At 35.7% G+C, this 144,179-nt stretch overlaps 1 protein-coding gene across 1 annotated transcript; it reads right to left on the bottom strand.

The window, feature by feature from the left end:
* Positions 1-42,189: 42,189 nt before the first annotated feature.
* On the bottom strand, positions 42,190-87,196 carry LOC309808935 (DNA-directed RNA polymerases I, II, and III subunit RPABC4-like; the record flags this gene model as incomplete). Its single annotated transcript, XM_082629500.1, has 2 exons — positions 42,190-42,461; positions 87,109-87,196. The coding sequence occupies 2 exons, from the start codon at positions 87,194-87,196 to the stop codon at positions 42,277-42,279; spliced, it is 273 nt and encodes a 90-aa protein (XP_082485626.1). The 3' UTR covers positions 42,190-42,276.
* Between the last annotated feature and the right edge of the window lie 56,983 nt (positions 87,197-144,179).

Below are 144,179 nucleotides of genomic sequence, written 5' to 3'. Positions count from 1 at the left end.
GGTGGCACAGTGGTTGAGAGTCCACCTGCCGATGCAGGAGACATGGGTTTGTGCCCCGGTCCGGGAGGATCCCACATGCCATGGAGTGGCTGGGCCCATGAGCATGGACCCTGGGCTTGCACGTCTGGAGCCTGTACTCTGCAATGGGAGAGGCCACAACAGTAAGAGGCCCGTGTACTGCAAAAAAAAAAAAAAAAAAAAATGGAGGAAGAGAAACCAGTAAAAGGAACAACAAAAAAAGGGTAAATGACAGAAAAGGACAGCCAGAAGAAAATCACTCTTTAATTAACTAGCAATCCACTGACTTTTACTCCTCTACATGCCTATGGTCAAACTTATACCTTCTTCCACACCTCTTGAAGTATACTTCTGCAACATCAAACTTCTCACATTTCCATGTTCATGAGTCTGTACCTTTATTATTTCTATAACTACTCATTGGATTTTCCTTCCAGTTGGAGATTTTTATTACTGGGCAATTCCTGCTATTCTTTCAACACATAGCCTAAATGTTCCTCCTTGACAAGGCTTTTCTTAAATTATCCAGGAAGAATTTATTATTTTATTTCTAGATTTCTATAGCAACTTATTTAAACCACTGAAATTGGGTGTCACTTCTATTTTTCACATGTGTCTTCCCCAATCTTACTCATCTTCATCTTCTTATTTCTATGTGTTGTTCAAAGTCAATGTTCAATAAGTGCTTGTTGTTTTATAATAAATTTAATATAACTATCCCTCTTCTACTTTTTATTGATTAGGTGTGTTCTGTTGTTTTGTCTATAAAATTAGATATGGAGTGATTAATTCCATTAACAAATTTTCCTTTATCTTGGGGCATGTTGGGAAAGCCCCAGCCTCTGTCCACTCCAGCTCCAGTCATTCCACCAAGGTGGCCTGGTTAGAACCAGTGCACCCCAAGAAAGCCCTGGATTATACCCGCTCCAGACCCAGATGGCCTGCAAAAGCCAACCAGCACACATAATCAACCTAGGAGACTCTCCTATGTAAAGCCAAGTCTTCAAGTCAAGGAGAATCAACTGTTTCACTTAATTCATAGAAACAAACAAAGGAATTCAAACAAAATGAAAAGACAGAGGAATCTATTCCAAATGAAAGAACAAGATGATTCAGCAGGAAAAAACAAAAACAAAACAAAACAAAACAAAAACCTAATGATATAGAGAAAGGTAATTTTCCACATGAAGAATTTAAAGTGACAAGCGTAAATAGGCTAATGGAACTCAAGAGAAGAATGGAGAGACACAATGAGAATTTCAACAAAGAGATAGAAAATTTTAAAAAAAGAATCATGAAGAGCTGAAGAATGTAATAACTAAGATGAAAAATACACTAGAGAGAATCAACAGCAGATGAGATAATCCAGAAGAATGCATAAGCAACCAGCAAGTCAAAGTAGTGGAAATCACACAATCAGAACCACAAAAATAAAAAAGAATTTTTAAAAAATGAGAACACTTTAAGGGACTTCTGGGAGAACATCAGGTGTAATAGCATTCCCATTATTAAGGGTCCCAAAAGGACAAAAGAGAGAAAGGAGCAGACAAATTATTTAAAGAAATAATGGCTGAAAACTTTCCTAACATGGGGCAGGAAAGAGATATCCAGCTCCAGGAGGCACAAAAATTTCCCCAAAAAAATAAACCCAAAGAGATTCACACACAGAAATATCATATCATAATTAAAATGGCACAAGTTAAAGAGAATTTTAAAGGCATCAAGAGAAAAACAATATGTCACATACAAAGGAATGCCCATAAGGCTATTAACTTGATTTTTCAGCAGAAACTTTACAGGTCATAAGGGAATGGCATGATATATTTAAAGTGCTAAAAGGAAAACCCTTAAAATCAAGAATCCTCTACCTGGCAATGTTATCATTCAGAATTGAAGGAGAGATAAACAGTTTTGCAGATAAGCAAAAACTAAAAGAGTTTATTATCACTAAACCAGACTTAACAGAAATCTTTAAGCATAAAAGAAAAGTTCATAACTAGAAATAAGAAAATGCATGGCAGAAAAAATGTCACTTGTAAAGGCAAATACATTGTAAAGGATCAATCACTTAAAAAGGAATTATGAAGGTTAAAAGACAAAAATCTTAAATCCAACGATCACTATAGTAAGCATTTAAGAGAAACACAAAGTGAAAAGATGCAAACTATGACATAGAAACATAAAATGTGGGAGGAGGTATAAAAATGTAGTGCTTTTAGAATGCATTTGAACTTAAGTGACTATTAGCCTAACACAAACAGCTATATATATTGGTCAGTATAAATAAACTGCATGGTAACCACAAATCAAAAACCTACAATATATACACAGAAATTAAAGAGAAAGATAAACATAACACTAAAGAAAATCAAACCATAATGAAAAAGTTTAAAAGAAGAAGAAAGGAACAGGGAAGAACTACAAAAATGATCAGAAAATAATTTTTAAAATAGCAATAAGTACATATCTATCAGTAATTGCTTTAAATGTAAATGGATTGAGTGTTCCAATCAAAAGACACAGGGTGGCTGAATGGATTAAAAAACTCACCATCCATCAATATGCTCCCTCACTTTGGATCCAAAGACACACACAGATTGAAAGTGAAAAGATGGAAAAATATATTGTGTAAATATGAAAATGAAAAGAAAGCTAAGGTAGTAATATTCAGATTAGAAAAAAATATACTTTAAAACAAAGACTGTAATGACAGACAAAGAGAATCACATAATGAAGAAGGGGTCAATTCGAGAAGAAGATAAAACATTTGTAATATTTATGTACCCAACATAGGAGCACCTATATATTTAAAGCAAATATTAACAGATATGAAAGGAGATATAGACAATATAATAATAGGAGGGACTTCAATACCCCACTTTCAAAAATGGATAGATCATCCAGACAGAAAATCATTAAGGAAATATTGGACTTAAATTACAGATTAGACCAGATGGCTTTACCCAATGTATAGAGAACATTTCATCTGACAGCAGCAAAATACACATTCTTCTCAAGCACATAGGGAACATTCTTCAGGGTAGATCATATGTTAGGCCACTTGTTAGTCTTAATAAATTTAAGATGAATGAAGTTATATCAAGCATACTTTCTAACCACAATGCTATGAAACTAGAAATCAATTACAAGAAGAAAACTGGAAAATTCACAATATGTGAATAATAGACATGTTTCTGAGCAATGAATGAACCAAAGAAGAAATCAAAAGATAAACTAAAACAAATCTTGGGGCAAATGAAAATAAAAATACAAGATACCAAAACTAATGGTACACAGAAAAATCAATTCTAAGAGAAAAGTGCATAGCATAAACACCTGCATTAAGAAATTGGAAAAATCCAAATAAAAAACGTGTTTACATCTCAAAGAACTAGAAAACAAGGGACAAACTAAGCCTAGATTTAGTAGTAGAAAGTAAATAATAAAGGTCAGAGCATATTAAATGAAATAGAGACTAAAAAAATAGAAAAGATCAATGAAACTAGAACCTTTAAAAAATAAACAAAATAAAGAAAACTTCAGGAAAATTTACCAAGAAAGAAAAAAGAGAAGACTCAAATAAAATTAGGAATTAAACAGAAGACATAACCCACAATACAAAGGATTACAAAAGAATACCAAGAACAATTTTAGGTCAATAGATTGGACAGCCTAGAAAAAACACAAATTCCTAGAAACATGAAACCTAACAAGACTAAATAAGAAGGGGATAAGAAATCTGAACAAATCAATAACTAATAAGGATATTAATCAGTAATTTAAAAACTCCCAAGAAACAAAAGTTCAGTACCATAAGGCTTCACTGGTTAATTTTACCAAACACTTAAAGAAGAAGTACTGCCAATTCTTCTCAAACTGTTCCAAAAATCAGACAAGGAGGAAACACTTTCAAACTCATTTTATGATGATAGCATTATTTTGATACCAATGCCAGAAAAAGATACTAAAAGCAAAGAAAATTACAGACCAGTATCCCAGATGAACATAGATGCAAAAATCCTCCACAATATATTAACAAAACAAATTCAATAATACATTAAAATAATCATACAACATGATCAAATGGGATTAACTCCAGGTACAAGGATGGTTCAACATCTGCAAATCAAGAAATGTGTTACACCACATTAACAAAACAGAAGATAAAAGTCACAGGATCATCTCAATAGATGCAGAAGAAACACTTGACAAAGTTTAGCAACAATTTATGATAAAAATCTCAACAAAGTGTAATTTAAAGGGAACATCTGTCAGTATAATAAATGTCATATATAACAAAGCCACAGGAAACATCATACTCAATGGTAAAAAGCTAAAATCTTTTCCTCTACCATCAGCAGCAAGATAAAGATGTTCACTCTCACCACTTTTATTCCGTATAATATTGGAAGTCTTAGCAACAACAATTTGGCACGAAAAAAAAGGCATACAAATCAAAAAGGAAGACGTAAAACTATCACTGTTTGCAAATAACAAAATACTATATTTAGAAGAACTTAAAAACTCCACCAAAAAACAGTTAGAACTAATTAAAAAATTCAGGGCTTCCCTGGTGGCACAGTGGTTGCGAGTCCGCCTGCCGATGCAGGGGATGCAAGTTCGTGCCCCGCTCTGGGAGGATACCACATGCCGCGGAGCAGCTGGGCCCGTGAGCCATGGCCGCTGAGCCTTCGTGTCTGGAGCCTGTGCTCCACAACGGGAGGGGCCACAGCAGTGAGAGGCCTGCGTACCGCAGGGGAAAAAAAAATTCAGTAAAGTTGCAGGATATAAAATCAATATACAAAAATCAGTTGTGGAGAATACCTACTGAACGCTGGCAGAAGACCCCAGACCTCCCAAAAGGCAAGAAACTCCCCACGTACCTGGGTAGGGCAAAGCGGAGAGATTCCCGCACAGAGGATCGGTGCTGACTGGCACTCACCAGCCCGAGAGGCTTGTCTGCTCGCATGCCAGGGCAGGTGGGGCTGGGAGCTGAGGCTCCGGCTTCGGTCAGAGCTCAAGGAGAGGACTGGGGCTGGCGGCGAGAACTCAGCCTGAACGGGGCTAATGCGCCACAGCTAGCTGGGAGGGAGTCCGGGAAAACTCTGGAGCTGCCAAAGAGGCAAGAGACTTTTTCTTCCCTCTTTGTTTCCTGGTGCGCAAGGAGAGGGGATTAAGAGCGCTGCTTAAAGGAGCGCCACAGACGGGCGCGAGCCGCGGCTAAAAGCGCGGAGCCCAGAGACGGGCATGGGACACTGGGGCTGCTGCTGCCACCGTCAAGAAGACTGTGTGCGAGTGCAGGTCACTGTCCACACATCCCTTCCAGGGAGCGTGTGCAGCCCGTCACTGCCGGGATCCCAGGATCCAGGGATGTCTTCCCTGGGAGAATGCATGGCTTGCCTCAGGCTGGTGCAATGTCACACCGGCCTCTGCCGCTGCAGGCTCGCCCCACACTCCGTGCCCCTCTCTCCTCCCCACCCCCCAGCCTGAGTGAGCCAGAGTCCCCGAAGCGGCTGCTCCTGTAACCCTGTCCTGTTTGAGTGAAGAACAGATGCCCTCCAGTGACCTATACGAAGAGGCGGGGCCAAATCCAAAGATGAGATCCAGGAGCTGTGATAACAAAGAAGAGAAAGGGAAATCTATCCCAGCAGCCTCAGAAACAGTGGATTAAAGCTCCACAATCAACTTGATTTACCCTGAATCTGTGGAATACATGAATAGACAACAATCATCCTAAATTGAGGAGCCAGGAGTCAGTGATGTGCCTCTGAGGTGGGAGAGCCAACTTCAGGACACTGGTCCACAAGAGACCTCCCAGCTCCACATAATATCAAATGGCAAAAATTTCCAGAGATCTCCATCTCAACACCAGCACTCAGATTCACTCAACGACCAGCAAGCTACAGTGCTGGACACCCTATACCAAACAACTAGTAAGACAGGAACACAACACCACTCATTAACAGAGAGGCTGCCTAAAATCATAAAAAGTCCACAGACACCACAAAACACACCACAAGACGTGGAACTGCCCACCAGAAAGACAATATCCAGCCTCATCCACCAGAACACAGGCAGTAGTCCCCCGCACCGAGAAGCCTACACACCCACTAAACCAATCTTAGCCACTGGGGACAGACACCAAAAACAACGGGAACTACGAACCTGCAGCCTGCAAAAAGGAGACCCCAAACACAGTAACATAAGCAAAATGAGAAGACAGAAAAACACACAGCAGGAGAAGGAGCAAGATAAAAACCCACCAGACCTAACAAATGAGGAGGAAATAGGCAGTCTACCTGAAAAAGAATTCAGAATAATGATAGTAAAGATGATCCAAAAACTTGGAAATAGAATAGACAAAATGCAAGAAACAGTTAACAAGGACCTAGAAGAAATAAAGACGAATCAAGCAATGATTAAAAACACAATAAGTGAAATGAAAAAATACTCTAGATGTGATCAATAGAAGAATAACTGAGGAAGAAGAACGGATAAGTGATGTGGACGATAAAATAGTGGGAATAACTACTGCAGAGCAGAAGAAAGAAAAAAGAATGAAAAGAACAGAGGTCAGTCTCAGAGACCTCTGGGACAATATTAAATGCACCAACATTCGAATTATATGGGTTCCAGAAGAAGAAGAGAAAAAGAAAGGGACTGAGAAATTATTTGAAGAGATTATAGTTGAAAACTTCTCTAATATGGGAAAGGAAAGAGTTCATCAAGTCCAGGAGGCACAGAGAGTCCCATACAGAATAAATCCAAGGAGAAATACGCCAAGAAACATATTAATCAAACTGTCAAAAATTAAACACAAAGAAATCATATTAAAAGCAGCAAGGCAAAAACAACAAATAGCACACAAGGGAATCCCCATAAGGTTAACAGCTGAACTTTCAGCAGAAATTCTGCAAGCCAGAACGGACTGGAAGGACATAATTAAAGTGATGAAGGAGAGAAACCTTCAACCAAGATTACTCTACCCAGCAAGGATCTCATTCAGATTTGATGGAGAAATTAAAACCTTTACAGACAAGCAAAAGCTGAGAGAGTTCAGCACCACCAAACCAGCTTTACAACAAATACTAAAGGAACTTCTCTAGGCAAGAAACACAACAGAAGGAAAAGACCTACAATAATGAACCAAAAACAATTAAGAAAATGGAAATAGGAACATACATATCGATAATTACCTTAAATGTAAATGGACTAAATGCTCCCACCAAAAGACACAGATTGGCTGAATGGATACAAAAACAAGACCCATATATATGCTGTCTACAAGAGACCCACTTCAGACCTAGAGACACATACAGACTGAAAGTAAGGGGATGGAAACAGATATTCCATGCAAATGGAAACCAAAAGAAAGCTGGAGTAGCAATTCTCATATCAGACAAAATAGACTTTAAAATAAGGACTATTAGAAGAGACAAAGAAGGACACTACATAATGATCAAAGGATCCATCCAAGAAGAAAATATAACAATTGTAAATATTTATGCACCCAACATAGGAGCACCTCAATAAAAAGGCAAATGCTAACAGCCATAAAAGGGGAAATCAACAGTAACACATTAATAGTGGAGGAATTTAACACCCCACTTTCACCAATGGACAGATCATCCAAAATGAAAATAAATAAGGAAACACAAGCTTTAAATGATACATTAAACAAGATGGACTTAATTGATATTTATAGGACATTCCATCCAAAAACAACAGAATACACATTTTTCTCAAGTGCTCATGGAACATTCTCCAGGATAGATCATATCTTGGGTCACAAATCAAGCCTTGGTAAATTTAAGAAAATTGAAATTGTATCAAGTATCTTTTCCGACCACAATGCTATGAGACTAGATATCAATTACAGGAAAAGATCTGTAAAAAATACAAACACATGGAGGCTAAACAATACACTACTTAATAACGGAGTAATCACTGAATAAATCAAAAAGGAAATTTAAAAATACCTAGAAACAAATGACAATGGAGACACGATGACCCAAAACCTATGGGATGCAGCAAAAGCAGTTCTAAGAGGGAAGTTTATAGCAATATAATCCCACCTTAAGAAACAGGAAACATCTCGAATAAACAATGTAACCTTGCACCTAAAGCAATAGAGAAAGAAGAACAAAAACATCCCAAAGTTATAGGAAGGAAAGAAATCATAAAAATCAGATCAGAGATAAATGAAAAAGAAATGAAGGAAACAATAGCAAAGATCAATAAAACTAAAAGCTGGTTCTTTGAGAAGATAAACAAAATTGATAAACCATTAGCCAGACACATCAAGAAAAAAAGGGAGAAGACTCAAATCAATAGAATTAGAAATGAAAAAGGAGAAGCAACAACTGACACTGCAGAAATACAAAAGATCATGAGAGATTACTACAAGCAACTTTATGCCAAGAAAATGGACAACCTGGAAGAAATGGACAAATTCTTAGAAATGCACAACCTGCCAAGATTGAATCAGGAAGAAATAGAAAATATAAACAGACCAATCATAGCACTGAAATTGAAACTGTGATAAAAAATCTTCCAACAAACAAAAGCCCAGGACCAGATGGCTTCACAGGCGAATTCTGTCAAACATTTAGAGAAGAGCTAACACCTATCCTTCTCAAACTCTTCCAAAATACAGCAGAGGGAGGAACACTCCCAAACTCATTCTATGAGGCCACCATCACCTTGATACCAAAACCAGACAAGGATGTCACAAAGAAAGAAAACTACAGGCCAATATCACTGATGAACCATAGATGCAAAATTCCTCAACAAAATACTAGCAACGAAAATCGAACAGCACATTAAAAGGATCATACACCATGATCAAGTGGGGTTTATTCCAGGAATGCAAGGATTCTTCAATATATGCAAATCAATCAGCGTGATAAACCATATTAACAAATTGAAGGAGAAAATGTATATGATAATCTCAATAGATGCAGAGAAAGCTTTCGACAAAATTCAACACCCATTTATGATAAAAACCCTGCAGAAGGTAGGCATAGAGGGAACTTTCCTCAACATAATAAAGGCCATATATGACAAACCCACAGCCAGCATCGTCCTCAATGGTGAAAAACTTAAACCATTCCCAGTAAGGTCAGGAACACGACAAGGTTGCCCGCTCTCACCACTCTTATTCAACATAGTTTTGGAAATTTAGCCACAGCAATCAGAGAAGAAAAGGAAATAAAAGGAATCCAAATTGGAAAAGAAGAAGTAAAGCTGTCACTGTTTGCAGATGACATGATAATATACATAGAGAATCCTAAAGATGCTACCAGAAAACTACTAGAGCTAATCAATGAATTTGGTAAAATAGCAGGATACAAAATTAATACACAGAAATCTCTGGCATTCCTATATGCTAATGATGAAAAATCTGAAAGTGAAATCAAGGAAACACTCCCATTTATCATTGCAATAAATAGGATAAAATATCTAGGAATAAACCTACCTATGGAGACAAAAGACCTGTATGCAGAAAATTATAAGACACTGATGAAAGAAATTAAAGATGATACAAATAGATGGAGAGATGTACCATGTTCTTGGATTGGAAGAATCAACGTTGTGAAAATGCCTCTACTACCCAAAGCAATCTACAGATTCAATGCAATCCCTATCAAACTACCACTGGCATTTTTCACAGAACTAGAACAAAAAATTTCACAATTTGTATGGAAACACAAAAGACCCCGAATAGCCAAAGCAATCTTGAGAACGAAAAATGGAGCTGGAGGAATCAGGCTCCCTGACTTCAGACTATACTACAAAGCTACAGTAATCAAGACGGTATGGTACTGGCACAAAACCAGAAAGGTAGATCAATGGAAGAGGATAGAAATCCCAGAGATAATCCCATGCACATATGGTCAACTTATTTTTGATAAAGGAGGCAGGAATGTACAGTGGAGAAAGGACAGTCTCTTCAATAAGTGGTGGTGGGAAAGCAGGACTTGGACATGTAAACATATGAGATTAGATCACTCCCTAACACCATACAGAAAAATAAGCTCAAAATGGATTAAAGACCTAAATGTAAGGCCAGACACTATCAAACACTTAGAGGAAAATATAGGCAGAACACTCTATGACATAAATCACAGCAAGATCCTTTTGGACCCACCTCCTACAGAAATGGAAATAAAGACAAAACTAACCACATGGGACCTAATGAAATTTAAAAGCTTTTGCACAGCAAAGGAAACCATAAATAAGACCAAAAGACAACCCTCAGAATGGGAGAAAATATTTGCAAATGAAGCAACTGACAAAGGATTAATCTCCAAAATTTATAAGCAGCTCATGCAGCTCAATAACAAAAAAAAACAAACAACCCAATCCAAAAATGGGCAGAAGACCTAAATAGACATTTCTCCACAGAAGATATACAGACTGTCAACAAACACATGAAAGGATGCTCAACATCTTTACTCATTAGAGAAATGCAAATCAAAACTACAATGAGATATCATCTCACACCAGTCAGAATGGCCATCATCAAAATATCTAGAAACAATAAATGCTGGAGAGGGTGTGGACAAAAGGGAACACTCTTGCACTGCTGGTGGGAATGTGAATTGGTACAGCCACTATGGAGAACAGTATGGAGGTTCCTTAAGAATCTACAAATAGAACTACCATATGACCCAGCAACCCCACTACTGGGCATATACCCTGAGAAAACCATAATTCAAAAAGAGTCATGAACCAAAATGTTCATAGCAGCCCTATTTACAATAGCCCAGAGATGGAAACAACCTAAGTGTCCATCATCAGATGAATGGGTAAAGAAGATGTGGCACATATATACAATGGAATATTACTCAGCCATAAAAAGAAACGAAATTGAGCTATTTGTAATGAGGTGGATGGACCTAGAGTCTGTCATACAGAGTGAAGTAAGTCAGAAAGAGAAAGATAAATACTGTATGCTAACACATATATATGGAATTTAAGAAAAAAAAATGTCATGAAGAACATAGGGGTAAGACAGGAATAAAGACACAAACCTACTTGAAAATGGACTTGAGGATATGGGGAGGGGGTAGGGTAAGCTGTGACAAAGCGAAAGAGAGGCATGGACATATATACACTACCAAACGTAAGGTAGATAGCTAGTGGGAAGCAGCTGCATAGCACAGGGAGATCAGCTGGGTGCTTTGTGACTGCCTGGAGGGGTGGGATAGGGAGGGTGGGATGGAGACGCAAAAGGGAGGGGATATGGGAACATATGTATATTTATAACTGATTAAATTTGTTATAAAGCAGAAGCTAACACACCATTGTTAAGAAATTATACTCCAATAAAGATGTAAAAAACAGGACTGTTCTACATTAAATGGGGCTGAAGAGACATCGCAACTCAGGGCAATGTGTGATGAGTGATTGGATCCTGGACTTTAAAAACGTTAAAAGGGACATGATTGGACAATTGTGAAAATCTGAATATGGATGTTTTATTACATAATCATATCTGCGCTACGTTTTCTGAGTGGGAGGATTATTGTGGTTATGGAGGAGAATGTCCTTCCTCTTGGGTTATGCATGTTGATGTGTTTTGGGGACAAATAGCATTATGTTTGTAACTGTTCTTCAGTTGGTTCAGCAAAAGGTATATGTATATGTGTAGAGTGAGGCAAAGCTGAACAGTTGATAAATCTAGTTGAATTCTTCTTGCAACTTCTCTGTAAGTTTGAAATTTTTCGAAATCAAAAGTTGGGGAAAGTAAAACATAATATTTATTATGGTAATTAGCAGAAAAACTAAAAATAAAAATTGTTCAGAGTGGTTGTCATGGGGAGTAACACTGGAGTGGGTGGAAAGGGAGACTTCTAGCTTTCATTTTATATTTTGTGGACTTTTTTTTTTTTGTTTTGCTGTTTCTATATTGCTTCTATGATCAAAGAAAACTAGGCTAATCAATAAAATATGTACAACAGAAAAAAAATCAGTTGTGCTTATATACACTGACAATGAACTATCATAAAGAGAAATTAAGAAAATTATCTCATTCACAATGCATCAAGAAGAATAAAAAACCTAGGAAAAAAATTAACCAAGGAAAGACATGTACACTGAAAATTATGACATTGATGAAAGAAATTGAAGAAGACATACATAAATTCAAAAAGTTTATGTGCTCAACGATTGGAAGAATTAATATTGTTAAAATATCCATACAACCTAAAGCAACCTACACATTCAATACAACCTGTATCTAAATTCTAATGGCATTTTTCACAGAGGTGGAACAAACAATTCTAAAATTTGTATGGAACCACAAAAGATCCAGAATAGCTGAAGAAATTTTGAGAAAGAACAAGTGCTTCCTGATTTTACACTGTACTACAAAGCTATGGTAATCAGAACAGTACATACAATGGGAAAAGGACAGTCTCTTCAATTAGCAGTGCTAAAAAAACTGGACAGTCTCATGCAAAGAAAAGACCTGGACCACTGTCTTATACCATATACAAAAATGAACTCAGAATGGATTAAAGACTTGAATGTAAGACTAGAAACCATAAAGCCCCTAGAAGAAAATATTGGTGATAAGTTCCTTGATGTGGGTCTTGGTGACACTTTTTTTTTTTTTTTTTTGGATTTACACCAAAAACAAAGGCAACAAAAGCAAAAGTCAACAACTAGGACTGCATCAAACTAAAAACTTCTTCACAGCAATAGAAACCATAAACAAAAGCAACCTACTGAATGGGGGAAAATATTTGCAAATCATATATCTGATAAGAAGTTAATATCCAAAATATATAAAGAACTCATATAACTCAATAGCAAAAAGAAAACAAACAATCCAATGAAGAAAAGGGCAGAATAACTGAATAGACATTTTTTCCAAAGAAGATATACAGATGGCCAACAGGTACATGAAAAAGTGCTCAACATCACTAAGTATTAGGGAAATGCAAATCAAAGCCATAATGAAATATCATCTTACACCTGTCAGAATGGCTATTATCAGAAAACCAGGAAATAACAAGTGTTGGCAAGGATGTGTGGAAAGGGGAACTCTTGTGCACTAATGGTGTGAATATAATAAACTAGTACAGCCATTATGGAAATCCATATGTAAGTTTCTGAAGAGATTAGAACTATCACATGATCCACCAATTCCACTTCTGAGAACATATCAAATGGTAATGAAACTATTATCTCAAAGAGATAACTGCATTCTCATATTCATCGCAGATAATTCACAATAGCTAAGTTATGGAAACAATCTAAGTGTCTGTCATCAGATGAATGGATCAACAATATATGGTATATATACATACAGTGAAATATTATTCATCCTTAAATACAAAGGTAATCCTGTATTTGCAACATCATGAATGAACCCTAAGACTAAATGAAATAAGCCAGCCAGAGAAAGACCACCACATGGTATCTCTTATGTGTGGCATCTATTTAAACAAAAACAAAAGTAAAACATAAACACAGAGAGTAGGAAAGTAGCTGCCAGGGGCTAGGGGTGGGTAATTACCATACTTATAGCTGATAACTCTATCTTGTATAATTGAAAGCTGCTAAGAGAGTAAAATTTAAATGTTCTCACCAAAACAAAGTAAATATGAAGTATGTGAGGTGATGGATTTGTTAATTAATTTGGTGGTGTAATCCTTTCACAGTGTATACATATATCAAATCATCATGTTGTATACTTCAAATATTTTATAATTTTATTTGTCAATTATACCACAACAAGTCTGAAAAAATTTAAATTACCTATACCTCATTAGTGTACAGACAAATATATAAAAAATTCTAAGCTTGACACAATATGGTAAGACTGAAATAAATCTATTTTAATCTTATGAGACAAACTACAATATTATTTTACATACTTTATATATGTCATCAACTTATTAAAAGGTAAAAGATATATTTGTTTTATAATAAATTTATTTTTCTTACAAATAACAAGTATGTCTTTTTTTATAAAACAAAGTTTTGACTTTGTTTTTCCATTTGATTGCAAGGATTTTATTTTGTTTAAATACTAAATCATTTAATAATATTTATTAGACATTTACTATATGTCAGGCTATGTGGTAGCACAAATTAGATAATTAAGGTATACTTCAGCATCTGATATTTAGGACTGGACACTCTGAGAGTTAAGAATTATAATAACTGGCTTAAAAATTAAATTTTAACTTGAATCTAAAAGTAATCAAACTTTCAGATTCAATTAAAGGAAAGGCTCATTCTGGTTAATGTGATTTTTATTAATTAAGAAATCATTAAGGAATAAGGAAGTGAAATCCTACACCATAACTTTCCAAATTAATTTAAATCTCTAATCATATTGTGTTCCTACCACTTGGGGCAAATACCAGGTTCTGATTTGCATCTGCCTGTATTTTGACATTTCACATCCCATTATTCATTCTGCTACTTTCTTTCCAAATATTATTATGTCTGATCTAAAACATATCAAAATTTTATTTGTATGTTTGAGTGTGTGTGTCTGTGCGTACAATTCAAAGTTATGTGAAGCTAATGTTTATGCTAGACTCATTCTAATCTGTAAAGAAAAAAAAATCATCCGTTTGCTTTAATCAATAGTGTTCTTTATCTGCAAGGTTAAAGTTAAAGGACTCGGGCTTCCCTAGTGGTGCAGTGGCTTAAGAATCTGCCTGCCAATGCAAGGGACACAGGTTTGAGCCCTTGCCTGGGAGGATCCCACATGTCATGGAGCGGCTAGGCCCGTGTGCCACAACTGCTGAGCCTGAGCTCTGGAGCCTGCAAGCCACAACTACTGAGCCCACGTGCCACAACTACTGAAGCCTGCACGCCTAGAGCCTGTGCTCTGCAACAACAGAAGCCATGAGAATGAGAAGCCCGTGCACTGCAATGAAGAGTGGTCCCCACTCACAGCAGCTAGAGAAAGCCCGTGCATAGCAACAAAGACCCAACACAGCCTAAATAAATTTTAAAGAAATAAGTAAATAAAATAAAGGACTCAATAATCTAGAATGGGCTATTATTGAATTATTATGGGAACTTCATTATATACAACATAGGTCCAGGTAGGAACTTTTCTTGGAGGTAGTGGTTATTCCTACTATCCATATCATTGAGAAAGGGTTTAATCTGGTATAGAAAATAATGACTGGCTAGGTAGAAATTAAACTGGTTTAAGAATATTTTTTTTTCATCTTTCTCTGAGTCTTAGGTGATTTGATCTGCATTCCACTGCAAGTTATACCCAGAGCACTTCATTTGGTGGTTGTGGACTTGTGTGTGTATGTGTGTGTGTGTGTGTGTGTGTGTGTGTGAGATGGAGATAGGCTGAGAGGTAAACCTGTTCCATTCATAGAAAGGGGTTGAGAACTAAGCAAGTTTGTGTTTACAAGTGATCGTAACTGCAGATTTAGACCTAAGTGCTGTGAACAAAGCTGTATCTTATAGTATTGGTTGTAAAAGTGTTGCGTTGTTCATTTCACTCATTCAGAGCTTTAAGTGCATATTTACAATGTGGCAGTAGCTTCCATATTGGTCTCATTATGAACAGCAATCTGATTTCAATGGGTTTGTCCTAGTGAGCAGGACCAATCATTTCATATTTATTGTTTGCCTATCATTCTAGGAACTGGGGACACAATTGTGAACAAAATTGACACCATACTTCCTCTCAAGTAGCTTACAAGTGTGCAAAGTGCTGTAAAAAAATTCAGGAGCTGTGAAAGCATCTTTCAGAAGAACAAAACTCATCTGAGAAGTGAGGGAAAGTTTCTCTAATGCTACTGAAGTAGAGATGTGGAAGAGAATCAGGAGTTGACACGATGAAGAGAGAGTGCTCAATATTGGCTCCAAAATGGATTCACCTGGGAATAAATACTGATACATGTGCTTTACCCTCCAGATATTATTATCTAATTTGTCTTGAGGGCTGTTTGGCTGAGATTTTTAAAAGCTCCATCAGTGATTCCAATGTGCAACCAAGGTTAAGAACCATTTGCTGTTCCAGACAGTGGCAACAGTATGGGAAAGACCAAGGAGTGAAGGACGTTTAAACATCTAAAAATATTTCAGCTTGGGTCCAAAGAGATGGGAGGTGAAGGTGCAGAAGATGGAGCAAGAGGGTCCTTGGCAGCAGGGGCAGCTATGGAGCTGGGTATTCTGAGGCCCAGAAAGAAGAGGCAGAGCCTTCAGTTGAGTGGGGAAGGGCATTTCTGCTGATGGGGTGAACATCTCATGATTACCAGGTGTCAGGTTGATGCTGAACCAATTCTAGCCAGTTAGTACTAACTTTCCATAGGTGATAATATATCATTACTCACAATAAATGATTTGCAAACCATTTAAAAGTTAAAGTATGGTTAATTGGAAATGGTGTCTAATAATGAAATGAGATTTATGAAATTTTCATCTAAATTTCTTGTCATTCCAGTATGGTAACAAAATACTCCTTGCAAAAATAAAATAATGTAGCTTTGGGTATGCAAAGACACATGTACTAATAACAGAAAATGCAGTAAAACATAAGTCTTAACTGGGGAATAATAAAAATTGGGGGGATAGAATTTTTAAGGGACAATTGCAATGTTGATTAGTTCTTCTATCTTCCTATTGATTTATGCTTTTCACAAGGTAAATGAATCTATAATAAATATGTATTTATAGTTTATCCTCCATGGTATTCACAGCTTAGATGAGGAGAGTGGGTATGGCTAGAAAGAAAAGACTGGGAAGTTATTCTTCAAATATTAGTACTGAGTTTTGGTCAAGATAAGGACCAATTGGCTAACTAATGGTATGTAATGAGCTATTTAAAATTAAAAACTACCCTGGCAACACCCAGGATAAGCTTATTTATTGATATCTCACATTTGGTATAAGTGACTGGTACAAACTAGATTATAAAATAAGAAAGGCAAATAAAAAAGAAATCATTGGTTAATAGGTACATAAAAATGTGTGGCAGCTATAGTTCTGGTTTTCTATAACTTGTACACCCATGATGCTATTTCATATATTTTTCCAATAATTATTCTGTGTTCTACCTGCCCACCTCAGCCTACCAGTACAGTAACACTCTTCTCTTATTGTTGGTTCAGTGTCCACTAGGATATGACTACGTGTTGGTATATTTTCATTAATTTGCCTTGAAAATAATGTGTAAACCAGCTTCCTTCAACACAAACTGCTTTTGTTTTGTTATATCTTTATTTACTGCTTCTGCCAACTTGTTAATTTATGTTATTCAAATACATCAATTATTGGTATGTGAGGCCATCATTCTCCTCTGTGGGGATATGTTCTTTCATTTTATCAATTTAATCGTTTTTCCTTTTACCATGCATTCCTTAGCATTATTTTCTAATAAATTAGCTATTATACTGCTTGTATTTTATGTATGCTCAAATCTTCTCTTTAGGTCAAGAGGCTTTGATTTTACTTATATTTTTCATTCAGTTCTTCTTCTTTTTTTTAAAAATAAATAAATTTATTTATTTATTTATTTATTTATTTATTTTTAAAAGGCTTGGGCTTCCCTGGTGGCGCAGTGGTTGAGCGTCCGCCTGCCGATGCAGGGGACGCAGGTTCGTGCCCCGCTCCGGGAGGATCCCACATGCCGCGGAGCAGCTGGGCCCGTGAGCCGTGGCCGCTGAGCCTGTGTGTCCGGAGCCTGTGCTCCGCAACGGGAGAGGCCACAACAGTGAGAGGCCCGCGTATCACAAAAAAAAAAAAAAAAAAAAAAAAAAAAGGCTGGGAAGAACATATGACTAGCTGGACAAAAGATTTATAGGTGATTACAATTTCAATAAACTAAAAAGGAAAGGTTAAATAAATAAAATATTCCACAGAAACAGCACAAGATATCTGGGAATAAAAGCATGAATACAGTGAAATAAATGGCCAAATCAGGTGAATTTTAATAAATGTTATTGTTTAAGTGGCAGTAAGTAGATAGTTAATCTTGGAAAGAAATGCTTATGAATAGTGAATATTTCTTGGTTTCTTACCCAGCATCTGTTTCCCAATGTCTGGCTCCCACTAAGTACTGAGAATTTTGTTCAATTAACTATCTTTTCCCCACATTTCCTGAGTGCTTCAGAGAAAACTGACATTACCCAAGTTCCAGAGGTGGGCGCTGCTTTACTGAAGGCCAATAAATGCAATGCTATCCACTTCTCCATGGAGTTTGGTTTAGAAAAAGAGGCTGGAGTCCATCAATATATGCCACTGGTTCTTGTCCTCAGAGATTTGTTCAGGGGCAGCCACATGATCTTCACCAAAGGAAATCGTGCTAAAGATTACAGGCCATGAAGTTCCATTAAAGTCTTTAAAAATAGCTACACCTGAGATGATCTTGCCCCTTGTGTGGATGTGGAGCTTAGAATTGCTGCAGCCATTTTGAAAACATGTGGAAACCTGTGTTAAGAGGAAGCTTGAAACCCAGTAGGACCCTGTGGGGCCCTCCTGGGAACAAACCTCTCCGAGACCCATGCTTCTTGTTTGACCTTCCCCATGTTTCATAGAATAGTCTCAAACAGTTAATGATTGGAGAATTGAGGAAAAGAAGAAACAAGGGAAAAGCAGTCAAATAAGAAGAGTAATAATAGCTTAAACAATAGTTGCACAATAAAACAGAATCACAGGACTCCCAGTTCCTCCACATGGGATATACATAATAATCAGACCTATATCTTTGAGTTGTTCTGCAGAAGCTAAGACTCCTACCCAATGGAGAACATTGACTACATGCTGACCACAAGCATATAGACCCCACACTGGCTGGAAATAGAAGGTTGATAATTAAGATTCCCGAAACATCACCCTGCTACGGTACCATCAACCAACCAGAAGAAAGTCCACAAGCTGCAACCCTCACCTCAAATGCTGCCTTTAAAAATCCTTCCCTGAAAGCCATCAGAGACTTTGGGTCTTTTGAGCATAAGCTGCCTGTTTTCCTTGCTGGTGTCCTGAAAATAAATGCTGTACTTTCCTTCATCACAATCCAATGTCAGTAGATTGTCTCTGTTGCACGTTGGGCAAGCAGACAGATGTTTGGTTGGGTAATAAGCTGACCTTATAAGAATGTAGAGCAGAGATCCCCTGATATCCTTGAGCTAAACTTTTAAACCACAGACCTTCCAGTTGTATGAGCTGATAAGCCTTCTTTATTGTCTAAGCCATTTTAAATTGGTTTGTCTGACACTTGAAGCAAAAAAGAGCCCCAAACGATACATAAACAACCTAAAGAAAAAAGTAGAGTTCACACTTATGACCCCCTGTCTTCCAAATTATCTGTCTACTATGTCTGCCTTAGAGATTCTTTTTATGAACAATCTTTCCATAACTCAATTTCTCACCAAACCATTTAATGTATTTTTCTCTTTTGCTAACACATTACTATAAAATTATTGGTTTAAGAATAACACCTATCATTTCCTCTCAGTTCTACTCCTAGTCCACAGTTATAGGTGTGTTCTGACCCAAGCTGGGTTATGCTACTTTTGGAGAGACTTTTATTTTTCAAAATTTGTTACTCTCCTTTGCATGGAGTTTACCCTGAAAATAATCCTCAGGTGCTCAACAATAAGAAATTTCTTATCTGCCAAATAATAAACATTTTGAGAGTTTCAATATTTTTATTCTTTTAACCAATACACTGACATTTTTATATTTTTTTACAAGCAAACATACAGTAAAGGGGAAGAGTAAATCAAGATTAGAATAAGGCTGAATTAGATTTCTTTGTTTAAGATATTAAAATAGTGCAATGGATACTTGTTGGACTCAGAGATCTATCATGGATAATGGGAATAAAGAAGTTTCTCATAATACTTTCAGTTTCTAGAACTTGGATACAGTTCTTCTCAACTTCATGAAACAATTTTATCATTGCTTAAATTTTTGCTGTAATATAAGCTCGCTTTTCTGTTGTCCTGAGCCCATTGATTGGCAGTGAAATTCACTGAGGTACATTCCCAGTTTGCAATCAAATAGCAATCAGATTTAGGAAAACATATTGGCAAATTCCAAGTGTTTGCAAAACTATTATTACGTTAAAGGGAGTACATTTGTATGCTTACAACTCGAACCAGTTGGCCCAAATTGTTTAAAAATGAAGGATGCTACCCAGGGATGCATTACTTACAGGAGTTGTGAAGGCATCAGAAAAACAGGTTTGAAGTGCTGCATTTGCATTAAAGCACAGCTTTACTGCCACACAAGCAGTGCTTCTCTTGAAATGGAAATTGTTAATAAATTTAGCACTTTATACCTTTGCCTTGTAAAAAGCATTTTGAGGGGAGGAGGGATCATTTTCCCTTGATGGAACAGCACTAGCATTGTCCATCTGTAGCAAATGGAAGAATGACTAGGGAATCAGCCATCTACCAGTAATGCTTCAGATTGATGGGTTTTATCACCCATGGAACTCAGATGAAACCCTTCTGGGCTTTTTAATACTCTTTCCTGGAGGCTGAACTTCAAATTTCCCCTTTTATGTGAAAAGAATTTAAAGAGACTTTAGAGTCGGAGTGCATCAGCCTTGGCAGTACGGTACTCAGCAGTCTTGACATCTGCATAGGCCTTCTGTGTCCCTGGTAGCTTCCCTGCCACTGTTGGAAACATGTCATTATCATCAGGTGATCTTCCACGTGGAAAAGCCCAGGGTAAAGCAGCTACTGACTTGTTAAGACAAGCGTTTCCAAATAATGTACAGTAAAACTTACAGTGGCTATGGAAAATTACAAAAATATTTGAAGTAAATTATAGGTCCTTCTGCCCAGTAAAATAGAAACATAATTTCTAGAAATATATAGTCTTAGTATAAAAAGAAAAATCGGGCTTCCCTGGTGGTTCAGTGGTTGAGAATCTTCCTGCTAATGCAGGGGACATGGGTTTGAGCCCTGGTCTGGGAGGATCCCACATGTTGCGGAGCAACCAGGCCTGTGAGCCACAACTACAGAGCCTGCGCGTCTGGAGCCTGTGCTCCACAACAAGAGAGGCCGTGATAGTGAGAGGCCTGTGCACCGCTATGAAGAGTGGCCCCCACTTGCCACAACTAGAGAAAGCCCTCACACAGAAACGAAGACACACCACAGCAAAAATATATAAATTAATTAATAAACTCCTACCTCCAATATCTTCTTAAAAAAAAAAAAAAGAAAAATCTTCTCAAATGAAACATATGGGAATTCAATAAGTACAAACTGTGAGCAGGTAATAATTCCGTTGAATAACTTGCTCACTTCCTATGGTATCACTGATCTTATATAAAATCACTCAGAAGCTAAAGCTGGCAAAAACCGACAACTTAACTTGAGATAAATGACAGTCTATGTCCGGATATTTTCTATGCAGCACATAGAAAAAGCAATTTCTAAAATATTTTGTATTCCTCTTTATTTTTTTCTGTTCAGCAATTACCACAGACATAACGTGACCAGACAGTCAGAAAAACAATAAAGCTTATTACCCATAGTTTCTTCAGGTCTTTTGGTTCCTATTGCTTTGAGGGCTTTAACTATTCATATACAAAAGAGATTAAGGATAAAAGTGATTACTTCATTTCCATAAAAATATTTTTTAATGAAATAAAACTTATTTACAGATACTAGTAAAATATGTTTTGCCTGGTTCCTCTTACTTGTATGAGAATGAACTGTGTATTACTGAATCCTGTTAGAAGATGAAGACCGCCTCCCCACCAAAAAAAAAAAAAAACAAAACATTAAAAACCAGTGAAGAAACCAGTATTATTTCTATATTGCCTGTCTCTGCTTGTCTCATGAACATGGTATGTTAATGAGTTAATGTTAAGTCAGTTGGCTATTCATAAAATCATACATGAGAGGGAATGTGGATATGGAAGAAAGAGCAAATCAATGATCTAAAAGCACATACAAATACTTGTTATCTTTTGCCACAAAATACCTGAAAAAAAAATAGAGACTATTATGGTTATATATCATCTATTAAATTGAGGCCTATCAAATTTAGCAGTGGTGATTTCTAATCTTTCTTCAATGACAAAAGTCTTTTTAATTACGTTTTCTTTCCCTCTGCATTCTCACTTCTCTGTGCCTTTCCATGAGCTCAAATTTAGCAAATTTCTGTCTAAGAGATTTCATTTTTAGGTAATAATTATTTTCTGTGGAAGCTAAAAGTCAGAGAGGCTGTTTACCATCCAATTTCTTCAGTGGCTGTGTCTGTGCTTCCTCTGGAGGCAAGACTGCTATGCCAGGTCCCACCACATGTTCTGGAAGGGAGCTATCACCTTTTCTGGTCATAGTTCACTAGGAGGATGCTTGAATCAAGCTTAGCCAATCACTGGACTCTCACAGTAGGGATCTACACATGGTTTCTCTGAGGCATTTGAAAATTCTGAAGACAGTTTTTAAACCCCTAATTCTAACTTCAAAAGCTTGGTGCTTCCCTTTTTTTTTTAATTAATTGATTAATCTATTTATTTTTATTTTATAAAGAGACTAAGATTCACAGTGATAGGCAGTAGGGACTCCTCCTCCAAGCCCACAGGGACATATCAGATGAGGGTTGTTTTGTCATCTTCAAGCTACAGGTGCCCCCACTACCCAGACAAAGAGTTTAGCCTCTTGCTCTATCTCTTCTCTTGAAAATAACTGCTATAATTAATCATTATTTCTAATATGTTGGACCTGAAGAAAAGGTTGAGAATCACTGCCCTAAAGCTAATGAAATGAGCTCTAAGAAAAACATTAAAGTCATAGGGTTCATAAATAATAGGACTCATAGGAGGTTTCTATTTGAGAAACTTGACTGTACTTTTATGCCTGTGAAAAAAGTGAACACCATATCATGTAAAAATTACACAGAAAAGCACACTTTAAAAATATCAAGGGCTTCCCTGGTGGCACAGTGGTTGAGAGTCCGCCTGCCGATGCAGGGGACACGGGCTCGTGCCCCGGTCCGGGAAGATCCCACATGCCGCGGAGCGGCTGGGCCCGTGAGCCATGGCCGCTGAGCCTGCGCGTCCGGAGCCTGTGTTCCGCAATGGGAGAGGCCACAACAGTGAGAGGCCCGCGTACCGCAAAAAAAAAAAAAAAAAAAAAAAAAAAAAAAAAAAAAAATCCAAAAATACTGTGAAAAAGGAGAAAGATAACTTCAGAATTAATCTTGAGAATTAAAAAATTCTTTGTCACTGTCCTACTTAAAATCTATGAAGGCCTATCCATTGCTCTTAGAATGGAGTCCATAGTCCTTAATATGGCATATAAGCTGTATAACGTGTTTTGATTTTTTTCATCTAAATAACCCCCACTGACTTTCATCAACTTTTATTATTCTTAGAATCTCAGGTTTAATTATATTTCCTATGTGAAAACTTTTAAAACAATCCTCCCCTCACCTGATGATCCTTATCCCAATGGTTCTATGGGATATTATCTATGATAATGTCAGATATTATCATAGCACTTGATATGCTGATTTGAATTTTTTTTTTTTTTTTTTTTGTGGTATGCGGGCCTGTCACTGCCGTGGCCTCCACCGTTGCGGAGCACAGGCTCCGGACGCGCAGGCTCAGCGGCCATGGCTCATGGGCCCAGCCCCTCCGTGGCATGTGGGATCCTCCCGGACTGGGGCACGAGCCTGTGTCCCCTGAATCGGCAGGCGGACTCTCAACCACTGCGCCACCGGGGAAGCCCTGCTGATTTGAAATTTTAAAAATATTCCTGAGTATATCACACTCCAAACAAATAGTTGTCAATATGGTCACCATATTGGTATCATCTGAAGAACTTTTAAAAGTATTCAGATGTCTGAGTCCCATGCATAATGATTTAATTTATTTGATCTGGGCTGGGTTTCAGGTTTTAGTATTTCTTAAACACTTCAGATGTTTCTAATATTTAACAAGGCTTGGAAACCACTGCACCAGTTAGGAAATTCAAAAGAATCAGGATCTTCTTTATTGTAAGCTCACTGTCTAAAAACATGTTTGGTACTCAGGAGGTACTCAACAATAGTATTTGAATGAATAAATTTGAAGAATGTTCTAATTTGAATAATAATAGATATAGTATGATGATCATTGATTATTTTTAAAGGGTTTTATAGGTTACAAAACACTTTCATTATCTCTACTTGCTCATTTCTTTGAGAACATTTTGAACTGATCAGACATTTGAATTAAATAAAGCTGTAGATATATAATAAGATATTGATGTTCTGCTGAGATGGTATGGTATTTTCTGAAAAAATGTAGAAGCAGTATTAGCTTCTTTGTAACAGACAAAGGTCAAATATTTTTTTTCAAATTATCATCTTGATCATAAGAACACTGACTTTTATATTTTTCAGAAGCAGTATCTGTCTATTATCTATCTATTTATCCACTCTATATGTATATCCTCCACACACATACACACACACATACACATGTATATTTACCCACACATATATTTTTCTATATTTCCATATGTTTTGGGGGTAAACTGATTTTCATTAGTTTATAAAAAATCTTTTAGAGTAGCTCATGCTCAGAGTTAGTAATATGGGAAATAGCTGGTAGTGTTTTATCTGGGTCAGATATAACTTTTGATCATTACTATCTCTTTTCATGTCATATAGATTATATTGGGCTTCCCTGGTGCTGCAGTGGTTGAGAGTCCACCTGCTGATGCAGGGGCCACGGGTTTGTGCCCCAGTCTGGGAAGATCCCACATGCTGCGGAGTGGCTGGGCCTGTGAGCCATGGCTGCTGAGCCTGAGCATCCGGAGCCTGTGTTCTGAAACACGAGAGGCCACAACAGTGAAAGGCCCGCGTACCGGAAAAAAAAAAAAATCTCCTTTCATGTCATATACATTATATTTTACTCAGTCTCAAGTGGCACTTAAACTAAAACACTAATTTGATTTGACATCTCAATTGAGAATGCTCTCGAACCAGTAATCACTCAGTGATAGTTACTTAAATATCTTCTTCTCCTCATTTCTATCACTACCTAACACCCACCATAGATTCTTTTTATTATTAAATTTTTAATTAGAGATAATATTAAACAAAAGAGAGTACTTGTGACATGATCTCAAATTCACTATAGTTATTCATATAATACATTAATTCATGTAATAAATATTTAAATATCTAATAGATGTGAGGCTTTGTTTTTGATACTGAGGACACAATTTTAAAAAAAAAGAGAACAAAAGAAGATTTCTTGTTCTTAATAAAGTAACTTCCTGGTCAGGGAAGATGGGCAGAGGCAAGTAATAAAGAATAAATTAATAAATTCTGTATCAGGGGGCCATAAGTACTAAGAAGAAATCTAAACAGACAATGGGAATAGAGGTGGCTCAGTGCTATTTTATATATTTATTTTATTGGATATCATGTGCAGAAGACTATATTTAAAAAAAAAAAACTCTTTGATTCATATTAAACTATTTTTAATGGTAGTGCCTTGCTCTTTTTTTTTTGTTGTTGTTGTTGTTGTATGCAGGCCTCTCACTGTTGTGGCCTCTTCCCTTGCGGAGCACAGGCTCCAGATGCACAGGCCCAGCGGCCATGGCTCATGGGCCAAGCCGCTCCACGGCATGTGGGATCTTCCCGGACCGGGGCACGAACCCGTGTCCCCTGCATCGGCAGGCAGACTCTCAACCACTGCGCCACCAGGGAAGCCCGCCTTGTTCTTATTTCATTAATTTGTTTATTCATTTTCATCATTTTCCTCATTGCCATATTGTTCTCTCATCTAAAAGAAACTATTCTAATGTACTCAGTGTGTATCATACTGTTTGCACATGTTCTTATAAACTAGGTTTGATAAGATTAACTAATCGTAGTGAAACTAGAGATCTCATTTTCTTTCTCACATTTTTTTCATCTAATCCTATGCTTTTCTACATGTACATCTAGTCAATTGTTTATAAGTTTGACATATTATACCAGATAATTCATTCACCATATTGTATTAATTCATTCTAAAGGTGCTGCTTAGTATAAGACAGTCAGCCAAGGGTCTTTGTATATGGTGGTAAACTATATAAAGTTTACACAAAATTATGTTTTTTTTTCTATTACTGTTCTATGAATCATAGATGCTCAAGATTGGAATTAAATTCTAATATCATCTAGTATAAGTCATTCTCCAATGGCTGCATTCCCTCTACAAGAGCCAAGCTGACACATGTGAATAGAATACTTGAACACATCCAATGATACTGACTGGGAGATAACCCAAAGCAGAGTTGGACAATTATGCTTATTAGAAAGTACTCTTTTATCATTAGAGGAATACATCTGGCAAAAAATAAAAATGGATAGGATAACTGGCAAAAGAGTGTTGAGTAAGAGATGATAACATGAAATAGCTTAGAAAGATAGAAATACGTTAACTGAAATGTTCAGCTGAAAATATTCCCAGTATGGGAATAGAAGCCTCTGAAGTCCATGATTCCAAGTATTGTAGGAGAAGCATTCCCACAAATTTTAAAGATAAAGTATGGAAGAAAACTATGTATCAATAATAGCCAAGGCCAAAGTAGAGTTAAAAGTAATTATAGTTCTTCTTAGATTTGTATCCAAACTATATTACATTATAATTAGACATATTCTAAAATTCTCTTTAAACTGTATGAGGAATTCACTGTCTTGCATTATAAACAATCTATGAAAGGAGCAGGGTTCCCTTCTCATATGTGTTTTCAAGAGAACAAATGGAAATGTGAGTTGTAGGAGGTAAAGCATTCAGGCTGTCTGCAAAAAAAGCAGATATTGTTCTATGAAGTAGTTTCCTTTAGCCAGCCAGAGAAAAGAAAAAGTGCAGAGTGTATTCTAAGACTCAGCAAGGAACTAATCTATACTTCTCTGTCCCCATATTGTTTTTCATAGGCACCAAAGACGGATAGCTCCAGGCACTTCCTAGAGAGAGGAAAATTTATAATACTCCAGTTGTTACTACTAAATATTCTCATATTTGTAAATGGAGGTTGTGAGAGTAGGAATGAGGTTATATTTCAGTGTCAGGGACTGGTTTATAAAAGTCTAAGTGATGAAGATTAATAAATCTATTTTAGAAAAATGAAGCCTTCTGATTTTTAGAATAAGTTGAGAATAAAGAAGGCAAATTGGGACTCACTAAGAATAAGGAAATATAAAACAATGCAGTTGGCCCTCCATAGTCACAGTTCTGAATCTGTGGATTCAACCAAAAAATATTCAGAAAAAAAAATTCCAGAAAGTTCCAAAAAGCAAAACTTGAATTTGCCGTGTGCTAGAAGTTATTCATGTAGCATTTCCAATGTATTCATAAATATTCACATAGCATTTGCATTGTATTAGGTATTCTAAGTCATGTAGAGAAAATTTAAATTATACAGGAGGATGTTCGTTGGTTATATTCAAATACTATGTCATTTTATATAAGGGACTTGAGCATCTGAGGATCTGATATCCATGGAGGGCCCTGGAACCAATCTTCCAGGGACACTGAGAGACGATCATAAAACAAAATTTTAAATCAAAAAGCAAAAACAAAAAAACTAAAGATTTGAGAAAGATTTTAAAAAATATAAATTGAATACAGCATGATTCTCTATTGACATAAAAAATTCTACATAATATTAACAGTAATAAGATGAGACATTCTGTGACATGGTGAGAATAAGCAAAAACAAGACCAACATATGGACATGTTGGAATATAAGACAAATATATTATACTACTATAAAAGAAAACAATCCCCACTCCCCAACAAATATGAGTGACAACTGCTTTTTAAAAAAAAAAAAAATGACAACCCTAGCCCTGCTTTGTTCTACACATCTCCTAGACAAAAAAGGGTTTAAGACACTTAATCATCAAATTACCCTACATCCTAACAGCGTAATCCAAAACAGATCCCCCACTTCCTTGAGCCCTTTGTAAATCATTCAGCAAAAGCCCATACCATATATCAAGCCCATCCAAACTCCTAAGAGACACACCCCATAGTTCACTGTTGTGTATAATCTCCCTTGCTGCAACAAGTCAGTAAACCTAACTTTGTTTAGTATCAGCTAAGTCATGCAGAATGAACTGTCTGTGTATCATGAGAATAGAAAGGATTTATTTATTTATTTATTTATTTTTGGCGGTACATGGACCTCTCACTGTTGTGGCCTCTCCCATTGCAGAGTACAGGCTTCACACGTGCAGGTTCAGTGGCCATGGCTCACGGGCCCAGCCGCTCCACAGCATGTGGGATCTTCCTGGACCGGGGCATGAACCCGTGTCCCCTGCATCGGCAGGCGGACTCTCAACCACTGCGCCACCAGGGAAGCCCTAGAAATGATTTTTAATTATTGTCATCCTCTAATATGATATGGAAATATAGGAATTAATTACTATATTTGGAGTGTTATTTTTGAAATCTTCATGAGACAAGAGGCATCATTATCAGCTCGGTACATTTCTTTCTCCTTTGGAGTCACATTAGGGGAGTTTGGGTAAATGACAGTGATTGGGGTAACTGAGAGAAACCAAAATTGCCAATACTTTCCAGTGGGATGGGAAATACTTCTTGCCATCCAGCATAGGTAAAGGATTCTGATCACAACATGGGCAGATAATCCCAGATAAAGCAGGTTAAAGCAGGTCAACTGTGCTTTGACTACAAAGCCATTGTTAGACATCTTAGATAGCATGCCTGAATAACAAAAATAAACTACATTTAAATTCGTTTTTTAAGCACTTTTACCTCCATCTACTAAGAGAATATCATGTGGCTGATAGGGAACATCCTTCAACCTGGTCCCAGAAAGAAAAGACATGTGAAACAGATCTACAGTCCACCCAAATTTTGAAGTAGAACCTCAGCTGAATTGTGGTCCTCAGATGACATAAACAAGAATTACTTACATAGTGTTTTAAGCTCCTGATATCTTGGGGCTGTTTATTATGACTGGTATCAGAAAATATCAGAATATAACTAATATATGGGATCTCTAGAACAAAAAGTTGCAAGTGGAATGTGGGTCAAAATTCTCCATATGCAACATCCAACTGATACAATAATACCTCTTCCTTTGTGACACCTCCCACCTCTCTGAACTTTTTTTCCCCTGAGTCATCTGCAAGTCTGATTTCTTCAATACATTCATGATATCTGCAGCAGATGGATCACTGTCATTCTTTCCAACTCAAATTCAGCTACAGTCCTTTGTACTTTTAAGATCCATGTAGATAATCCATTTGTGGTAGATTAAATACAGCTATATATATATATATATATATATATATATATATATATATATATATATATATATATATCTTCATTTATTGAGGTAGATTTTATTTTCACTCCTTGAATCTAGGCTGACCTTCTGACATGCAAAGACCAATAGAATATGGTGGAAGTTCTGCATGAATTCTGGTATGTAGACCTCAATAAGTCTTGCAGGTTCCAGCTTCACTAGTTTGGAACACTGCCCTAAGACCACAATATAAAGAAGACTGTTTAGCCTACTGAAGGGAGAAAACAAGTTTTCCCAGACCAAGCAACACCAACTGTTAGATATGTGAGAAATACTAACTTGTTATTGGTGTAAGATGCTACATTTTTGGATTGTTTGTTACAGAACAATAGTTAACAAAAATGTCATTCAATAACCTTGATTCACTGTTCTTTAATAATCTCATTTTCAACAACCTTCACTTCTCAATAAATTATCTTAGCTATATTCCCAAGCTTGTTATCAACTAGACTCTTCTCTCTCTGATAACTTCAGGTCAAATATTTCACTCCTCCTACTAAAATATACTATTTCTCCTTTTTCTCTCATTCTTCAATCACTTGGCTCTCCATTTTCTCCAGGTCTAGTTTCCTTTTGACCTCTCTTCTTTCCTGTGTAACCTAGAAACCAAAGATGAGAGTGTAAAGCACTCTCCTGCTACTATCCTGCATGTTCCACAGGCACTTTTCCACCCAAACTTTTAACAATCAATTGGCCTTCTTCATTCTTCCAGAGTTTTCTATTATAACTAAGAGAATCGTAGTGGCACTGCTATTCACCCAATCACTAAATATGGGGATCACAAATGATTTATCCCTTTCTCACATTATCTTTTTACCTCAGCAGTCAGACATGAAAATTTATGTTATTTTATCCTACTTTATATACTGGAAAACTGAAAACAAGCGAGATTAATTGACTTGTGCAGAACTTCATAGTCAATAAATGTTGGAACCAAGATTCAGACATATCTGATGTCAAAGGCTTTTTGCTTTTCACTTAGTGAAACTGATGGGTTGCTTGTTGCTGTTGTTGTTATTTTACATTTTAATATTATCTGGGAGAGAAAATAAATATGAAATTAGAAATAGATGTGTTGAAAATAACAGACCTTTTTCCAGCTATGAAATTAGACATTTGACTATTGGTCATTAGTCAAAGAGAATTAGAGCTTAGAGTGTGTTAAATTCTATTATATCATTTACCAGTTAGCGAATTGTAAATGACTTCTTTTGAATAACAGTGAAATGTTCTGATAACTTCCTTGATTATTACTTGCTTATGCTTTTGGGTTATATGAATGATATTTAAAATTGAATTTAAGAAGTAAAACACTTATCATGTGATTTGATATATGATATTTGTAATACTTTAGAGAAAGTATGTGGTAAACTTCCTGGGGCTTTAAAGGAAAAACTATATTTGTGAATTTTTAAGTAGTATAATGGTAATGAAAGTATAAATTGATATTTTTATTATATTAACAAAATATGGAAATATTAATGAAATGACAAAAGTTATTGTATATATGCTTGATTTTATTTTAATGCTATTTTTTGGAATTAAGAATAATGAAAAATATCAGTTAATTTTAATTAAATAAATATGGGAAAACATGAGAGTTGAGCACAGGATATGATGGACCCAGTCCCAAGACATCTCTTAAGGACTATCTCCTCTTATTCTCTAAGGGCCTTTCATTACTTTTTTCTTCTCTTTATTTTTCTGTTTTCAGTAGTCCATCCAGTTTTATACCCTAGTCATTAGGCTTTTCTGGATCTAAAACCTCTAATTAAAATCTTAACTTTCTGGTTTTTCCTCCTTGTTTTATTTGGCATTGTCTTACTTCACACTGCCAATTTTTTTTTTCTCAACTGTGTTATCTCTCAGACACTAAGAAACTTGACAGTGATAATCATCCTTTACCGATAAAGGAATCTGATATGTAGCTTACAGTGAAATAAATAAGAGCCAAGACCTCAATTTATCAAAGAAAACCACTCTGTGAATACTAGTGCCTACTATGAGAAGGAGCTTTTTAGAAAATTTCTATTTAAGTCTCTCACGTACATTTAACCCCTACTTGTCTGTGTACCAAATCTTCATCTGTATTCCTCTTCCATGGTGAGGTGGCAGAGGTCTACACACGGCCCTTCTCTGACCTTAGAAACCTGGGTCCAGGAAGAGAGCTCCTGTCTCCCACCAGCTACTCTTTCTATTCAAAAAATATTTTTTGATGCTCATAATATCAAGCACATAAGTGTTCCCTGGAATCATAGAGAATATGTACAAATCTTCTTCTGCTAATCAAGTCTTTAAATATTAAGATTTTATGTATAGATGCATCTTTTAAATTTTAAAATGAGGGTGAAAAATAACTCATGTTTCAGTTATGTAAGATAAATAAGTTCTGTAAATTTATGTACAGCATGGTAACTACAGTTAACCACAGTATATTACAGCATTTGGAATTTGATGTGACAGTAGATCTTAAGCATTCCTATCACAAAAACTAACAAACTAAAAGTTAATATATGAAGTGATAGATATGTTAACTAGTTTGTATTAGGTGGTCATTTCACAGTGTATACATATATTAAGGCATCAAGTTGTACACCTTAAGTATATACAATTTTTTTTTTTTTCAATTTTGATGCCACAAGCTCAGCCTCTGTATACTGGTGCCGAATCAAATCTCAGAAACAGAGTTTTGGGTGAAGTAGAAAAAATAGCTTTATTGCTTTGCCAGGCAAAGGGGGACACAGTGGGCTCTTAGCCTGAAAAACTATGTGTCTCCATGGGGAAGGATTTGATGAGGAGTATAATAGCAATAGTTCAAGGGTGGGGTTACTGACAATTAGGGTGTGTGCAGGGCTTGTATTCCTCTAATCTGGTCTCAGGTAATCTTCTTGATGAACTTCTCTAGTTTCTTTAATGTATTCTCAGGTAGTCTTTCTCTGGTACAAAGAATGCTGACATCTTAAACAGCTTAAAGACATTTTCCCTTGAGGTGGAACCAGGACCCTGCCCCAAGGCCACACTATTGTCTCTTGGCTGCCCCTCCCTTGTCTTTGCATCCCTTCCCTTTCCAGATGAGCAACTGTTCAAATCTGCCCTTTGAAACTCAGGGAAGGTCATGGAGGCTGGAGGCTGTCTCCCACAAGAAAACAAGAGACAGAAAGTCTTCTGTGACCAGGAGCCCCACAGCATCCCACTTGGTTTCAATTATACCACAGTAAACCTGGAAAAAAATATAAAATGCTTACTATCACTCTCTATCAATATTTTGGAAGTAGGTAATAGAAGAAGGAACACACTATAAACGTCTGACTTTGTATAACTCATGGACCAGTGGGTGAGAAAGAAATGTAAATAGATACAACATAATATAATATTGTAATTATTACAATAGAGATATAAACAAACTACTGAAGGATACTGAAGAGATATTGAATACTTTTGCAATAATATTTTATTATATCTTATGTTACATATGTCCCTAATCAGGTTATGCTACTTTCTTCTTTTCACATGCCTTCTGAATCCCCAGGATTAAAGATATTTATTCAAAAATGGCTAATCATAGTTCAGATGTTTAAATAATATATATTTTTAAATACCTAAATTAAAATGTAAATGACCTGTTTAGATGGCACCTGTTTAGATGATTGGTAAAAAATACTTTGTGCTTTGTGTGATCTTGGGTTTTGCAATTATAGGGGAGCAGAATTTGCTACCCTACCATATGTCTCTTTGGCTTCTTGTTTTAAGTAGGTTATTTTCTGAGAAACAGCAGACCTTGGAAGGCTGAAAACCAAGTAGATGTTGCCCTTTTGTAAGAAACATTTACACCTGTTAAGGAAATCTCCATTGGTAAGGGTGTCTTTCTATTCTGTATCAGGAAGAGGAGGATGACCAAGTCTCTAGAAATTTACCAATGGAAAAGAGTTAAATCTGCATAGCAATCTTACCCTTGTTTACTGTGCTGTTCCAGGTAACCTTCCATAACTGACTCTTCCTCACCCTCAACATCCTCTTTTGTCTTTAGCTGAGGATGGTATTTAAGACAACGGCTTCAGTCATTTTGGCAAGTTACTCAGTTTTCCTGGGTCTCTCCCACGTGTACATGTTATTAAACTTTTTTTTTTAATTTCCTCTTGTTAATCTGTCTCATGCCAATTCAATTTTTAGACCAGCCAGAAGAACCTAGAACGGTATAGGAAAATTTCTTCCTCCCCAACTAATCTTAGATGTCAGATTGCTTAATAGAGGATTTTGTAGGTAAATGTAGGCATAACACGTATACAATATGAACCAGACAATTTAAATCAGAGCATCACCCCAAGTTACATAGTTGAAAAAAGTGCTTGAGAAATGTCCTATTCTGTGGTTTCATTGTCTTGATTCTGAGACAAAATTTCTCCTTTTTTTCCCAAATGGATCTTGAAATTGCAAGTCTTCTGGCAATCACTGATGAGTCTCCATCCAAATATGGACTACCCCATCTTTCTCCTCTCCAAAAGGGTCCTCAGTAGTACCAGGTCGTGCCTTCCTTTAGATTTTTGTAATGCTTTATATTTTGATATTTTTCAGTTTTATATTCTGTAATTCAATGTCATATGTGTCAGACTAATAATTATTAGTTTCATTTACTTTTCACTACAACATATATGGTACCATAGTCATCTGTTTCTTTAAATACATACTTTTTGATTATATAATGATGGTCTAAGGCCTACCAAGACAGGACAACTGGAATATTTTTAAAGGGCCAATAAATAGTAAATGGGAAACTTATATACATGTAAGATCAAAGCTAAATATACCTTGATTAAATTTTCACTAACAGCAAGAATAAGTGTATGAACAATGATGAGGGCTGCTCTGCTGTAAAATGTATTTATCATAAGCATGTAAAGTGGAGCTTATTTCAGCTTTTTTCCATATTAACAGTTGGCATGTATTTTTTTAAGGCTATTTTATAACAATTCTCTTTCACTCCTTGTATGTTACCAAACTGAACTTGGGTCCACTAACCTGCCATGCAGCAAAGCCAATCTATTAACACTAACTTGTGGTGAAGGAAAGAACAGCATTTCTTTGAGGGCATTAAACAAGGAGAACAGGCAGCTCATGCTCAAAAGACCCAAACACCATGATATTGAGTTGGCCAAAAAGTTCCTTTGTTTTTTAAGTAAAAATAAAAGACACATTTTTATTTTCACCAAGAACTTTACTGAACAATGTATTCACCGTTTCGTTCCATTACCTTCTGCAATTTTTCAGTCAACTTCATAATTCCATCTTTGCAAAACTTTTTATCTTTTTGAACAAAGAATTGTTCCAGGTGCCTTTTATAGTCTTCCAGGGAATTGAATTTTTTTTCCATTAAGAGAATTTTGTAGACTGAAATAAATGGAAATCCAAAGGTGCAATGTCTGGTGAATACAGTGGATGAATCAGAATTTCCCAGCCAAGCTGTGACATTTTTTGCTTGGTCATCAAAGAAACATGTAGTCTTGCATTATCCTGATGGAAGAGTTTGCGTTTTCTGTTGACTAATTCTGATGCTTTTCATTGAGTGCTGCTTTCAGTTGGTCTAATTGAGAGCAGTACTTGTTGGAATTAATCATTTGGTTTTCCAGAAGGAGCTCATAATAAAGGACTACCTTCCAATCTCACCATATACACAACATCACCTTCTTTGGATGAAGGCCGGACTTTGATGTGTTTGGTGGTGGTTCATTTTGCTTGCTCCATGATCTCTTCCATTCCACATTATTGTACAATATCCACTTTTCATCACCTATCACAATTTGTTTTAAAAACAGAACTTTTTCATTATGTTTCAGTAGAGAATCACATGTGGAATTATGGTCAAGGTTTTTTTCGCTTAACTTACATGGAACCCAAACATCAAAGAGATTCACATAACCAAGCTGGTGCAAATGATTTTCAATGCTTGATTTGCATATTTTGAGTATGTCAGCTATCTCCCACATGGCATAATGTTGATTGTTCTCAATTAATATCTCGATTTCATCACTATCAACTTCAACTGGTCTACCCGACCACGGAGCATCATCCAGTGAGAAATCTCCAGCACGAAACTTTGCAAACCTCTTTTGACACATTCTATCAGTCACAGCACCTTCTCCATACACTGCACAAATCTTTTTATTTTTTTTCATTTCAGTTGTGTTTTTACCTTTCTTGAAATAATAAAGCATAACATGCTGAAAATGTTGGGGTTTTTTCTTCCATCTTCAATATTAAAATGGCTATACAAAAATTCACCAGTATTGGTTTTTTTTTTTTAGTGCATGCTGACATGACAGCTGTCACAATACAATTTAACAAAATTGTTTCCAATGAAGTTAAAGATAAATAAGTTCTACTACAGCCATCTTATGGAAAACAAACGAACTTATTGCCCAATCCAAATTGTTCCGTAGCTTTCAAAGAAAGATTTTTAAAGGCAACATTTGAGGTGACGGTTGCAGCTTGTAGATTTTCTTCTGATTGGTTGATGGTGTTGGAACAGAGTGCTGTTTTGGGAATCCTAATCGTCAACCTTCTGGTTCAAACCAGTCTGGGGGGTCTATGTGCTTGTGGTTGCCATGTAGTAACCATCCTTCTTAGAACAACTCAAAAATATGTGTCAGATTGTTACATATATCCCTAGAAGAGGAATTAGGACACAGTTTTATCACTGAATTAATGTTTCTTGACTGCTTTTCCTTTGTTTCTGCATTCTGTCACTTCCTTAATTAGTAAGTAATTGAGTTTGCTCTTTGGAACTCAGAGAAGGCTTAGGAGACTAAAGCCTTTTTCTACAAACAAGAAACAGGGAACAAAGAGGAGTTCCTATACCCAAGAGAGCCCCATAGGGTCCTGCACAGATTCACTCCCCCCTTTCATTTGATACTCCTTAATCCTGAGGGGAACAGGTGTGGGATACGAAAGGGAATACAGTTTTAGATGAAAAGGTTAATCATAAACTTAGCAGGGGAACTAGGTTTTAGGGGGACTCAGCTTCATATACTGTCAATAACTTTCTGTGAAGTCTCATTCTTTCTTACTGGGTTTGAAACATGTATACATAAACATATGTACCCAAAGATATAAACATGCACTGTGAAAAATTGACAGGAGGCTTTTCATACTTCGGTGTCTAAAGGAAAGAAGATAGCACCTAAGGCCACAGAAATTATACTTCATGTTGGCGTACAATTTTCTTTTGATGAAGGGTGTTCTTTTAAATATTAAATATATGTAAACTAAAGCATTATTAAGGGAAACTAAAAATACCATGTGATAGAACATACAAAGGTCTCAAACTGAAAACAACATTTGGGAACAATCTGACATGTAAAGCCTTATCCCTGTACCCAGAAGAAAATTGGTTCTCTTTTCTCCTTTAATATCAGATATCAAAATAATGGTAAAACTCCATCAATTAAATTTAATCTAATTTTAATTTTCCTCTAAGAAATTAGTCCATCTAATCATCACCTTAATATTACTGAAATCATGTAAAAACATGGAACAGTTACATATTATTTGTGTATTTCTCCAGCCCTCATATATGACTTACTTTGAGTAATAGCTCAATATACATTAGTTGCAATGAGTGTGTGTGTGTGTGTGTGTGTGTGTGTGTGTGTGTGTGTGTATATATATAAATAAATTTCAGGGACAACTATATACATCAAGTAAGTATATATTTTGAAAGCATTTTTATATAATTGTTATACATAATATAAAAAATCTGTAGTTTTTTAAAAATGGATATAATTTGAATATAGTGATGCATGCTATATTTTAAAATATCTCTCATAACTAATCTGCAAATTATTTTTTCTTATCTCTGTCAACAAAGATTTCTCTACTAGGGAATGATTTACATGCAGTATAGAAAACATGCATTTTCTTTCTCAAAAAAACAAACAAATAAGCACAAATAGAAACCTGAGGAATCAGGCTGCCTCCCCTCAACAGCGACCTGCAGAGCCAATTACTCTGAGTGGAGCAAGTGCATCCCGATGAGGGCAGCTCCCTGCCTCTGTGACAGCTGCTGAAAATCAGTGCTGTTAACACCTCCAGACCTGTTCTCCCAAACACAGTAGGAGAATGAGTAGGGGAACAAACACCCACAGGCATTAGTCATTATAATTCTTTACCATTATTTAAATTTCATAATATTCCAGTCTTTTCAAAATTTAGCAAATCATTTCAGCTTTACCACAAGAGTCTTGTGTACAAACTAGCCCCAACCAAATTTAAGCAATTATAATGTATATATTTCAACACAGAGCAGTGTCAATATCCCTTGCCTTTGCCCATGCCTGATTCTAGAGGCCACCTATCCCATTTTTGTACTTTAATGTAAACTCTCTCAGCCAAGGAATGTTTGTTAGATGTGACAATTAATAAATGTGATTTATATTTACACAAACATAACTTCAAAGATATTATGACATATAGCACAAACACTTGAATTTCTAATGGTGACAAAATTTCATCTTTTGAAGGTAGGTTTGCATTGTAGAAGTAGTTGATACCTCTTCAGAGTCAAGCACAGCAAATAAGTATGTGAATAATTTCATTAATGTTGTCAAACCCAAGTTTGTGTGCCCATAGCACAGTGAGGCCAAACAAACCGAAACATCAGAGTTTGGAGCAGAGAAAGTTTTATTGCAGGGCCGAGCAAGGAGTATGGGTGATTCATGCTAAAATGACCTAAACACCTGTGGTTTTCAGGGAAGAGTTTTATAGGCAAAATTTGGTGGTGGTGGCTGGGTGGTGACCTTCTTCTGATTGGTTGGTGGTGAGGTAACAGGGTAGTGTTCCAGGAATCTCAATCATCAGCCTTCTGGTTCCAACCAGTCTGGGTCCACTTGCCTGTGCTCAGCCTGAAGTTACCATCCTCTACCTGGGTGGGGGCCCTAGGTTCCTGTGGAAAAACTCAAAGATTCTTACATATATCTCTTGAGGAGAAACCAGGACCCTGCTCCATCACTACACTATTGTTTTTTTTATTTTGTATTTTTAAAAAATTTATTTACTTTATTTATTTTATTTTTGGGTCTTCTTTGCTGCATGTGGGCTTTCTCTAGTTGCATGAGGGGGGCTACTCTTTGTTGCGGAGCATGGGTGTCTCATTGTGGTGGCTTCTTTTGTTGCAGAGCACGGGCTCTAGGCATGTGGGCTTCAGTAGTTGTGGTTCACGGCCTCTAGAGTGCAGCCTCAGTACTTGCAGTCCATGGGCTTAGTTTCTCCACAGCATGTAGGATCTTCCTGGACCAGGGCTCGAACCCATGTCCCCTGTATTGGCAGACAGATTCTTTTTTTTTTTTTTTTTTTGTGGTACATGGGCCTCTCACTGTTGTGGCCTCTCCCATTGCGGAGCACAGGCTCCGGACGCACAGACTCAGCGGCCATGGCTCACGGGCCTAACCACTCCATGGCATGTGGGATCTTCCCAGACCAGGGCTCGAACCTGTGTCCCCTGCATTGGCAGGCAGATTCTTAACCACTGCGCCACCAGGGAAGCCCTACACTATTGTTTACTGACTGTCTTTGTTTCTGCATTCCCTCAGTCCTCTAATTAGTAACTGTTTCAATCTGCCCTTTGGAATTCAGAGAAGGTCTAGGAAAGTGGTCCCCAACCTTTTTGGCACCAGGGACCAGTTTCACAGAAGACTTCAATGGACTGAGGTGGGGAGGGATGGTTTCAGGATTATTCAAGTGCATTACATTTATTATGCACTTTATTTTTATTATTATTACATTGAAATATATAATGAAATAATTATATAACTCACCATAATGCAAAATCAATGGGAGCCCTAAGCTTGTTTTCACTTGCCACTCACTGAGAGCATTCTGACATGAGTCTGCAATCATTGATTTGTTATGGTCTCTGTGCAGTCAAACCTCTCTGTTAATGATAATCTGTATTTGCAGCCACTCCCCAGTGCTAGCATCACTGCCTCAGCTCCACCTCAGATCATCAGGCATTAGATTCTTATAAGGAGCGTGCAACCTAGATCTCTTGCATGCACAGTTCGCAGTAGGGTTCGCACTCTTATGAGAATCTAATGCTGCCGCTGATCTGACAGGAGGCAGAGCTCAGGTGGTAATGTGAGCAATGGGGAGTGACTGTAAATACAGATGAAGCTTTGCTCCACCGTCCATCGCTTACCTCCTGCTGTGAAGCCTGGTTCCTAACAAGTCATGGACCAATACCAGTCCATGGCCCAGGGGTTGGGGACCTCTGGTCTAGGAGGCTGAAACTTTTCTCCTACAAACAAGAAACAGGGTACATGGAAAGGCTTCTGTACCCAAGAGGCCCACAGGGTCCTGCTTGCTTTCATTAATACTATGTTTAGTAAAAACTGAAATGTAACTACAACATTTCTTATTGGCCTAAAAACTGATCCTTAAATATATTTCCATCAATCCAAAAGTAGATTAAAACAAATTCTGCAATGATGATATTCCTGAGAATTAATCTGAAGATTATTTATTGTGTACATGAACTTGGTTCCCAGCTTTCTCAAGTTCACTTTGTTTCTGGCAGAACTACAACTTCAAGTAGGTTTTACTGATTCCTAGTTTTTTTTTTTTCATTTGTTTGTTTTTGTTTTTGTTTCATTTTGTTACATATTTTGATCCCTCCAAATAATCTGAAATAAAAATATTTTGTTTAGTTTGTTGTCAACATTAAATTCCTTTGCTTGCTTAAGCAAACACATCAGGACCTTCACAACTGTTTTCTCAGATTCTCCCTCTACCTGGCAGATTCAGGCCCCAGTTGCATCCTTGGGGAAATATACCTTGTCTCTGTTTGGCAAGTGTGTTATATGCACTTGCAGCACTTTTTATTTTTTCTTTCATGGCACATCTTACAATAGTAATCATTTGTTTATAAAATTATCTATAAAATATCTGCTTCTTCTTAGACTGTAAGTTCCAACAGCAAGAGACTTTAATTCCCCTGCTCACAGATAGATCTCCAGCACCTAGCAGAGTGCCTAGAAGATACAGGTACTATGCTATATTTTTGTTGAATACAAATTATTTGTTGACTAAATATTTGTTAAATAAAATAATAAATCCCTATATATTCTGGATGATGGTAAAAGGAACATGGGTAATCAAATTTTGGAAAATCTGAATTTTTATCTCTTTTCTATCAACATCTAGATGTGTTTCTGTAGGCAAATCTCAAATTTCTCAACTGTATTTTGAAATAATTTATTCAAGTCTTTACTAAAGTTTTTCTAAGACATTTTACATTCAGAGCATTCCTGGCAAATTAATATTAACTAAAAATAACATAATTATACCACAATTTGGGGGGAACATATCATCAGCAAATAAATTGCAATTCTGTGGACAAATACCTAATATTCCTAACTGTTATTGTGCAACCAGTATAAATAGGATTCAGTATAAAATCAGGGTTAGTGAAACCCCGAGTGGAGTCCTGTGGAACTCCCAGGCATGGAGGCCTTTTTGTCCCCTTTTTGTTTCTTGTAGGCAAGACTCCAGACTCCATGACCTTCCCTGAGTTCCAAAGGGCAGATTCAGTTGCTAATCAAGGGAGGAGCAGCCAAGAAACCACCTGATGGAAGACTAAAGGGACCAAAGAAGCTCATCAAACTTAGGAGGCCCCACCACCTGAGACCCTGCACACACCCTAATCTTGTCAGCAACCCTACTCTTGGGAAGTATTGTCATAAACTCCTCATCAAATCTTCCTGGGTTGGGACACATAGTTTTTCGAGACAGGAGCCCAGTGTGTCCCTCTTTACCTGGCAAAGTAATAAAGCTATCCTTTTCTACTTAACCCCAAACTCTGTTTCCAAGATCTGATTCGGCATCAGTGTACAGAGAAGCGAGCTTTCTGCATCAATTCTGGCACAAATCTGGGGCCAACTTCGGGACTGTCCACCGGAGGGTCTCCTAGAGGCCAGATTGCCTGGGACTCTTGCCTGGAAAGGCCGAGCCCCGGTCATACCCCGTCCAACATCCTGGTAGCTGGAACTCTGAGGTGGGAATAGACATTGGAAGAAGAACTGCTCTAGCAGATTCTAAGGCCCTTTTTGCCTTGAGGATGCTCCTCTCTTCCTTCTGCCTGGGCCGCCCTGGACTTCCGTTCCCGAGAAGTTATTTTGGGGAAGCAGAAGAGTAGCATTTGGGAAGTCACAACACCTCTGCCAGCATTTTGGTAAGTAAGTCCCCCAGCATGCATGCTGAGGTTGCTCGACTTTGTCTGTTTAGGGAAACTCTGGTTCCTGTTTGGGGATTTTCCATTAGGAAGATTCCATTTGTAAGACACCACTTGGACCAAGGTCATTAGTTTAGTGGGACTTGGAAGCCAGTTTGAGCCTTGGGCTGTTTATATTTTGTGTGTGTGTGGCTTCCATTTGGCTGGCAAGTATTCTGGTTTTGCTCTCCGTTTTGTGCACACAGCTGTTTAATTCAACTCAACATGGGAAGCACTTCTTCTTTGAGTCCATCTGAGAGCCGCCTGGGAAAATTCTGGCAGTTTGGTCTACCTATAACTATGAATCTATGACTGAAAAGAATGAGATTCTATTGTAACTGTGTTTGGCCATTCTATATTCTTAAAAGTGAGGAGAGGTGGCCTCTATATGGTGGCCTAAGTTATTATATTATTCTTCAGCTATAAATGTTTTGTCACAGGAATGGAAAGGCTGGGAATTTTCTCCACTCCATTAGGCTAGTCACTCTGGGCTCACTCCCTTGCAGGAATTGAGCCACTCTGGTCTCCCTAAGAGCCAACTCTGGGTTTGTTCTCTTTCAAGAACTGAGCCAATCTATTTGGAAGTCTTTGTCTGGGAGTGGAAGTAGAATTTTTTTTTTCGTGTGTATAGTTGTATTCATAAAGTACACTAATCAAAAGCTATACGACAACATTAATAGCAAATCCAAATCCAAATGAAGACATTCCTCTGATTTTCATCTTTCATTGAGCATCAAAAACCACCAGTCTTTTAGTCCTTTTCTTGTACATTATTCTGTATCCATGTTCTCTACAACGGATTGGATCCCTTGATTTTATTTCATTTTCTGTGTGACATTCTCCACAGATATATATCATTGGCTGCTGCTTTGGGGGTTGAACATCCTTCTGGGTGTCTATTGTTGTACCTGTTTAGTCCCTAGCGTCTTTCCAGTTTGGGCCCAAATACCAACCCCCCAATCCGCCAATTCCTTACCCACGTAACACCAGAAGTAGAATTTTAAAATTATACCTCCTCTGATATTCTGTCTGTGTGGCCATAGCTTATGTGTCATTTGTGTTTTAGTGTGTATCGTTTTGGGGTGAGCCATTCAGGCTTGTGCAGGATGGGAAAATTCTACCCGATCATTGCGAGCCATTTTGAGTCCTCTGTCTGGGAGTGGAAATGGAATCTTTAGGCTACACCTTGTCTGATCTTTTGTTTGTGGGACCATGTTTGTTGTTTGTATATATGTGTGACAGTACTTACATTGACTGCTTCAGACATCTTTGGTAAATAAGAGGGCTCACATGTGACAGCACCAGGGAATCCTTCCCTATTGTGTCAGGCTTTGCCTGTGGCAGAATGTTGTTGGGATTTTCCCTTTTGGACTGGCCTTGTTATGGGTGATCAGAGCTCTGTTCCAACTTGTAACCCCCCCCACCCCACCAGGGTATTTTTGCAAAACTGGGAGATCTTCAGCTATGCTCCCATGAAAAAGAATTGGCATTTCTCCCCTGTGCTCAGGCCCTCAGGAATACTTATCTTGTCTAGACTATCTCTAGAAAAAAAAACTTAAAAAGGCGGCGGGGGTGGGGTGGTGGGGGTGGGGGTGGTGGAAGCCTTTTAAACTCAAGCGGAAAAACTGAGATTTCTGGTTCTGTCTTTATGTAAAAGTTAACCTGTAAATGAACTATATTTAATTGACTTCAAAGTGTGCACTTACAAATTAAATCTAAATATATAGAAAATTGGCCATGATAAATTCTAGGACCACATGATCTGGGAAATGTTCAGTACTGAATTGATATTGGCTATTGAAGGTGGCTTAAGCATGTTGGTTTGATTAATATAGACATGTCTTTAGAGTCATCAATGTTAAGTAATGCAAGTGAGATATGGGCTTTGGGTGAATTTTTAGGAAAAATTATGTTTTAGGAATGTCTTCTTAAGCGTTTTGACTACTTAAAAATGTAAAGTTGTGCTAAATTAAGTTAAATGATGGAAGTTTATTGAATAACTAGGACATTTCAAAATAAAATAAGATGCTGAAACGTTAATTACTGAACATTGGCTTCCTTTTACAGAGAAATAAAAGGTTTAGAACTATTAATAAATGTTTGGTGCTACACTGAAATATTTTCTATAAGAAAGCACATATTTCAAGAAATTATTATTTGGATTTATGTTTACTGATGTACATAGTGTTGATATAAAGGACAGTTCATGGTTGCTTAAGGAAAGTAGGATGTGTGTTTTCAGTAAAGAAGGTATAAGGAATGGAGTTGCATTTTATTAGGGAAAAGGAAGTAGGTCTGACTTAGGGCTGGCTGTTTCTGAATGGAAAAATTAAGTGATGAATACAGAAAGTGACAAAAAGTTTTGTGGAAAGTGGGCCCCGAGAAAAGAGTTTTGTGCATGGTGAGGATTGACTAAGGTTAAAATAAATTTAATGAGTAAATGAATTTTAAAATTAAGCAGTTGCAAAACTTGAATTTGGCTTTTCTCTCTGTTAAGAGAACCAGTTTTCTTAAGATGTGAAGTGCCTTTGATAACATATTTTGTTTCTTTACCTTTTCAAGAGATCTGTTCTATATTTGTTTTTGAAATTGTTTTATTGTTACTTTGTCTAAGTGAATATTGTTTCACAGTGACCTATGATCCTGGCTGAGTGTTCTAAACCGTTTTGAGATATATATATATATTTTTTTTTTTGTGACATATATTTTTGATATATATATATTTGACAAAACTTCTTAAATCAAAATTTAATGAAGTCCTTTGACCTCTAGCTAACTTTGGGATGCTTCAAAGGGCCCCTGAAACATCCTAAAGAGAGATAAAAAACTAATTAGTTTTGTTTGGTATGTTAAAAGTACATGGGAAGTATGGTCAAATGAGTAATAAATCTTAGGTTATAGTGTGTGGTAAATGTTAATAACATAGATATTCTAGAAATTATATGGAATTCTTATATGTCCTGATAAAATATCATCAGTTATAAATCCAGTTATTATCTTAAAGTGTTGTATGTCTCAGCAGTAACCAAGTTACTTTGTCAATTGCATTACATTGTAATCAGACGTTAAACATGACTTCTTAAGTCTTTTGTCATTATAGACACTTATGGTTTTTATTCTGAGGCCTTTGCAAAAATGCTTCCTCTTCAAGAAGATTTATAGAAAGGACTTTTGGATAAATACAAGTTTCTAACTTTCAGACCATGATGCTGAACTGGGTAAGAAATTGAAAAATTCTAGGGAAAACCTGTTGGCTTTATAAAAATTTAACAACAAGACTGGTTACTAAATGAACAGGTGAATATGGTTATAATTTTTATGGGTTTTGTCTGAAATGTTATTGGTTTTGATTTGTGTTTTCCAGATATAGTAAAACAACTTCCACTCAAGTTGGTTATGATTTACAACAATGTGGTAAATTATACCTCTGTGAGTGAAACTGAGATATTTTTCTTTTCCTTCTGCCTGCTCCCTTTAAAAACTGGAGACTCTTGGGTTCTGAGCAGCCTTTTCAGGCGAGTGAAAAGATTGTCTCCTGGCATGTGTAGGAATCTTGATATTTTGGGGACTTCTAGAAGAGAGAAATCCACCTAGGCAAAATATTGATGGCAGACCTTTGATATGACTTTCTTCGCCTTGAGTGGCCTTTGGAAATTTTAGTCTGAGATGCCTTCTGAGGAATTACACCAGAGTCAGTGTGGAAGAACCTATGTGGTCAATGGGCCGAACTTATTTTCAAAGCAAATTAGCCTTGGGTGTACTTGATGAAAATGGGGGTAATTTTAAAAAATTATGTTTCACTGAATATTAAATTCCAGTTTTGTTAATTAAGGTCTGTATTTACCAATACTCACTTCCCAGATAGTTCCGTGCTGTTATATTGTTACAAAATATAATTAACTTGTCAGAAGAACATGCTAAGTTTTATTCTGAAGCCTAACTTTGTAAACAATCTTTGGATAAAGATCAGATGCTCCATGATCTACAACCAGGAGGTTAACAGCAGGCTATGTTCATTCAAATTTAAAGGCTCCCTTATGTTGGGGACAATTAAACCCATACTAGGGATAACCAGCCTAGTAACACTAGGAAACTGGGCTGGGTGCCTTATGGGCAATGCCAATATACAATTTCCCTTAAAAATAAGGATTGGTACAGAGCAGACTAAGTCCGATGACCTGGTATATACTGGGCTGCACCTAATGGAAGTTCTTGATGTATATTCTTACTTATGACTTTACTATCTGTTAGTTATATTGTTTTTTATATTGTCTGTTTTGCAAAATTGTTGTTTCTTGCATTACCAAATGTGTGACTGGGCCTCTGATAAAATGGTGATATATAGTTCCTATGAGATCAATGACTGTAGTAGTGCAACTCTAGATAAGGGAAGAAGCAACACGAGGGAATATTTTTCTGGGCCATAAGGGACTAGCAATACAGGTGGTCCAGAGACCTTTGGCACTGTTAATAGGCCTAGTCCAATAATAGCACATTGAGTGGCCTATCAGTGAAATCTTCACCAGACATGGGAATGAGCATTCTCAGCTCCATGGGACAAAATGGTCATGAAATGCCCCCCGAACCATGGTCGAATTTATAACACTGAAGGGGTTCTGCCAACTGAAAATTGCAATCTGCCTCTGCAAGGATTAAGGCAATGGCCACTGACCTTCAAGGAATTCAGGGTGGAGATCAGGAATGAAGCACTCTGTGCTCTAGGAAATAACTGGCAGAACAGGCCTTCAGAGAGTTAGATATTTTCAGGAGATTTTATGAGCCCAATTTCTTCATTTTCCCATATCTAGAAAAACAGTGAAATCATTAACAGTGACATCTGCTTTACCATTGAGGAGGGGAATGCATTTGAAAGTCAAAATGGAGTAACTATGGTAATACTTGCAGCCCTTTATGGATGTGATTTAAGACACATTCACTCCTGTATTGTTGCAGACTTGAATTTTCTGATCTATGTCAGACACCACAAGGATTAAAAAATTCCCCCACCCTCTTCAAAATGATTTTGGCTAAAGAATTGAGAGGATTACACCTGGATCAAGGTTGAATAAAGGCTTTTCCAGCCAGAAAAGTAAAAGCATCAGAAGTGGCAAAACCTTTCTCAAGGACATTATTAAGAAAACTCTCACCAAGCTATGCAAAAAGAGTCATCTAAAATGGGACAAGGTCTTGCCAATTGCTATGTTCAACAGAGTGGTCAGTTGTTTACCTCTGTGCATGAGTTTGTGTTCCATAGGCCTCCCCCTCACCTGAAAGTTCCCTTGCATCCCCTCAAAGCAGGAGACCTGGTGTTGCTGAAAGTGAGAAAAAGAGCAATGACCTGGGCAGCAGATTGAAGAAAAATGGAAGGGATCCTATGACATTCTTCTTAATACTCATGCCTCTCTAAAACTGGATGGAGTAAAACTGTGGGTACATCACACCAGAGCAAGAAGATTACCAGAGACTGACTAGCCAAGCCTGCCTACAGCCAGTGAACAGACTTCCAAGAAGCAGACATCTCACTCTTTGGGAAACTTTAAGTATCTGTTCCAACAAATGAAAGTTCTGTTTTCTTATCCTTTCTAAGCTTCTGTTTTCATACCTTCTACCTATAGATTCATGTGCTGTTTCTTTCAATATTTCTAACTGCTAGATATATGCTCAGCTTACTATTTCCATGTCTTCAGGATTGCCTTGAAGGGTTTCCCCATCCAGGGAATGGTTTGGAAACAACTGGCTTCAGACTTATTCTCTTGAATTCCTTAGGAAATGAAATCTATTCTGCCTAATAAAGTTCTGGTTGTCACTCCTCTTACCTCTAACTGGGTCTATTGAACCAAAATGTCAGAACAGGGATTGAGATCTTAACCATATAAGACTCAGAACCAGGACTTGGAATGCAAATATTTCTAATTCTGTATCTATTCCCCCAAATTAAGGCAGGACTATGCCCCATCTCAGCAGTAAGTAGTCAGAGCAGTTATCACCCTGTTTCCTGAAAGACTTGGGGAAAGATAAAATTGAAGTGGGGGTTAAAACCTAGTCCCCCCCCACCCCCCCAAAAAAAACCCTAGTCCCCCTAAAGCGAGTTCTTCTGCTGAGTTTATGATTAACATTGTTATCCAAAATGCTGTTGTTCCCTTTCTCGTCCAACATCTGTTCTCCTCAAGATTGAGGATTAGGAAGGAAAAGGGGGGAGTGAAACCAAGTAGGGTCCTGTGATGCTCCCAGGCATGGAGGCCTTTCTTGTAGGCAAGACTGCAGACTCCAAGACCTTCCCTGAGTTCCAAAGGGCAGAATCAGGGAGGAGCAGCCAAGAAACCACCTGAGGCAAGATTAAAGGGACCAAAGAAGCTCATCAAGGTTAGGAGACCACCTGAGACTCTGCACACACCCTAATCTTGTTAGCAACCTCACCCTTGGGAAGTATTGTCATAAACTCATCAAATACTCCTGGTTTGGGACACAGTTTTTCAAGGCAGTAGCTTGCTGTGTTCCCCTTTGCCTGGTAAAGTAATAAAGCTATCCTTTTCTACTTTACCCAAAACTCTGTCTCCAAGATTTGATTTGGCACTGGTGTACAGCGAAGCTGAGCTTTCAGCATCATTAGGAGCTCCTGCTTTTGTGTCTGACAGACATGGACTTTGACCAAGACAACTTTAGCATTGCCCTCAGCTTGACTAAACTACAGCGATTTCTTCCCCATTATAGGCCCCTGACCTTCCTTTTCTTAGAATATTTACTTTAGAAAACTTGTAAATTACTCCTCTGCCCATTTGACATGTATATAAATCTCCTAGCCTGTTGACAGTTTTATGACCCACAGAATGCCTTTTGTCAAGGACCAGGAATCATCTCTTCGAAATGTACTCATCAAGGAAGATAGCATCGTATTTCCCAGTCTCTGTGGGAGAGGAGGGTAGGACTTTAACTTTGATGGGTACCAATTAGGAAATATAGATGGCCTAATCACTGAGAAAAAATCTGCAAACTCAGAAATAACTCAATATGCTCAGCACATCCCATTGGTCAACCTCCCCTGTAATGTCCTCTAGTTCTTTTCTACTACCTCACTCAGTGTTTTGAAACCATCCCATCTTTGTTTCAGTAGAGATGAGTTCAGTCTTTCTTCCTTATTGCAATAGCCTTGAAACATGTCCTTGCCTGTTTAACTTTGTCCAGTGCAATTTCTGCTTTGACAATTTAAATCCCATTTGAGGAATTTGGTAACCATGAGACCTAGAACATGTTTTTTGCACTTTAAGCATTTATTTTCTGATTGATAAAATGGAAATTATATGTGTAATGTACCCAGCATTAGTATGAGAATTATACATGTAAAATCCTCAACATAAACCTATGTGACATATTATGTGCACTGGTTTATTACTGACTAATTAAATAAAACACACCAAATAATTATCAGTATATCATCTATTATGAAATTGATTGTTTTAGGATCTGAAGGTAAAGCTAAAGTTCTCAAAATGATTTTAAACGGAAAATAACTGTGGGCATTCAAAACTAATATGGAGCTATTTTTTTCTTTAGGCTGAGAGTTCTGAGTAGCCTATTCAAGGGTATTCTTGAATGACCCAATAAATATTAAGTTCTCACAATTATTCTGAATTAATTGAAAAAACGGAATGTGGGAATAGTAAAATGGGGGGAAAATAACAAAGTTATTTAGTTTTCTAGGCAGCTGATTTGGGCAAACATAGCATTGTGATCCAGTTTTTATTTTTAAGAATTGTGATCGGGCTTCCCTGGTGGCGCAGTGGCTGAGAGTCCGCCTGCCGATGCAGGGGATACGGGTTCGTGCCCCGGTCCGGGAAGATCCCACGTGCCTCGGAGCGGCTAGCCCGTGAGCCATGGCCGCTGAGCCTGCGCGTCCGGAGCCTGTGCTCCACGACGGGAGAGGCCACAACAGTGAGAGGCCTGTGTACCGAAAAAAAAAAAAAAAAAAAAAAAGAATTGTGGTCATATCAAAACCCCTTGAAGCATGGGGCCTTGAAAAATAAGGTCCTAAATGTCTATTGCAAATGGTATCAGAGAATAACATCAGTCTTAATTTAATAGAGGTATTCAGAAAAATTGAACTTCAGGAATTGAGATATTACTTTATTGCTAAGTCTATTAGTTTTTATCTCAGTGTTATGGCAACAGACTCTGAAATCTTCATACTCCCTCATTTTGCCTAAAATGTGTTACAGCCTATGATGTTCACAGTTGGGTACTGATGTTCTTAACTCATTCAACTTATTCTTTAAATTCCAATATTAAGTGCTTTCCCTCTCTCCCTTTTCTCTCTTTTTATGACAGAGTATACTCTGAAATTTTCTCAGTTGGATGATGTTAACTTACTATTGCTTTAGAAATTGCTGATCTCACTACATTTTTCATAACTGTATACCTGTGTTACACAAACAGCAATGTGTAATCAGATTCATATTTCCAGATAAGCACTGTCTGTCTTTCCACCTGCTATTATATTTGATCACTTGCATGTGTATTTACATTCCATAAAATATTCTTGCTACACTGGAAAGAAAAAATGGAAGAAAACACTATGTTCTCTTAACATTATCAGTTCCAAGTTCAAGATCAAACTCTTCCTTTCGCATTCACAGATTCTAATGTCAGGCAAAGCTATTGCAGGGGAGAAGAATTTGCCACCCCAAAGCATGTTTCTTTTAGCATAAGGATTATTTTAGGCTGATTATTTTTAAGAAATTGTAAACACAGGAGAAGCTCTGAAAACCAAGTAGACATAAGACTTTTGTAAAAGACATTTACAGGTATAAGGGAAATCTCTATTTGTAAGGATGTCTTCCTCTCTTACAAGGAAGAGGGGGATGACTCTAAATCTCTCAATATTCTTTTCAGTGGAGAAGGCAACAAGTTAAGTGTGCATAACAGCCTAACTCTTGCTTACTGTGCTTTTCCTGGTAACCTCCCATAACTTATTCCTCACCCCTAACACCTTTTGTCTTTAGCTGAAGACAGTATGTGAAGTTATGGCTTTCCCCATTTTCAGTTTTTCTGGGTCTCTCCCATGTAAACATGTTACTAAATTTTGTTTGTTTTTCTCCTCTTAATCTTTCTTATATCAATTTAATTATTAGGACAGCTACAAAACCTAGAGGAAAAACTTCTCTGGCTTACACTTTTTTTTTTTTTTTTTGCGGTATGTGGGCCTCTCACTGTTTTGGCCTCTCCCGTTGCGGAGCACAGGCTCCAGATGCGCAGGCTCAGCGGCTGTGGCTCACGGGCCCAGCCGCTCCACGGCATGAGGGATCTTCCTGGACCAGGGCACGAACCCGTGTCCCCTGCATCGGCAGGCGGACGCTCAACCACTGCGCCACCAGGGAAGCCCTGGCCTACACGTTTTAAAAATGTTTCCTTTGGTTTTTTTCAATGTTTCAAACCATTTAAACTTCATGAATAATTGTTTTTAAGTTTTCCAGTTTAGTATAGTCAATGCAGGCCATTTCCCAGCATAACAGTGAATTTCTGAAAGCGGTATAATCTGACAGCAGCCCATATATTCATTGACAAGGCAGGTTCTATAAAACAGCAAGTGTTTTATACTGGTTATTTTGTTTTTTCATTGTGCTGAAAATTTCAGGTTAGTAAATCCTTAAAATGCATTTTAGAATAGGATGATTAAATCTTACCATGTAATTTTATTTATTTATTTATTTATTTTTATGTTTATTTATTTCTTATTAGTCATCCATTTTATACACATCAGTGTATACATGTCAATCCCAATCTCCCAGTTCATCACACCACCACCCTCACCTCCCCCGCTTTCCCCCCTTGATGTCCATACGTTTTTTCTCTACTTCTGTGTCTCAATTTCTGCTCTGCAAACCAGTGTATCTGTACCATTTTCTAGGCTCCACATATATGCGTTAATATATGATATTTGTTCTTCTCTTTCTGACTTACTTCACTCTGTATGACATTCTCTAGATGCATCCACGTCTCTACAAATGACCCAATTTTGTTCCTTTTTATGTCTAATATTCCACTGTATATATGTACCACATCTTCTTTATCCATTTAACTGTCAATGGGCATTTAGGTTGCTTCCATGACCTGGCTACTGTAAACAGTGCTGCAAGGAGCATTGGGGTTCATGTGACTTTTTCAATTATGGTTTTCTCTGGGTATATGCTCAGTAGTGGGATTGCTGGGTCATATGGTAATTCTATTTTTAGTTCTTTAAAGAACCTCCATACTGTTCTCCATAGTGGCTGTATCAATTTACATTCCCACCAACAGTGTAAGAGTGTCCCATTTTCTCTACACCCTCTCCAGCATTTGCTATTTGTAGATGATTAAATCTTGTCAGGTAATTTTAAACCTGTAGAGGCATAATACCATAAAAAACATTTTAACATCTTTGATTTTATTCTATCAAAAACAAATTATTTTTCCAGTATAAATATCCACAGCTTACTATGTGTCCTATCTGTCGATATCACAAAATGACAGCATTCAGACACTTGTTACCTGCAAAGGCAGTGTATCTGCTATTTGTCACTAAGCAACATTCAGAAAAAAATTCCCCTTTTCTATTATCATGGAAAATGTGTCAGGACAAGAAACACACACAGAGAAAATTACTCCTCTGGTGAGATATTTTGAGACAAAAAGTCTTTCCTGGTCAAAGATGAAATGCACCTTGTCAGTCACTTCAATTACTGCCTCATTTCTGTCAATAGAGCGAGAACCAACTCCCTGTGGCAACGTCACAGAGGCATTTACCAACATGCAGAGTTGGATTTGGCCTGTGAGCAGTGTTTGCTGAGCTCAGCCAGGTCTGAGTCAATGCACACAGATAGAGTGATCTTTAATTATAACTATTAATCTTCTTTAAAGCTGAAGAAAGGACATTTGTCTTTTTTGCATGAATATTTGCTATTTCATCTTTGGTATCAATGGATACCTTCCTTCCTCAGCCTTTTCTGATATGCCTATGGCATTAAAGTGTACTGATTACCAACATTCACATTGCAAGAATCAATTTGAAGAGCTGGAAACTTATTACACGTTAAAATAAAGCATTTCCTATCCTGTGACTGTGATTAATATCCATAACCAAATGAGCTGGGCAGGAATGGAGGAGTGTGAAGGTTGAGTTAACAAGATGCAAAATCATTAACCATGTGTAGAAAACACTTCCTTAGAAGAATTATAATTCTGGCCACTTGCAACAGATTTTCCAGGCAGAGCATTATGAAATGGAGGGAGAAAAATAATCATTAGTGAGCAAATCAGCAACAACATTAAGGCTCTCAGTAATCCCACTTTGTACTAAAGCCAGGTTTATCGGGAGGATCTGTTAATAATGAAGGTAGATGGGATGCTGGCACCTCAGGGCTTTCCTCTGGCATCTTTAAGTTTATGATGGCATTGCAAAACCTTCTGTAAAACCCTATCCCCAAGGCCAACACTGATAGAAAAGAATTTTTCAGGAAAAGCATCTATATTACCAGAGGAGTATAGGGGAATAACTGCTTATACTCTCTGACCATTCTCTCATTGCTATTTGCATTGATCTGTTATTTTTATTTCAAATAAGTTATGGTACATTTGATTAGCTCTTTCCAAAAAAGAATGTAATGTATTCATATAGTAACCCTTTACTGAGGGGCTGTTATGTGTCAGATCCCATAGTAGGCACTGAGAATAAATACTAAGACAAATTGGAAACAGTCTGTGTCCTCCAGGAGCTAAAGTTATTCCATATCATATCTGATTTTTTTAGAAACATATCAGATTTAGAGCTTGGATCATAACCAACTTCTGATACCAGGAGGACAAATATTAAAATATCTGAAATGAAACAAAATGGATTGGCAAAGTCATTCAGTATATCCCCAGCTTTAATACTCGACTACTTTTAAAGGTCTCTAAAATTGTTTTGTATCATCTCAACATGTTTTCTGTGGTGGTATTGTATAGTAGAAAATCCACAAAATTTGAATCAGATGGCCTAGATGCAGGTTTGTGCTATGCCAATTTCTAAAAGTACAAATTTAGAAAACTGTTTTACCTATTGCAATGTAGGGGGCAAATTTTTGCCACCCCAAAAATGTGTCTCTTTGGCATAAGGATTATTTTAGACTGATTAGTTTTAAGAAATAGAAGTCTCAAAAAGTTTTTCTTTTTTACCTCCCCCTTAACTGCCTAACAGAATTTAGATAGAGGGCCTGTTCCGGGAAGGGAACTATCACCAGAGATAACGACAAAGAATATGAACGATGTGTGGTTGGGGGATTTAGCAAGGCCTACTTGTTCAAAGTCCTCTCTGTGTTCCACTGTCTTTGCATGACATGGTAAACATTTGTTACCGAGTCCAGACTCGCTCTGCTCGCTGCACGACAGGCCAATGAATCAGAGACGACGTGTTGAGGCAAGGAATACGACTTTATTCAGAAAGCCGGCAGACCGAGAAGATGGCTGACTAAAGTCTGAAAATAACCATCTTATCGGGCTTTGGATGCCAGTTTCTTCTATAGCACAGAGAGGGGGAGGAGATGAGGAAGTAAAAAAGGCCGTAAGTTTTGCAAATATCCCCTGGAATGGCCAGCTTCGGTGAGGGGTGAGGAGATGTGATAATTTCTTCTTTTTTGCAGCCATCCACAGGTGGGCGAGGGCAGACTGTCTCCCTGTGAGCTGAACAGAGGCACTTTAACATTCGGGCAGAGGGGCAGGGTTCCCTGAGGCAGGTCATTATGTATGATTATAATAACAAAAGCAACAAAAATCAAAGGTTAAAGTTAAAGAAACAGATCGAACATGGAGTTCGATTTAGCTCTTCCCTGTTACATGTTTGCTTACCAAACACTGGCTTTTCCCATCTTCCTTTAAATTGCCTTCCTTCTTCCCTTTGTTACAGATCCCTATGCCTTTCTCCTTAGCTCAGGATGGCATATAAGCTGCAATTTCCTGAGTGTCAGTGGGTTTCACAGTCTTATGTGACCCTGTATGTACATAATTAAATTTGTTATTTTTTTGTTAATCTGTCTTGTGTTAATTTAATTATAGAACAGCCAAAGAACCTAGCAAAAAAATTACTAGCAACAACATTACTTTTCATTTATTGAATATTGATTATATGTTATTACACATGATGCTAAATGTGTGTCTTATTCATTAAATCCATATAACTCTATGAGAAATGTACTGCTATCACACTTGTTTTACAGATGGGAAGATAATTTGAGGATTAGAGTGATTAAGAATATTCTACGCTATCAAAGGACTAAGTAGCAGAGCTGGGGAGCAGAGTGAAGCCAGGTCCATTTGACAACAAAACCCACACTCTTACCTTTTGGGTCACTTGACCTCTTCCTGCTGGCCTAAGTTAGATCCTTATTTAGGTCTTCATTCCTTTTCAGCTAGAGCCTCACAAGTATGTCTCTGCCTCCCGTCTTTTCTCCCCTCAAAGTCACCCTTATTCAGTTGCCAGAGTGGCCTATTTAAAATGTAGATCTGACCATATTCCACTGCTGCTTAAATCCCTCAATAGCACCTTGTGGGGGCCTTTCAAGAGAAGAAATACTCAAGTATAAATGCCCACCTCCACCATGGCTCACAGAGTACAGGGTCATCTCTCTTAGTGTTATTTTCCTTACCCTTTTTTTCCCCCCAAGTTTCACTACCTTCTCACATATGCCCCATGATTTAATCATGCTGAAGGTATATCTTTCTCACAAAATGTTTGGAGAGTTCTGCTCAAATTTGAATCCACTTTTTCCAAAATCTTTATCCTCTGATATTATGGGCATTATTGATGCTTAAAATATTAACTAATGTTGAGCCTTTGCTTGTCCTAAGAACTAAAGTGGAATCATATAAGGCTATGTCTTGTCCATCTCTCCTCACTCAATCATCTCATTCATTTCCTCTGATCAAATTTCAGAGGAGGATCCTTTAATAAGCAAGGAGATAGGCTTATATGAAAATATTTGGAAAACAGTGTGTTCACTTCATTGAGCAAAATATGCTAAATATATGTTGAATAAGCTAGAAAAATTAGAATATTATGCTAATCCTATAGCCATCTGAGTATTTGAGTGAAAATAAGAATTTATTATTGCTTAAACTGTGATACTTAAGGAAGTTAATACAGCATATTGATATTTCTGAATTTTGCAAACAAGCAGTTTTAGTTGAAACCATGTAAAATATAACCATAATTATCACATTAATTGAAATCTTAACATAAAAAAAACTTTTTTTCTCTTTACTAATACTGCACCATTCATAAATTTTATCAAAGAATGTATTTTATTTCCTTTTCCTCTAAGTCCCATGGCATGTTTTAATGGATATCTGCTATTTTTAAATACAAAGAATCTCAACTCTTTTTAGTCAGTGTGATAAACTGGAAGTTGATAAGGCTTTGTTCTACTTTGCTAAAGCATAGTTATAACTATGCTCTCATTTAGTTCTTTTTTTTTTTTTTGACACGTTAGGGAAGACGGAATTTTATTCTGTTTCACAGAGAAAGCAGATAGGTCTGGTGATAGCAGCCAGATAAGCTCAAGTAACTAACAATCACAACAGTGAAAGATCACTTCTTATGTGTACCTGTGATGGAAATTATTATTTGTTCATGATTATTTGTTCCCTCCTTATCCTTGCCGTTTCCCTGCTCCGTTAATCTTAATGTGGCTATGGGATTTGCTTTGAGCAAAGAAATATGGATGAAGTTAACAGTGAGCTAACTCCCAGGAAAAGGTTTGGAAAATATTGTATATTTCTGTTTGCCTACTTGGTGTTGTCCTTTGACGCTGGAGAACCTTACATTCCCAGTGGGGGTGTCCTTCAGCATGGATCACAGATGAGGAAGAAAAATGAGCAATTCCGTATCATCACTGTACCTAGGGCTTCAGCCCTAAGTGCAAAGCTGTTAGCTGTTATGATATGAACAACAAAAAACTTGGTCATTTTAACACTGAATTTGTTAATTTACAGTATAACCTAGTAAATAACTGAGTGTGTTTTTTTCTACCTCTACTGAGAAATTTATAAGTTTCTACATTTTACCTGAGAAATCATAGTATAACAAAGCGTCTTTTAAAAGAGTTGGTAATCAAAAGTATAAAGGATAAATTTAATAATAAACACATTTAAAAAACAATTTAAGAATAAATTTAAACAAGGAGAAAAAAGACTTATACTCTGAAAATGACAAAATACTGCTGAAAGAAATTAAAGAATACATAAATAAATGGAAAGACATCCTGGGTTCATGGATTGGAAGACTTAATACTGTTATGATGATAATGTTACCCAAAGCAATCTACAGATTCAATACAATTCCTATCAAAACCCCACTGGCATTGGGTTTTGCTGTTGTTGTTTGTTTGCTTGCTTCAAAAGGAGGGAAATCCACCCTAAAATTCATAAGAAATATCAAGTGACTCTGAATAGCTAAAGCAAACTTGAAAAAGAACAAAGTTGGAAGACTTCTACTTCCTGGTGGAAAAACTTTCTAAACAGTTACAGTAATAAAAGCAATGTGATATTGGCATAAGGACAGATATTTGGACCTACAGAATGAAATAGAGAGCCCAGGAATAAATCCTCAAATTTTTGGTCAATTGATTTTTCACAAGACTGCCAAGACCATTCTATGGGGAAAGGACCATCTTTCCAATAAATGCTGCTAGGAGAACTGGACATCCATGTAGCAGAATAAAGTGGGACCTTTATTTTACATCAAACACAAAAATTAACTCAAAATAGATGAAAGACCTAAACTATACAATTCTCAGGGGAAAACATAGAAGGAAGTCTTTAGGAACTTGGATTTGGCAATGATTTCTTGGATACGACACCATAATCACAGTCAACAAAAGAAAAAATAGATAAATTGGACTTTAAAATTAAAAACTTTTGCACACCAAAGGATATCATCAAGAGAGTAGTGTGAAAAGACAACCGACTGAATGGGAAAAAATATTTGCAAATCATATATCTGATAAGAGATTATTATCCAAAATATATAAAGAACCTACAATTCAGTAACAATGACAAAACAATTTAATTCAAAAATGGGCAAAGAAGTTACTCCAAAGACATTACTCCAAAAAAGATATGCAAATGGCCAATAGACACATGAAATGATGTTCAATATCATCAGTCATCAGAAAGATGCAAATCAAAATGACAATGAGATACCACCACATACCTATTAGGATGGTAACTTGCTAACATGGCCAAACTACAGGTCAAATTATTTACTGAGTGTAATGTTATGGCCCAGATCCTGTGAAATGCACATAACCCATACTATTTTTTTGATGATCGCAAAAACTCTATGAAAGGGTACTCTTCCTGTGTTAATAGAAGAGGAACCTGAAAGTAAGGGATGTTGTACAATTTGAACCACACTTACACAGCTACTATGTGACAGAGCCCAGGATTTTATCCATGGTTGCCTGGACACAAAGCCCATATTCCTTTGACTTCACATGTAGTCTCCCAAATAAGTGTTTCCATTCCCACTCTTACTCCCAGAATACTGAATGTTTTAAAGGGTGTAATTCACTTTTCTTACTCTTTTATTTTTCAAGTACATTACACATATTAGCTCATTACAATCTCATAAGTCTGTAAATTATATTTTATTCTGTTTTCACTGATATAAAAAGTGAGGTTTACTACCTGTTAATCCCTATAGTGATAAAATAGAAAGTTAGGATGAACTATATGGTGAAGTAATTACAAATGCTGGATTTAAAATGGGACTGTTGGTTCAATCTCAGTTCCACTGACTGACTTGCTAGGTGATGATGGGCAAGTTACTTAACCTATCTGTATAACAGTCTTTTCATCTTCAGAATAGAGATGAGAGCAATACTAGATCATATGATTTGAATGAGGATAAAATGGAAGTAATTCACTAAGGGGGTTTGATCAATGTCTGGCACAGAACAAGCACACAGTAATATTAGCCATTGTTTTATATTTGTTTCCTGAGACCAGACTTCAGACATACTTTTACAGAATTAAGTAATAATTTTTGGTTCAGAGTATGTTTAGTGACTGCCAAACACCAGTAATCTCATGTATTAGACTATATTTTAATTACATTGTATTACATTATGTATTTGTTTATTATATTTGTATGTCTCCATTAGAGAGTACATTTCTAAATTAAAAAAAATCTTATTAGGAGTTTGTACTACGATTTACAAGTATGAAGTGTCTAATGCTTTATATGAGAGATTGTTTAGTCAATATTTATTTGTTGATTTCAACAGAAATGATTTCAACTGAAATGGCTTTAAAAGAAAATTTTGAAATTTAGAGAGAGCATTTTAACTTGGTGCTTTACGATGGCATTTCAGAGGAAATAGGAGAGTTGCATTAAAGGAGAAACTGATGAAACAACAAATAAAAATACAATATCCAAAAAGCAAGGTTAACATCCTTTAACTCAACTGAAATATGGAACAAATTTTCCACCTAGAATTTTTGTCTACTTATTTTTAATGATTGGACAGATCAATTGGTTTATGTTTAAATTTGTTTTGACTTTGTTTCTATTTTGTGGGAGAAATACATTCAATCACTCTACACATAATTCTAAGGGTTCTGAGCTCTCCAGATATAATCTAATTGTGTGATTATACAAATAATCAATACTAACAAGTAATATTAGTAGACTGAATGACTGAAGTTAAATCTAGTCACATATAATCTAATACTTGCTAAAAATAAGCAAATCTATATTCCATAATTTGAATTTTGTATTTAATTTTGAAATAATATTTGCCTTCTGAATCTCAGTGCTTTTCCAGTTTACTGTTGCCTCAATTTAATCTTGGGCTGAGATCCCTAGTAGATTAGGAATAAGAGTTCTTAGAGATCATTAACAGAATTAAAACATTCTACCAAGTGTAATCAGGAGTAATATACTAGTACTGAAAAGAAGGAACATTTGAAGCAGAGATTATTTCACACCATTTTCATCCTTTGAGTTGTTTAGTGTTTAAAAATTTTTCAAAGAAAAGACTAATGTTAATGGTGGGCAGATATAAAAGTGAATCACAGTTGAGAAGTGGTGGCCAGTGGAGGGAGAGGGAGTGTGGAATAGAATATCTTGTCCTTTCTTATATCTAATTTCTAAGTATCCTTTATTCTAAAGTAACAATGAATAGTACTAACTTATATTTATTACAAGGCTTGTCTTGTCCCTTAGGAAGTTATTTTCACATAATCTAATTTGATTTATACAAGTGAGCCAAAACCCATTGTAATGAAAATTTGTGTTCTATTGTTTTGCATATACTGTAGAAATCACTTTTGATTTTTAATATTCCATTGAAGATTATTCTTCCCTCTACTATAATTAATTGTGAATGCTCTTTCAGTTATTTGTGTTGGCAATAAATGTGTGTGTGTGTGTGTGTATTTTCAAGTTTGCAAAGGAGTTCTGTGATATCAAATATATAATTTTTGTGCTGTTATATAATTTCAGTTATAAAGAAAGGTCTTTTCTATGATAATAGTTCATCAATATGCTGTTTCTATGTGCTGTTCCCAGTATTGCTGAGTGAAGGGAATGTAGGAGGATGGGAATAGAAAAAAATATGTAAGTCTTGGGAAACAATGTGATAGTAATAAAAGAGAGTAGGATTTGGAGTAACATAGTTGTGAGTGCAAATGCCACTTCCATTTTGACCTGTTAAGTATCCTTGGGAAAATTACTTAAACTCTCTAAATATTTTTCCCATTTTTCAATAGAAATATTACAATTTACCTAACTGGGTTATTAAATTACATTAAACAGAATTAAATTAAAAGCTTGACACAAAATAATTACTGGTTGTTAATTACCTTCTCCTATGCTTGACAATCTTGAAGCTTGGTGTTATCTACATCTGTTCATCACTGATTTAAGTAAAGATTATTCATTCTTCCAAATGTAGAGGTAAGATAGTGTTTAAAAATAAAAACTTACTTTAAGACCAAATAAACTAATTATTCCCTTTATCAAATACTGCCAAATGAGAAAGTCCATTTACTTTAATAATAATAATTCCATTAATATGACCAAATAAATATAATTGTATTTTCTCCCTTGTGTTATCATGAATATTCATTAAACATGAATTTTAATATTAAAAAGCAGCATTATATATGTTAGGTCTCAACTATCCTGGGTTTATTATTAAAGGTAAAACATACCCTAACAGTGTTGATAGGACCATATATAGGTTTCTTTCTGTTAAATGTTTGAAAAATAAAGTCATTGTATACTGTAGGTGCTCCGTATGCTTGTTGATAATGTTAGAAAAGTTAGTCCATGAAAGGTGGAAATAGCAAAATTCTTCTGACAAGTATGTAAAAACATGCGTTTGCATTAGTAAGATTAACTGATTAATTTGACCATGCTCTATAAATAAGTCTCTCTCTACCCCATTTTCCCTATAAAGCAGATATTATAATTTACATTTTGCTTGGTTAAATGCTGAGTGTCAATCACACTGGAGATGCTCAATAAAGAGTAGCTGTTATGATTTCTCTGACACATGCTCATGTAAGATTTGTAGAATTCTGAAAGTACACTTCTTTAAATTGTTTCTACAATCAAGCACTCTGAAAGCCATGTTAAATTTGTGTGGTGGTGGGGAGAGGCGGTGGTTAAGGCACTAAATCGAATGTAAAGAAAACATGTCCCTATTGGAATTATATGGAACACGACAGATGCATCTGGGATGACAGGGAGAATGGAAAATTAAAGACCTATATTATGGGTCACTGTCTGAAGAGAACTTGGGTCAGCCATAATAGTAAGAGACTTAGACACCTGGGAACTAAAGCCTGATTAAAGATGCTAAGTCACTGAAAAAAAAAAAACACACTTTTGACAATATTAGAGTTAGTCCAAATTGAATAAAAGAATAAAGAGTACAAAGCTTTTTAAACTATAAACTGATTTAAATAAGAAAATAACGTAAGTGTCAAACAGTCTGTTTTCCAGATCACACACCCCCCCACACCATCCTCATCACTCACTGGACCCCATTTAGTATGTGCCAGAGAGGAAGGTTTTATAATTCTACCCTTTGCGGGTCCAGGGTAGTTTTGGGATCTCTATGGCTACCAGATCAGATTCTAGTTGCACTGGAGACTCCTGAACTGATTTTGAATTGAAGTTATATAATTTTATTTGGTCTTGTAGGAAATCAGTCCCAGGGAGACTTCCTAGAGAATGGGATTCATTTAGTCATGCTTTAATTAATCCATTAATTAACTAATTAATTACATCAACATGTATTTATGTACTCAATGCTTAGTATCAGCAAAGTAGGTTCTACAGACAGAATAGGCTACTGACACAAAGCAAAATTGTTGACCACATGGAGAATTTGTAGTATTAGGCAAGGCACCCAGTAAACAAACAAAACAATTAAGTAATATATGTATTGATATGTGTGACTGAAGAAAGATAAATCACGTTAAGATTGATGAGAAGTGAAAACTCTGCTGCTTAAGCTAACATGGTGTGGAAAGGCTTATTTGAGGAGTTGGCTTTTGATTGATGATTTAAGTGAAATGAGGGTGCAAGTCTCAGGGGTTTGGGACATTCAGGACAGTTGTGTTTAAGGGAGAGCAAAGAGGTCTGTGTTTCTACAGTATATTGAATAAAGGAAAGAGTAGGAAGAAAGGGTGGAAAGATAACCAGAAACCACAGCTCAAGAGGGTCCTGTGGGCCATAATAAAGGTTTTTTTTTTTTTTAATGCATTTTGTGTTATTACAACCATGGCAGTGTTTTGAGCAGGGAGCTGTTATAATCAGATATACATTTCAAAAGAATCACTTTTACTGCTTTGAGATAAATTAAGGAGGAAAAGGTGGAAGCAGGGAGACCAGTTAGGAGATGACTGCTGTAAGAGAGAGATGGTGGTTAATATCACTCGCACTTGTATGTATTTACTCATGTTTGTATGTATTCATGTACATGTACATCTGTATTAATTGAGCATTTACTATACTGAAGCGATATAATAGTTGACTGAGGGAAAGTCTACTTCATTAATTGTCCATAAGAAACCTGTAGTTAAAGGAGGTAACATAATATTAATTGATTCATTGATTGATGTCTTAGAATGTGCTATTATTGCTAAAAATAGTATCAATGTGTATAGCATATAAGCTTGGATGGTCTTCTGGACTGACAGAATGTCATAAGGTCAAACAGGTCGCAACACATATCCATCAACCAACTAAATATCTAAATAACAACCTTATAATGGGTAGTAAGCATTTATCTGTAAAGCAGCTACTTGTAACAAGAATAAATCAACCACTGTATTGAAAGATGTCAATAATAGATTTAGACTGATGGTCAGCCCAAACACAGATATGATGTGGGAAATACAGCAAGCTTTATTTATCTAAAGGCTAGAGAGAGGAGTCAGCAAAATCAGAATATACAGTGGACAAATCAACCACATTCTCCAGTGACAGACATGCAAATATCCTGGGAATTTCCAATTGTCCTCACTATTGGAACAGAGTTTCAGATAATAGACTGAGAGAGTGAAGCACTCCTCTTTTGACTTAATCTTAAACACATAAGGCTAAATTTGACCATGGTTCAATTGTTTGGGTATATATACTGGAGACCATAGCAATTGGATTGTCTGCACCCCATCAGTCTCAGAGTTATAAAATGCGATATAACTGCTAGGTACAGTAAAACATATGCCTAGACCAGAATGGGATCATCATTCACCACTCAGCCTTTGGGGCAAGCACGTACCGGAATTTCATTTTGTAGAACTAAAACAATGGTCAGGTACCCAGAATCTTCTGAGTCATTCTATTTTGCAAAAATTATATATTTCTAATAATTTGTAAAACATAAATACAACTAAAATAATTTTTCATCAGTTTGAAAGAGAAACCAAGAATTTATTAAAAAGATAGTGATGCATATGGGGGCAAGGGTGTAATTAATAGGGTTCCTTTGTGCCTCCTCCCTGTCCTGCCCAACAAGTTGGAAACAGGAGCAAAAGTACTGGAAGAGAGAAATAGTTACAATGGGCCTTAAGTAGTGCCTTCTCATTGTCAGGGTCTGCAGGGTTTATAGGGACTCTTCAGGTTTACTGAGATCATGGGGGTGGGGAGTAGGTGGTTGGAAGTGGCACAGAAAGAGGAAACTGTAGGAGATTCACAGCCCAGATCTCAAGGGATCTGTGGTGTAGGAGAGAGGCAGAAGTGGCTATTTCAGGAAGGGACAGGAGACGGTCATCCCCATGCAGTGACAGAGTCGACACAGCGCCCCCTGAGTTGTTCCAGGTGTTGGCACTTGGCAACCAAGAATAGAGAAGATGCTGACTGGTGGGACATGACCTTCCAACAGCAAGGACAGCACAAAAACCAAAGCCTTCCCCTCCCCTTCTCATCACCACAGAATATGTACACTCTCATGTGCTCCCAGACACATCTTGGAAAGGAGCGGTGGAAGATGATGCCTCCTGCTTGGGGCGGGGGGTGGGGGGGTGGGTAATGCTATGCAAGGGGGTTCCGTGAACTAACTGAATATTTACTCACCAGAAATTGTGGGAAGTAGAGAAGATTGAATTTTATTTAAAAAGCATAATTTTTTAAAATTTTCTTTTCTTTGTTCTGACTTTAGGAATAGGGGTGCCAAAGCAATAGAGATCAATTTTAGAAAAACAAAACAAAACAAAACAAAAACCTAAAATTTTGGTATATCTGGCTTATCATGATTCAGTTGCTTTCTACATAAGGTATTGCTGCTATTATATAAATTATAAGAGCTAAGTCAGAAAAATAAATATGTTATAGAAAAGAAAAGGAGCAATAAAAGCTCTTTCAACTGCGCTGATACTCTCAAAATACCTGCCTGTGCGGGAGACCACCAATTTAAAGAATAAAATACTTCAGCTGTAATAAGCATCATAAATAGATAACATTTGTTTCCAGATTGCCTTTTCAATGCTGTAAGGTCACTCCACAGCTCTTCAGAAAAGCAGGCTCTGCGGCAACACAACAGGCTCTTCCAAGATTATGCAGGTCTATTGATATTCCTGGAAGTTCACACAGCTATCATGTACAAATCTGACACACTGAAGAATTCTGAACTTTCTAGTTTCACTTAATGCTGGGCATTTAATGTCTCAATCTGTGTTGAACATGGCACATATCCCTCTCTATTAATGGCATTTGTCTTGTCAATGTCATCTGGTTTAGATTTCAATTTCCTAGGCAGGAAAAAAGTCTATTTGGCAGAGAGTAGAAAGAAATGTTATAACCCTTCAGCACATTCTAATCAGTTTCTAGCTACAGTGGCTATTTAACACTATATTTTCAAGCTCAACTTATGCTCCATTGAAGATCTGAGATTCCTTGGCAGATGCTTGGTCTGTTTGGCAGGAGAATAAAAGATATGTTTGTAATCTTTTGGTATTTATACTCAAATGATAGCCTCCTTAACACTGAACTCCACATTTTCAAATTTGATTTATATAGCACTTCACTGGAGAGGCTGGACTGCTGTATTCAATTTGGGAAACTAGTCATGGGGAGAGATATAGGTAAATTGGGGTCAAATTAAGAATGATTATGTTTTGTATTTACTTGGTTACACTGTATTTTATTTCATAAAATATTGATGCTTAGATATTTTATATATAAGTTATAATAAACAAGATAAATGCAGGGGTATAAGCATTTTAAAATGAAAGGAAAATAAGAAATAAGCAGAGGAGAGATTTTGTAGCACAACAACTATATTGCTTTTGAGTTAGATGAGCCTGAAGTTGAATATCAGCTCCACCCTCAGAATCTGCACAAACCTGGAAGGAAAAGTTGTCCAAACTCTCTAAGCATTAGTGTCTGTATCTACAAAATGGAGCCAATAATTCTTACCTGTACTTTTGTGACTAGTAAGTGAGATAATATATGCAAAACACTTAGGATAGTAATTGGTTTAGTCTACACAATAAAGTTCAAAAATTTTTAGTGTAACAGGAAGTTAAAATGGGACTCTTTCTGTCTTGGTGTCAAAAGAAAAACCAAGACCATAAATAGATGGCAAATATTTCACATTTCAAAATGAAGTGCTAGTTCCCCTCTGCTAGATTTTCAAACAACTTTAGTCATCATGAACGGAACATGTATCATCAGCCTTTACAAGGTGCTGGTGAAGCCAAGAGAAAAGCTGGACACCAGAGAGAGAATTTCATCAGAAAACAATACAAATGTGCTATGAGTACTCTCCAACCCGTCTTCAAAGGCGGTAGTTGTCGTTTTCCTTTTATATCAAGATTTTCAAGTTAGGCTTTAAAAAACCACTAGGAGAGCTAAATATGTGGTTATTGGAGCATATAGGTCAGAGTAGACTGTTTCTGAGTCACATCTGAGAAAACGAAGGCACGAGTGGCTGGACGAAGGAGTCTGTGACAGCAGAAAATGGGGCTAAGAGAGAGAAATGATTTCATTCCCATTAAAATGGACCAAAGGCACATGTTTTCCATAGATCGCATCAACTATTTTCATGTAGACCACATATAAGAGCAGGGTTGCCTGGGGTTGTCTTATAACACTCCAAAGAGATCGCCAGGTGTAGTGAGAAGAGCTCAGCTGATAGAGACTCGTGGTATGATCAATCTACGAAGTGTAGGAAGTAAGAAATTTTAAGTGGTCACCCTGGAATAATTATATTTGTCTTAAGGAAGAGAACTATAGATGCAAGATCTCAAGAAGCTGGGACCTGGGGGAAGTTGCTGAAACACACTCAAAATACCTCAAATTTATTCACAAAGAGTCAGCATTAAATATGTCAGGCACCGAAAACAGTAACAGCTCATGATATTACCAGTCAAATGATATCTTTCCTAGAATTCACCTCTCTACTTGCTCCCTACTTCAGTCTTGAAGGAAACTGAGCCTACTTAATGGGTAAAGGAGTTGAAATGCACAAAATGTAGAATTAGAGAAAAAATGTAAAAACACTCTTCTGCCCTATTTATTGGCTTTTACTCAGAATAACTCTTCCTGGAGAGGAAAGGATTTTGAGCTATTATACAATACAAAATATTTTAGTTGCCTAAACAAGATCGGTGCTATTTAATCATTTAATAAAAATCACTGGGCATTGTCCCAGAAAGTTCTTTCAGACACCTTCTGAGTTATCACCTACCCAAGTCCTAAGAGACAGCCACTGTTCTGATTTTTTTCCACTATAGATGACATTTGTCCATTTGAGAACTTAATATACACAGAATCATATGGTATGCACTCCTTTGGGTAGGGTTTCTTTCATAAAGCATAATGTTTTAGAGTTTCATTCATACTGTTACATGGTCAGGAGTTTATCCCTTCATAGTGCTGAGTAGTATTCCTTTGTATAAGTAATCTCAATTTGTTTATCTATTCACATTTGATGGACACCAGGACTGTTTCTAGTTTTAGGCTACTGTGGATAAACCTGATGTTGATATTCTTGTACACATATTTCTGTGGATATATGTTTCATTTGCTTTGGGTAAATACCTAGGAGTGGAATTGCTAGGTCATACAGTAAGTCTAAGAAATTGCAAAAACTTTTTCCAAAGTGGTTGGACCCATTTGTCAGATGTGTGTGTGTGTATCTTAATTTTAGACATTCAGGTGGATATGTATGTGTATATAGTTCTTTTTTTCTTTTCTACTTAGTAATTCTTCAAAAGTGAAAAGCAGATGTTAAGAAAATGAAATCACATTGATCACACTGGCTGAAATATAGTTAAAAGTGTTTTATGATATCAAAAAATAAAATCATAATTACTGCTGGATGAAGTTAACTATCAAGGTACACAAAGTAGACTTTTAAAAATGGACCTCAACAGTATAATTTATTTTAAAATTATTTTGGCATTTATTTATTCTTTCAATCTTCTATTACCTTCATTCTAATTATGTATACAAGTAGGCTCTGGGAACATTATGCCCGTGTCTAAAACTAAAAGAAAATGAAAAAATTTGTTCATCTTAGAATAGCCATTTTCTAAAATCTAAGACATCAGATATAGGAAGTTGATTGATTATTCTAGAATGCTAGCATTCAGAATAAAGTTATATATATTTGCTTTACCACATACTTAACCATTCATCTGTTCCATGATCCATTCATCTACCTTACATGCCACCATATGCTGTTATTTAATGAGGTTACTTCAAGTTTTCTAGTTAATTTTATAAAGCTCCCTTTAAAAGCTTATTCCAAAGGGAAGCAAACTTCCCCTTCCTCAGCATCTACAGATGGCCTCAACCAGAACTGCTGCCACTCCAAGTGTTCAATACTCTCAAATGATCCATTACACCATGGTGTTTTTAACATAAATAAAGGTTAAAAGATCATAAAAACAAGACCATATGCCCAAACATGTTTGTGCACCTTGGCAATGGGAATGTAAGGACTGAATCAGATTATATCCAGCTTGCCAAGAAACTGGATCAAAATTAGAGGGTAAAAATCTGTCATATGGGCCATGGAGCCAAATGATACTTCCCTTAAGTGTGGTGGGGAGAAGAGTAGCCAATATACCTATATCTCTGCCAGATATTTTCCATATCATCCAGAAAAATGAAAGTCTACATGTGAACTACGGAGAAATATTGAAAGATTTAGGTCTCTCATAGGCATATACATGAAATTTCATTAGGAGAGCTTCCCCTTGATCAAGTCATGGCTTTTAAGCTGTCTTCTCGGGAAGACTTCATGATCACCATCCCAAATTTAGGCCTCCCTATCCCCGTTTGCTTTTCTCTATAACACTTATCACTTTCTAATAAACATGTAATTTATTTATTCTTTTTTTTTTTATTCACTGGACTCACCCACTAGACTCTAAGCTTTGTGATGGCAGAAATTTTTGTTGCTTGTTTTGTTATTTGGGTTACTTACTTGTAGCACATAGTGTTTACTACATACCTATGGGATGCACTATAAATGAATGAATATGTTAAGGCTACTTAGGCATCACTGGGGTCACGTTGTAGGAGATAAATTTATATCAGTTCTATGCACACACTAGGGAGTCTTCCAGAGCTAAAAGTAATAATATTAAAAATGACACATGTTACATAAACACTGTCAACCAGCAAATGAAGAAGCTTAAGATCATCTGGAACAAGGTAGAGCAAGGCTAACCAGTGGTAAATGGATATGAAGGATCTTGGGGCCATGTCACCTTTCCAGAAGAGGGACTGAGTAAGAGAAAATAAGGAGTTGGGAAAAATGTCACAAGGCAGTCTGCAACTGAAAATTTTCCAACAGAAGTTAGCAGCCTTAGATATCAACCGTTCTTAAATCTAGATTAAAGATCAGACAAATTATTCGGGGGTACCCTCAAAAGCAGAGAGCCTCACCTCAATAGAGCTTTTCAAATAAGATCAAGAGTATTAAAAATACATGGTAGTAGTACAGTTGTCACTATGTTCTAGGCTTTGCAGTTTGAAACAGTCACACCAAGGATTCTAACTTTTTCAGGAGAATGTTCTAATATATTTTCGGAAGGTAGATTCATAGCAGTGATCCTTTGGTGAATTTATTTAAATTTAATTTGTTAGTAACCTAAAGAATTATTTTTATCAAATAAAATGATTATTTATTAATGATAATTCAAATATATAAATTAATATATTTCTTAACAAATTCTTCTGCTTTTGTTCAAAAATTGAAGCTTAGTATTTTTGCTTACAATAAACTCCACACCTTGACCATATTCTCCAAATAATCCACATAAGTTACTGTCAATAGGAGAGGGATGCCCTTTTCAAAATAAAAAATTAGCACATTATAGTGTGAAGAAATGATGGTGATGTGGTTTAGCTAGAGTTCCACTGAGAAACAATTCCTACTCTCCTCAGTTCCAAAAATAATTGTGGACAATATCGTGGTAGAATTGGAATTTAGTTATAAGAAATTGCTAATTAATAAACACCAAATAACTACTTACCCAGGTTATACATCTTCTTAATTTCTTATCTTCCTAGTCATATAAAGTTCAAAATAAATCAGTCTCAGTTTAGACTTAAGAAAAGGGGGATTCACTTCCGGGTAAGATGGCGGAAGAGTAAGACGCGGAGATCACCTTCCTCCCCACGGATACACCAGAAATACAGCTACACGTGGAACAACTCCTACAGAACACCTACTGAACACTGGCAGAAGACCCCAGACCGCCCAAAAGGCAAGAAACTCCCCACATACATGGGTAGGGCAAAGCAGAGAGATTCCCGCACAGAGGATCAGTGCCGAGCAGCACTCACCAGCCCGAGAGGCTTGTCTGCTCACCCGCCGGGGAGGGCGGCGCTGGAAGCTGAGGCTCGGGCTTCGGTCAGAGCGCAGGGAGAGGACTGGGGCTGGCAGCAAGAACTCAGTCTGAAGGGGGGTAATGTGCCACAGCTAGCCGGGAGGGAGTCCGGGAAAAGTCTGGAGCTGCCGAAGAGGCAAGAGACTTTTTCTTCCGTCTTGGTTTCCTGGTGCGCGAGGAGAGGGGATTAAGAGCGCTGCTTAAAGGAGCTCCACAGATGAGCGCGAGTTGTGGCTGAAAGCACGGAGCCCAGTGACAGGCGTGGGACGCTGGGGCTGCTGCTGCTGCCGCCAAGAAGCCTGTGTGTGAGTGCAGGTCACTGTCCACACCGCCCTTCCGGGAGCCTGTGCAGCCCGCCACTGCCGGGGTCCCGGGATCCAGGGGCGGCTTCCCTGGGAGAATGCACGGCATGCCTTGGGCTGGTGCAACGTCACGGCGGCCTCTGCCGCTGCAGGCTCGCCCCGCACTCTGTGCCCCTTCCTCCCGCCCAACCTGAGTGAGCCAGATTCCCCGAAGAGGCTGCTCCTTTAACCCTGTCCTGTCTGAGTGAAGAACAGACGCCCTCCGGCGACCTACACGCAGAGGCAGAGCCAAATCCAAAGCTGAGACCCAGGAGCTGTGAGAACAAAGAAGAGAAAGGGAAATCTCTCCCAGCAGCCTCAGAAGCAGCGGATTAAAGCTCCACAATCAACTTGATGCACCCTGCATCTGTGGAATACATGAATAGACAACAAATCATCCCAAATTGAGGAGCCCGGAGTCAGTGCTGTGCCTCTGTGGTGGGAGAGCCAACTTCAGGACACTGGTCAACAAGAGACCTCACAGCTCCACATAATATCAAACGGCGAAAATCTTCCAGAGATCTCCATCTCAACACCAGCACCCAGTTTCACTCAACGACCAGCAAGCTTCAATGCTGGTCACCCTATGTCAAACAACTAGCAAGACAGGAACACAATGCCACCCATTAGCAGAGAGGCTGTCTAAAATCATAAAAAGTCCACAGACACCCCAAAACACACCACCAGACGTGGACCTGCCCACCAGAAAGACAAGATCCAGCCTCACCCACCAGAACACAGGCACTAGTCCCCTCCACCAGGAAGCCTACACAACACACTAAAGCAACCTTAGCCACTGGGGACAGACACCAAAAACAATGGGAACTACGAACCTGCAGCCTGCAAAAAGGAGACCCCAAACACAGTAACATAAGCAAAGTGAGAAGACAGAAAAACACACAGCAGGAAAAGGAGCAAGATAAAAACCCACCAGACCTAACAAATGAAGAGGTAATAGGCAGTCTACCTGAAAAAGAATTCAGAATAATGATAGTAAAGATGATCCAAGATTCTATTTCCAAGATCCAAAATCTTGGAAATAGAATAGACAAAATGCAAGAAACAGTTAACAAGGACCTAGAAGAACTAAAGATGAATCAAGCATCGATTAAACACACAATAAATGAAATGAAAAATACTCTAGATGGGATCAATAGCAGAATAACTGAGGCAGAAGAACGGATAAGTGAGGTGGAAGATAAAATAGTGGGAATAACTGATGCAGAGCAAAATAAAGAAAAAAGAATGAAAAGAACAGAGGACAGTCTCAGAGACCTCTGGGATAACATTAAATGCACCAACATTCGAATTATAGGGGTTCCAGAAGAAGAAGAGAGAAAGAAAGTGACTGAGAAAATATTTGAAGAGATTATAGTTGAAAACTTCCCTAATATGGGAAAGGAAATAGTTAATCAAGTCCAGGAGGCACAGAGAGTCCCATACAGAATAAATCCAAGGAGAAATACGCCAAGACACATATTAATCAAACTGTCAAAAATTAAACACAAAGCAATCATATTAAAAGCAGAAGGCAAAAACAACAAATAACACACAAAGGAATCCCCATCAGGATAACAGCTGATCTCTCAGCAGAAACTCTACAAGCCAGAAGGGAGGGGCAGGACATAATTAAAGTGATGAAGGGGAAAAACCAGCCACCAAGATTACTCTACCCAGCAAGGATCTCATTCAGATTTGATGGAGAAATTAAAACGTTTACAGACAAGCAAAAGCTGAGAGAGTTCAGCACCACCAAACCAGCTTTACAACAAATGCTAAAGGAACTTCTCTAGACAAGAAACACAACAGAAGGAAAAGACCTACAATAAAGAACCCAAAACAATTAAGAAAATGGAAATAGGAACATACATATCGATAATTACCTTAAATGTAAATGTACTAAATGCTCCCACCAAAAGACACAGATTGGCTGAATGGATACAAAAACAAGACCCATATATATGCTGTCTACAAGAGACCCACTTCAGACCTAGAGACACATACAAACTGAAAGTAAGGGGATGGAAAAAGATATTCCATGCAAATGGAAACCAAAAGAAAGCTGGAGAAGTAATTCTTATATCAGAAAAAATAGACTTTAAAATAAGGACTATTAGAAGAGACAAAGAAGGACACTACCTAATGATCAAGGGATCAATCCAAGAAGAAGATATAACAATTGTAAATATTCATGCACCCAACATAGGAGCACCTCAATACATAAGGCAAATACTAACAGCCCTAAAAGGAGAAATCGACAGTATCACACTCATAGTAGGGGACTTTAACACCCCGCTTTCAACAATGGACAGATCATCCAAAATGAAAATAAATAAGGAAACACAACCTTTAAATGATACATTAAACAAGATGGACTTAATTGATATTTATAGGACATTCCATCCAAAAACAACAGAATACACATTTTTCTCAAGTGCTCATGGAACATTCTCCAGGACAGATCATATCTTGGGTCACAAATCAAGCCTTGGTAAATTTAAGAAAATTGAAATTGTATGAAGTATCTTTTCCGACCACAATGATATGAGACTAGATATCAATTACAGGAAAAAAGCTGTAAAAAATACAAACACATGGAGGCTAAACAATACACTACTTAATAACGAAGTGATCACTGAAGAAATCAAAGAGGAAATTAAAAAATACCTAGAAACAAATGACAATGGAGACACGACGACCCAAAACCTATGGGATGCAGCAAAAGCAGTTCTAAGAGGGAAGTTTATAACAATAAAATCTCACCTTAAGAAACAGGAAACATCTCGAATAAACAACCTAACCTTGCACCTAAAGCAATTAGAGAAAGAAGAACAAAAACATCCCAAAGTTAGCAGAAGGAAAGAAATCATAAAAATCAGAACAGAAATAATTGAAAAAGAAATGAAGGAAATGATAGCAAAGATCAATAAAACTAAAAGCTGGTTCTTTGAGAAGATAAACAAAATTGATAAACCATTAGCAAGACTCATCAAGAAAAAAAAAGGGAGAAGACTCAAATCAATAGAATTAGAAATGAAAAAGGAGAAGTAACAACTGACACCAGAGAAATACAAAAGATCATGAGATATTACTACAAGCAACTCTATGCCAATAAAATGGACAACCTGGAAGAAATGGACAAATTCTTAGAAATGCACAACCTGCCAAGACTGAATCAGGAAGAAATAGAAAATCTGAACAGACCAATCACAAGCACTGAAATTGAAACTGTGATAACAAATCTTCCAACAAACAAAAGCCCAGGACCAGATGGCTTCACAGGCGAATTCTATCAAGCATTTAGAGAAGAGCTAACACCTATCCTTCTCAAACTCTTCCAAAATATAGCAGAGGGAGAAACACACCCAAACTCATTCTATGAGGCCACCATCACCTTGATACCAAAACCAGGCAAGGATGTCACAAAGAAAGAAAACTACAGGCCAATATCACTGATGAACATAGATGCAAAAATCCTCAACAAAATACTAGCAAACCGAATCCAACAGCACATTAAAAGGATCATACACCATGATCAAGTGGGGTTTATTCCAGGAATGCAAGGATTCTTCAATATACGCAAATCAATCAATGTGATACACCATATTAACAAATTGAAGGAGAAAAAACATATGACCATCTCAATAGATGCAGAGAAAGCTTTCGACAAAATTCAACACCCAGTTTTGATAAAAACCCTGCAGAAAGTAGGCATAGAGGGAACTTTCCTCAACATAATAAAGGCCATATATGACAAACACACAGCCAGCATTGTCCTCAATGGTGAAAAACTGAAACCATTTCCACTAAGATCAGGAACAAGACAAGGTTACCCACTCTCACCACTCTTATTCAACCTAGTTTTGGAAGTTTTAGCCACAGCAATCAGAGAAGAAAAGGAAATAAAAGGAATCCAAATTGGAAAAGAAGAAGTAAAGCTGTCACTGTTTGCAGATGACATGATAGTATACATAGAGAATCCTAAAGATGCTACCAGAAAACTACTAGAGCTAATCAATGAATTTGGTATAGTTGCAGGATACAAAATTAATGCACAGAAATCTCTGGCATTCCTATATACTAATGATGAAAAATCTGAAAGTGAAATCAAGGAAACACTCCCATTTACCATTGCAATAAAAAGGATAAAATATCTAGGAATAAACCTACCTAAGGAGACAAAAGACCTGTATGCAGAAAATTATAAGACACTGATGAAAGAAATTAAAGATGATACAAATAGATGGAGAGATGTACCATGTTCTTGGATTGGAAGAATCAACATTGTGAAAATGACTCTACTACCCAAAGCAATCTACAGATTCAATGCAATCCCTATCAAACTACCACTGGCATTTTTCACAGAACTAGAACAAAAAATTTCACAATTTGTATGGAAACACAAAAGACCCCGAATAGCCAAAGCAATCTTGAGAACGAAAAATGGAGCTGGAGGAATCAGGCTCCCTGACTTCAGACTATACTACAAAGCTACAGTAATCAAGACGGTATGGTACTGGCACAAAAACAGAAAGATAGATCATTGGAACAGGATAGAAAGCCCAGAGATAAACCCACGGACATATGGTCACCTTATCTTTGATAAAGGAGGCAGAAATGTACAGTGGAGAAAGGACAGTCTCTTCAATAAGTGGTGGTGGGAAAACTGGATAGGGACATGTAAAAGTATGAGATTCGATCACTCCCTAACACCATACACAAAAATAAGCTCAAAATGCATTAAAGACCTAAATGTAAGGCCAGACACTATCAAACTCTTAGAGGAAAACATAGGCAGAACACTCTATGACATAAATCACAGCAAGATCCTTTTTGACCCACCTCCTAGAGAAATGGAAATAAAGATAAAAATAAACACATGGGACCTAATGAAACTTAAAAGCTTTTGCACAGCAAAGGAAACCATAAATAAGACCAAAAGACAACCCTCAGCATGGGAGAAAATATTTGCAAATGAAGCAACTGACAAAGGATTAATCTCCAAAATTTATAAGCAGCTCATGCAGCTCAATAACAAAAAAAACAAACAACCCAATCCAAAAATGGGCAGAAGACCTAAATAGACATTTCTCCACAGAAGATATACAGACTGTCAACAAACACATGAAAGGATGCTCAACATCTTTACTCATTAGAGAAATGCAAATCAAAACTACAATGAGATATCATCTCACACCAGTCAGAATGGCCATCATCAAAATATCTAGAAACAATAAATGCTGGAGAGGGTGTGGACAAAAGGGAACACTCTTGCACTGCTGGTGGGAATGTGAATTGGTACAGCCACTATGGAGAACAGTATGGAGGTTCTTTATAAAAGTACAAGTAGAACTACCATATGACCCAGCAATCCCACTACTGGGCATATACCTTGAGAAAACCATAATTCAAAAAGAGACATGTACCAAAATGTTCATAGCAGCCCTATTTACAATAGCCTGGAGATGGAAACAACCTAAGTTTCCATCATCGGATGAATGGGTAAAGAAGATGTGGCACATATATACAATGGAATATTACTCAGCCATAAAAAGAAACGAAATTGAGCTATTTGTAATGAGGTGGATGGACCTAGAGTCTGTCATACAGAGTGAAGTAAGTCAGAAAGAGAAAGACAAATACTGTATGCTAACACATATATATGGAATTTAAGAAAAAAAAATGTCATGAAGAACATAGGGGTAAGACAGGAATAAAGACACAAACCTACTTGAAAATGGACTTGAGGATATGGGGAGGGGGTAGGGTAAGCTGTGACAAAGCGAAAGAGAGGCATAGACATATATACACTACCAAACGTAAGGTAGATAGCTAGTGCGAAGCAGCTGCATAGCACAGGGAGATCAGCTGGGTGCTTTGTGACTGCCTGGAGTGGTGGGATAGGGAGGGTGGGATGGAGACGCAAAAGGGAGGGGATATGGGAACATATGTATATGTATAACTGATTAAATTTGTTATAAAGCAAAAAAATAAAAAATAAAGATAAAAAAAAGAAAAGGGGGATTGAGCTGCCCAGCAGCCTAAGAAAAGTTCCTATCACTCTATGATTTTTCTTATTACATAAGAAGAAAACAAATACATTTTAATATAGTTATTATTTTTATTTAATTATAGCTATTCTTTTCCATATAGTTTTCATTCAATTATACTGATTACTTTTGTTCCTGGTGAGTGAGGAACCTATCATTGAATTCCACGTGCACCCCTTATTCTCTTTGTTTAGAAGTTTGGAGCACTTCCCAAACCCCATGTCATTCTTGCACCCCCGATGAGGATACCCTCTTCACTCAGCTAAAGAAAGACAAACAGTGGGAGTATTCCTAGAATACACCACTGGCCAAGTGACAGGACCATTTCAACAGTCTGAGACCCAGCCTAGAAAATAACTAGAATTATGATGGAACTTGAAACTCTGGGAGTCAAGATTATTTGAAAGAATAAGGGATAATAAGCCAGAGATGTAAAAAAATCTGGCAGAACATGATAACTCCCTGTCTCTTATATTTGATATAATGAATAAATGAGATAATGCATATAAAATGTTTAGCACAGTGTCTGGTCCATGGCAATCACTCAATGACCTTCAGCTATATTTCAGAAGAAAGTACAATTTGAATTGCTGTATCCTTACTTTTTCAAAGATTAAAAAAAATGATGAAAGTTACAGCAATAAAATTTCTGCTCTGATATAAACAATGATTTCTTACAGCAAAATGAAAAGAATAATATTATTATTTATTTTAAGAAATGTTGAAGTTTGGGGATATTATAGAGAATCTTCAAGGGTTAAGTAAATAGATAGCTCTGATGACATTTGTAAGATTTTAAATTCAGAGATACTATGATTCTAGCACAGAAAGTTCCTATTCAAAAGTTACTGCACTGGGCTTCCCTGTCGGTGCAGTGGTTGAGAGTCTGCCTGCCGATGCAGGGGACACGGGTTTGTGCCCTGGTCCGGGAGTATCCCACATGCCACGGAGAGGCTGGGCCCGTGAGCCATGGCCTCTGAGCCTGTGCGTCCAGAGCCTGTGCTCCTCAACGGGAGAGGCCACAACAGTGAGAGGCCCGTTGACCACACACACACAAAAAAAAGTTACTGCACTTATTTTTAACTTGGAATATGGACAAAGCATTCCATAACGAAGATACATTCAGATAATCCTTATGTACCTTATGTAGACATTCACAATATGACTTATCAATAATAAAGTGTCAATTCACAGAAGACATAAAGCAGCCTAAGTTTGAAACACATGTTTAGGTAAAGTAAAATAATTTAAACATTCAATGAAACAAAAATCTGCCAGAAAACAAACAATTATAAAATGTATGTCAGAACTCAGAAGAAGTGATTTAGAGATAACTAATACTTAATCTAATCCAGTGCTTTGTAAAACACTGACTTAAGAGCGTGTTTTTAGAATGTGGCTAGTTTTAGTTACTCCAAAACTATCATAGCATCCATATTTTATAAAGTTATGAAAAACACAGAAGTGGAGATATCAGTCTGAATTACTCAACAATTTCAAATATCATGATTCATCCATAATTTTCCTGATGGTAAATATAAAACTTTTACCCAGAATGAATGATAACTCCCATGACATTAACAATATACTAGTTTCATCATGGTCTTCACTGAAAGCAAAGACAACATTTTCTTCAGGGAAATTTGTCTTCTAAACCATCTTGACCCCTTAAATAAGAACCATACCACCACTGAATAATCCTGTTTCCTAAATATATGGGATGGTAGGGAATAATAAAATGACTTTACCAATGTTTGCTCTTCTTCTAAATTTCATCTATATTTACAGTATATTAGTGACTGAAAAAAGTATATCTAATTTGAACTAAAAGTGTGAAGTCAGATATAAACAGGAGTGAGCTTTCAAGGTACGACTTAAGACCCATAACTCTTGAACAGTTTAATTCACAATGTTTTTAATGTTCTAATCTTTTTCTAATTATTTACAGTTACTTTAATTTTTAATTTAAATTATAGATTTTTTTTCCTAATATGCTTTTGGTTGTACAAGCACAGTCAAAAGTTTCTTCCCTTATAGATTAGCTGACTAATAAAAATAGCTTTGGCTATGATATATGTGTGTGTGTGTGTATGCACGTGTGGGTTTCTGTTTTTTAATATCCATACAATGCTAAGTATTCACAGGACATATTTCCATTTTGAGGTGATTTTAAAATATGTCACAATTTTGATGATGAGTAAGACATCAAATCAATTCACATATGGATACTTTATTCTACAAATATAAAAAATACCAACAATTTCAAATGGGTTATTCTGTTTTAAATGTATATTGTTGGGCTTCCCTGGAGGTGCAGTGGTTAAGAATTCACCTGCCAAAGCAGGGGACACGGATTCGAGCCGTGGCTCGGGAAGATCCCACATGCTGCGGAGCAACTAAGCCTGTGTGCCACAACTACTGAGTCTGCGCTCTACAGCCCATGAGACACAACTACTGAGCCCACGCACCACATCTACTGAAGTTCACATGCTCTAGAGCCCATTCTCTGCAACAAGAGAAGCCACCGCAGTGAGAAGCCCGCACACCACAACGAACAATAGTCCTTGCTTGCCACAACTAGAGAAAGCCCGTGCACAGCAACGAAGACCCAACATAGCCAAAACTAATAAATAAATAAATAAAAATAATAAAATAAATAAATAAATTTATATTGTTTAGGGATTTTATAGCTTCATAGCTTTCCTTAATTTCTCCCAGTTATACAATTACATTAGCATAGTTCATTTTGTCCCATAGACTTATTCCTGGAGTGTTCTTATTTATACACTTCCAATGGTGGATATCATTGGTCTTTTCTTGGTCTTTTTCATGAAAAAATATAAAATGTAGAAGGCAGCACAGACATGCATGTAACTCTAAAATGCAAGACAGACTTTTCTTTAAAAGTGGTATGTAATTTTAAGGGTGGAGGAATTTCCCTATTAAAGAATCAAGAGAAATATCTTTTTTTTTGGGGGGGGTAGGTACGCGGGCCTCTCACTGCTGTGGCCTCTCCCGTTGCGGAGCACGGGAGGCTCCGGACGTGCAGGCTCAGCGGCCGTGGCTCACAGGCCCAGCCGCTCCGTGGCATGTGGGATCTTCCTGGACCGGGGCACAAATCCGTGTCCCCTGCATTGGCAGGCGGACTCCCAACCACTGTGCCACCAGGGAAGCCCGAGAAATATCATTTTAACTAATATTTAAAGGATAGGAATACCTTAATTGACCCATATACATTACTTCCTTCAATTCAAATAAATATTTCCTGATCCTGCACAGTTAAGATATTTCTGCCAAACATTGCTCAAGCTTTCTGATGAAGTTCTTTCTATAGAGGAAAACAAAGTGATAATTATTGCACAATACCTGGATACATTGATTCTGTGGGTTTACGGACCTGTGAGAGGTGGCTGGTTTACTTTAAGAGGCAGGATCTGAATAGTTCTGTGGCAGGAGGAGGGAGGGCAGGGCTGCCAGTAGCTTAATGAGCTTTTCTGAGAAAACATACCCATATGGGAAGATATAGCCCTAATTTATTTGGCGAGTAGAGCCTGGATGGGATTTCAGGCTAAAATTTCCTCCTTGGCCATGAACCATGTGCAGTGAATAATCTGATCAGCTATGTATGATGATTTTGAGAGGGTGGAATAAACCATCAATTTGTGTGAGAAGAAAGAGGAGAAGGAAAAGAAAAAAGGAAGGAAAGACACAAGGAAGGAAGGAAGGAAAGAAAGGAGGGAGGGATGAATGAGTGAGGAGCAAAATATACAATAAGCACCAAATCTGTTTTGTCTCATCACTCTAAAATAGATGATTTTCTAAAAGGATGATGGCCCTTATCTGGGGACTCTACTGAGAAATTCTGCACATCTTTCTTAAAAATAAGTGAATAAAGACTTCTCTATATGGTGGGAAGGGGGTTATTCTAAAGCTTTAAATTGTCTCAAGAAATAGTATGGTACCCAGGCAGGGGCCACAGTGAAAAAAGCTAGATCAGCAGAAGACACTATCCAGACCCACACTATTTTCTCAGAAATGCTTGTTTTTGTTAGGAAATTGCAGCTGTAGCAACTGCTGTTCTTTCTGTTCCAGTCGCATCCTTGTCTCCATCCAATTCTTCAGTCACAAATGTACTTTGCCCTGATGGGGTTCACCTCCTTACTGGAGTCGTGACTACTGCCAACAGGGCAAACTGTGAGAGAGCTCACAGTTCTTGACCACATCAGTGGAGAACTCAGTAGCCTTCTCTCCTGGGTCTGTGAGGTAGTCACAACCTATGAGAGTGTAAATAACAAGGGTCAACAGGCCCAAGGAGATCAAGGCCTTCTTGCCACAGCACAGGCTGAGTGTGTGTGAGAATCAGAAAAGGGAGGCAGGTGTTTTCAGTAGCTCATAGACATTTTTGAAAATAAATTAGCTCAAATTTTTGTATTACATCCTTAAATTTAATTCAATTTCCTTTCTGTTTGATCAATTAAGCAGAATTACTGCCCTGCCTTTCATAATAAGCTATATTTAATATTGAAAGTCAATATTTAAAGGAATCTTCATAGGAGTAAGACATAATATCAAGGCATAAGTCAAATATAGAGTTACTTCTATGCTATCATTATAGCTCTGTGAAATTATTTTTGCCTATGGGCAAGAACTGAAGGAAAACACAGAACTTAAAATGTATTATGTTATGTGGAATGAATGTGGATAAACAATTTTTGTCTTTATTTTGTTCCTTAAGTATTTTTAAAAGGGTGCTAATGTATGTAATTAATGCGATCTTTTGTTTTGAAAGTTTTGATTTAAATACTTGAGGTTTTATACTGTTACCATTACCTTTGGGAATAATACAATAAATTTTTAATATTTCTATTTCAAAGAGACTAGGAGAAAGTATACAAAATGGAAATTATGTTCCATGATTATGCTGGAGATAATTTAATAATTTATATATGAATTACAGTAAATATATATACTTTGAAATAATAATTTACATGTGCATAGCAGCAAATGTATACAATTTACATTGAATAGAACCAAGCTTTGAAAGTCTTTTCTAAGTATATTATTCTTACTTATACTTTATGTGACAGAAAGGCACAGGCTTTAACACCCTCTGGACATAAGGCCAACTCTTGAATTTTTCCCATTTTGGTTGTGTGACTTTGTATACATTCCTTCTCTAAGCCTCAAACTCCTTATTTGTAAAATGGGAGTAATAGCACCTTCATCTTTGGGTTGCTTCGAGGTTTATGAATTGAGAACAATGGTTCAATCCACCATAAGAATAAGAGTGTGTGCAATCACGAGTTTTGGTTTGGAAACATTTGTGCCCTCTGAAATACTCAGCAAGAGAGGTAAAGCTGGCAATGTGGTAGTTCAGAGGAAAGAACTAAGGAATATACATCATCCTAATAAGTAATTAGGCTCAATTTATGCCACTAAAAATATAATATGCTGCCTACAACAACGTATCTAATTAGTAAGAATATATTGAGTACTAATATGTGAGAATTAAGAACCCCACATTTCTTCTGACTTTTAATGTGATTCCTGGCCAGTGCTTTATTTGAAATATCAAATACTTATGTATGCATGTATGTTTCAAGTGATTTATTCCCCTGCTTTGAAGGAGTCCTAAATTTCCATACTGAGGAATCCAACACTTGGAATTAATATATGATATAGCATTATGAAAGACTCCACATCTACAGGTTCTGACTATATTCCCTGCTACTTTTTGCTACTATGCATTTTTAATTTCTCTTGTCTATCCAATAAGAGGTCCAGAAATATCTTATCTTCTAAGGGCAGTGACTTAAATATGCTATGATCTTGAGTAATAAGCAATTAACTAGATTTAAAAGAAATCTTGAGCCCATTTTTTATTTCTCCTTTAAACAGGTTTTTCTTAATTTTTGAATGCCCCAATAGCTGGGTATCGAGTCAATCATTTCACAACTTGTATGTTTATATCACCAAGCATTGCATCTTTCATGTCAGTCTTTTTGCAGTAGATAATGAGCTCTACTTAAGGTTTTTGATTTAAATGTTCTTATTACTCTATGTTATTTTTTTGCTGTTATTTGTTTTGTCCCATTAGATGTATTTATCTTCACTTTTATGTTTCAGAATGAAAGGTGAGCTGAAAACCTGCATACATATTTTTCAAAAGACTGATTTTTTTAATGTAATGGAGATAAACACTAGTATGAAGATTTGGATAAATATTTGTAAAAAAAAATTAAAGAACATTAAATACAATTTTTAAAAAAATAGTTTTATGAGAACCACTTTTGACATCTTTAACGAAGACCTGAAATAATTTGGGGACCGTAAAATTTTTTTCTACTGTTTTGGTTAATGTGGTAGACAAGGTAAAAAAGCCATTTTTTTTCCAAAATATATTTCTTTAAAGGTTTTTGTACACTTCCTTTATATTATTTAACAGCAAGGTATATAATTATTATTAGAGAAAGTCTTAGTTTAAAAAGTTCTTAGAAAGCATGAGATGGCAAAGCTTCCCTGTGCTATAAATGCTCTGTTGCAAGCTTACTTATACACTTTGAAGGTGAGGAGATGAGTGTCCTGAATATGCTTAATTACAAAAGAATTATCTTTGAGAAGTCTGCCAAATACATTTATCAGGAATTACCTCTATAAAAGAAGTTTTGCTTTTTGAAATTGTTGCTTTTGTAGGTCAAAATGTGACCAGTTTTTTAATGAATGACCAGTTATTATGGATTTTTCCATTTTAAGAATATAAGATAATTAGAATATGCTATATGAGTTTTTTTTTTTATTTATACAGCTTAAATTATAGTACAGAGTTTGATATCATGAGACTAGCTAGATGGATGGATGGAAAGAAGGAAGGAAGGAAGGAAGGAAAAGAAAAAGAGACAGAGATAAAAATAGGGTATTATAATATAAACATTTCAGATCACCTTAAAGCCCTGTGGAAAACATCTCACTAAACAGGCATTTGAATCTGCTTTAACTCACAAAATCAAAGATTTTTAGTTTTGGAAGTGACCTTGGATAACATCATTTTCCAAGTGCAGGATACTTCTTAATGAAGCATTCACTGGACTCACATACTTATTAAAAATTTCAGAATCTTTTTTCTCAAACTGAGCTGAAATATCTTTCTTTCTGATTGCTTGAGTCCTAGTCTTTGGAACAAGGCATATCTGTACTAATTCCTCTTCCACATGACATTCCTTTTAATAAACAGCTGAGAACATGCAAATAGTCTCTAAGCTCCTTTTCTTCAGACTACATATCACCAATTTCTTTCCTCATTTTCCAGGTGATAATGATTCATCACCCCTGCTAACTTCACTCAGCCACCTCCAGGTTGTTAATGTCTCTCTTCCAGATGGGTTCTGACCAGACCAGAGCAAAGTAACACCAAAGTAGCCTTCATTCTGGATGCTATTTCCTACTATCATTTTTAGTAGGCTTTTTTCACCACTATTGAATTATAACAATCTAATACTCCCTTTTCATTTCATTTTTATTTTTGTCTTTTTTTTATACTGTTTTTGTATACCTCTTAGGTATTTCTTGCTGACAAATGGCGCTTATTGAATCCATTTTCTATGTAGACTCAGTAAAAGGACTGATATCACAGCTGGAACAAAAGTATAAAATTGTTTGGTTCTAATTCATTTTATCCAAATATTTATTATGTTCCTAAAAGTAAAAATAAATGATATAACTCATTTATTTTCAGACATTAAAATCTACCTGCTTCTTAAATGACATGAAAAGGACACATTTTGAAGTTTAATTAAAATTAATAATTTTTAAAATGATAACCCTAATTTGTTTTAGATTACAGGTTAAAAACCTCAGTGTTTAACTATGTAACATTATAAAATAGATTCAAATCTTCTACCCTCACCTCCTCCCCAACACAGGTGTCTCTGTACATAGTCATAAGAAATAGTTTGTGAAAGTCTGCAAGTCAAATTACACTCACTAGGTAGTAATTTTTTTTAATGTTTTTAAATCCTTTAAGTTTTTTTTAATTAACAAGTGGAAGATTTTCTTCTGTTATTTAACATTATTTTTCAATGCCTTCCCTGATGCTAATAAGCATTTTTTAAACATGGAAAATATCAACATAACAAATAATTATCATCAGTGGCTTATTTCAACATATGTTAGATAGCCTATTGTTAAAGCAGTGTGAGGTGTTCTTGAATCAGATTTAAATGATCACTTTTATTATTTGTATAATTTATCACTGCAATCTCCAATATTGTAGTGATTTCTATTGGATGCTAATTGCATAAGGAATTTCTTTACTTCTTTTGTTCTTTCAGAGTAATTTTCTTCAATCATGTGATTCATTCAATTTTTCTTGAATTTCACATATAGGAGACTGGACTCAAGGTATATTTCATGAGGATCTCTATGTCTGGAATTTTGTCTCCTCAATAATACAACAGACAGATTAATTGCCTTCACGACAGAAATGTTCCTATGAGGCTAAGTCTAAAGCTTTTAGTTTTTCTGCCTTTTCTTTCCCCTCATTTTTCACTGTTTGTAGATAAAATATGTCTCCTTTCTTAAAGAGTGCAAAGCATATTACCTATAGGTCATAGCACATCCCACTAAATCCCATGGTTATCCAGTATAGTATACACATATTCCGATTATTATAATTTTATTAGTGTGGAACCTGGGTTTGCTTCATATAATACTTTTTTTTGTTTTTTTTTGCGGTACGCAGGCCTCTCACTGTTGTGGCCTCTCCCATTACGGAGCACAGGCTCCAGACACGCAGGCTTAGTAGCCATGACTCACAGGCCTAGCTGCTCCATGGCATGTGGGTTCTTCCCAGACCAGGGCTTGAACCCGTGTCCCCTGCATCGGCAGGCGGACTCTTAACCACTGCAACACCAGGGAAGCCCCATATAATACTGTTTTGAAGTAGCAGAGTTAGGACTTACATTCATGATTTCTTTTTTTCTTTTTTTAGGTGAAGTAGAAAAAGATAGCTTTATTGCTTTGCCAGGCAAAGGGAGACACACTGGGCTTCTGCGTTGAAAAACTGTGAGTCTCTATGCTTATGATTTCTGATAGCAAATGTCATATCATTCCAAACTTCCAGACTGCCTCTAATTAATTCATCAAAAAAATCAAGCTATAAAACTATAATATAGAAACAATATCAAATGAGATTATAAATTTAAATGATTTGGATCTGCATGCATTTCATCTGAAAGTAAATCTTAGCAGTTTCACTTTGGGAACATTGTATTTTGTTTTGAAATTCATATTTATATCTAAATATAAACAATCAATATTCAAAATTTTGTGTATCATCAGTGTATTTTAATAAAAATTGTGGGAATTAAATTATTTCAGTTAGCTATGGGTATTTGTTAGAGTAAGAAACGTTTCATGCAGAAGCCTAAACTCCTGCTATAAGATGACATTGAATTTTACTTCATTTACTGTTAGATTTTTATTAATTGACAAAAGGTGTAAGATGCAAATATGATAATAAATCTTCCTTTAAAATGTTTTATAAGACATTAATTAGTTCAATCACCCAATCAATTAGACATCTTTAATGAATTATTGTTGAACCAGGCAGGTCAAATGGGGGCAGGGAAAGACAGAAGAGAAGCAGAAGCAAGCAGAAAAGTTTATTCAATATATTGAAAATTTGGAGCCTGAAAATAAAATTTCTACTAAAAGGAATGAAATTATATTTTGTAATTGTTAATATGTTTAATGTATTTATATATTTATGTAGTCGGGGTACCATAGATCTTACAATCAATTATTTAATTTAATTTAATAATTTACTTTTATAGAATTATTGCTAATATTACTAATATTAATAATTATTGGTGTAGAAAAAAAAAACCTCTGTACTTGTCCTCTTTGCTTTTTCTTCTCGTTTCCTCTCAAACACACTCAAACCAAACATTCATTTTTATTCACTCAATTCATTCCCACCATAACTACCACTGCACTGTAAAAGCTCTTGACAAAGTAACAATGAAATCAAAATAAATAGAAAGTCAATGTTAAGTCCTCATTTTAGGAGATCTATCATAGCTTTTGTCATGGCTGTTCACTTCCTCTTTCTTACAAGCTATCTTTACAAAGCATCTGAATCAACATTCTTCAGTTTTTCCTTCAATTTCTGTAGCTTCTCCTTCTCAGGCTCTTTTGCTAATTCTCCTCATCTCTGAAAGCTATGTTTTAGTCCATATAGTTATTCCTCTCTCTAACTTTTTTAAAATTATTGGCATGAAACACCAGCACAAACTCCCAATTTTATATCTACAGCCAGCTCAGGTTTCTTAAATTCCAAATTCATGTTTCCAACTGCCTATTTTACATCTTCACTTGTATGTCAACTAGGCATCATACACTTGTCTGAAAAATAACCTCCTCAATCTCTCCACCCAAAACCTGCCATCTTCTCAATCTTAATAAATAAGAGACTCTATCTTCCTACTTGCCCAGGCAAATCCCATCTTCCAGTTACCCGGGCACAAAAGACTGGTAACATTCTTTATACTTTTCTTCCATGTCATATCTAATCCATCACCAAATGCTTAAAATGTAAATTAAATCATGGCATTCCTCAGTTCAAAGCCCTCCAACATCTGATTTCCATCTCATTGAGCATAAAAGCTAAATTCCTCATAATATTTCACATTAACTTATTTGATTTCTTTGTCCCACCAGCTCTTTGGGTTTCATTTTTTCCAAACCACCCAGAACACATGGAACACACTTCTGCCTCAGGGCATTTGTGTCTGTTGTACCTTCTGTCACCAGAGCAGCCACAAGGTTACCACCCTTACTTCCTTCATGTCCCACAGCAAAGGTCTCATCAGCAGGAAATTTTCCCATAATCTCTCCAAAATCAACAAATAGACAAGCAAACAAAAACACCCAATCCCAACACTCTCTAAACATTTTAACTCTGATTTATTTCTTCCCAAATATTCATCACTTCAAAATAGTGTACATTTTTATTTGTACATTAATTCAATGTTTCTCTGTAATGGAAAGTCAATTTCGAAAGACCAGAGGTTTTTTTTTTTCCAGATTTTATTCATGAATGTATCTTTAGATCATTCATAATGGCATATCACATATGTCTGTGAATAAATGAAATACTTAAAACTGATAAAATGTTAATAAATATTTTAGAAAATTGTGAAATTGAAGATGTTACAATGATTTTTATAGATTACTTATACAACACATCTCAACAAAAGCTTATACAATTTTCAAAAATATAAACAAATAATAGGCAAACAAAATAAATAAATGCATATAAAAATGAAGAGGAAATAATAAGAAAACAAAATAGAAGATATCATAAAATCCAGCATAGTTCGTTGGCTATACTTTGGCTGTCATTTGAAATAAATCTTGTGGCAGCCAAACAGAAGGAAATTCTATAGGTGACCTTACCTACAGAATCCATAAGATGAAAATAAACAATCTCCTCTATCCTCACCTAACAATAACAGTAGCAATAAAATTAAATTGAAAAAATAAAGTTATTCAGAAAGTGAACAATTGTTCTTGGTAGTAAGAAAAGAGAGACATTCCCCACCTCCACTCTAGCCCAACCCCCTAAGAGAATACTGTCAGAAATGGTAGATGGCATGCCTAACTTATTCCTGTAATTTGAATATGACATTCTTATTATGTCCCTCAATACAAATCAATAGTAAATGTCAAAGGGAAATTCAGTGCAAGCAATTTTATGAAAGAAAAAAAAATAACAACATTCAAGTATACAGCTGTCTGGTCAGGCTCAAGGGAACGATAAATTTTAGAATACTTAGGTCAAACATTTTCAAGTGACTAGAGATATGTTATATGTAATATAGTAGATATTTCTTGTGTTACATCTTTGAGGATGTTTTGTGTTAATAACAGTGCAAAATTAACACTGATTTATTATACTAATGCAAGTTAAAGGGACTATTTCCAAAAAGAATAGAAAAACATTTCCTATATCACATCAATTTAATTTTCACAAATAAGTTTATGGATTTAATTTAAACTAAAGCATATTATATGGGACATAATGCTCTGAAATATGAATACTACAGTTTAACAATTATTCTAAGTTTAATATTATAGTAGTTATTTAAATAGTAACAAAAACACAATTTAGCAGTTTTATTCTTTTCTTTAATTTTATTTTTTAGAATGAAGAAATAATTCTTTACCTTACAATTCAGATAGTCTTAAAATTTTTCTCACACATCTTCATTTTTATTCTCTGAAAACCCTCAAACAGAGAAAAATAGATATTTCTGAAAAAGTGTGTGACTTACTATTTTTACCATAATATTTGCAAACTAATTTATATTCTATGTGTATGATATACATTTCTAAATTCTCTTCTAAGAGTATGCTTATTATTATTTATCACGCAGATAAATATTAGGAAAAAATTGAGTGTACTGCTCCTCTCAAAACAAATTGCAGAAAAAAATTATCAAAAATTTACACTATAATTTTCCTTCCAACTCCAAAAAGTATTAGCAAATGCTCTGTAAGTATCCTTATATCACTTTAAATTTATTCTCCTTGAAGACTAAGTTTAAATACTTTTCAAGTCCACTTAAATTTTAAAGTATATAAAACACAACTATTTGAATATTTACTTAAAACTTGACTTTACAATTCTTATAAAAATCTGTACCCCCAAAATATTTCCCTCTTGCTACATCATTGTCATATTGCTCTTCTTTTATGCCCAATGTTTATCTAAAGAGTTTAGTTTTTATTCCTAATTATTTAGTTTATAGACATGAATAAAATTATGAAATATATAGGAAAAAGTCTTTCTTTCATAATATAGGTCATAGAAGTGGAAATATAAGGCAAATTATAAAATAAATATTAAGTAAGACATTCCACAATAGTTTCTATCCATATGTGTGTGAGGCCATGCCTTTCAAGCAACTCTGAGTGCACCATATATTGGGTTGGCCAAAAGGTTCATTCGTTTTTTTCTGTAAGATGGCTCTAGTAGCACTTAGTTGTCTTTAACTTCATTCAAAACAATTTTGTTGTATTGTGACACCTGTCATATCAGTGTGCATTTTTTAAAAAAACTTATCAATATTGGTGAATTTTTGTGTCGCCATCTTAATACTGAAGATGGAAGGAAAAAGCAAAATTTTTGGCATATTATGCTGTATTATTTCAAGAAAGGTAAAAATGCAACTGAAATGCAGAAAAAGATTTGTACAGTATATGGAGAAGGTTCTGTGACTGATCAAATGTGTCAAAAGAGGTTTGTGAAGTTTTGTGCTGGAGATTTCTCCCTGCATGATGCTCCACGGTCAGGTAGACCAGTTGAAGTTGGTAGGGATCAAATGGAGACATTAATTGAGAACAATCAACGTTATACCATGCAGGAGATAGCCGACATACTCAAAGTATCCAAATCAAACATTAAAAATCATTTGAACCAGCTTGGTTATGTTAATCACGTTGATGTTTGGGTTCCACATAAGTTAAGCGAAAGAAACCTTCTTAACCTTATTTCCACATGCAATTCTCTACTGAAACGTAATGAAAACGTTCCGTTTTTAAAACAATTGTGATAGGCGATGAAAAGTGGATACTGAACAATAATGTGGAACAGAAGAGATCATGGGGCAAGCGAAATGAACCACCAACCACACCAAAGGCCAGTCTTCATCCAAAGAAGGTAATGTTGTATATATGGTGGGATTGGAAGGGAGTCCTCTATTATGAGCTCCTTCTGGAACACCAAATGATTAATTCCAAAAAGTAATGCTCTCAGTTAGACCAACTGAAAGCAGGACTCAATGAAAAGCATCTGGAATTAGTCAACAGAAAACACATCATCTTCCATCAGGATAATGCAAGACCACGTGTTTCTTTGATGACCAGGCAAAAACTGTTACAGCTTGGCTGGGAAGTTCTGATTCATCCACTGTATTCACCAGACGTTGCATCTTTGGATTTCCATTTATTTAGGTCTTTACAAAATTCTCTTAATGGAAAAAATTTTAATTCCCTCAAAGACTGTAAAAGGTACCTGGAACAGTTCTTTGCTCAAAAAGATAAAAAGTTTTGGGAAGATGGAATTATGAAGTTGCCTGAAAAATGGCAGAAGGTAGTGGAACAAAATGATGAATATGTTGTTCAATACAGTTCTTGCTGAAAATGAAAAATGTGTCTTTTATTTTAACTTAAAAACTGAAGGAACTTTTTGGCCAACCCAATAATTATACTCAGGTTCTTCATTCAAGATATGGGCACATTACAAAAAAAGTGAAATATTCTTTTAAACAACTCACTTTGATTATTTTGTATCTAATAGATAATTTGATATTTTAGACTAAATTGCCCTAGTGTTTGGTGTGCTAGATACAATAATTCTGTTCATGTTTGCTGAGTTTATTAGTGTGTGCAGACACAACCCTCCAATAAATTGAAGGATAGAATCAGTATAAAACAAGTTATGTTTAGCCCAAGACTAAGGTTAGGACAAAAAAGGCTCACATACTCCCTTAAGAAATTTATTTGTAAAATTCAGTGTATTTTCAGAGAATGTGACTATATTGTAACTACACCTCAGTAGCAGATGCTGTTAATGTCTCAATTCATAATCCCTCAATTCACCTCCAGCCACAGAAGAGTGTTCCTGTCCCTCTTCAAGGGTCAACAATGCATCATTGTGTCTCTGTCTCGAGGTTTTCTCTAGCACTGTGGAAACCTTTTCAGCCAAAGCAGGACAGCTCAAAATGGCCCCTGTATTTAATGTTCCCAAAGTCAACCCTCACCCAATTAGAACAATGAGGGACACATTTAACCCAGTTTCCTATCTCTTGTACAACAATTATGAGGCATGTTTCCTGTGAACCTCCAGAGGGAAGTTGGTGTGGGATGGAGTTCCAACTACTTACACTTGTTGACCTGCTCATTACTGTCCTCTTTCTGAACTTTTCTCTCTTCTATGTCTTGCTTTCCCCACTCTCACTTGTGCTTACTGAGATCAACTTCCTGGTAAAGTATCAACATCAAAATCCTTTTATCAGGGTATGCTTGGGGGAACCCAAACTAAGATGATATCCAAAAAGTTACCTGGAAATTTTATCCTAATTTTTTAAAAAAATTTATTTATTTATTTATTTATTTTTGGCTGCTTTGGGTCTTCATTGCTGTGCACGGGCTTCCTCTAGTTTCAGCGAGTGGGGCTACTCTTCATTGCGGTGTGCTGACTTCTCATTGTGGTGGTTTCTCTTGTTGCAGAGCATGGGCTCTAGGTGCATGGGCTTCAGTAGTTGTGGCATGCATGCTCAGTAGTTGTGGCATGCGGGCTGTAGAGTGCAGGCTCAGTAGTTGTGGTGCATGGGCTTAGTTGCTCTGCAGCATATGGGATCTTCCCAGACCAGGGATCGAATCCGTGTCCCCTGCATTGGAGGGCAGATTCTTAACCACTGCTCCACCAGTGAAGTCTATCCTAAAAATATCTAGAACTTTTAGCACGGCCACCATATGGGTAACATGGCCCCAGAGAATTTGTGTTTTGATAGGTAGGATTAAGAGAATGAAGACTGTAGAGTTTTCCCAGTGCAGCAAAAGAGAGCTGTGCTAAAAACTGAGACTCTAGAACCAGATCACCTACGTTTGAAACAGCCTCAACTGCTTGCTCCTTGATCTCTTACTGCTTTGGTTTAACCTAAGGATATTAATAATCTTGAATTAGAAAGTTGTTATGAAGATCAATCATAGAAGAGCTTTTGATATTTAGTAAGGGAAAAATGAATTTTAGCTATTACTACTATTACAGGTTGTACTAATTTGGCCTAAAAGTAGTCATTGAAAGAGCTCTGGTTCAGTTGAATATGATTTCCAAAGGAAATATTTCTCAGAAATACAATGACTATCCATTATTGATTCACATTTGTCTTTGCTAATATTTAGACTGATGAACAGAAAGGCACCCAACATCTACTCAAATCAGGAATACAGAAATAATGTCTATTAGAACTATATTTAATAAATCATTAAAAAGAAAATAATCCTATTTACATAAACATTTAAATTCAAAGATAATATTGGCAAGACTAAGTGGGACAACACAGGCAAACAGGTGAATAATTTTTCCATCAAAAGGGTAGTTCCAGGGCTTCCCTGGTGGTGCAGTGGTTGAGAGTCTGCCTGCTGATGCAGGGGACACGGGTTCATGCGCTGGTCTGGGAAGATCCCACATGCCACGGACTGGCTAAGCCCGTGAGCCATGGCCATTGAGCCTGCGCGTCCAGAACCTGTGCTCCGCAACAGGAGAGGCCACAACAGTGAGAGGCCCGTGTACCGCAAAAAGAAAAAAAGTAGTTCCACATTGACACTTCATAATCCACTGTGTTAGAACTGTTGGCACTTTTGGAGGAATTTAACATTTTGTGTTCTGATCCTTAAATTTAGGCCACCTTTCTACTTTTGAACAAATTAAATAAATATATATTGTATTGCTGTGATACTTGTCTCATCTGGCACCTTTTGTTCTCAAGATTCTAGAGTTCTATTATTTATCTAAATGTCCTTAAGCTCCTTCTTCTGTTCTGTCTTCTTTCCTGATTTTTAGCCATAGTTTGATTAATCATTGTGTGCCTCCAAGAGACAGAACTGGGAAACAGAGTTGAAACAAGCACTGTTTGATCCTGGTGTAAGTATATAGGGTATCGATAAGCCTACTGTAGACAAAAATGGCATTAAGGGTAGTACAGATCTGTGCCATTGGCTTGGGTTTGGTGGTGTTGGTTCTACACAGGTGCCTTACACTTTCAGTTGGGACGTACTGACCCTTCTTCAAGCTACACAGATGACTTTCACTAAAAGCTCTCCCATTCACAAGCATATAACCGTGATTTTCTCTGGCTTCTTTAGAAGAAAAAAAATCAGTATCCAGAAGCTTCGAATAAGTAGTTAAAGAACTTGAAAGATTCTAGCTGGCAGTGGAATGAGTTTCCTAGAAGGTAAGACACTGTTTCAGGCAATAGCTTTTAAATATTTTCTTTATGTTTTCTTGAAAGGGAATACGTCTAATAGATTTATGATAAAAGCTATGCAGTAGATAGGTGATGAAAAATGAATACATTCAATTCTTAGAAAACTTGTGATTGCCTTAATCAGTAATTACATGATGCTCCTGAAATTCCTTAGGCCAGCCCTATTTGATGTAAATTTAAGAGCCACAAATGCAAGCCAAATATGTAATTTTAAAGGAAAAAGAAATAGGTAAAATTAATATATTTTCTTTTGTTCATATACTTTTGTTAACCTAATACATCTAAAATACCACAACATATAATCAAAATATTTTTTGTATAATCAAAATAAAATTACTAATAAAATACTTTACTTTTGTTTTTTCATACTGAGTCTTGGACATCTGTGTTGTATTTTATTTTCACAACACATTTCAATTTAAACTAGCTACATTTCAAGTGCTGAATAGCCACATGTGGCTAGTTTTACTGTATAGCACAACCGTGACTCAGCCCAATATTTTCTTTATAGTATTATCTTAGATATTTGCTACTTTATGAAATACTTCCCTGTTGCTTTGCATGTAGTATTCTTTACAGTTTCTTCTGGCTAACACAGTGAGGATATCAACTCTCAATTGACAGAATGGTCCTCTATCTATTTCTAGAGGCCCGGCTATCTTCTTGCATTCTTTTTTTAATCCATTAGAATTATAAAAGAATTATAGTATTAGAATTACCAAAATAGCTGTTAGAATTGCTTTTAAAGATGCTTACATGTTTGTGAGTGAAAGTCTGAGAACTTCAAAGAGTAAAGGACATATCTTTTATCACTCAAGCTTGCCTATACTGACTTTTTAAAAAATTTATTTCCCAGATCTTGATAGCATTCTCAATAGTACATACTTTTTAATAAAGACATAATACAACAATGCACATGATGTGTGTGTGTGTGTGTGTTGAGAGAGAGTGTGCACAAAATTGATGAATTGACGATTGCTCTATTTTTACCCACAGCTTTGGACGTACAGTGTTTTTTTTAATCTTCCACCTAAACAGGTCATCATGTGGATAATAATGTGACAATCTGTTATCATTACCTCTGTTGGACTGTTCTGAAGACATTAGAGAGGATTAAATGACATGGAAAAGTCAATCTATGGAAAAGTCTATTGTACTCATCTCTGTTATTTCCACTGCTACACATCACTGAAATCTTAGAACAATATGATTTGCTGTAGTGACATATAAACACAAAGGTCATTTTTCACCTTTTTCTTTATCCCAAATAAATCTCAGAGGTCCTTTAATACTTTCCATTCCACATGCTAGCTTAATATCAAATATTGTGAATTTTAAAATATTATTAAAATTTATATTTAGTATATAATAATGAAATGTTTTATTATTTCAAGAATTTACCAATTTGAGAAGCACACAGGTAGTATGAAATACTTAGTATAATATATTGTCCTTGATTAACTCTATGAGGTGGTAGGCAAGCTAAGTCTTGGAGATTTCCAACATTTCATAAAGCAGAAAGAAGGAACGAGTATTTAAAAGTAAGTACTATAAGCAACCCTAAACCTTAAGCTTCTTCATTTTCCTGAAACGTACCTACTTCATCTTATGTATAAGCATGGCCCCACAAATCACCTAAATCATGTGTGATCAAAAACTTTTTACTGAAAGTATTCTATTTCTTTTTTTCCTCTCTTCAACATGTCAGAGGCAAATTAGGTAAGAAAAAAAGGTTTAAAAAGTAAATATGATAGCATTAAAGAAAAAGCATATATATGTATGCATATGTATATATATACATATATAGAGAGATTTTTTTTTTTAATGAGATTTGCAATCATGGTCATAGAATAGAATTGACAAAGCACAAAATCTGCTGCCACTATGTGCAATTTACAAGCTACAAGAAAAGTTTTATAGACAATTTATTATATCTTTTGTATATGAACTAATCACTAAAAAGCTTATAGAGATACCAGTTTCTAAGTTAGAACACAAGAAAATGTAGATAGTTTATTTTCAAGGGAAAAGAGATGCTTTTGTGCAAAGTTTATCATTCTTGAAATAACATTCCAGTTTTTGAAACTCAACTATTGCCTCAAAGTTTACTAAGCAGAATACTGTTGCGTGGAAATCATTTACAGTGTAATCTTTATTGCTAGTAGTCTAATTACTTAACTTACCATACATTAGCGATAGGGATTTTAGACTTCCTTAATTTGACTTGCTAGCCCTGAGGATGGTAGATCATCATTTGGAGAATACTTAACATCTGTAAAGGCATGATTGTCAACCCAGCTTATTTACATTTGATCTCTTTCCCTTACTAACAGTCCCATAGAAAAAAAAGGGGAAAACTTAAATATGTAAGATTAATTTGTAAATGAAATTAATTTTTCTGCCTAATATAAAAATCTATCTTTTTTACTGATGAATATTAGCTGTAGAAATCATTCCTTATGTTTTTTGTCCAATTATTAAGAATGCATTATGTGTAAAGCTCTATGGATGGTACAGATTAGTATAAAATTAAAGTGCTTAGCTTTATAAAATACTGTATAGAAAATAAAAGCAGATGAACAAATAATTGATGATGTCAGTCAGTATGTGGCATATTTCTTATTTAATGCAAAAAGAGTCTGACGCATACTGTGGAAACAGTTGCATTTGACCTTAATCTTGAACATGAAAACAGGGAAAACTGGGGGTATAGAGTATGCAAGATAGGGTTAATAATAAAAACAGTGGAACTGGAGAAGGGCAGTGAAATGCATGTTTAGGAATAATAAGTATCTAGAACGAGTGGAAAATAAATTTCTTTTTGAATAATAGTTGCATTAGTTAGCCATTGCTGTACAACAAACCATTCCAAAATTCAGTGTTTTAAAATAACAATCATTTATTATCACTTACTTATCTTGAGTGGCTGAGGGTCAGCTGATTACAGCTAGGCTTAGCTGGGATGGTTCTCCTGGGGTGGCACTACTACACTGTCTTTTTTTCCTTATTCTCATGATGATGAGAAAAGAACAACAGGAACTGTGGAAATATACAATGTATCTGAAGGTCCAAGCTCAGGGCTGATATACTATTACTTTTGCCTCATTTTATTGGCCAAAGAAAGTCACACATGGCTAAGTCCAAAGTCAAAGGACAGGGTTTTGTATATATCTGTTATATGTATGTTGCTTACTTTTTGTTTGTTTGTTTACTTTTAGACATTTTCTTGACCTGCCAAGGCCAGGTAAAAAAATAAAAATAAAACTCATGGTATTTCAAGCAGAAAAGAATTTAGACATTAGGTGCTTAAAAACTGTTAAAAAGGCTGAAGGAACAACTTTCAGAAAGCACTGCTAAATCTTCAATTAACCACTAACCTTGAAACAGTAAGAAATTGCAAAAACTATACATAACTGCCAGCAATGATAATAGCTTCCAGCACTGAGACATAAGATACTAAGAAAAGCATCTGGGGTCACTAGAACTGGAAGGAGCATGGTAAGACTTCTACTTCTCTTATAACTTCCATATCTCATGTTTCCTGTTGAGTGACACCTAATCCTGAGTCTTGCTGGCAGGTCTTCTGAGAAGTGCAGTTATTAGGCCCCCAGGTCCTCTAATGTACTGAAGAGGAAAAGAATGAGGAAATAATGCTATACTCCAGCAGAGTATTATATAATCATTGTTTCAATTATGAATGGGAGCATTTGTTTTGTATCCCATTTTCTGATAACTTATGACAGATGAATCACTTTTCTATGTTTATCTTATATCCCACAACAGCCCCAGGATGCAAATATTATTAATGCTTTGAAAAAGGGTCATATCTATTTTTGTTTCTGCTCTTCCCCCCTTCCTCCCTCCCTACATCTCTCTCTTTCTTTCTTTACTTTTCTTTTATCCTTTCTTTCCTTCCTCTCTTCCTTTTCTTTTTTCTTCCTTTCTCTTTCTTTCTTCCTGCCTTCTTTTGCTTCCCTTCTTTCCTTCTTACCACTTCCCTACCTTCTCTACCTCCCACCCTTCCTCCTCTCCTTCCTTTCTCCTTCCCACCTTCTCTCCCTTCCTTCCTTCCTTCCTTTTTAAAATCTCATCCGACTCTCAGTATTGTTCTACTCAGTGGTAAAATAGTGTGGTATTCATTCTATCAAAATAGCAATCATAATAAACACCTTCCAGATACCAAAGTCCATACGTGTGTATGTGTGTGTATGTATACATGATAGATAGGTAGGTAGATAGATAATACATAGACAGACTTACTTAATTTCAACTTCTCATACCCTTGTAAAATGAGACATCATTTTTTTTAAAGCTGAAGGAAACTTAAGGTTCATAACAATTAAGCCCAAGTTTCTACAGGGAGCAAATTTACAGCAGAGATTCAATTCTGGCTCATCCTTATTCCAAAATCTGTAATCTTTCCATTTGTCAAAATCACATCAATACACTCAGTAGATATGACAGATTTTAGGAAAAAAAAGTCTGTATCTTATTAATCATTAGTCTGTCTAGGACTTACTAAGTAAACTAAGCTTAGTACAGAAAGAGTAACTAAATTTCAGACATCTACTGGTAGAGATAGAGCCCCTCATATATTTTGTAGGATAGTCTTGAGACATTCAGGTAGCTGAGTATTCAAGCTAAGGGCTTCCATTGCTTGTACATAAGCAGGATTAAACAGAAACTTTCTTATATATTTGAAAACTGCCCCAGAAATATCATTTTGGTTTTTATTTCCCACACTCAGTCTTCCCTGGCATCTAAATAAAAGTATAGGAAAACATGACACTAAATGCCTAAATGCCACTCTTTACTCTGTCTCTGTGAATTCTTTCCACAATAGAAATATTCAATAAACATTACTATTTACTGGTCAAGTATCATGTATGATGTATTTTGCATACATTCACATTACTTGAAGTGTTTGAATGTTTACAGTTTGTGAATGCTAGCAAAAGTCTATGTAATATAAAACCTAGGCACTCCTTCATATTATCACGCTGAAACTTAGTACTGTCTTTTCCCCTTTTTGCTTTGGGCAAACTTAGTTTTTTTCATATCCTTAGGAACTCCAACTTGAGAAATATTAATTCACCAACATATCTTCTCTGAACAAAATGATATTGAAGATAATACCTTGGTAGCCAACTTAAACCACTCCCTCCCACCTCTACAACTGCCAGACAGAGGTAAATGCTATCTAAGAAATTTATACAACTTCAAATTATAAAATATTTTATACAAACCAATACATTATTTGTCATCCTGTTTTGGTTCACATAGCCAGGGATTTTTTGTATACTTTATATAACAAATTTTCCTATAAAATATTTGAAAATAGTAACTTCCAAAAGACAAAAACCTACAAATATAGTTAAAATTTAAAAAAAAAAAACTAATTTTTACAAGTAGCAAAATACTGATCTTTATAACAAACATCTTAGAATGAATTAAGATTTTATTATTGAATAACAATTTTGGAGGGAACTCTTCCATCTCCCTTCCTGACAATTAGGAATTGTACTTTCCCATTGATTTGGACACACTACCCTTGAAAGACTATTGTGGACACTCCAATTGTTAGAAAGTTCTAATATTCAGCCAAAACTATCTTCATGGAACTTCCCCATTATTTTAAGTTGTGAATTCTGGATACCACACTGTAAACATTATAACAAGTAGTAGTGCTGTTAACATAAACAGTTCACATGTAGCAACTAAAGTATGTGAAAAGGGGACTTCCCTGATTGTCTAGTAGTTAAGAATCCGTCTTCCAATGCAGGGAACACAGCTTTGATCCCTGGTCAGGGAACTAAGATCCCACATGCGGCAGGGCAACAAAGCCCACAAGCTGCAACTACTGAGCCCATGTACTCTAGACCCTGCATGTTCCAGGGCATTCGCACCACAACTAGAGAGGCTGTGTGCCACAAATACTGAGCTCATGTGCTCTGGAGCCCATGCCACAATTAGAGGGAAGCCTGCGTGCCACAACAAAGAGCTCGTGCACTGCAACAAAAGATCCTGCATGCATGGCACAACTAAGACCCGATGCAGACAAATAAATTAATTTTAAAAAGAAAAGAAAAAAAAACACAACTTAAAGGTTGAGGATTATTTTTAAAAAATAAATAAAAAATAAAGTATGTGAAAAGGATTTTTTCTTTCAAATTTTTATGCAATTTTCAAGAACATTAAGGATGAAAGATTAAATTTCTCATTTTTTAAAATGAGAGAGCATCCCACTCTATTTTCAACAGCTGTTGTACTCTTTATTTATATGCATTGATACTAGGAATTAGAGTTTTTTCATTAAGTGATAAGAATTCTGCCAATTCTGAATATCTATAAACTTAGAGCCACATAGGCTCTTCTTTAATGGAATGAAGCTCTTTCTCATGGAACTGAGCCAAAGTCTATTAAATAGCATTGTGTAAGTTATTGAGTGAAATGTTTCATTGTCAGAGGCTGAACTCAAGACCCTTTTTAATATATGTTACTGCTTATTATGGCAGGAATTTAGCTAATTGTGTCAAGATAAAACTGTCAGTGACTTCCCTGAATGTTTCTAGTAGCTGTAGTGACAGATTAGGTACAAGTAAATGAATGAAATGAGGCTTTATTTAAAGTGACACTGTGAATTCATTCTCATCAGATTCATCAATTCTAATTCACTTATGTCTTTTTGGCGTGCTCAGTCTGTCTCATCTGTTTCAACTGCTTCCTATTTTACCAATATGCTTTTCAATTAGCCAGGCAGAATAATAGCATGAGTGACATAACAAGAGTGAGCTATGCTCTGCCAAACTCATGTCCATAGGTTCTCTGTACAGTAAAATACGTTCCCCATCCTCAACGTGAAACCTACATTTATTAATGGGTTGCCAAAATCCTCTTCTCAAAAATTAATTAGAGTTCTGTTGAAGTACTTGAATTTAACATAATTCAGCTGGTAAATGATAAAATGCACCAGTTCACAGGTGGCAAAGGCATTTACTCCATTCTATTTCCATCTGCTGATATGTCTACCATAAATTTAAATTGCAGATCCATCATGCATCTGGAAGTGAGCATTAGATCCAAAATCCTCTTACCCACAGCTGATATGTTGTGTTCAGTTGTCTTTCTTTAATAATGTCACAAGCGGTGCTTCCCAGGTGGCACAGTGGTTGAGAGTCCACCTGCCGATGCAGGGGACACGGGTTCATGCCCTGGTCTGGGAAGATCCCACATGCCGCCGAGCGGCTGGGCCCGTGGGCCATGGATGCTGAGCCTGTGCATCCAGAGCCTGTGCTCCACAACGGGAGAGGCCACAACAGTGAGAGGCCTGCGTACCGCAAAAAAAAAAAAAAAAAAAAAAAAAAAAAAAATATATATATATATATATATATATATATATATATATATATATATATATATATATATAATGTCGCAAGCACCATAAATAGTTTCTAACATTGCAAAATTCAATTAAGGTGTCTGCATATAATTTATCTCTGGTATTCACAGGTATCAGAGAATCAGCAAGTTAATATAGAGTGTGATTTGTTAAGATGCTCCACTGATTAAGAGTTGAAGACAAAATGCTTTGTATACAGGAAATAATACCTTCCAAATGTGTGTGCATCTTTTGTAGACAGAACACAAATTTTTATTTTTATTTTATTTTGTATATGTAACCTATTCTCAGATCATTCTTGTTGTAACAAGCAGAAATATCATGGCAAAATTTGGCTGAAAAATCTGTTCAATATTAGAATATAGCAATTCATGGGGAACTCACTCTTTTTCCATGGCTTGGGGTTTCACTATCAGAGACTTTCAATCTACTTATCTTTTCTCTCCCCTTATTTTCTAGACTTTGAGAAAATGAAAATTCATGGTTATTTTTCTCCAAAAAATTAATTTAAAGATACCTAGTGTAGTTAGGACCTTAAATAAAAATGAAAAACTGGTATGACTTAATGGAATGTATGAAAGGCACTTGAAATGTAAAGTTTTCTGTAGTGATATCCCAGAACAGGAGTGTGACTAGTAGAAAGTAAAATTGCATGTCAAACTCTTGACTCTTAACACTCTCCCACAGAACTCTTCTCAAATTCAGATTTAGTCACTTTCCTTCTTTACTCTAATTTTCAAGCCTGAAGAAATTGAAATCATAGAATAGGCTTAGGAAAATACTTTCCAATATTTTGAATCAATTAACTTGAATTAACCTGACAAATTAAACGATAGATCTATCACAGCCTTGAAATTGGGTATGATACTGTCAGTATTTTATAAATAATTAGAAAACAAAGATAAATAATTCTACATCCCAAATTGATTGACCTCCTTGGCTGATTATATAAAAATACATCATATGTATTATACTTAAGTAGCACACAGTAGATTAAATTGAAATAATTGAATTAATAAATTGAATTAAATTGAAATAATTTCAATAAATTGAAATGTTCATGCCCACTTAGTTGTGAATATTAAACATGTTTCTAATCATGTATTCTAAAACATTTTAATGTATTCATTTTATATGACTATTATTTAATTATACAATGGTCAATTTTATTCAAAATAGATGTAATTAATATTTAATGATTTTGGTTGTTGTTTTAGTATACAAGAATGTGGAGTTGCTGAGAAAATGGCATACAAGTCACTTTCAAATGGGAGATCTCCTATTAAAGTGGGGATTATTCAACCTCTTTCTGTGCAAGACTTCCTGCCTATATAACCTAAGCACTGCCTTCAAACTCAATCTGTCCAAAAAACCCATGAAATCCATCCACTAGCAGATTGTATGTTGGTTGAGGAAGATACGAAACAAGAGGCTATATGAGAATACTGTTTCTCTTATAGTTTTCAGCAATTTAACACCATCTCTATGTACTTCCCATGCTCATATCAAACTAAAAATTTTAATAAAGACAAAATTTTTTACTATTTTCACTTTAATATTATTACTAGAATATTTGTAGAGTGTTTGTGTTTACTAACACCATTAAGGTTTTTTCAATTTAAAATAAAGCACTTATTTAGAGTAAACAAAAAATTTGATCTTTAGCATATTGAGCTATCGTTAAGGAGTTCCATAAATGTCACACACAGGCATTATTTTTCTTTTCCTTTCAACATTCTTTTCACTTCAAATGTATATCAATAAAAGATGAACTGTACCTTCTGTCTGAAAACAGGGCCCAGATTATAAACTTCAAAACGGAACTGGTTCTGTAAAGATATCCTTTTGCTGTAGTCATGCAAATATGATGCTTAGTAGATCTTGAATGACACTAAATGGCAATCGTTTAAGGTCACCTGTTAAGAAAATACATCTGCTATTATGGTTACAAAAGAAAAATAATTTTTCTTTCAAATTTCCATTGTTTGGATTAAATCCAATTTTCTTATTAAATATCTTATGTATTTGCTTTATTTATACAGAAAATTATTGTGCTATTTACCAATATCAACATGTATTTATAATACTTCTAATTAAATATAGAGTTGTTTCATTGTCAGATTTAATTTTTCCTTTGTAATTTATATTTGCTAATAAACACAAAAGCATATCACAAGCTAAATTTTCATGGATTTCAAAAGCTTACAACATTTAACACATCATTCAGATAGAAAATCATAAGGAAGAATTGAATTTAAACTGTATGTAAGACCTGATGGACTTACAGATATTTACAGAACATTTCATCCAACAGCAGTAGAATACACTTTTTTCTCATTAACACATGGAACACAAGTATTTATCATAAATATTGTTGAATTTGTCAAATGCTTTTTTCTTCTTTTATTCAGATGCTTATATGGTTTTTATTCTTTATTTTGTTAATGTTGTTCAACATCTGCAAATCAATCAAAGTGATACACCACATCTCTTTATGATAAACACTCTCAACAAACTGGGCATAGAGGGAATGTATATCAACATAATGAAAGCCATACATGACACACCCACAGCTAACGTTATACTAAACAATGAAAAGATGAAACCTTTCCCTCTAAGATAAGGAATAAGACAAAGATGCCCATTCTTACCACGTTTATTCAACTAGTACTGGAAGTTCTGGCCTGTGTCATTAGGCAAAGAAAAAAGAAATAAAATGCATCAAAATCAAAAAGGAAGAAGTAAAAACATCTCTATTTGCAGATGACATGATATTATACATAGAAAAACCTAAAGACTCAAAAAAGATAATTAGAACTAATGAACAAATTCAGTAAATTTAAGGGATACAAAATTAAAATGCCAAAATCATTTGTATTTCTATACACTAGTAACAAACTATCAAAAGAGAAATTTAAAAAAAATCTGTTTAAATTGCATCAAAAAGAATAAAGTACATAGGAATAAATTTAACCAAGGTGGTAAATTACCTGTATACTGAAAACTATAAAATACTGATGGAAGAAACTGAAGAAGATACAAAATAAGGAAAGATATTCTGTGCTTATGCATTGGAAAATTTGATATGGTTAAAATGTCCATATTACTCAAAGTGATCTAAAAATTCAGTGTAATCCCTATCAAAATTCCAGTGGAATTTTTCACAGAAATAGAAAAACCATCTTAAAATTTGTATAGAACCACAAAACCCTTGAATAGCCAAAGCAATCTTGAAATGGAAGAATGAAATTGGAGGCCTCCTACTTACTGATTTCACACTGTATTCCAAAGCTATAGTAATCAACACAGTATGATACTGGCATAAACACAGACACACAGATCCATGGAACAGAATAGGTAGCTCAAAAATAAACCCATGTACATATGATCAATTAATTTATGACTAAGGAGCCAAGAATATGTATATGGGGAAAAGACAATTTCTTTAATAAATGGTATTGGGGAAAGTGGACAACCACATGTAAAAGAATGAAACTAGACCCCTGTCTCACACCATACACACAACTCAACTCAAAGTGGATTGAATACATCGATATGAGACATGAAACCACAAAGCTACTAGAAAAAAACACATGGGATAAGCCCCTTGGCACTGATCTTGGCAATTATTTTTGGATTTGACATCAAAAGTGAAGATAACAAAAGCAAAAATAAATAGGTGGGACTATACCAAACTAAAAAGCTTTTGCACAGCAAAGGAAATAATCAATAAAATGAAAAAGCATCATATGGAATGGGAGAAAATATTTGCAAATCATTAGATAAGGAGTTAATGTCCAAAATATACAAGGAACTCATACAAATCAACAGCAAAACCAAATAAACAAACAAAAAACAAAAAGAGAGAATCCATAGGAGGACCTTCAAGATGGTGGAGGAGTAAGATGTAGAGATCAACTTCCTCCCCACAAATACATCAAAAATACATCTGCATGTGGAACAGCTGTTACAGAACACCTACTGAAGGATGGCAGAAGACCTCAGACTTCCCAAAAGGCAAGAAACTCCCCACAAACTTTGGTAGGGTAAAAGAAAAAAGGAAAAAACAGAGACAAAAGAATAGGGAGGAGGACTGCAACTCAGGGAGGGAGCTTGAAGGAGGAAAAGTTTCCACACACTAGGAAGCCCCTTCACTGGCAGAGACAGGGGGTAGGTGGGGCGAAGCTTCGGAGCCACAAAGGAGAGGTCAGCAACAGGTACTGAGGGCAAAGCGAAGAGATTCCCATACAGAGGATCAGTGCTGACTAGCACTCCTCAGCCTGAAAGCCTTGTCTGCTCACACACTGGGGTGGGTAGGGGCTGGGAGCTGAGGCTTGGGATTCAGAGGTCAGATCCTAGGGAGAGGACTGGGGTTGGCTGCATGAACACAGCCTGACGGGGGCTAGTGTGCCACAGCTAAATGGTAGGAAGTCCTGGGAAAAGTCTGGAACTGCCTAAAAGTCAAGAGACCATTGTTTTGGGGTGCACAAAGAGAGGAGATTCAGATAACTGCCTAAACAAGCTCCAGAGATGTGCATGAGCCATGGCTATCAGTGCGGAACAGAGATGGGCAAGAAACGTTAATGCTGCTGCTGCAGTCACCAAGAATCATGGGTGTAAGCACAGGTTACTATACAAACGTCCCCTCCAGGGAGTCTGTGCAGCCCACCACTGCCAGGGTCCCGTGATCCAGGGACAACTTCCCCGGAAGAACACAAGGCATGCCTCAGGCTGCTGTAACATCATGCTGGCCACTGCCACCGCAGGCTCTCCCGCATTCTGTACCCCTCACTCCCTCCAGCCTCAGGGAGCCAGATCCCCCTAATCAGCTGCTCCTTTAACCCCTCCTTTAACCCCCTCCTGTCTGGATGAAGAACAGATGTCATAGGGTGACCTACATTCATAGGCAGGGTGAAATCCAAAGCTGAAACTCAGGAGCTGTGTGAACAAAGAAGACAAAGGGAAATTTCTCCCAGCAGCCTCAGGAGCAGTGGATTAAATCTGCACAATCAACTTCATGTACCCTGCACCTGTGGAATACCTGAATAGACAAGCAATCACCCCGAAATTGAGGTGGTGGACTTTGGGAACAACTGTAGACTGGGGATTTACTGTATGCAACTGACCAGTTTCTGATTTTTATGCTTACCTTAGTTTAGTTTTTAGCACTTGTTATCACTGGTGGATTCATTTATTGGTTTGGCTGCTCTCTTCTTTTTTTTTCTATTATTTTTCTATTTTTTTTATTTCCATAATTAAAAAAAAATATTTCAATAACATTACTTACTTTTTTTTCTTTTTCTTCTTTTTTTCTCCCTTTTCATCTGAGCTGTGTGGCTGATAGGGTCTTGGTGCTCCAGCCAGCTGTCAGGCCTGAGCCTCTGAGGTGGGAGTGCTGAGTTCAAGACATTGGACCACCAGAGACCTCCCAGCCCCATGTATTATCAATTGGTGAGAACTCTCCCAGAAATCTCCATCTCAACACTAAGGCCCAGCTTCATGCAATGACCAGCAAGCTCCAGTGCTGAACACCTAATGCCAAACAAATAGCAAGACAGGAATACAACCCCACTCATTAACAGAGAGGCTGCCTAAAATCGTAATAAGTTCACAGACACCTGAAAACACACCACCAGACGCAGTCCTGCCCACCAGAAAGACAAGCTCCAGCCCCATTCACCAGAACACAGGCATCAGTCACCTCCAGCAGGAAGCCTACACAACCCACTGGACCAAACTTACCCACTGGGGGCAGATATAAAAAACAATGGGAACTAGGACCTTGCAGCCTGTGAAAAAGGAGACCACAAACACAGTAAGTTAAGCAAAATGAGAAGACACAGAAATATGCAGCAGATGAAGGAGCAAGGTAAACACCCACCAGACCAAACAAATGAAGAGGAAATAGGCATTCTACCTGACAAAGAATTCAGAGTAATGATAGTAAAGATGATTTAAATCTTGGAAATAGAATGGAGACACTACAAGAAATGTATAACAAGAACCTAGAAGAACTAAAGACCAAACAAACTATGAAGAACAACACAATAAATGAAATTAAAAATTCTCTAGAAGGAATCAATACCAGAATAACTGAGGCAGAAGAACGGATAAGTGGCCTGGAAGATAAAAGAGTGGAAATAACTACCATAGAGTAGAATAAAGAAAAAATAATGAAAAGAACTGAGGACAGATGCAGACACCTCTGGGACAACATTAAATGCACCAACATTCGAATTGCAGAGGTCCCAGAAGAAAGGGAGAAAAAGAAAGGGACTGAGAAAATATTTGAAAAGATTATAGTTGAAAACTTTCCTAATATGGGAAAGGAAATAGTCAATCAAGACCAGGAAGCACAGAGAGTCCCATACGAGATAAATCCAAGGAGAAATATGCCAAGACACATATTAATCAAACTATCAAAAATTAAATAAAAAGAAAAAAAATATTGAAAGCAGCAAGGGAAAAGCAACAAATAATATACAAGGGAATCCCCATAAGGTTAACAGTTGATTTTTCAGCAGAAACTCTGCAAGCCAGAAAAGAGTGGCAACATGTATTTAAAGTGATGAAAGGGAAAAACCTACAACAAAGATTACTCTCCCCAGCAAGGATCTCATTCAGACTCAATAGAGAAATTAAAACATTTACAGACAAGCAAAAGCTAAGCGAATTCACCACCACTAAGCCAGCTTTACAGCAAATGCTAAAGGAACATCTCTAGGCAGGAAACACAAGAGAAGGAAAAGACCTACAATACCAAACCCAAAACAATTAAGAAAATGGTAATAGGAACATACATATTGATAATTACCTTAAATGTAAATGGATTAGATGCTCCAACTAAAAGACATAGACTGACTGAATGGATAAAATAAAATGACCATATATATGCTGTCTACAAGAGACCCACTTCAGACCTAGGGACACAAACGGACTGAAAGTGAAGGGGTGGAAAAAGATATTCCATACAAACGAAAATCAAAAGATAGCTGGAGTAGCAACACTCATATTAGAAAAAGTAGACTTTAAAATAAAAACTAACACAAGAGACACAGAAGGACACTATATAATGATCAAGGGATAAATCCAGGAAGAAGATATAACAATTGTAAATATTTACACACCCAATATACGGGCACCGCAATACATAAGGCAAATGCTAACCACCATAAAAGGGGAAATCGACAGTAACACAATAATAATAGGGGGCTTTAACACCCCAGTGCACCAATGGACAGATCAAACAAAATGAAAATAAATAAGGAAACACAAGCTTTAAATGACACATTACACAAGATGGACTTAATTGATATTTATAGATCATCCCATCCAAAACAACAGAATACACTTTCTTCTCAAGTGCTCATGGAACATTCTCCAGGATAGATTATATCTTGGGTCACAAATAAATCCTCGGTAAATTTAAGAAAATTGAAATCATATCAAGTATCTTTTTTTGGCCACAGTGTTATGAGACTAGATACAATTACAGGGAAAAAATTGTAGAAAATACAAACAAATTGAGACTAAACAATACACTACTAAATAACCAAGAAATCACTGGAGAAATCTAAAAGGAAGTAAAAAAAACCCTAGAAACAAATGACAATGAAAACACGAAGACCCAAAACCTATGGGATGCAGCATAAGCAGGACTAAGAGGGAAGTTTATAGCAATACAATCCTACCTCAAGAACAAGAAAAATGTCAAATAAACAACCTAAACTTACACATAAAGCAATTAGAGAAAGAAGAACAAAAACGCCCAAAGTTAGTAGACGTAAAGAAACCATAAAGATCAGATCAGAAATAAATGAAAAAGAAATGAAGGAAACTATAGCAAAGACCAAAATATCTAAAAGGTGGTTCTTTAACAAGATAAAAATAAATTGATAAAGCATTAGACAGTCTCATCAAGAAAAAAAGGGAGAAGACTCAAATCAACAGAATTAGAAATGAAAAAGGAGAAGTAACAACTGACACTGCAGAAATACAAAAGATCATGAGAGATTACTAAAAGCAACCATATGCCAATAAAATGGACAACCTGGAAGAAATGGACAAATCCTTAGAAAGATATAACCTTCCAAGACTGAACCAGGAAGAAATAGAAAATATAAACAGACCAATCACAAGCACTGAAATTGAAACTGTGATTTAAAATATTCCAACAAACAAAAGCTCAGGAACAGATGGCTTAACAGGCGATTTCTATCAAACATTTAGAGAAGAGCTAACACCCATCCTTCTCAAACTCTTCCAAAATATAGCAGAGGGAGGAACACTCCCAAACTCATTCTATGAAGCCACCATCACCTTAATACCAAAACTGGACAAAGACGTCACAAAGAAAGAAAAATACAGGCCAATATTACTGATGAATATAGATGCAAAATTCCTCTACAAAATACTAGCAAACAGAATCCAACAGCATATTAAAAGGATCGTACAGCATGATCAAGTGGGGTTTAACTCAGGAATGCAAGGATTCTTCAATATACACAAATCAATCAATGTGATACACCATATTAACAAATTGAAGGATAAAAATCATATGATCATCTCAATAGATGCAGAAAAAGCTTTTAACGAAACTCAACACCCATCAATGATAAAACCCTCCAGAAAATAGGCATAGAGGGAACTTACCTCAACATAATAAAGGTCATAAATGACAAACCCACAACCAACATCATACTCAATTGTGAAAAATTGAAACCATTTCCACTACGATCAGGAACAAGACAAGGTTGTCTACTCTCATCACTATTATTCAACATTATTTTAGAAGTTTTAGCCACAGCAGTCAGAGAAGAAAAAGAAATAAAAGGAATCCAAATAGGAAAAGAAGAAGTAAAGCTGTCACTGTTTGCAGATGACATGATACTATCTATAGAGAATTCTAAAGATGCTACCAGAAAACTACGAGAGCTAATCAGTGAATTGGGTAAAGTAGCAGGGTACAAAATTAATGCACAGAAACTCTTGCATTCCTATACACAAATGATGAAAAATCTGAAAGAGAGATTAAGGGAATACTCCCATTCACCATTGCAACAAAAATAATAAAATCCCTAGGGATAAACCTACCTAAAGAGACAAAACCCTGTATGCAGAAAATTATAAGACACTGGTGAAAGAAATTAAAGATGATAATTTTTATCAAACAAACAAACAGATGGAGAGATATACCATGTTCTTGGATTGGAAGAATCAACATTGTGAAAATGACTATACTACACTAAGCAATCTATAGATTCAGTGAAATACCTATCAAACTACCAGTGGCATTTTTCACAGAACTAGAACTAAAAATTTCACAATTTGAATGGAAACACAAAAGACCCTGAATAGCCAAAGCAATCTTCAGAAAGAAATATGGAGTTAGAGGAATCAGGCTCCCTGACTTCAGAATATACTACAAAGCTACAGTAATCAAGACAGTATGGTACTGGTATAAAAACAGAAATATAGATCAATGAAACAGGATAGAAAGCCCAGACATAAACCCACGCACATATGGTCACCTTATTTCTCATAATAGCAACAAGAATATTCAATGGAGAAAAGACAGCATCTTTAATAAGTGGTGCTGGGAAAACTGGACAGCTATATGAAAAAGAATGAAATTAGAACAGTCTCATACTGTACACAAAAATAAACTCAAAATGGATCAAAGACCTAAATTTAAGGCCAGACACTATAAAACTCTTAGTGGAAAACATAGGCAGAACACTCTATGACATAAATCACAGCAAGATCCTTTTTGACCTACCTCTTACAGAAATGGAAATAAAAAGAAAAATAAACAAATGGGACCTAGTGAAACTTAAAAGCTTTTGCACAGCAAAGGAAACCATAAACAATATGAAAAGACAACCCTCAGAATGGGAGAAAATATTTTTAAATGAAGCAACTGACAAAGGATTAATCTCCAAAATATACAAGCAGCTCATGCAGCTCAATATCAAAAAACAAACAACCCAATCCAAAAATAGGCCGAAGACATAATTAGGCATTACTCCCCAGAAGATATCCAGATTGCCAACAAACACATGAAAGGGTGCTCAACATCACTAATCATTAGAGAAATGCAAATCAAAACTACAATGAGGTATCACCTCACACCGTTCAGAATGGCCATGATCAAAAAATCTACAAACAATAAATGCTGGAGAGGGTTTGGAGAAAAGGGAACCCTCCTACACTGTTGCTGGGCATGTAAATTGATACAGCCACTATGGAGAACAGTGTGGAGGTTTAAAAAGCTAAATATAGAACTACCATACGACCCAGCCATCACACTACTGGTCATATACTCTGAGAAAACCAAAACTCAAAAAGAGTCATGTACCACAATGTTCACTGCGGCACTATTTACAATAGCCAGGATGTGGAAGCAACCTAAGTGTCCCATGACAGATGAATGGATAAAGAAGATGTAGCACATATATACAATGTAATATTACTCTGCCATAAAAACAAATGAAATTGAGTTATTTGTATTGAGGTGGATGGACCTAGTATCTGCCTTACAAAGTGAAGTAAGTCAGAAAGAGAAAAACAAATACTGTATGCTAACACATATATATGGAATCTAAAAAAAAAAAAAAAAAGGTTCTAAAGAACCTAGGGGGAGGACAGGAATAAAGATGCACACGTAGAGAATGGACTTGAGGACACAGGGAGGGAGAAGGGTAAGCTGGGACTAAGTGAGAGTGTGGCAATGACATATATATACTACCAAATGTATAATAGATAGCTAGTGGGCAGCAGCCACATAGCACAAGGATATCAGCTAAGCGCTTTGTGACCATCTAGAGGGGTAGGATAGGGAGCGTGGAAGGGAGATGCAAAAGGGAGATGATATGGGGATATAAGTATACATATAGCTGATTCACTGTTTTATACAGCAGAAACTAACACAACAATGTAAAGCAATTATTCTCCAATAAAGATGTTAAAAAAAATAGAGAATCCAGTTTAAAATGGGCATAGAAACAGAATGAACAGTTTTCCTAAGTAGACAAAAAAATTATCAACAGTTACATACAACACTGCTCAACGTCACTAGTCATCAGGGCAACACAAATCAAAACCAAAATGTGATATCACCTCACATTTTAGAGTGGTTATCATGGAGACAAGTGATAACAAGTGCTGGCAAGGATGTGGAGAAAAGGAAATAAAGCTATCATATATTCCAGCAACCCCACTATGCATATATATCCTATGGAAATAAAAATAGGATATTGAAGATATATCTTAATTCCCAAGTTCACTGCAGCATTATTCACAATAGACAAATAATGAAAACAACCTAAGTTTCTCTGAAGGAATAAATGGATAAAGAATATGTGGCATATATACATATGATGAAATACTGTTCAGCTATAAGAAAGAAGAAAATCTTGCCATTTTCAACAACGTGGGTGGACCTTGAGAATACTATGCTAAGTGAAATAAGCCAGACAAGGAGAGATAAATAATGTATCATATCATTTATATGTGGAATCTAAAACAAAAAAAAAAAAGAAAAAAAGAAAAGAAATGTCAAAGTCATAGAAACAGAGTCAGGTGTGGGCTAGAGGATGAAGGAATTAGGGAGTGGTTTATTAATGGATACACACTTTCAGCAATAAGAAGAAAAAGTCTGAGTATCTAATGTAAACATGGTGACTAGAGTTTATCACACTGTATTGTGTAATTGAAAATTGCTAAGAGAACAGAGCTTAAATGTTCTTAACAACAACAACAACAACAACAAAAAGATAAATGTGTGAGTTGGAATATCTGTTAATTAACTAGATTGGAGGAATCCTTTCACAATATATACAGACATCAAATCATCACAATGTACACTTTAAATATCATTTAATATATGACATTTAATAAATGACATTTATATGTCATTTATACCTCAATGAAACTGAAATAAAAATTAACACATTAACTTATTCTTATATTTCACCTTTTAAAATTTTTTTATAATACTTTAGTATTTTTAACATTCACATTTTTTTTTTTGTTTTCCATTTATCTAAGGGATTTACAATAGGTATTTCTTCTTAAAAGCTTGTGACTTTCATTTTTAAATGTTTGAAAATTATTGAAGTGTATGTAATTGCTGACTTATAGGTAATTTACATGTGTGAGACCATCTCTATTTTTTTTTTACTTATAATGAAGTTCACTGTTCAAAAGAAATTCTCCATTCAATAAAATGGGTATTTTTAAAAAATTTGCTCTTGATAGATTTGTGAATGCACTAGCATCAAAACCAGAGCATAGCTACCCATACAAACAATATGTCTTATCTCAAATAACTAAACAGTGATGTAAATTTATATATATATATAAACTATTCCAGAAAACAGATAATGTATTCTAAGGTCACTTCAAAAGAAACCCAGTTGTGTTCTTAACAAGTAAAACTGTTGTATTTTTTGGTGAGGAATTACGAGAAGGTTACACATTTCTTTTATTTCCTTCTTTTATCCCTCCTTGTCTCTATCCCTCCATTCCTTCCTTTTTTCTTTCTTCATTCTCTCTTTTTTCCCTCTTTTCTTACTTTTCTTTCTCTTCCTAACACTGTGAAAATTATACATTTCTACTCTGTACCTTAGAACCCCCAATTTTTTTTTAAAGGCAGGCATGATTTATTTTCTCCTGAAGTTATAAAATTTGGCAGAGAGATGGTTACCTAGGTAACCAGCAAAAGCTTATTTAAGAACTTGAAGAATTATGTTTCTTTCAGCTTGGCCTTTCATTAAGAAGAATTCTTTGGAATTCAGAATTCCATGTTCCCGTTATTGTCATTAAGTTTTAAAGATGACATGGTACATCATTTTTTTTTAACTTATGGAAATATTGAGAAAATTAAATGAAGTAATGCTCATTAAATGCTTACCAACATGCCTGACATATATCGAGCGTTTAATACATAATACTAATTATTATTATTTTCTCACCTTAATTATGAATTATTACAGCAAGAAAGAAATAATAATGGGGCTTCCCTGGTGGCGCAGTAGTTGAGGGTCCGCCTGCTGATGCAGGGGACATGGGTTCGTGCCTCAGTCCAGGAGGATCCCACATGCCACGGAGTGGCTGGGCCTGTGAGCCATGGCTGCTGAGCCTGCACGTGCAGAGCATGTGCTCCGCAACGGGAGGGGCCACAACAGTGAGAGGCCCATGTACCACAAAAAAAAAAAAAAAGAAATAATAATGAATGGTAGTATTGTTGTGTTTTCAAATTCCCTCTTCAAGTTTGCTTCTCAGAAGCAAAACCTTTCAGTCTAGTGTCTGAAATAAGCTCATGCCTGTCTTTAAGACAATATGTTTTGATGAAGAAACTACTCCATTTGGAGTCAAAGTAAGATTTACTTAGGCATTAGCCACTAACTTACTCTTAGATCATAAGTAAGTCATTCAGCATTTCTGAGAAAATGCCTTAGAATGGGGATAATGGTATCAGATCCTCTGTCTACTTGAAGAATTATAATAAATGTCTCAAGAAATGATAGATGAGAAACTTCTTTATAATCTCAGTTTTACATGTTAGTTGCTATGTCTGTCTCAAGTTGGACTTTATGAAAAGTTACAATTTTTGCCAACCCATCTTTTTCTCACTACTTGTTTTAAAAGTAGATCAGGGCTTCCCTGGTGGTGCAGTGGTTGAGAATCTGCCTGCTAATGCAGGGGACATGGGTTCAAGCCCTGGTCTGGGAGGATCCCACATTCTGCGGAGCAACTAGGCCCGTGAGCCACGACTACTGAGCCTGCGCATCTGGAGCCTGTGCTCCATAACAAGAGGCCGCAATAATGAGAGGTCCGCGCACCGCGATGAAGAGTGGCCCCCGCTTGCCACAACTAGAGAAAGCCCTCATACAGAAACGAAGACGCAACACTGCAAAAATAAATATATTAATTAATAAAAACTCCTACCCCCAACATCTAAAAAAAAAAAAAAAAAGAAAAGTAGATCAAAGTTTACCCAGAAGTCCTAGGTGACTTATCAAAAAGGAGGTGAGTTGTCTCATTATTCATAACCTTGCTTCACTTACTCTTATGTGGTTCTGCTGTGATTTTTTTAGGTCTAACATGAATTTTACTTTGCACAAGGAAAAGAGTAAGTCCTTATAACCAGCCTAAAATTGTACAGTTGCTTGATATTTTCCTTTTCTCTTCTACATTTCTAAATTCCTCTATTTCAAATTATTTCCAATTCATATATCTTCTTTATATATATATATTTTTTCTCTTTTCTCTCCTTTATCAGACTGAAAAAAAAAGTCTTTTTGCAAGATAATTGCCTTTAATATCCACTTTTAGTTTTCTACTTCAAATGTGTCAATGCGTAGGAAAACAAAAAAAAATAACCTTAAGAAACCTTATAGCTAAGCCTTAAATTGATATTTAATCTTTATTAACAACATGTTAACTTCAAGATAGTATCCAGCACAGTTCTATGCTTCAAATGACTTTCCTACCCTCATTCACCTAAAGAACTTCCATTCATATTAAAATTTCTGTTCAGTCTGGAGGTCCTCTTAAGTTTTCCTTACAATTCCAGACATCTAATTATGCTGTGTTCTTACTATTGTGGAACTTATTACAACTTCTCTTATTAGCAATATTGCCATGCACTGATGTATATGTTTCTTTTCCCCACTTCTAGAGTTCTTCATATATCCTTAAGTCTTCTAACCTAAAGTGAGAACTCTCTTAATGAAATTGTAAATTTATGCCAAAATATACACACAGATGACTGAATTTAACTTGGTTGCAACTTAGTTAATGCTTGTTTATATAAGGTATCCTCAATTCAAAAACAAAGAAAATCATATTAAAGAAATGCATAAGTGTCAGAATTCTCAGAAACATAGCAGTTAACAAAGAAACAAGTCTTACAGATTGGGGATGATTATAAGCAACAGCAGAACATTCCTATTTTCATCATCCCACTCTTCCAGGCTCTTTCAACTCTCCTTTGAAATGACCTCCTTTAGACATGAGATACTCAGTCAACACTCTTTTCTGTTACAAGTTAGTCTTTCTACTGAAACTATTAAATCAGGTGCCAAAAAAATGCTAAATTTTGAAGGTATAATTCTTCCTCATATTTAAATGAAACAAAACTGTCAATAATTATGCCATGCAAGGAACAAGACAAGGATGCCCACTCTCATCACCATTATTCAGCATAGTGTTGGAAGTCCTAGCAACAGCAGTCATACAAGAAAAGGGAAAAAAAAGGAATACAAATTGGAAAGGAAGAAGTAAAACTGTCACTGTTGGCAGATGACATAATACTATACATAGAAAATCCTAAAGATACCACTAAAAACTATTGGAATTCATCAATAAATTTGGTAGTTGCAGGATACAAAATTAATATACAGAAATCTGTTGTGCTTCTATACACTAACAACAAGATATCAGAAAGATTAATTAAGAAAACAATTCCATTCACAGTCACATCAAAGAAATAAAATGCCTAGGAATAAATCTACTGAAGAGGTAAAAGACTTGTACTCAGAAAACTATAAGACATCAATGAAAGAAACTGAAGATGATACAACAGATGGAAAGCGATACCATGTTCATGGATTAGAAAAATTAATATTATTAAAATGACCATACTACCTAAGTCAATCTACAGGTTCATTGTAATCCCTGTAAAAACACAAACAGCATTCTTCACAGAACTAGAACGAATAATTCTAAAATTTGTATCGAAACACAAAAGACCCTGACTAAATAAAACAATCCTGAGAAATAAGAACAAAGCTGGAGGTATCAAACACCTTGATTTCAAACGATACTACAAAGCTACAGTAATCAAAAGAGTATATAGTACTGGCACAAAAACAGACACATAGACCAATGGAAAAGAATAGCAAGCCAAGAAAAGAACCCACACTTATATGGGCAATTAATCTACAAGAAAGGGGCGTGACTATACAATGGGAAAAAGACAGCCTCTTCAATAAACAGTGTTGGAAAAATGGACACCTACAAGCAAACAAATGAAAATACACTACTTTCTCACATTATGCACACAAAAACATTGAAAATGTATTAGACTTAAATGTAACACCTGAAACCATAAAACTTCTAGAACAAAACATATACTATAAGCTCTACAGCATAGGTTTTAGTAATAATTTTTTGGATATGTCTCCTCAGACAAGGGAAACAAAAGCAAAAATAAACAAATGGGACTACCTCAAGCTAAAAAGCATGTGCATAGTGAAGGAAACTATCAATAAAACTAATAGGCCACCTAATGAATGGGAGAAGATATTGGCAAATAATGTATCCAATAAGAGGTTAATATCCAAAATTTACACAGAACTCATACAACTCAACATCAAAAAAGCAAACAACCTGATCAAAAAGTGGGCAAAGAATCTGAATAGACATTTTTCCCAAGAAGATGCAGATGGCCAACAGGCACACGAAAAGATGCTCAACATCACTAATCATCAGGGAAATGAAAATCAAAACCACAATGAGATATCACCTCAAACCTGTCAGAATTGTTATTATCAAAAAAGACAACCAATAACAAGCTTTGGCAAGAATGTGAGAAAAGGGAACTGTTGGTGGAAATGTAAATTGGTAAAATGACTATAGAAAAGAGTGTGGATGTTCCTCAAAAAATTAAAAATAGAACTACCATATGACCAGCAATTCCACTTCTTGGTATTTATCCAAAGAAAACAAAAGCATTGTTCATTGCAGATTTATTTATATTAGCCCAGATATGAAAGCAACCTAGGTGTCCATCAACAGAGGAATATATAAAGAAGATATTATATATATATATATATATATATATATATATATATATATATATATATATATATATACCCACAATGGAATATTTTTCAGCCACAAAATATTAAATTTTGCAATTTGAGAAAACATGGATGAACCTAGAGTTATGATGCTAAGTGAAATAATTCAGACAGATAAAGACAAATACTATATGATTTTGCTTATATGTGGAAACAAAACAAATGAACAAACCTAACAATACAGAAATAGAGTTATAGATACAGAGAACAAACAAATGGTTGCCAGAGAAAGCAATAGGTGAGCTCCCTCACCTATTGGAATAATGCCATTCATCAAGAGGTACAAACTTCCAGTTACAAAATAAATGAGTCAAGGGGATGAAATGTAGAGTGTGGGGAATATAGTAACGCTGTAATATTTTTGTATGGTGACATATTGTAACTAGACTTATTGTGGTGATCACTTGAAATGTATAGAAATATCTAATCACTATGTTGTGTAACAGGAACTAACACAGTGCTTTAGGTCAATTTAAAAAACAAACAAACAAGCAAACAGAAAAAAAATCAGATTTGTAGTTACCAGAGGCAGGGGGTAGGGGAAGGAGGAATTGGATGAAGGTGGTCAAAGGGTACAAACTTCCAATTATAAGATAAAGAAGTACTAGGGATATAATGTACAACATGATAAATACAATTAACATTGCTGTATGTTATATATAAAATTTGTTAAGAGAATAAATCTTGAGTGTTCTCATCACAAGGAAACTTAAAAAAATATTTCCTTACTTTTTAATCTATATGAGATGATAAATGTTCATTAAACTTAATATGATAATCATTTCATGAAGTACTGTAAGTCAAAGAATTATGCCGTACATCTTAAGCTTATACAGTGTTGTAGATCAATTTTATCTCAATAAAACTAGAAGAAAAAATAATGCCATTCACTAATAATTTATAACATATTTGAAACAGAAGAAAAATAACTACGTTTAACATGTTTGTTCTAATAATAAATATTTATTTTTCTAATTGTTAATTTGTAAATTAATTTATTGATATTTTCTTCAAATATTGTAGTCACTGAGAGCAAAGAATAAAAATATTGAATCTTTACAGAATTGGTTAGGTTCTATTAATTATTTTGTGAAAACAAAGGGAGGCTTGGAGTGATTCCAGCTGTGTACTAGAGGCAACTCACTTGCAATAGCCAATTGGTAAATATTCAGAAAGTTTTCAAGCTACCATTAATATTTAATTCAGCCAGTATCGGAATATTTAAACCCAGAATCAGTGAACACTATACATTAGGGATTTTAAAATTACTCATTCGGTTTGGTTTACCAGAACACCACTGTTAATCACCAACTCAAAGTGTGAAATCAGAGCACCTCTTAATTAGCATGTAAAGATTATCATCTCTTAGAGGCAGAGGGCAAGAAAGTTGAGGCTGAGGCCATGAGTTAATTATAAAAGTAGGTGATCTCCAGAAAGGTGAATTCTCAAACCTAACAAGTCTGTCACCTCAGTGTCACAGCCTTGATTGGAAAGGAGTGAGATGTTGATGTTCATAATAGGGACATCTGGCTAAACCACTCAAAATACTGAATTCCTCTGTGAGGAATATGTTTACGAGGGCAATCCTCTGGCCCTCCTGATGTGGTCTGGTCCTTCTGGGTAAAGATATAGATACTGCGTCCAAGATCAGACATGATCAGAACCAGAGAGTGGTAAGCAAATTGGATCACTGTTTCCCACTGTCATGTGTTTACTTTCACACCACCTTTCCAGTAAAGTGTGTCTGTTGATTCTACGCAATATTATGCAAGGTCTGTGTCAATGGAGGTGGCCTTGACTTTCATCACTGGATCAACAATGCCTCTCACTTAGCTCACCCCTGTACCTTCATAGGGGCTCCTGTGGCCAGCTGACCAAGACAGGGAAAGACCAAGGGTGGGTCAGGGACAGATCTGCTCTGTTTGCATGTACATCCTGAGAGTAAGCATTATATTATGGCAGACTGATTCTGAAAGATATCCATGGCAGGGAATTCTTTCAAAGGACAGTGAATCTGGTCATTAAATTTTTGTTGAAAGAGAAATAGGCCAAAGTAAGGATATATAAATGGACTATGGATAGTATATACACAGTAGGGTACATATATGTATCGGACTATGTATATATAAAACAATGAATTGGGCTAACATGAAGTGTGACTGTGGATAATAGCAAATCCCAACATTTGGAGTTGGTAACCTGGAGATCCAGAAGAACCAAGGGCATAGTCCAGGCTGAAGACCAGCAGGCTCCAGATCCAAGAAGTGCCAATGTTTCAGTTCAAGTCTGAAAGCAGGAGAAAACTGATGTTCCAACTTGAAAGCAGTTGGGCAGAGGAATTCCCTCTTACTCACATGAACGTCAGTCGGTTTGTTCTTTCCAGGCCTTCAATTCCCTGGAAGGGGCCCACCCACATTAGGGAGTACAATCTGCTTTACTTAGCTGTTGTATTCAAATGTCAAACTCCTTCAGAAACACCCTCACAGACACGACTAGAATAATGTTTGACCAAATGTCTCTGCAGTCCCTGTCCCAGTCAAGTTGACCACAAAAAACTAAGTATAACATTTTCTTAACCTCACATACTCCTTTAACTTTTCCCTGTTTCACTTCTACACAACACAACCACATTCCTCAAAAGAGATACCTATACTTACTGCCTTCATTTTCATACCTCACATTCATTCCCTTTCCCATTAATATCTACTTTCATTCCCAATATTCCATTTTGCTTTCTTGAACCTTAGCAGAAACATATTCCTCTATCAGGCTCTTTAGTGTGGGATTCATCAAGGTTCAATCCTGGTTTTCTTTAATCTCTACTCTATAATCTCTTCCGAGGTAATCCTTGATTTCACTATATTACCTAAACACAAACAACTGCCAAATTTATAACCATTTTTCCCTTGGCTTTCTCAAAGTCATGACAAAATTAACATGTTTAAAATTGAAACCAGGAACAATATCTGCTTCCTTTCATCAACCCTGTCAACCCTTAACAATAACCATATCATCCTCTGGTATTCTCAATCTCAGTGACTGATTCCACCATCTTCTCATCTTGCAAAAGCCACAAAACTTAAGGACATCTCTGATATCTCATTCTTCCTCAACCATGAATCCAATTATTTATCAAGTCATGTTTCTTTGATCCCTATGTATATTTCAGATCCTTGTCTACTCTATTTCTATTACCAATCATTTAACATATTTTCTGCATTTGCCTTTTAATTGGCCTCCCTGCCAATTCCACTGTGTGTCCACTTTAAAATATTCTTCATGAGACATACAGGTGGCCAAAAATCACAAGAAAAGATGCTCAACATCACTAATTATCAGAGAAATGCAAATCAAGACTACAATGAGGTATCACTTCATGCCAGTCAGAATGGTCATCATCAAAAAGTCCACAAAAATTAAATGCTGGAGAGGGTGTGGACAAAAGGGAACCCTCCTACACTGTTGGTGGGAATGTAAATTGGCACAACCTAGATATGGAGTATGGAGGTTCCTTAAAAACTAAAAATAGAGCTACCATATGATCCAACAATACCACTCCTGGGCATATATCCAGAGAAAACCATAATCCAAAGAGATACATGCACCCCAATGTTCACTGAAGCACTATTTACAATAGCCAAGACATGGAAGCCACCTTAATGTCCATCAACAGATGAATGAATAAAGAAGATGTGGTACATATACAATGGAATATTACTCAGCCATAAAAAGAATGAAATAATGCCATTTTCAGCAACATGGATGGACCTAGAGATTATACTAAGTGAAGTTAGTCAGACAGAGAACAACAAATATCATATAATATCACTTACGTGAAATCTAATTTAAAAAAAATGATACAAATGAACTTATTTACAAAACAGAAACAAACTTACAGATATTGAAAACCAACTCATGGTCCCCAAAGGGGAAACGTGGCAGGGGGAGGGATAAATCAGGAGCTTGGGATGAACATACACACACAGTACTATATATAAGATCGATAACCAAAAAGGGCATATTGTATAGCACAGGGAACTCTATATTCTGTGATAACCTATATGAGAAAATAATCTAAAAAAGAATGAATATGTGTATATGTGTAACTGAATCACTTTGTTGTACACTTGAAACTAACAAAATATTGTAAATCAACTATACTCCAATAAAATTAAAAAAAATAAGATATAATAAAATATTCTTCATGTTGTAGCCAGAATGATAGTTTAAATTGAAAATCATATAACTGGCTGGAGTGTTTTTTTTTTCCTATTTATATGTTTTTGTACTTTATACATATGCATACAACTAATTGCTCTCTCTCTATATGTGTGTATATACATATAATTGTCTCATTATGTGCTATTCACTGTGCTAGTTATTGGAATTTCAAATGTGAAGAAGATAAAGACCTGCCCTTAAGTAGATCCAGTGAGAGAGCAAGGCTGGTGAACAGCCAGTTTCAGTGTTGTGTGATAAGAGCTGTTATAGAGGACAGCCTGGAATCACAGGAAGGGCACTCAGTCCATTACTGAGCATTCAGGGGAGGCTTTCAGGAGGAAGTGATTTTCAAGCTGAAGAAAACAGAAGAACATGGATGGCCATAGTTGTGGTTAGGGAGATGAGTTGAGTCACGTGGTTAGGGATCTTTGTTTGCTACACTAAGAAACTTAGAATTGTTTTCCAGGTGCTTATGAGAATTAAAAATAGTCTACTGAATAACTACCAGTGACAATACTAGTTTTCATACTTATACACACATTAAGTATCACAAAACACTTCCAAATATATTGTCATTTAAGCTTCAACATGGTTTTACCAATGTCAAAACATTTTTTTTCAGAGAGCCTATAGCACACAGAAGGTTAGCGTGAGTAAATGTCAGAATCCAGAATAGTGCAGTTCAATCCACTTTTTCTATAAACAGGATATAAAATTCTGTCATTCTAAATAGACCTCATTGATCTAACACTGTGTAAAAACTGCCCTAATATTAAAGGGAAATATTATTTGTCTCTTCAAGGATATTTAAAACCTTAATTTTTAATTTAAATGTTGATTATATTGTAGTGAACCGTTTAGGAAATAGTCAACTTTTAATGATACCAGGTGGATCATCCTAATTCCAGATTAACTACATCCCACTGACACAATTTCTTCCCCATCCTGTTGCCACCTGTCTGGTACCAAACCCGCTCAGCTGTGGAAACTGACAGCTGGTTCTTCAGGGGGGAGTGACGGGAGCAGGCATCAGGTGAAAATTACTCATTAGCAATGAAATGGAAAAAAAAATGTGCAGACTTCCCTGCGGACATTTTGAATGATGCACAGTTCTTTTTTCTAAGGCTTATCTCTCTCTGCTCAATTGAGAGTTAATTGCAAAATAATAATAATATATTTCTTTTTCAAAAGTTTCTGAAATTACTATGATGTGATGCCATCAGATTTAATTAATTTATTTACATTTCCTCCACACCAGTAAGGTTTCCATTTGGACGTGAACCGTACAGGCCAAAAGAAAAATACCCTAACGTTTTGGCTTTCTGTGCATTTCCAGGGATACTGCATTGGAAAAAACCCTGGGACTGGGAGTTGGCATACTGAGTTCTAGTCATTCATTAGCTACACAGAATCAATAGTTCTCTGAACTCCTCTGGACATGAGATTGTACATGAAGAAAAGATAATTTAATAGGCAGAATGATTGAATTACACTTAATTATAGATTTGTATCTCCCTTTCTTGTTTCCTTTAGTTTTATTTACTTGAAGTTATTAATAGATTGCTTATTTCTCTCAAATATCTCTTTTATACTTGTGGATTTCTATACCGTTTAAAGATCTTTTCATTGTGTCTATGAAATATTTGAAATATCAACCAAGTTTTATACTTGATTTTTCAAAAATGGAGTTTTCAGAAAAGAGCAAAGACAGCTCAATTTTCATGAAATTAAAAATACAGAGTTTTTTACAAAAACTTCTCATATGCTATAAAATATCAATGATTGAAACATTTATAGAAAATTTTTTTATAGTGAGTTAATTGTTGTTACAAAGTCTCCTAAATGCACTTTCAACTATGGAAATTAATCATGTTTAGCTAAAGAATTTTTCCCATTTCTAAGACCAAAATAGTAGCAACACTAAAATGATTAGAAAGTAGCTTAATATACAAAAAAGAACTGTCAGTGCACAGTGGCTTCCTGATAGTAAATAGTAATGTGTGCCTTTTAAGATCTTGGTTCTGGAGAGTATGTCCAAATGTTAGTGACACACTGATGTGCCAAGAATAACCCTGGAAACAACAAGAGAGATTGGCAGAGCTCCTAAAATAAACTTTTCTAAAACCACGTCTCACCTTTTATCATTTGAACTCCTTTCTCACATATGTGTCTTCTCACCTTTCTCATTTCCTGACAGCCTGAAGCTCTGCCATTAGTAGCAGCCACTAGAAGTCATACTGTTATATCTGTCACCATTAGTTAAGAATACCATCCAACTTCAAGAACACTAGAATATTTTTCCTTTAGTCATTGCTGCTTCCACAGTGACGGGTCAAAAGGGTTGCCTATAGCAAGTAACTAAGCACAGAATTGCTTGTTGAAATATTCCATTTCACGAAACCAAGAACTCCCAGGCAAACCTTGTTACTACCTTTTGTCACACATTTACCACACGTATCTTCTATCTTGAGAAACCTTATCTCCCCTAAGTCCAGTGTCACGGAATGGAACTGTTTTTCAGACACCACAGTAAAAATCTTCACAAACCAGACAGCAGGCTGAAGTCAGTTTTTGTAGACTTTATTCTCTTAGGGCGTGTGAATCTGTGAGAGCAACTAATGCTGAAAAAGGTCTTTCGTGCCTTTCCAGCACTGACACTGCAGCTGTTAGCACTTCTGGTGTCAAGGTACAAATGTCATGAAGGTACTGTCAGTAAAGTAACACCCATGAAAATCAGCCTGGCAGTCTGGCTGGCCGCCAGAGCCTGTAATCATCTCGTTATATGCCGCTTGGAGCTGAACTTCTGTTATCCCTGTTCCCTCCAATTGCTCTTAATTGAAGCAGAGGGATTTGCTTCACATCAACAGAATGAAAGGGTATTTTTGGATTCTTTAAAAGTGTAATTTCCAAACTGAAGACAAACTGAGGTGCTTAGAATATTATGGTTCAGCTTTCTGTAATTCATAAACGTGTGTCATGGGAGGAAACAGCTTGAATAAAAATGTGTTCCCCAAGTCCCCAACCCAAGTCTTCTGGGAAGAGAGTACAATTGAAAACTTCTTCAAACAGATGAAAGACATACAACACATGATGCTTATTTTGATAACTCTATGAGTTCTAATTAGAGAAAATTGCCCAGATGTAAGTAGAAATGATTAATAAATGAAGGGATTTCTTAGTCTTTAAGGAATTCCAGAATTTATTACAAAAAATGTATAAAAATTTACTATATCTTGTCTTTCCTAAGATTCTCTGATTTGATTTTGGTAAAATGCCATAAAAGCTAAGGGGCAGTGGGAAGATGCATTTTCCCAGGGATAGGACTCCAGGGATTTGAATATCCACAAACTGCTTGGCATCATCAATTACTTTACAATTTGCAGTTATCATCAGCTTTACTCTTGATATGGTAATTTATTAACCTATTGGTCAGCATTTACAGAGGGATCCCCTTGGCCTTGGAGCAAAGCTGTGGACAATTTTTCTGGAGACATCTGCCACCAGAGCACATAATCAGAAAATAAGAATAACCCATCTAGAAAAAAAAGGCATATGTTCCCTTTCTATTCCAATTCAAAGGACAATGTCACAGGCATTACTTTCCCAAATCTGTATTTCTAGGTATATACACATGTACACACATTCCCATGAGGTACAAATCTCTATCATTTGTATCATTCTATCAAAATGGCTTTGCTAAGTTTACAGTAGCCTTCTAATTAAAAGAAATAATTATGAAAAAAATCACTGGCTTGCAGTATATGTTCAATCAATGTAGTCCTCTTCACTCTAATTATCAACATCAGTGGCCTATTTCTGGGATTTGTCTTCCAAACTTCTATCTAATTGGTATACCCATATGGACATCTTATAGGCCTCTCAACCTTATTATTTTCATACCACCACAAAACTTCTACTTTTTCATCATTTGCCCCTTTTCCTATGGCTTTTTCATTCATTCAGTTCCTTGGCAAAAGCAAAATAAATATAAAGCATCATTTTCCTTGACACATTTTTTTATCCCGACTAAACATTTACTATATTCTGCAATTGCAACTCAAAAATAGGTGCTCAATCTGAACCTCTCTTTCATCCTCAGTACTAAAGTTCAGCCTGGGGGGTTTCTAACCTGGGCAATAGCAGTGGCCTCTTAACATTTTCTTCCCATCCCTCTTTCTCTTACTACTTCAGTGTGTCCCGTCCTTTAAACTAAAGCCTATTTGCTTCCATATAAACAAATCTACAGTGCCATACTTATGAACAGAGGCATCTGTAGACTTCCCTTTGTCAAAAAGTAATGTTCAGAATCCTTAGCCTGTGGCTAATACAGTCTATTTTTTTCAACTTCATTAACTGATAGTACCCCTATGCTCACTGAACTACTCATCATACCAAATGCTTTCATTTTTCCTTGATGTAAAATGTACTCTTCACTCTGCTTCAGATAGACATCATCTTCCCCACCCTTCATTACCTCGCTGCTCAGAGTATGGTCTGCAGAACAGCAGCATCAGCACTGCCTGGGAGACTATTAGAAATGCAGAATCTCAGGCCCACCCCAGGCTACTGAATCAGAATCCCCCGTTTTACAAGAACCCCACTTTTTATTACACACAATAAATATTGTCTCTTCCATGGAGCCACTCTCTTTCTTATCTTCCCACTATATTCTTTTCACATCCTACCATGGTGCACATGCTGAAGCATTCTGGATATTTTAATTACACTTGGACACTCCTTCACTGCCTTTTCTTCCTCCTCTCTTCTCTCATTTTCTCCTCCTCCTCCCTCTTTTCTCCTTTTCTTACTCTCCTTCACTTCCTATTGTTAACAGCAGAGGTAGTAGTAGCTGTTGCATTAACATATACCTCTGGCTGTGGGCCAATTAACTGCTCAGAATTTTTTCTTTCAATGTGAATTTCCTTCCAATCTTGTTCCAGTGAAAGTTGGGTTTTCTTTTTTTTTTTTTTTTTTTTTGCCCAGAAATTAAATACTCTTTCTTCCTATTTGATGATGAAAGTAAAACTAACCTTTACAAACATTGTCACCACTGAACCAGTGAACGTAGTTATATGTAATGAGATGTTGTATTTCCAACTGTACATGGTATGAGAGCTATAATCATAAAATGAATGAAACAACAATTCAAAATTTTTCACGTGGTAGAATAATAGTATATACTCTTTCTATCAAACTATATCTGTATAGTTGTAATTTTTATTAGAAGAGCAACTGTGGATTGCTAAAATATTTCAATTGCTTAAAATATTTTATAAAACGAACATTGAGAAGCTATGCATACCTTTGAAACTGGCATTATTCAACTTATAAGTATCTGTTGACTATCTGGATCTTGAAATTTGCTTATACATTTTCAAATGGTTTTCACATATCATCTAGTTCTGACCTCTTTTGGCCTAATATGGGTTCACATCCATTTTCTGGCTCATGTTCTCAGATACCTAAGAGCAAGACAGTCCTCATCATTCTTTATTTGGAGCCAAGCACATGCTCATTTTGGAATATCTTCTTACGGACAAATTCCTTATTGAGTGAACAAAGTCTGGGTTATGATCAAGGCTAAAGGATATAAAATTATGGCACATTTTTGCAAACCAATATTTACTAATCTAGATGTAAGTTATTAGATCATATCTTTGCTTTTCAGTTATCTTGATTATTAAAGGCACAATATAAATGGGCTTTGGTTCGATGGCCTTCACAATAAAGATACACAAAATTACTGAATATTAATTACATGTGAATCAATCCTTTCTGTAATGAACAAATTTTTCTTTGAAAATGTAAACTTTAATTTGACACAATATGCTTTATATCACATGCAGGGTCTGTGTTCTGTGGTAAAGTAAGTTCACATAAGCAAGAAAGATTCCCATAAAATACTAAACAAATCAGTTTGTCCTCTCTTTCAACAGGTGAGAATTTTCCTGCTGTTTCAATTCTAACACCTCTTAGCACATTTTTAGCTGTCTATAGAAATCTTCAGTCTAGAATAAATTAGTGGATGAATGTGATCTCAGCAATTAAATATTCAAATAGAAAATGGATTAATAAGACCACCTTTATAGCCAAAGAAATGGAGATCTGTGTCAAACTACAAATAATTCAAGCTAAATATGGCTCACAATGATTTATATATTTCAAGTTAGTTTGCTTTTACACCTGAATAATGACCTACATTTATGAAATTATTTTGCAAGTGTTATCCTATATGCTTATTGTTAAATCTTATTTGGTTTACATTTGATGTGTATTCATTGAGCTTAGTATCGCAGAGAAAAGAACACTAGTAGAAAAACAACAAGAAAAAACCTTGAAACCTTGACTAATGTGATGATACCTGAGAGAAAGGCTAGTCTGGCTATAGAAAGTTAGGTGAGTGTGACTCCAAATAGTTCTGGTGCTCCACTTCTTTTATCTCTTCCTTCTGCTCTGCTCTCTTTCTACCAAATCCACTCCCTTTTTTTCCTGCCTATGAATAGAATGACTGCAGTTGTCAAAATCTTATTTCCTTCTCTTCTTAATAGAAGACCTGCAATTGCATCTCCATTCTTCTGATTGCTTTTTGCCATTTAATTGTTGAAGGACTTAGAACAAAACCTTAATTTCTCTGAATTGCTTTGTTTTTTCCCCATTTATCATATAAGATTTCTTTGAGAATATAATGATGATTATTGAATACTTACTAATTGCTGTAAAGGGTTCTCAGAAAATCACTTACACTATTTAAACGATGCCTCACAACAATCTTAAGTAGAAAGGCCAAATAATTTGTGAACGCCATACAAGTCAAGGTAAGCAGACTGAGTAGAGCTCATTTCCTTAATTTCCAGCATATTTCATAATGCCTTGTGCTGAATGTGAAGGAAGGATATTATAATAGAAACTATTAAGTATCATATGGCAGAAAAAATGCATTTCCTGAAACTTACACATTGTGTGAAACACTATATTTAATCTTCTGTATTTATCTATATTTAATGTCCTATATTATCTATATTTAATGTTCACAGCAACAAAAAAGTAATAAAGAAGTCATCATTATGACCTTTAACTTATAAAGAATCTAAGGCTCATGGAAGGTCTATAATTTACCTCAGGTCAAAATAGTAAGTATGTGGCAGGATCATTTTTCCAAATAATATATGCTGCCTTTAATCCAGGCACATCATATTACATCTTTTTTGCTCTCGAGCATCATCATTCCATTGCAATTTTTGAGGAAGCAAATGATATATATATATATATATATATATATATATATATATATATATATATATATATATTACTGTCATGTATTATTTATTTATTTTTGTTTTGCTTTTGTCTGTTGGATTGATATAAAATAGGTACTCAAATTTTACTGGAACATATTTTCTCTACTGTATTTCTGATACTTCATTTCAGATGATGCAGACCTAATCACAGTCATATAATGAGTTCATAGCCTCTTGGAATTTCTCTCCTGGCTGAAAGGCAGTGGCAGTCAACAAAACAGCCATCTGTCATGATGTCTTCAGAGACAGTGGTTTAGGAGATATAAATTCTCTGAAGATAATTTTGCAACAAGGTATATCTCTAAAGAGTAAACAGGGTTAAGAAAATAATTTCAGATAAAGATAAGAAGCTAAAAGAAAAAATTTCTTAATCTTACTTCAGGGTTTTGAGAATGATCAGAGAACTAAAGGTGCTAGAATATTATATGAACAACTAAGATTATGGTCAATTTTAATACTATAATAAACTAGCATGAAAAATAAAGTATAATTGCCTTAAAATTACAATGCTATTAATTTCGAGAGTTAGACTTTTTGAAAGGGCCTATATTTTAAGAACCACTAAAAATAAGTTTAACTTTAGCTCATTTTATACATTTGGAAAATATCAGAATAAGAATGGTTTGTTTTTAATAAAAAGAGTACCCAAGGGACAAATTTGAGAATGGTAGTGTGATGAGCTCTTTGAACTCTCTCCCAAGTGAAACAACAAGAATTGATGAAAATCATTTAAAAAAGTGTTTGTAAGTCTTTAGAAATTGTCCTAAGAGCAAACAAAAAATGAACAAATATTTATTCAAGGAAATCTACTGTATCTGTGTTAGAGGTGTCAGAGTCTGTGGTACTCGAGCCATGACTTGCTCCTTCAATCTATCCCTCCTATCCACCTGCTGCACAGTGAAGAAAAGCTGTACTCTGATGGGTATGGCCAAGAAAATGGGAGGTCAACACAATGCTGAAACCAAAATCTGAAAATGGCATTACAAGAATATATATATATATATATAAAATACAAAATGGCCTTCCTAAATGTGGACACAAAATTCTCTGACAAAAATTAACAAAGCAAATCTAGCAACATATAAAAAACATAGTATATTAGTATATCATGACACAGTAGGACATAAATATATAGTGTATTGTAGCACAGTAAGAATGAAAGCTAGATGAATTTCCTACTTAAAAAATGAATCAAACTAATTAATTACATTAATAGAATAAAGGAGGGAAAAAGGCATATGCTCATCTTAATAGACAAGGAAAAATGTCTGATGAAATTCAACCAAAGGAAAATTAACAAATTGTGACATATTTTCATAAATAACAAAAAAAACTTCTGATACATACAATAGAATGAACAAATGTCAAATGTTATTGTAAGGAAAATTACAAGATGCAAAAGTATATACTCCATGATATCATTTTTATTAATATTAAGAACAGGGAAAACTCATATATGGTGATATAAATCAGGAAGTGGTTACCTACTTATAGTGAAAATTGAATAAAAGTATAACAAGTGTACTTCTCAGGTTATGGAAATATCCTATATTTTGATTGGGATGGTAGTTACATAGGTGTATATGTTTTTCAAAGTTCATTAAAACATACACTTATGACAAATGAATTTAATTGTACATAATGTAACTCAACACAAATAAAAGGGTAAAGAGGGGCAAAAAAAGATAAATTGTATTATGAAAAAATTTTCTAACATAACAATATCATAATTTTGTTCCATGGCTATATCATTATTTAGGAGTGTCCTGTTGTAGGACATGTATCTCACACCCAGTTTTTTGAGATTTTTAAATTATGCTGTTATAAATGTCTTTCTGAAAACACATTTGTTTACAGTTTATAACATTTCCCTTGGGAGTCAGTGCCTAAGAAGTTGAAAAATTTTGTATTTTATTTATTTTTTATTTTTATACAAATTTTAAAGGTTACTTTCCATTTAAAGTTATTACAAAATATTGGCTATATTCTCTGTGTTGTATAATACATCCTTGTAGCCTATCTTACACACAGTAGTTTGTACCTCCCACTTCCTTACCCCTGTTTTGCTCCCCCCCATGGTAACCACTAGTTTGTTCTCTTTATCTGTGAGTCTGCTTCTTTTTTGTTATATTCACTAGTTTGTTGTATTTTTTAGATTCCACATATAAGTAATATCATGCAATATTTGTCTTTCTCTGTCTGACTTATTTCACTTAATATAATGCCCTTCAAATCCATCCATGCTGTTGCTTCAAACAGAAAAAATTCATTTTTTTATGGTTGAGTAGTATTCCATTGTGTGTATGTGTGTGTGTGTGTGTGTACATATATATATATATATATATATATATATATATATATATATATACATACATATATATATCATATCTTCTTTATCCATTCATATGTTGATGGACATTTAGTTTGTTTCCATACCTTGGGAATTGTAAATAATGCCTCTATGAACTTTGAGGTGCATGCATCTTTTCAAATTAAGTATTTTTGTTTTATTCAGATAGATACTAAGGAGTGGGATGGGTGGGTCATATGGTAGTTCTATTTTTAGTTTCTTGAGAAACCTCCATACTATTTTCCACAGTGGCATTTTTCACAGAACAAGAACAAATAATTTTAAAATTTGTATGGAAACACAGAAGTTGAAAAATTTTAAATCTCTTTATGCATATTACCAAATTGCTTTAGGAAATTACTATATTGATTTTCTATATTACTATATTAATTACTATACTGATTTATAATTTTGCTCTACATTTCTCTCTCTAGATCTATAGATCTAAAATTATACATATAATATACAAGTACATAGATGTGTATTCACAGCTTTTGAGGTATAATTGATATACACTAAACTGTACACATTTAAATTATAGAAATTTATGAGTTGTGTTATATGTATACATCCCTGAGGCCATAACCTCAACCAGATAATGAACATTTTCAATGCCCTTAAAAGTTTCCTTATGTCTCTTTGTAATCCTTCTCTCTAGTGTCATTACCAGGTAACTGCTGATCCACTTTCTGATATTATAGATTACTTTGTATTTTATAGCTTTTTCTATAATAGAATCATTTGCTATGATCTTTTTTTGTCTGTCTTTCACTCAGCACAATGATTCTGAGATTAATCTATGTATTTATTTCTGAATATAATTATATAAAACAATTGTTTGCTGAGTATTATCATATAAAACAATGGATTGTTGGCATTTGACAATAACTAATGTAGGATTTTTTAGAGAGGCGAGAGTGAGTGCACAAAACGAGTACCACCTTCACCTATATCTTGAGATATTTCTGGGATTTAGTGTAGGGAGGTAGAGCCCAAACAAGAAGCAATGGTCTTGATAAATAGAGAAGATACATCTTATAAGTTGGGGCTGACACAACTTACAAGATGGTGATTGGAAGAGCAGGGTCCTGAAAAAGGGGAGTTGTTTATAGAGTACCCCATATATTTGTATGGAAATAGTTCTTGGATCCTTGGTCAATTTCTGAACTACAAAAAGAACAGGGAAAAACTATGGAAAGTTCTTAGAGGCAACAGCTTCTGGGAAGCTCAGAGCAAGTAAAGAATCTGGGATCTCCCAGTACGGAGAAGACACTAGTCTTCTGGCTTAGCCAGAATGCACAGATTGTAGTGGACACCATGTTCTCTCCATTGGAACCTGACAAGGGTCATGCAACTTGGAGTAAGAACCATGACATAAGAATTAGAGCTATGCATTAAGACTAGGGACAAATAACTAATATAGACACTTCTTAACAAGGCAAAATCTAGGGCTCTTCAGAAGCAAGGTGACCACCAGTACAAATTATACCATTTTTTAGAGGAAGAATACAGTAACCAGTATCTCAACAATATGTATCACAATATCCAGCATACGAAACAAAATAAAACAGTGAAACTGTGCCTCACACTCACTGGGTAAATGACTAAATAAAACTTTTGAGCTTAACTTACAGAAAAGCAGAAAAATGCAGATGTGGAAGAAGACTGCCAACAACTTCCTCCAAGCCAGTGCTGCACAGTGCATTGAGAGACTAGAGTGACCCATCATAGGCCAAAAATCCACCATATGCAACACACAGAAACCCTTCCCCCTTCCCTGAATTTGCACATGTGACCCATGAAGAGACGTGAAAGACAGTCACTCCTTCACAGAGGACCTTGAAACATCCCTTTACCCTTTCACCAATCATTTCTTAGCCCTGACACTCTCCTAATCCCACAATAAATATCTTGCTCAAAAATCCAATGGAGAGACACATCTGAGCTTTGCCTCCTGTTTCCTTGCTTGGCTGTCCTTCAATAAATCCTCTTCTCTCTGCCTCTGTATTTGGTCTTTCCATTGCCTAGTGGACAATGAAACCACTTGCTGGGTTACAACAGCAACAACCAACTAGGTATTTAAAGAAATAGAAAAAAAATGACTGATGAAATATTATAAAATAGTAGACACAGACCCATAACTGATCCAGATTTTGGAGTTAGCAGAAAATAATTTCAAAATAACTATGATTTTCATTAAATAAAGAGAAAATATGGAAAATAGATGAAAGACAGTATCTTAACAGAGAATTATAACATATAAAAATTTAAATTTATATTTTAGAGTAGTAACATACAATATCAAGAATTACTAACTGACTGAATGGACTTAACAGCATACTCAACAAAGCCAAAGATAATATTAGGAAATTTAAAGACTTATCAATAGTAAATATGCAAACTTAAGCTGGGAGAGAATAATAAAAATGAGATAAATAGAGCATAAATGATACCATGTAGTCACATGAGCAAACGTCCTAACATAAATATAGTAAGAATTCCAGAAAGAAAGGAGAGATATTGGGACAAAACCATTATTTGAAGAAATAGTGGATAGAAATTTTTCTTAATGCTTATACTCGTTTGTTATTTCCTCCTTGGACATTTGTTCATTTGTGCTCTTGGTTCACTTTCTTCTTGGTATTTTAATATTTTCTTTTCCATTTGTAAAAGCTCTGTATTTTATTATTATCAATTTTAGAGTATCCCTCAGAAATCAATTCTGAATCATTATAAGCCCTTATATTTTCTTATAAAATATGTAAAGATTCTTAATTTTTCATATGGTAAACTCAAACTCATCTCAATGTGGTTCATGAAAACTTCCCTAAATGTCCCTGTAAGTTAGTCACTCACTTCTTACCTTTTGAAAGCACTTGTACTATACATATATTACAACAAATGTGAGGTCATTTTTGCTTATTGGTCTATTTTTTTCTAGTCTAATATGAGTTCTTCAGTTCTTCTTATTTGTAGGTTCTCTGTAAACCTTTCTCGAATGGATAGAAGAATAAAGGAAATATATAATAAAAATAGAGTAAGAAGTTATGATTTACAGTTGGTTCTAAAGGGAAACAGAAAGGAAGCAAAGGCTACAAAGTGTGGTTTGGATATTCTCCATTATTCTGACAGTAAATTAGCTTTTCATTTGGATGTTACTTTCTTTCAGAAGAGTTTGATGCATTTTAAGTTGATGCAGTAGTGCATGTTATTAAAGCCAGGAATCATAAATTATTCCTTAAATCACTGAGTCTTGGGAAAATAGAAAGCCAATGAATCACATACCATTTGAACATCGATTTAGTTTCTGCACAACCTTATGCTGGGTTGGGTGTATGTGTTTGGCTCCAGCAGGTCTGCATACTTTCTAATTTGCTTGAAAATTATGTGAAAATATTCCCATGGCCCTCTTGTAAAATATGACAGCCTGACATTTTCTTTAATTACAAGACCTGATCTGTTTAACAGCACAAAATTGGCCTCCAACTTGGCAGGCCTCCCCTTTAAAATCAATGGTTAGACTCTAGGGCACCAGTTTGGTCATCAAGATCAATATTAGAAAAAATATAGCTTGTCAGGACCTCTCAGCCTTTTATTGATTTAAATGGGTAGCAGCTCACAGATTGAATAGTAATGCTAGAGCTCTGATCCAAAAAAAGAAGCCTCTTACACTAATGTCAGTATAGGCAGATGAATCTGTGATAAATGACACATGCATAATATAATTATCCAACTACTGTAGTTAGATAAAGCTGAATGTTTTCAGAGGGAAATATATATATATTATATATATATAATATATATATATATATATACACATACATATATATGTGTATATACACACACACACACACACACACACACACACACACACACACACACATATATATATATATATATATATATATATACTTAAAATAGACTTCTTTAGATTTTTCAGTAAGTGAACAAAGTAACAAAAGTGTTACCTTGGTGTTATCAGAAACAAAACAAAACAAAACAAAACAAAAAAAAATGAAGAGTCATCTTAGCATTACCAAAGAGTAGAAGGGGAATCAACATGAAAAGAAAAGAAGAAAAATTACCATGAGAAGAAAAATACTTTGTTGTTTTCACTTGAACAACTCTTTATTTAAATAAAAATGTGCTTAAGTTTTAGAAAGAATATTTAACTAGAAGCCAGTTTTCTTCAATTCTAGTTCTGGATAATTATATTGTTGCACAAGTCATTTAACTTATACAGGCTTTGATTTCCTACTCTGTCATATGAGAGACTAGGAAGATAGAATCTAAGTATTATTTTAAAACTGAGGAAAAAAAAACCACACATAACCATCTATGTTAATTTCATATTTCACCAGTAATTAAAATAAGTCTGTAGAGTTATTTTATTTTCATTCCAAATTTGAATGCTAACAGAAGGTTTGAATGCTGGTCACAAAGATGGGGAAGGAGAAATTAAAACCATACGCATGAGGATGTTTCATCTCACTACAAACAAATACAAAAAGAAAAAAAATTCAGAAACAAGAGTTTGTGATTTCCGAATACTTTCAAAATTTTAAGGAGTTTGTATTTAACACTACTGAATCATATACTTAAAAATGGTTAAGATGATGGGCTTCCCTGGTGGCGCAGTGGTTGAGAGTCCGCCTGCCGATGCAGGGGACAGAGGTTTGTGCCCCGGTCCGGGAAGATCCCACATGCCGCGGAGTGGCTAGGCCCGTGAGCCATGGCCGCTGAGCCTGCATGTCCAGAGCCTGTGCTCCGCAAAGGGAGAGTCTACAACAGTAAGAGGCCCGCATACCACAAAAAAAAAAAAAAAAAAAGGTTAAGATAGTAAATTCTATGTTATGTGTATTTTACCACAATTAAAACTTTTTTTAATATAGAAAACTTTTTAAAAGGTTTTAGTTTAGTTTATACTAAAAGATAGATAAGTACATATAAACTATTCATAGTTTAGAATAATGAGACTGAGCAGGACCCTGTGGTGCCCTCCCAGACATAAAAACATTTCTGTGTCCCCTTTTCTTGTTTGTAGGAAAAAGGCTCTTAGCCTCCTAGACTTTCTCTGAGTTCCAAAGGCCAGATTCAGTTACTATTTAGGAGAGTGAGAAAATACAGGGAGAAACAATAGGGGCCTGGTCTTGGTTCCTTTGGGGGTGGGGGAGACAGTTTGATACATATCTCTGAGTTCTTCTACCAGAACTAAGGCTTCCACCCAGGTGGAGGATGGCAACTTCAGGTTGAGCACAAGCAGTGGACCCCAAACTAGTTGGAACCAGAAGGCTGATGATTGAGACTCCTAGAACACCACCTTGTACTTCACCACCAACCAATCAGAGGAAGGTTACACACCCTGCAGCTCTCCCCCCAAATTTTGCCTATAAAAACTTCTTCCCTGAAACCCATCACGGAGTTCATGTCTTTTGAGCATGAGCCACCCATTCTCCTTGCTTGGCCCTGCAATAAATAAACCTTTCTCTGTCCAAACTCTGACATTTCAGTTTATTTGGCCTTACTGTAAGTTGGGCACAGGAACTTGGGCTTAACAACAATAACTTGGAAACATTTTTTAAATTGCTAATTACTAGACTAACAATGATAGATCAATGAGTGTATATAATTTATTGGGCACTATGGTATTTTACTTCCTTTACTTCATTTACATAGCTCATATATACATTTTAATTTATCTTACATTTATATGCTTCACATATTTACCTTTCTTTTATACCCATTACATCATTTACTGTATGGATGCACATCAACCATAAAAGGTATTACTCTACATATAAGGAAAATGAAACTAATATTTGATGAGTAAATTCCTCAGTGTGCAGAGAAAACAGTCACCATAGCTTGGATTTAAAATCATTCATCTGACAGGTAAATTCAATTTTTCTACTGTGATACAAATTAATATCATGCTGCTTATTTTAAAAACGTATGGTATAGTTTTTTCCTATAACTTAAGTTATATAGTTTCCTAGAAAGATGTGGTAGCTTTGGATAAAATTTCAACAAACTTCAGTTTTCAACAAATTTCAGCTTTTTAAAAAATGTCTTCCTTCCATCAAAGATAAAAACCTTTCAAACAAAAACCAAGAACTACACAAATTTCCATTTCCTATTTAGAAAGTTAAAATGGCAATGCTGACTACTGTGAACACTGGTATGGATTTTAAATTTACCACTTCATTTTACAGAACGGAAAATGCTTTTCTAAGTTATTTGGAAGACTATATATAATAGGCTTAAATGTAGGACATTTTTAATATATCACATCAATGAAAAATTGTCCTAGAATTATTTTCTTGTTCCATGAATTTTAGGCTTTGATAATCAGGAAACTTTACTAAGTCTCAAATTCTTCTGGTTTCATTTAATTAGAACTTCACAGACTGCCAACTTTTTGCTGTGTGTGAAAACCTAACAGATGTTATTAAGTGTCTCCTGTGTTAGAAAAGCATATGAGGAATAGAGACTACCTGCTTTCTTAGAATACTGTAAACTGTACTGAGAGATTTATTTACATATTCATTTGTTTTTAACCTCATAACCCATTCAGAGAGACAAAGCCTTGTTAACGTAGTGTTCTGGTCACCGTGCTTTATTTTATTTTTGTCTGAAGGTAACAGTTTCATTTCACTTAGAGTTATGCACTTCTTTCATTCTGAAATGGTTATGATTGGAATCATCTCCTGAACCAAATCCCAGCACTATACTTTAGTGTCTATTCTTTAGGGTTACTGGCTGGACATGGGGAAATAAAATAATATCTAAAACATTATTAACCCATCAATGGGCTAATTGATTAGCAAACATTGCTGAGCATTACATCTTCTTTATCTTCCATACCAAGATACTAGCCTCGGTCAAATAGAGGCATGATTCCAGCAATGGGCAGTCAACACTGATTTTTCAGCTATCTCTGAGCAAAGGCCTATGAACAGTACAATGTCTCAGTAGTAAAGTTACTGATTCTTTGACAGAAAGACCTGTGGTCAACAGTTGATCTATTCTCATTGGACAGTGAAGAATCTGTCATCCAAAGGCACAACACTGAAACCTACTCTATAGCATCCTGCTCTGATGTTAGCTGAGCTATTTTCTAAACCCAAGGTAGTGAGCCTGAGTTTAAAAATTGTATTGTGAGGGCTTCCCTGGTGGTGCAGTGGTTAAGAATCCGCCTGCCAATGCAGGGGACACGGGTTCAAGCCCTGGTCCGGGAAGTTCCCACATTCCAGGGAGCAATGAAGCCCGGGCACCACAACTACTGAACCTGCACTCTAGAGCCCACGAGCCACAGCTACTGAAGCCCGTATGACTAGAGCCTGTGCTCCGCAACAGAGAATCCACCGCAATGAGAAGCCCGCACACAGCAATGAAGAGTAGCCCCCACTCACCGCAATTAGAGAAAGCACGCACGCAGCAAGGAAGACCGAACGCAGCCAAAAATAAATAAATAAATAAAATTAATTAGTTAATTAAAAATATTGTATTGTGAGTCAGCTGCAGCCAGGATTTGTGAGGATTTGTGACAGTACCTTGAAAATATGAATTATTCATACAACGGTTCTTACATTATTTTCAGAATAGAGGACATTTTTGCAGGGAGCTTGGAATTAGACCTAAACTGTTTATTTAAAGAAATGTGAACTTCTTTATACTCAACTGGTAAAGTAAGGCAAACTGATTTATACAGGAATGATTTTAGTCAGATTCCTTTTCTTATACAAAATGCACTAGGAGAATGGTTTTTGATGGAAGAGTTGGAGGTTACAAGAGGTAACTCTGGAATATTGGACTATTTAAGGTAGACTTGGTCTGGGAAGATCAATTCATACAATGCTTGATAGAAGTATTAGATTACTGAGGGTAGGGCAGACAGTAAGAGAGGTCCTGGGTGAAGGAAGTTCAGGCACTTCAAAGACAAATTTAATTTATATCACAAACTTCTTAGGCTCAGCTTTGATCTCCTATCCCTTACCTCAGATCAAGACATTGATTTAGCTCTAAATCGTTTTAGATGTTGTGATTTCCAGAGTATAAGGTACTTGGAGAAAGGGGACTTTATCTGTGTTGATGCAGGCATTGAACTGAAAGAAGTTTCTGGGCAGAGTAGCTTCTGAAGGCTGTGTTTAGAAGGAGGGGCTATTTTAAGCCATTTATAGGTATGCACAAATATGTCACTTATTAGTATGGTGATATTATACAGCAAGGTTAACTTTCAAAAATAAAGTATTCAGATGGAGATGAGTTGGTGTCCTAAACATACACATAATCAGTCACCTTGCTGTCTTTTTCAAACTTTTAAGTATCACCAGTAGAAATTCTGATACAGTCATTTAGGAGATGTGTCCTGTTCGCAGAATGTTAACACTAGTGCTGATAAGTACTTGCTCAAGCAATTTGCACATAGATAACTGGAGGGAGTATAGCCCAAAAGTTTTCCAGCTAAAGAAAGTGGAGGGTACAGCTGGCATTTAGTAGCAGGTAATTGAACTACAGAGATGGCAGTTTGGGTCAAGATTTTCTATTCTTTGCTCCAGTTTTAATCTCATGTGTCATTTCCACTCTTTGATAGGTCACAGGTAGACATAATTATGCTGCTATTAAATCATTTATTCTAATTTGCATTAAATTGCTTTGAAGATAAATGTGTTTCAAATGTGTAATCCTAATTAATATTTGTACAGTTACCCATTATTTGTCATGTTTTCTGATTCTAAGTTTAGTATTTTATTTTGTAACACTGTCTATTCAGGACATTTTATAAATATAGTCCAGTGCTTGCCAAACTTATGAGCATACCAGCCTATTTCAACGTACATATAGAGTGTAACACATTTTAAAATTTAACATTTAAGATTAATGCTCTTCTAAAATCAATAAGCATTGAAGAGCATATGGAATCTAACATAATGTCAATATGGTGCTGGTGAACAAATAAGTAATAGTAGATGCATAAAGGATAGGTTCTTGTCGCTGCAAAAATTAGCATAATTAATAAATATTAACATATTTTATATAAATTTTGTTTTATTGCTTAAGAACTATGAAACATCCTGACAACTTCTATTTATATATCTTAATATATACACATATACATAGGCATATTTAGTATATTGTATGTATCTTTTATATATATATATATATGTGTACATGTATATACATATAGGTATTTACAGGTTCCCCCGTCTGAAAGCATTCCTATGAAACCTTTGTAAGCCGAAATGGCATAAAGCGATGACGTAATTACCTTAGGACACATCTTCCTGAGGGATGCACAAAATAAATGGAGATAAAGAACAGATGCTTATAGATGCAGTTCTGAGATTCTGAGTGTGGCTGCCGGGGAAGAAGCTTGGCAGTGCCACTCTTGCTGCTCATGTGGATGCTGCCTCTATAATGGCTGAACACTATTTTCAATTTTCTCCTTTTTTTTCTTTTTAAAGCTAAAATCCTCTTTGCATTTCTTTCAGTTAGCGAGAACAAGTACTAACGTAGATCTTTCGTAATAGTGAAGTGAGGTAAAGGGAACTTTCAAGAAGTGGGGAATACCTGTATGCAGAATACCTGTATGTCTACCTACTTCAACATGTATAAATCAAATATAACCTATATTATAGTAAATATTAAATAAGATACATGTATTTATTTGAATTATAATAGCATACACAAGAAAATTCATTCTCAATTCTACAGCTATGAATATTCCTATTTGAAAATCACAATGTACTCTGGGGCTCCATTCCATTTTGAGAAACTTCTAAGAGCCAAAAAAGAGTTTTTTCAACATTTTTTGGTACATTTCTCAAACATAGGATTATTAGTTTTTTTTTAAAATAGTCATTGAAATATATTTCACATACCATAATATCCATCCACTTAAAGTGTATAGTTCAGCCATTTTTAGTATATTCACTGAGTTTTGCAACAAAAAACTAATTTTAGAGAATTTCCACTGCTTCAGAAAGAAACCCTGTATCCTTTAGCCTTCACTCCCCATTCCTTCCTCTAAGTTATCTAATTAATTGGCTTATAACTGCTAATAGTATTCTCTTATTACCTTTTTATTTCTGTAAGGTCAGAAATGCTTCCTCTCCTTTCATTAAGACTTCATTAAATTGAGTCCTTTATTTTTGTCTTAGTTCTAGGTAAGTTTGGCTATTATGATAACCTTTTCAAAGATCTGACTTTTGGGGTCATTGACTTTATTGCTTTTATAATCCCCACTTAATTTTTTAATCTCTAATAATTATTATTTATTTCCTTCTGCTTGCTTTGAATTTAGCTTTTTTTATTTTTCTAGTCTCTTAAGGTAGAAGGTTGGATTAGTAATTTCAGATGTTGCATCTTTTTAATATAGGCATTTATAGCTATAAATTTCACTGTGATGACTGCTATGATTGTATATTATAAGTTTCAATATGTTGTGATTTTCTCTTCATTCATTTCAAAGTATTTTCTAAATACCATTATCTTCCCCCCCCCATTGGCCCATAGGTTTTTTAGGAGTGTGCTGTTTATTTTCCACATATTTGTCAATTTCTTAAATTTTTCTTCTCCTATTGATTCCTAACTTAATTATCTTGTATTTGAAAAAATACTTTGTATGCTTCCAATCCTTTTTAATTTATTGAGGATTATTTTGTGGCTTGGTTTATGGTACATGCATGAGAATGTTCCAGGTGCACTGAAGAAAAATATAATTTTTCTGTTGTTGGGTAGAGTATTCTGTAGATGTTTGTCTAGTTTAGCTGGTTTATAGTATTGTTCAAGTTTTACACTTTTTAGTTTTCTTCTGCCTAGATGTTCTATATATTATTGAGAGTGGGGTTTAAAGTCTCTAACTATTACTGTTAAATTGTCTATTATTCCCTTTAGTTCTAGTTTTTGTTTCATGTGTTTTGGGGCTCTTTTGTTAGTTGCAAAAATGTTTGTAATCATATTTTCCCAATGGATTGGCACTGTTTTTATTATTAAATGTCCCCCTTTGTCTCCAGTAAAAGTCTTTGTCCTGATATTAGTATAGGTGTTCCAACTCTCTTTTGATTTTATTTACATGGTATATCTTTTTCCATCATTTTATTTTCAACCCACTTGTGTCTTTAAATCTAAATAAAGTATGTCTCTTATAAATAGCATATTGTTGGACCTTGGTTTTCTTTTTCTTTTTTTTAATCCATTCTGTCAATTTCTGCTCTTTGATTGGAGTATTTAATCTACTTACATTTAATTACTCATAAGGTTGGGTTTGAATTTGACACATGCCATTTGTTTTCTATATGTTTTATGTCCTTCTGTTCCTCTGTTCTTCTATTCTTATTTCCTTTTGTGTCAAATATATATATATATATATATATATATATATATATATATATATATATATATATATATATATATATATATATATATATTAAATGACCTTAGTAGAAAAAGAAGTATCTATGTTTCTTAGGTCATGAAACAAATATGCTCCCAAAAAGTGATGCAAAAGTGAATTTCCCAAAGTTGAATCTTACTTTTTACTTAATAAAGAAACTTTCTCTTTAAAGACATTTTTACTATGTAAAATAAGAAATCATTTATAGTGTAATTGTAACTTCCCCTACCTCCCAAATGCCACCACCATATTATGGATGTGTTTCACAAATTTTAAAGTTCTTTGAGTTTTCTTAGAGTAGGGCATATTCACTTAAAAATATTGTTTTTCAGGTAACTTTTGAGCTTGATGAATATGTTTACTACCTTGATTGTAGTGATGGCATCACAGGTATATGCATAAGCCCAAATTCATCAAATTGTATACCTTAAATATGTGCTTTTTTTTTTTTTTTTTCCTTTTGCGATACGCGGGCCTCTCATTGTTGTGGCCTCTCCTGTTGCAAAGCCCACGCTCTGGATGCGCAGGCTCAGCGGCCATGGCTCACAGGCCCAGCCACTCTGCGGCATGTGGGATCTTCCCAGACCGGGGCACGAACCCGTGTCCCCTGCATCGGCAGGCGGACTCTCAACCACTGCGCCACCAGGGAAGCCCAATATGTGCCTTTTTTTACATATCAATTCTACCTCAGTAAAGCTGTAAAATACAATAAAATGTTTATCATTCAGTTTAGTTCAACAACCACTTACTAAGGGTCTGCTAGAAGAAGGAAAGCAGGGGGTGCTAAGTGTTAGGGCTGGTTGATTTTTTAAAGTCTTTTGTCTATTAAACCCCAAATCTCTGCCTTCTCAGGTACATTTTCTATTGGCTGCACTTTTTTCCCTGTGCATTATGACAAACTTTCCTCTTTCTTTGAATGTCTTATGTATTTTTGTTGTTATTGTTGAAAACTAGACATTTTAGATAACATATTGTAACAACTTTGGTATCAGGTGCCTCCACCACCTCCTCCCAAGGTTTATTTCTGTGATGTTTTGGTTTCCTTTGTTTGTTTTCTGGGGCGGAGGGGTGTGACTGTTGTTTTCATTTGTACTGCTTATGTAGCACTTTCCTGGAATAATTCTGTGGATTCTGTTGCCTGTAGTGTATAACCATTGAGCTGTCTGCTACTCTATTTTTTAAACTTATTGTGTGTGTGTGTGTGTGTGTGTGTGTGTGTGTGTTTTCCAACTGTGAGGCTTGTGGGATTTTAGTTCCCTGACCAGAGATCGAACCTGGGTCCTTG

The sequence above is a fragment of the Mesoplodon mirus genome (genome assembly GCF_964341445.2).
Source record: "Mesoplodon mirus genome assembly, chromosome: 7".
In the NCBI taxonomy this organism is placed as follows: Eukaryota; Metazoa; Chordata; class Mammalia; order Artiodactyla; family Ziphiidae; genus Mesoplodon; species Mesoplodon mirus.
The sequence above is the reverse complement of the archived record's forward strand: the minus strand, read 5'-3'. Positions and strand labels throughout refer to the sequence as shown.